The following is a 144,179-nucleotide window of genomic DNA, read 5'->3' as shown; positions in this document are numbered from 1 at the left end:
TAATGGCACAGGAAAGGGGGTGATCTGGGGCGTAGTACTCTTAAATTTAAATCCTTTAAATCCATATATATATATATGTAACAATTACTCCTAATTCCTTCTCTTTTGTTGCTGCTGACACAACAGTGGCACCAATTCTAATTGCTGCCTTTGAATTTTTTATTTTTTTTAAATATTCTTTATTAATTTTACAAAAATACAAAAGTTAAAAACATATAGGCATATATATTTCATTGATTTTTTTTGTCCCAAGTGCATTATTTTACATTTATCAACAATAAATTGCAGCTGCCACACTCTTGACAATTCTTGTAATTTGCCATTTGAGTTGTTACACTAAGAAGGTCTACCCAATTGCAGGTCTTTGTATCATCTGCAGAAAGATCTACCTCACCATTAAGATCTTCTCTCAAATGACTAATAAATATATTACAAAATACAGGTCTCAGTACTGATAACAATTCTTTCCTCTGAATATACAACATTAACTACAACCTTCTGCCTCCTATCACTCAACCATTGCCGTATCCATTCAACTATTCTGGCATCCAAACCGAAAGACTCAGGGCCGGCCGAAGACTTAACGCCGCCTGGGGCGAAGTTTAAAACGCCGCCCCCCCCCCCCGCCGACGCCGGGGGGGGGCGAAGTTTAAAACGCCGCCCCCCCCCCGCCGACGCCGGGGGGGGCGGCATTTTAAACTTCGCCGACGGCATAATCTACGACCCCCCCCCGGTACTTACCTTTAAACAGTCCTGCGGCGAGTCTCCCTGCTCTGCCACGGTGCCGGCTTGTAATGCTGAGCGCCGGAAATTGACGTCACTTCCGGCGCTCTGCATTACAAGCCGGCACCGGGACCGAACAGGGAGACTCGCCGCAGAGGAGAGAGAGAGAGGGGCGCCGAGCGGGTAAGCTAAAACCACTCGGTGCCCCTCTCTCTCTCCTCCGCTTCAAAAAAAAAAAAGCGCTTGGGGCGGCAAAGTGCCGCCCCTTCTAAAGTGCCGCCTGGGGCAATTGCCCCAGTCTGCCCCATTATAGGGCCGGCCCTGGAAAGACTGCAATTTATTTATAAGTTTACTACTAAGTGTCGTACAGAAGTGAATGCCTTACTAAAATCTGGATAGGCGATATCAACAGCTGCTCCCTGGTCTATTATCTTAGTTACACAATAAAAAAAAAATTAGTTTGCCAGGATCTCTCTGCAGCTAACCTGGATCTGATCATGCAAAACATTTACCGTATTTGCTCGATTATAAGACAAGGTTTTTTCCAGAGCAAATGCTCTGAAAAATACCCCTCGTCTTATAATCGGACCTCAAATAGGTCTGACTATGACACTAAGATCCAGATCCCCTGCAGCGATGCAGGGGACCTGGATCCTCCTGTGTATGCCCCCCCCCCCAACTTACCGGTGATTCTGAGTCCCCGGTGCTTAGTCCGGGCAGCGTGTAGAGCTCTAGTGAATCGCCTGGATCATCCTGTGTTATGCCCCTCCAATTTACCGGTGTTTCTGAGTTCCCGGTGCTTAGTCCGGGCAGCATGTAGAGCGAATCGCGTAGAGCTCTACACGCTGCCCGGACTTAGCACCGGGGGACTCAGAAGCACCGGTAAGTTTGGAGGAGAGAGGGGGAGGGAGTGTTAAATGGGGGGCATAAGGCATTTCTGGAGGCAGAGTGCTCTGTGAAATGCCTTTTAACCCCCTTAATGCCACTCTGCCTCCAGAAATGCCTTTTAACCTTCTATACGCCACTCTGTCTCCTGAAATGCCTTATCCCTCCCTATATGCCACTCTGCCCCATAATATGCCTTTTAACCCCCTAAATGCCAGAGTGGCATATAGGGGTATAAGGCATTTCTGGAGGCAGAGTGGCACATAGGGGGTCAAAAGGCATATCATGGGGCACAGTGGCATATAGAGGGTTAAAAGGTGTATCATTGGGCACAGTGGCATTTAGAGGGTTAAAAGGCATATCATGGGGCACAGTGGCATATATGGGGTATAAGGCATTTCTGGGGCAGAGTGGCAAGCCTGGGGCAGATGTGCATAACTGGGGGGGGGCAGGTTGAAAAAAAGGAAATACAAACAAAATATTTTTCTCAATCGTAGCTTTTATCAACAAACAATTGTTCACATAGTTTACATGAATTAACATTTACTGGTAAAACTTTTTTCCTATAGGGTCGTCTTATATTCAGGCTTTTTCTTTTTTTCATAAATTATTATTCAGATTTTGGGGGGTCGTCTTATAATCGGTCGTCTTATAATCAAGCAAATACGGTATTTCCAGATATTTAACAATCCTATCGTTTAACATGGGTCCAATAAATTTAACAACTACTGATGTAAGGCTTACTGGTCTATGGTTGGCCTAGTCTTGCTTGCTACCTTTTTTTGTAAAGTGGTAGCACAGTTGCCAACTTCCAGTCTTCTGGAACTACTCCTGCCATTAGAGACTGTTTAAATAAGACTGCCCATGGGTACTTTGAAGCTCTCTATTAGCTTTGTGTGTATCCCATTGGGTCCCATGGATTTGTCTGTTTATACTTTTGGCTAAATATACTGATGGGCAATTCAATTTGTTTTCCGTGTTTGTTTCACCTGATAACATTGTTCTCACTGCCCATTCCTCATGCCCTGTTTTTTTCCCAATAAAATACGTTTCTATTCTGTTGACTGGGAGGTTGTACCATTCTTTGTGACCTTGCTTCTTTTAAACTTTTTCCAGAGGAGCTATAATCTACAACTGTAGGTGTCTCAGAGTTTAAGGCAAGGTGGCAATGACGTAATTCAGTAATGAGTGTGGTAGGTATTTGCACCAAGGATAGTTAGAGGTTTTTTTTATAGTTTTGAATACAAAGCACAGTTTATTTCATATACAAATAATACAAATAGTTGATTGTTATCTACAGGAGTTCTTCAACTTAAGGATGTATACAGTGGTAATAGATGACTTAACATGTTACACCTTGCAGCTTCATCAGAGATGAGTAAAATACATGTAAATTAATCCTTATTTTTAATGAACTAGGGTGAAGGATGATCTCTCAATGAATATGGCCTGGTATAAGTGACTTGATGTGTCTGGGTGTTGTCTAACTAACTGATGCTCCTGGGGTGGTCTGCAGAACGCTAATCTGTGTCGGCTACTAGAGTATGGCAATGACCGCTAGGGACTCTCCGGTCTACTTGGCTTACAGTGATGTTTGTGTTTTTCTCTCCTGATATATAAATCCAGCACTAGATATAATAAAGAATTAAATGACTTGATTTTAAGAAGTAATTATTGGGTAACATGTGAGAGTCTTTAACTCTAAGCTCTCAACCACAAGCCCTCTATGTCCTTCAATTAGAGGAACAGTGATTTGTTTATTGAAAACAGTTAAAAAAATGTGTATTTCTAATTAATTCATTAGCATTTCTAATGCTATCTGGTAGGTGCCTAGTATTGAATAAGGGGGAGATATGGAGGGGTAAAGGTGACACTTGACTGCAGGAGCCCTCACTCTATACAGCCTACCACTCTCATATTAAACATCATTGTTTCTACCTACACTGTATAAATTATCAGATTCACATAAATATTATTACATTTTATTTATAAATTGCCATCAGATTCTATAACCGTATCACGGTGAAGGGAAAATACAAATTTAACAATAACGTTAAAAATAAAATATTTGCAGTTTAAATGGCATTGAGGCGCACATTCCCTTTGCCCATTAACATGAGATATTTTACCATGCTTCATGTAATGTAGTTTGCAAAGCATCAATTTAACAATGTGTCATGGTGTCAGCTGAAAGGAAGTTGGTGAAAGGAAGTGTGAAAGTGCATCGAAAAGCAGGAAATTATTTTCATGCAATCTTCCTCTTCCAGTTTACTGATTTCCTTTCAACTGACAATACCATAGCATGTTCCCCACCAAATATACCACACAGGCCAGACTATGTAATGCCCTTATTCTCTTTTCCTCTTATACCCGACTCATAAAATCACAAGCATGATATCCATGGCTCAAATCCATCTGTATATCACATTCTGATACAATAAGAGTAATTTACCAAAAGGTATTTGTTAGATATATGTTTATTTTAAATCTTACCGTTTCCGTGTCCAAAGAGCACTGGAAACCACAGCTCTGTCTTCTTAACTAAGTTACTTTATTATCAAAACATGACATGACTTGATGAAGTGCTTGAGTACTGTAGGTTCTTCTTCTTGGGAAGGAGAGTGTGAGTAGACATAGAGGGTAAAGGTCCAGCATCCTATGTCCTCTAACAAGTTATTATACCCTTTTTTCTAAAATAGTCTGTATGAAGGGTTTACCTTTTATGGCAAGGTCATAGCTTATAGACTTTACCATTGCCTCATACCAGTCATCTATAGAGGTTAAAACACACGTGGCTGTCACTCATACCTAAAGTGAATGTATATATATATATATATATATACTATATATAAATGCAAGGCAGTCTTACAGTATTCTGTAAAAATGTACAAAAGAGAGGCACCTCTTGAGTTTTGAGTTCCATGGTGGATATTTTCAGTCAAAATAACATTCTTTACCCCAAACAGAAAGATTTGTGACACACACACACAGATTCCAGCATATTGTATTAGGATATTTGCTTGTTTAAATATAAAACCAAATCATAGAAAAAGATTTAAAGGGCTGTATAAGAAATATTTCCCAAACATAAAGATTGCCAAGAAAGAATGACCTTGGACACAGGTTGGTTACTTGAGTTGAACTTAATTGTTATTTTCAGGTTAAGTCCAGTGTTGACTGTTTAAACAGGACATGTCTGATTTAGTCCATGTACAGTACATATATTTGTATCTCCATTAGGTGGCAGCAAATAGTCCTTCCGTGATATGCTGTATCTATTTATTTTTTTCTAATCTCAAGAGACATCTTGGGGTCATCTACAATATCTTTGTTTCCTGGTCAAACCGTGAAGCTTGGAAACACTCCAGATGAATAATTCAAGATTGATTTAAATATTAGTTGGCTTATCTTCAAACTTGTTACCACAACAAAACAAGTCAAAATATGTTTTAAAGGGAAATATACTTTATATACTAAAATATTACTGTATGTACACACATATTAAACTGTGATGAAAATGCGCTTACCAACCAATCATGTAGAGTCAAAAGACTCAGTTGTCTGATTAGTTTTTCAGCCTATTACTTTATTAATGTTATCTCTTTTTTCTTAGCAGAATATTCATTGACAATCCAGAGGATACACAACACGCTTACTGCAGAGTGCCAAATGGCTTATACTAAGTATAGTATATAAGTTTAGCATGGTTTTCACTGATTCAGGTTTTAGGGTAAATCAGTTTTTCTTTATTTTTCAATTGTATTTTTCAAAGAAGGATACAGAAGGAAAAATAAGGGGGGGGGTCATGGTAACAACACAAGGTGCCAACGAAAAAAGGGGGCACCGGACATCAGGGGCGTAACTAGAAGCCTCAGGGCCCGGGTGCGAGAATCTGTTACGGACCCCCCCACCCACAAAAAAACATGATTTTTACACAACAATTTTTTTTCCAACAAATTACATATTGAATCATATTTGTCAAATTTTTCAACTTTTTACAATAACAGAATACCACATTACAATCCCAGGAACCAAAAGTGTTAAAAGGCCAAAATAAGTAGCAGGGAATGGACAGAATATTAACTCCTCACCATCCATGTATGCTAGATAAAGATGACATCAGAGCTCGGCAGATGTATGAGATAGAATCTTTTGTGATGGGATTGGGAGTACATCAATACACTAAAAAAGTCATGTTACATCTGAAGTCACAATTTAATGCCACTAATCATTTTTAATAAAATATGCAGATTGAAATAGAGTAAATAACATACAACCTTTACCTTTCTTCTCACTGATTTCAGGGCCTAGAATATTTTGTCCACTGAAGTGACTACAAATTCAGAAAGGGTGTTTTTTTTACAGAAAGTAAAAAAAAATTGCCTAACATTAGGGTGCAGTCTTCCCTCCTTCTGACCCTGACCATGGTACTCTCCCCCGTAATCATCCCCAGAGTCCCCTTGTCCCTCATTCACTAAACCATACCTCTCTTACTTACTCCCTGTAGTTCATGTTTATATCAAATAAACGACACATGTAAACAGTACGTTCATGTATAGATCAACTGAATAAGACATAAAAACCCTGTATTTACAGGTATACATAAATAAGGCTTAAAAACAAATATAGATCACCCTATCACATGATAGTGGCGACCCCGGTAGTTCCGCCACTGCCGGACATGATTGCGGTAACAAAGTGAGAAATCTTAAGACAGTAGTGCAAATGTGTATTAACAGCCACATACGAGCTACATAGTGAGACACAGCACCCTCGAATAAATTCGCAGCAAGCCCAGGCGGAGAGAGGAGGGAGATCAACACGCCCAGAGTAGTGGGGGGAGCCATGATAGCTGCCCGTGGAGCCAACAGGGAGAGACACCAGGCAGCAGCGTGACAAGAAAATGAGCGTCATCATGACAATGGTATTGGTGAGTATGGGAAGTCATGTGCGGGCTGCATAGCAAGACATGTCATAATACACGCAGTGCGGGCCCAATATGAGGGAGGAGGGGAGGCAGACTGGAGGGGAAAAGACAGGAGGGAGACAGACAACGGAGAAACAAGAGGGGAGTGAGAGAAGGAAGGGGGAGAAAAAAACAAAAGGGGGGGTGAGTGGGGAAGGGGGAGAGATGGTTAAGGACAGCATTGAGCAAAAGAGAGAAAGAAGGGAAGAAAACCCAGCGGCCATCCGCCCAAACCAGGGGGGGGGCGGAGAACCGCCCAGGTGGCTAGTCCAATAGAGGACGACCATCAGGCCCCGACACAAATTCCAGCCAGTGGAACCAAGTGGACCTGTATCGCTCGAGGGACTCATCAGTCAGGAGATGCAATTCGTCAAAAACGCAAATCTGTTCCACCCGGAGAACCCATTCTTTAATGGTGGGAGGGGCAGGGCTGCCCCAGCGCAGGGGAATCAGCGCCTTGGCCGCCGACAAGAGGTGACGAATCACCGACCTCTTGAACCAGCGCACAGGATAAGGCATATGATGGAGGAGGAAGAACTCCGGCGTAAAAGGAATGGCCCGATCCATGAAGCGCTGCATGTGCTGACGGATTGAGGCCCAGAAAGGAGCGAGCCGAGGGCAGTGCCACCAAAGGTGAAGAAGGGAGCCAGGGGTGGCGTCGCATCGCCAGCATCTGTTGGGCACATCTGGGCGGTAAGCAGAAGTCAAGGCCGGGGGCCGGTACCAACTGGACAACAATTTATACGCCATTTCCCGATCCCTATTACTCCTAGAGCAACAGTGAGTAACAACACAAATCTTCTCCCATTGCGCCACGGAGAAGGTGACCTGCAGCTCAGATTCCCAACCCCCCATGAACGGTGGCGATACCTGATGAAAGGCCTCGAGTAAAAGGCCATACAATCCAGAAATGCCATGGGGTGGGAGCGTGGAGGACATACAGAGCTCCTCAAATCGCGTGCGATCCCGCAACATAGCGTGTTTCCGAGGCAAGGACCGGAAGAAACTACACAGTTGCGCGTGACGGAAGGAATCTAAGAAGGAGGGAGGGGAGCATGAGGACAGTACAGCCAAGGGCTTAAGACCCTCAGAGGACAGAAAAGAACCGATCCTCGATCCTGCACCAGCAGGGGAAGCCGGGAAGAGGTCGCGGCCCACCCCAGGAGGAAAATCAGGATTGTCCCTGACCGGGGTCAATGGGGAGGGGATAGAAGAAAGTTGCATCTTCTGAAGGACCTGAAGCCAAGTCATATAAGTGGCTCGAATAAAAGGGTGAGGCAGAGTGAGCGTGCGAGCTGTCGGAATCGACAGCCAGGGTAAGACCTTCATGGGGAGGTCCAGCAAGACCGCCTCAATGCCCACCCATTGCTTATGGGGCGGACTATGCGCCCACTCCAAAACACGCAGCAAATGACACGCCCTATAGTAAGAGCGGGGGCAGGGTAAAGCAAGACCACCCTTTGACTTGGGGAGTATCAGCGTAGTGAATCGGATGCGGGGAGCACGGGTACCCCACACAAATCGCAAGAAAGTTGACCGAACGAGTCAAAAAAGGAGGGAGGGACGGAGATGGGGAGAGTCTGGAACAAATAAAGAACACGAGGCATAATATTCATCTTGATCGTATTGATGCGACCGACCCAGGAGAGCGTCAGCTTCCTCCATGAAACCAGATCAGCCTGGAGAGCGGCCAGCAGGGGCGCAAAATTATAATGATAAAGTTGGGCGAAGTCAGGAGACAGCCAAATCCCCAGGTATCAGATTTTGGGGCTACGCCAAGCAAAGGGAAAAGAGGCCTGTAGCGGGAGGGCAGCTGCTTGGGACAGATTCACGTTCAGAATCTCCGACTTAGAGGAATTGATTTTAAAATTGGTGAGGGCACCGAACCGGGAAAGCTCCTTGAGGATATTCGGAAGAGAAATCTCTGGGTGAGTAACAGCGAACAAGAGGTCGTCTGCATAGTCCAGGATTTTATGGTGCGTAGAACCCACTTGAAGTCCGCAGATGTCAGGGTTCATCCTGACGGCCTGAAGGAGAGGCTCCAAGGTGAACACGAAGAGCAGCGGGGACAAGGGACAACCCTGACGAGTCCCATTCCGTATAGGGAAAGGGTCGGAATATGAGCCGTTGATCCGGACACGGACTGTGGGCGTAGAGTATAAAGATCCGATCCAGGTGAGTAAACCCGGGCCAAATCCCATGCGAGTCAGAGTGAAAAGCATAAAAGCCCAGTCCACCCTGTCGAAAGCCTTTTCGGCGTCAGTAGAGAGGAACACTGTCGGCACGGACTTGTGTTTCGCGAAATGCATGAGTGAAAGGGCTCTAATAGTGCTGTCCCTGGCTTCCCGGCCCGGAACGAAGCCCGTCTGGTCAGGGTGCACAAGGAAGGGCAGAAAGGGTTTGATTCTATTAGCAAGTATCTTGGCGAACAACTTCAGATCGGTGTTCAGCAAGGATATGGGGCGGTAGCTACCGTAGTGCTCAGGGTCCTTGCCCTCCTTAGGAATCAAAGTATGGGAAGATCCCGGAACACAGAATAATAACGTAAAGGCAATCCATCAGGGCCGGGGCACTTTCCAGAAGGGGAGGACTTTAGAGCCATCAGAAATTCCGACAAAGTGACTGGAGAATCAAGGAGAGCCGCCTCATCTGCCGTGAGCGACCGGCGAGTCGTCTGAGACAGATACGCCTCGATATTGGCAGCCTTACTAGGGGGGGAGGGGCCGAGCGAGCCCGGGTGGAGGTTGTACAGCGCTTCATAATAGTCCTGAAAGCAACGGGAAACATCAGGGGGGTGTGAATAGATTTGACCCCCAGAGGAGCGCACCCTGGGGATGTACGTGGGTTTCCGCGTCGCACGAAGAGCCCTGGCCAAATACCTGCCGGGCTTGTCTCCGTGCTCATAAAACAGCGCCTTTGTCTTCAAAAAGGAGCGCTGCATCTTGGCATTAAGAATGGAGGCTAATTCACCTCGAAGAGTCAGGAGGAGCTGCAGGTCACCTCCCGATAAAGAAGTCTTGTGGGCCTGTTCTGCCGAAGCTATCTGGGTATAAAGCCGGTCCACCTGCTCAGCCTCGAGCCGCTTACACTTGGAGCAAACACTAATAAAGTGGCCCCTAACCACACATTTTTGAGCCTCCCAAACCATTAACACCGGAGTCTCAGAGTCAAGATTTTCATCAAAATAACATTGGAGGACCTGGGACGCCTCCGCACAGGACAGCTCATCAGACAACAAAGACTCATTAAGTCGCCAGGATCCCCCCGAGGGGTGAGGTAATGGGGAGGCAAGGGAGACAGAGACGGGAGCGTGGTCAGACCAGGTGGTCGACCCAATGGTAGAACCATTCAGGAGCGTGGCAAAGCGGCAAGGAAGGAAGAAATAATCTATGCCGGAATAAGAACTGTGCGCCGTGGAATAAAAGGTATAATCCCGATCAGTGGGGTGCAGGGCCCTACAACAATCAACTAGCCTGTGGGACGCAAGAAGGGAGGTGATCTTGCGTAGAACGTGGCGGGGGGTCCGCGCATTACCAGATGAGGTGTCAAACTCAGGGTACAGGGCTACATTAAAGTCGCCACCCAGCACCAGCACACCCTCCTGGAAGCTAGTAAGCTCGCGTAGAATGGCACGGAGGGTAACGTGCTGGCCCTGGTTGGGTAAATAAACATTTGCGAATGTATAGACCTGGTCCAAGAGCTTCCCCTTAACCAACAAAAACCTCCCCTCTGGGTCTACCCGTGTATCCATAACCTGGAAAGGCATCCTAGCGGAAAAAAGGATGGCCACCCCCTTGGTTTTAGCCATCGGGTTGTTACTAAAGAAGCCAGTGGGGTACGATCGGCAGGACAGTTTAGGAGCCCTGTACCCACAGAAATGGATCTCCTGTATGAAGGCAACATCAACACGGCCCCTCCGCAATTCTCGAAAAAGGGTGGAGCGCTTCTCCGGGATTGTCAGGAATAAATTTTTCACTGCCTGAACCATGGCTTTTTTATACCTGTGGTGTTTACATCTGCAACCACTAGTGGCCACCCTTCACCCTCTGGAGCACTCAGAACTCAGGTGTGTCTTGTTACCTGGGTTGAGCCCTAGTCTACATCCAGCTGGGCCTTGTTACCTGGATTACCCTGCCTTTATGAACCTGCCCTGCCCTTCAGTCAGGGCCTTTGTATTGAAGTCTATGGACCTTCCTGCTGTGGCTCTGCACCTGTACTGTTCCTGGTTCCCTGCTTTGTGTCCTGATCAAGTGGACTCCCTGCCTTTGTGTCCTTCTAAGTGGACTCCCTGCTTTGTGTCCTTCCAAGTGGACTCCCTGCTTTGTGTCCTTCCAAGTGGACTCCCTGCTTTGTGTCCTTCCAAGTGGACTCCCTGCTTTGTGTCCTTCCAAGTGGACTCCCTGCTTTGTGTCCTTCCAAGTGGACTCCCTGCTTTGTGTCCTTCCAAGTGGGCTCCCTGCTTTGTGTCCTTCCAAGTGGACTCCCTGCTTTGTGTCCTTCCAAGTGGACTCCCTGCTTTGTGTCCTTCCAAGTGGACTCCCTGCTTTGTGTCCTTCCAAGTGGACTCCCTGCTTTGTGGACTCCCTGCTTTGTACCCTTCCAAACGGGCTGTGTGCCTTTTGTACCCTTCCAAACGGGCTGTGTGCCTTTTGTACCCTTCCAAGCGGGCTGTGTGCCTTTCGTACCCTTCCAAGCGGGCTGTGTGCCTTTCGTGCCCTTCCAAGCAGGCTCTCTGTCTGTCGTGCCCTTCCAAGCGGGCTCTCTGTCTGTCGTGCCCTTCCAAGCGCGCTCTCTGTCTGTCGCGCCCTTCCAAGCGGGCTCCCTGCCAAAGGACTTATTATACGTCTGGTTACTTGCTTAGACTAGATTACCCTTATTTGCTGGTCCTGTTATATACATGAAAAACACTGCATTACCTGGGTTTCTGTTTGTGGTGTCTTTGTTTGCATAATCATGCACCGTGGGTTACATACTGAACCCCAAGTATCCCCTGCGCATGGGCTCCTACCTGACCTGATCACCCGAGTCCTGACAGAATACAAAGGCGATTACAAGGAGTCTGCGGGGTTACTTTCAGTCTTCAAAGTCATAGGAGAATGCTTGCTTGAACTGTGCAAATCATTAATGCAAATCTGGGACTCCAACTCCAATCAATCTCATGAAGACCATTCACCTACACCTGCTACATCACCTGAGAAATCCAACAAGCCTGTTACCAGTATTAAAAAGGAATCTCCTAGGAAATCTAGGAAACGAGAACCCCTTACCACAACCGAATTGCAAAAAAGGCGTGATGAGGAATCTTGCTTTTACTGTGGCAAAAAGGGACACTGGATCACCCAATGTCCTCTGAAACCTCCTAAACCCTCTGTACCAATTGAGCAGTCTACGTCACAAGCACAGAGCTCTGCTAAAAGGGGAAGTAGCTTTATTCCCCAGGATAGTGAACCCATGGAGTATATACCAACCCTGGTGATTCCTGGTGCTTCTCAACCTCCGGTGGATGTCCAGCTGAAGCCTGATGATTGTTCTGTGATGGAATGCAGCGTCTGTGATCCTACAGTCTGTGGCAGTGTGGGTTGCTCCCATATGGATGAACTTCCTATTGCTTTCTGTTCAGCCGTGATTGCAACTCCTATCACTGCTACCTCAGCAAAGTGTGATACACCAGAGACTACCATAGCCCCTAGTATCACCTCTGGACTGGTAACAAAGATGCATGACCCTATTCCATCTCTGGGTAAGAAGGGGCCTTCCATCAATGCTTCCCATAATGAACTGCCCTCAGTGGTGCCCTGGGTACAGGGCAGCTATGTGACCCTTGGTACATGGAAAGAGAAAGCACTGACTCATAGCTTCTCCTCAACTTCTTCAGCATCCAGTCCTAATTTGACCTACAATTGCACCGCAGATAACCTTTCCTTCGATTGTGTTATTACCTCTAACGGCAATATAATCAGAAGGGAAGACCTGGAGATCTGTGAACAAGCTTTACCGAAAAAGAAGAAGAAGAAGAAATCACGTTAAGTACACCCTTCTGCTCAGTTTATTAAAGGTGTACAGATTTTGTTCAGTCTGTTTGCGTTCAGTGACTGCTCCTTGGGGAGGGGGTACTGTCAGGAATCAATTTTTCACTGCCTGAACCATGGCACAAAAAGGAATAGACACTAACTACGCCAAACGGGTTCGATCAACCCGACAACACCAAGGCGTCACAGTGTAGGGGGTGAGTCTGCCACAACAGCAAGGGCAGCACACACAAGGAAACAGAGTCAATAAACCTGAGAACCAGAAGCGGGCCGCCGCCCGCAACATTGAATAACATGAATCAAAACGCCATATGGAAAGAATAGAGTACGAGGGAGACCGGAAATAAGCATGTATTTTAAATCCAGACACGGAGAGGACATCTGATGGCATAGGCATACCTCAAGGGAAGGAGCAGAGGTGACATGGGCAGGAAAGACAACAATCTAAGGAGGGGGGAAAACCCCAACACCATAAGTATGAGAAACACTGCAATAATAATGTGACAGCATAAGTATAAGAAACATCCAAGTAGGAGTGTGACACCATAAATATGAGAAACAACTTAATGGAAGTGTGACATGGATGTGAGTGCAGTGTGTGCAACAAGCGCCCTGAGACAATGTGTGCCAAATATACCTGCAACAGTGGGTACCGTAGCCCGGAAAACAAAGCCCACGTAAGCAGGATAATAATAATTACAAAATAAAATAGAAAAAAAAAAAATTATAAAAAAGGAGCAGAGGTGACATGGGCAGTAAAGACAACAGTGGGAGGAGGGGGTGGAACCCCCGCACCATAAGTATGAAAAACACCCCATTAGCAATGTGGCATCATAAGTATGAGAAACAACTTAGTGGAAGTGTGACATGGATGTGAGTGCAGTGTGTGCAACAAGTGCCCTGAGAGCGTGTTATGAACTGTGTACAATGTGTGCCAAATATACCTGCAACAGTGGGTACCGTAGCCTGGAAAACAAAGCCCACGTAAGCAGGATAATAATAATTACAAAAGAAAATAGGGAAAAAAAAAATTATAAAAAAGGGGCAGAGGTGACATGGGCAGTAAAGACAACAGTGGGAGGAGGGGGTGGAACCCCCGCACCATAAGTATGAAAAACACCCCATTAGCAATGTGGCATCATAAGTATGAGAAACAACTTAGTGGAAGTGTGACATGGATGTGAGTGCAGTGTGTGCAACAAGTGCCCTGAGAGCGTGTTATGAACTGTGTACAATGTGTGCCAAATATACCTGCAACAGTGGGTACCGTAGCCTGGAAAACAAAGCCCACGTAAGCAGGATAATAATAATTACAAAAGAAAATAGGGAAAAAAAAAATTATAAAAAAGGGGCAGAGGTGACATGGGCAGTAAAGACAACAGTGGGAGGAGGGGGTGGAACCCCCGCACCATAAGTATGAAAAACACCCCATTAGCAATGTGGCATCATAAGTATGAGAAACAACTTAGTGGAAGTGTGACATGGATGTGAGTGCAGTGTGTGCAACAAGTGCCCTGAGAGCGTGTTATGAACTGTGTACAATGTGTGCCAAATATACCTGCAACAGTGGGTACCGTAGCCTGGAAAACAAAGCCCACGTAAGCAGGATAATAATAATTACAAAAGAAAATAGGGAAAAAAAAAAATTATAAAAAAGGGGCAGTAAAGTAAAGACAACAGTGGGAGTAGGGGGTGGAACCCCCGCACCATAAGTATGAAAAACACCCCGTTAGGAATGTGGCATCGTAAGTATGAGGAACAACCAAGTAGAAGTGTGACACCATAGGTATGAGAAACAACTTAGCAGAAGTGTGACATGGATGTGAGTGCAGTGAGTGCAGTGCGTGCAACAAGCGCCCCGAGAGCGCGTTAGTAACGTTGTACAATTCGTGCCAAACATACATGCAACAATGGGTACCATAGCCCGGGAAACAAAGCCCACTTAACCCCTTCATTCCCCTATAAACGTACCGGGACGTCCAAAAAACGCCCACTAAGAAACCCCTATGGACGTCCCGGTACGTCCAGCCCTTCGTGCAGCGTCAGGGACACATCCCTGCCGCTGCACGGGAGACCAGGCTGTCGTTTGACAGCCTGGACTCCCCCCTGGCAGCAGAAGCCGGCATCGCCGGCTTTCTGCTGCTTGATCTCCCATAACAGCTTCCGGCATGAAAGCCGGTAAGCTGTTACAGTGGAAAGTGCCCGATCGCAAACGCTGACGTAACCCGGAAGGTCATCGGCCCTCCGATGAGGCACAGAGACACTGCGATATCTATGCAGGTCTGTGAGGACCTGCATAGAGATCACAGTGTGATCGGTGCACGGGGATCGCGGGGAGGGAGTGAGAAACCATCTCTCTCACTCCCCCTCCCGTCCTGAAAGAGAAAAGAAGAAAAAAAAAAAATAATTTTAAATAAATCATTAAAATAATAATATAAATAATACAAAAAAAATTATAATGTGAGCTGTAATGTCATTGTGACATCACTGGCATGTTCAGGAGGTCCCTAGGAGGACCTCTAACCATTTCTGTGTAAAAATAATATATAAAAAATGTCAAAAAAATTAAAATAAAAAAAAAATATATAAAAAGAGATAATAAAAAAATTATTAAAAAACCTTACTTCCCATTGCCCTAGCATAACATCTAGCCAGTATAACCCTCCTGCCCCCGTTCACAACCCCCAAACCCGTTAAGCCATAGGCATACAAATTATACAAAATTGTACACCTAATAGTATGCTCCCTGGTGCTGGGAAAGTCTGGAAAATCTATATAAATTAGGTATTTCTGAAATCAGGACACCTGAATTAATAAACTTGGAGGGGATTTTCCATCACCTAATTTTGTGAGGATTCAGAGTTAAAATGTAAAAAAAAATTTGTTTATTTTTCTAATCTTCGCTAGTTTTTACTAAATTTCTCATTGTAAATTTTCAGCTAATCATCAAACTTTGGTATCAAACGAAAGCTCTATCTCTCCTTGAAAAAACAATATATAGTTTACATGGGTACACTATTCACAGGAAAAGAGAATCATCGCTAAACCGACATACCCCAAAAATGGCAAAATTGCTCTGGGCTTTGAGGTACCAAAAACCCCTGGGATTGAAGGGGTTAAGCAGGATAATAAAAAAAACAAACAAAAAAAAAAAAAAACAACATAAAGGAACAGAGGTGCCATGGGCAGTAAAGACAACAGTGTAAGGAGGGGGGATACCCCCGCACCATATGTATGAGAAACCCCTCGGAAGTAATGTGACATCAGAAGTAGGAGAAACAACCAAGTAGAAGTGTGACACCATAAGTATGAGAAACAACTTAGTGGAAGTGCGACATGAATGGATGAGGGTGCATGGATGTGGGTACAGTGTGTGCAACAAGCGCCCTGAGGGCGTGCTAGGAAACCGGAGAGACACACAACAGTGGGTACCTTACCCCCGGGAAACCTAGCCCATATACGCGGGATAATAATAAAAAAAAAAAAGTAGGAGAAACACCCTAGTATATGTGTGACACTATAAGTATGAGAAACATCCTAAGAGAAGTGTGACATTGTGAAATACAAGTGAAATACCGATCTGACGAGAGGAGCAAGAGTCCAGGAGACACAGCCTCAATGGAGGTGGTACGAGGAGCCGTGAGCTCGAGGGTGATGATCCCTGCTACTGTAGTGTGACCCAACTCCAAGCCGGCCGAAGTCCCCGCGTCATAGAGGCAGAAAGGAAGCTGAGCACAACCGCGTGGAGGTTCAGGGCCAGCGATGGGCTATGGAGACCGAGCCGAAGAGAGAAGCAAGGAGTCCAGGAGACATAGCCGCGTGATGAAGTCCGCAGGGGTGGAGGGATCCAAAAAAAAACAAAAAAGCAAAAAAAAAAATATATATATTATAAACAGAAGTGGAGGAGAGGAACACACAGGACTCCTCATTCCTCGATGTCTCCCAGGCGGCGAGAAACCAGGACCCCTGGCAGGTGTTCAGTGGGGGTGCGGCGTCTGGAGGACGCAGGCCGGTCGCGCCTGCGGGGCAGAGGAGCCGGGGCAACCTCCATATCCACCTAATCCAAAACCTGGATGTCTGGGAGGCCAAGAAGGTGTAGGACATCGTGGACATCATGGTGGTGCTTGATGGTGAGAGACCGGTTGTCGTGTCTGATCACCAGGGCGAAGGGATGACCCCAGCGGTATGGGATGCGCAACCGCTGCAACTCCGACATCAGGGGGCGAAGAGCCCGTCTCGCTTGTAGGGTCAGGTCGGACAGGTCGTGAAAGAGCAACACCTGGCAGTCCTGCAGCGGCCAAGTGCCCACCTCCCGCGCGCGAGCCATGATGGCTTCTTTCAGATGGAAGTCTGATAGGTGGCAGATAATGTCTCTCGGGGGGGTCCCCGGGCCACCACGAGGGCGGAGGGCCCGGTGTGCAGATTCTATGGGCATGGAGGCATCAGGGGCACGGCCCAGGAGGCCATTAAACAGACCTGTCAGGAGCGCTGAGACATCTTCAGGGGCGTCAGATTCAGGCACCCCTCTCACTCGGATATTCTGTCTCCGGCCCCGATTGTCTTCCTCAATCCGGCGGCGTAGGTCCCTCAAGTAACTTGCATGACGGTCATTCGTATGTTGCAAAGCAGTGGTGGTAGTGTGCTGCTGGGTCTTTACCTCCTCCAAGGCCTGCACCCTCTGTTCCAGGCTGGACAAATCACTGCGGAGCGCCGACACCTCGTCCCGGACCACCTGCTTGAGTTCGGTAATAAGCAGCGAGAAGTCCGTCTTCCAGGGAGCCGAGGAGAAAAGTTGCAAGACCTCAGGTGGATGGCGCACCGAGGGAAAGTGTGTTAAAGCCGCCGGATCCTCCGCAGAGGATGTGCTGGGAGGAGAGGCGGCCTCGTGGTCGTCTGAGGCCTGTGAGGCCAGATCTGCTGGCGTACGAAAATACTCCCGGAGGGAGGAAGAGGACGACCTGGAACGATCCCCTGGTGTGGAGGGGTCGGTAACCGTCTTCTTGGAGCGTCTCATGGCGAAAAAGCTGTAAGTTAGCTATAAAATTTGTGCGAGCTGCGGCGGAGCAACTAGCTCATGCGGCCATCTTACTCGGCGGCCAGACACGCCCCCTGATTCAGGTTTTAATGGGTTAGATGGATTCAAGACACTGCTTGTCTCAGTGTACAGAATGGAATGAAGGAAGAAAGAAAAGCAAGGAAGACAGAAAGAAAGAAAGAAAGAAAGAAATAAAGGGCATTTTAATTACAGCAAAAAAGAAATCATGTTACTTAATAAACTTCCATTGTTCAGAAACTCTAGAGACAGCATATTAAAAACCAAATATAGCTGGGATTATTTATCTTCAGATTTATGAAATCATTGATCGGAACAAGAGAATTTTGAGTTAACTGATTGTGTTTGAAATGTTATGGGTATAGAGCATATAATTTAACTTCCTCTGTAGTGTGCTAATGAACAATCTCTGTACTACATTTGCAAACAGGAGCTGTCTAATTATAGCGAGAACTCACAAAGAAGCTTAACTGAGTCACCTTAATCTGTGGATCATCTTCTTATAGGTATTATCGAGCAGTTGGGATGTGTGAATATACAGCTCATTTAAAACTGTAGGCTTCTCCTTTTTTTTTTAAATACAGTATAGTATATGCATTCAACTGTGCATTAAACACAGGTAGGCAATGGCAAGGAAGGGCTTATAAGCTGTGTCCCAAAATGCATGTGGCAGACAACGTGAACAGTACCCAGTCCTATCTGTATACAGATTCAACAAAAGGAACTGTACAGACAATAAAGTACAGGATTTAAATGGTGTCTAAAACCCTCAAGTTTTCTTTTTTTTATAGTTGATTAACATGTTAAATAATTGGTGGTAGATTGGCCCAATGTTCTGCTTTTTTGGTAATTTCAAAGACTTCTAAGTTTCTGCATTAAATATACAGTATATCAACATGGCTTATATTGCTTGTCTTTGTGAGAACTTTTTTGGTCTTGAATGCATCCAAACATCCTCACTAGAGGCTGACCTTTTGCGCATACACATAAATTGTATTTTTTTATATCTGAACGAAACAATGGGACACTAAATGCTTTCTTTTTACATTTAGATTTAATTAAATGTAGGTTCCCATGACCTCCACAAGGGAGAACAATACATGTTACTATGGCTCTACTGCTTTTCACAATGGGCAATTATTTACTGCTGTTAATGTTGTTACTTCACCTAACAGTCCTGTGTATTAGTTTGCAGTAGGGAGGCTGCAGTAGGGAGGCTGTAAAGGAGTTGGGTGGCAGTTTTCCAGGCTGGACCATTTTATTTGTATTTAATTTGATTGAAACTACACACAGGATTATGTACAGTAGTGTAGGCAGTATTTCCACCATGAATATTCTATTTTGGTAGACATCAGCCTCATTTGTAGAGTGCACCACAGGACTGGGCAGTGCATACTGGACCTTTTGGTATAGACTTTGGTCCCAAGGTGTTTTGGTGGTTATATTTCTGGATCATATTGCTGGGCTTGCCTTTTGGCAGAACGTTCTTATTCCATAGTGGACATTTGCAATCGCTTACCTTGCATTAGACATGTGCACGGCGAGCAAAATTGCTTCCAACTAAATTTTGGTTTCATTTTTGCTGTGTTTGTTTTCGGACAAGAAATTTTGTTCCCGGCAGTTCAGCTCGGACGAAATTCGGGGGACTTTTTAAATTCGGGGTAGATGATAGACGCACGCAGCCAGGTGGAACAGGACTGAATGTCACCAATATTATACACTCACTGGCCACTTTATTAGGTACACCTGTTCAATTGGTTGTTAATACAAATAGCTAATTAGCCAATCACATGGCAGCAACTCAATGCATTTAGGCAAGTAGACATGGTCAAGACAACTTGCTGAAGTTCAAACCGAGCAACAGAATGGAGAAGAAAGGGGATTTAAGTGACTTTGAACATGGTACGGTTGTTGGTACCAGACGGGCTAGTCTAAGCATTTCAGAAATAGCTGATCTACTGGGATTTTCACACACAACCATCTCTAGGGTTTACAGAGGATGGCCCGAAAAAGTGAAAATATCCAGTGAGCAGCATTTGTGTAGAAGAAAATGCCTTGTTGATGTCAGAGGTCTGAGGAGAATGAGCAGACTGGTTCAAGATGACAGAACAGTAACTCAAATAACCACTCGTTACAACTAAGGCATGCAGAATACCATCTCTGAACGCACAACACGTTGAACCTTGAAGCAGATGGGCTACAGCAGCAGAATACCATACCGGGTGCCACTCCTGTCAGCTAAGTACAGGAATCTGAGGCTATGATGCGCACAGGCTCACCAAAATGGAAGGCTGGAAGAACGTTGCCTGGTCTGATGAGTCTCGATTCCAGCTGCGACATTCAGATGGAAGGGTCAGACTTTGGCGTAAACAACATGAAAGCATGGATCCATCCTGCCTTGTATCAACGGTTCAGACTGGTGGCGATAGTGTAATGGTGGGGGACATTTTCTTGTCACACTTTGGGCCCCTTATTTGATAAGGAGGAAGGGTTTAAGAAGTACAGCTCTTTAATATGTAGCCCCCTTTTTTCAAGAGACCAAAAGTAATTGGACAATTAACTCAAAAGCTGTTTCATGTGGGTTATTCTTTTGTTATTTCTTCATCAATTAAGCAGGTAAAAAAGACAAAAAAAGAGGAAAAAGAATGCAGCAGTGAGCTTTGCAACACAAAAAGGCCTGGTCGTTCATGGAAGACAACAGTGGTGAAAGATCATAGAGACTTTTCCATGATAAAGAAAAACCCCTTAGCAACATCCAGCCAAGTGAAGAGCACTCTCCAGGAGGTAGGCATATAATTATCCAAGTCTACATACAAAGAGAAGACTTCACGATAAATACAGAGTTCACCACAAGATACAAGAAAACATACCGCAAAAGCAACCCAGGAGTTCTTAAAGGCAAAGTGGAACATTCTGCAATGGCCAATCACCTGATCTCAACCCAATCGAGCATGCATTTCCCATGCTGAAGACAAAACTTAAGGCAGAAAGACCCACAAACAAACAACTGAAGACAGCTGCAGTAAAAGCCTGGCAAAGCATCACAAAGGAGGAAGCCCAGTGTTTGGTGATTTCCATGAGTTCCAGACTTCAAGCAGTCATTGCCTGCAAAGGATTTTATTTATGATTGTGTTGATTTGTCCAATTACAAAATAACGGGACTGTGTATGAAAATGATTGACATTCCTAAATGTTTCATACAATATTTTTGTTTAACCCCTTGAGTTAAAGCTGAAAGTATGCACTTCAATTGCATCTCAGTTGTTACATTTCAAATTCATTGGGGTGGCGTACAGAGTCCAAATATTTCTAGACTTTACATGTCTTCATAAATCAGTGTTCCCAATGGCAGTCATGTATCTGTTTCCCAACAAAGATTATAGTTAGTTTTATATATAAGCATAAGTCGGATGCAGGCAGGAGGTCCCAGTTTTTGAGGGGGAAGTGGGCAGGTAGTGGGACGTGCCATAACGCCACTCCCGCTACTCCCCGCAGTAATGCGGAGAAGCAGTGCTTCTCCAGGAGTCTCTAGGTAAAACCTGAAGAGTTCCCAGGTATGTATATAAGGCTGAGGGTTTGTAAGAAGATAATTCAGAGGATCCTATCCGCTGGCCCCACTGCCCACAAAAGCAAGACGGTGGGGCAGCTACAAAAAATCAAAAAAAATATGGAAGGTTTGGAAATGTGCTGTTAGGACAAAAGGTTTCCACTGGGATCAATGTCAGACACAGCTGCATGGGGAATATTCTCCAATTTGCCTGCAGATCATCTATGGGTTTTCAGAGAGCTCCTGACAGACAAGGAGTCAGAAAGTAGCTATTTGACGAGGAACCAAGCAGTTTTTATTGCTAAAACAACCTGCTTCACTTATTCATGAAAAATAAATGCCTTCAAGACCATCACTGTTACAAATTGCAGGGGCAAAAAAAAGCATTATATTGCTTTCGTGCTGGATGATTAGGACAGTTTTGCAAATTTGTATGTCAGTATTAGGCTAGGTTTCCACTTGGTTTTTTTTTAGCTAAAAACGCCCATAAAAACGCCAATAGCGCCACCTGGCGTTTTTTTAGTGAAAAAACGCAGCAGCCAGATGTTAGCTGTTCTTCAATAGGAAATCGCAGAATGCCATATCCACTTGGCGTTTTTTTGTTTGGCGTTTTTTCAGTCCTCTCTGGCGTTTTTCTGCTTTTTTGGGCTCTGTGGCAGTTTTTCAAAATCGCAGCATGTTGACACTCTGGCGTTTTTTGCAAGGAAATCATGGCGTTTTTCTCCAATAGAAGTCTATGGGAGAGAAAAAACGCCATGAAAAAGCCATGTGGGTTTATTGCCTTGGCGTTTTTTATGGCGTTTTTTCCACAGTTACAATGCAGAGGATGGACCCAGTATCTGTGTGTCCTACGAGAAATAGGCTGGAAACAAACAGTTTCACACAAAACAAAGTTCATATTGAATTCTACACCATTTGGAACAAACATGCCATTACAAACAAACATACGCGACGCATCAACTGGATCCTGCGTGCCAAAAGCAACAGCAAACAATTTGCACCATCATTTGGGGCCAATCTTCCTAGAGGAGCAGACATTCGGAATAAAGCATGCCTTACAAACCACAGAAAAGTGACAAAAGGGTCCGCCGGGGCGTTTAAGTAGAACTCTACCAAGTAAATGACATCAGGGGGCAGATACTTGCCATTTATCCTAATCCCTTTTAGCTGGGTGAAACTTCTAACTTGTAAAGGCTGGAAAAACTGCCTAAGGTCAAAAAAAGCAATTTCCACAGAAAGGCTAAAACGCCAGAAAAAACTCCAGAAAAAAACGCCAAAACGCAGGAAAATGCAGTGGCAGTTTTCTTGGCGTTTTTCATCAAGAAAAAAAACGCAGGACAAAAACCCAAGTGGAAACCTAGCCTCAGGCCAGTGTCAATAAAATTTTGTTTATGCGCATAAATATAAATGATGATTTATTTAACAGGTTTCAGAACTGGGTGTAGTCACAAGTAAGATTTACTATAGAGAGATTAGTTAATTTCATCCCTTGGATTGTTTACTTAAAAACGTATAAATTATACACCCAGTAATTGAGCTTAATGACAAAACAGAAAAAAAACCTATATATAGTTATAATTATTATGATTGCTTTAACAGTTATTTCCTGGAGGTTTGCAGAGCACTGGGTAAAAATACGTAGTATAATAACCAATAAAAATTATTTATGTGATGGATATGCAGAAAGTATATTGAGAGTCCAATGTCATATTTACCTTCGGTATTGCCCTAGGTCTAACCCTTATTCCCAGTCATCCCAGGATATCACACACTATGCCAGGCAGAAATGAACTATGGAGGCTGTTCTGGAATGGTAGTGTCCTCCATAGTGGAAATGGGCCAGTAAGGGGGATCAGCGATCTTCCATTTAACCATCCCATCAAGCAGTTGTGCTAAAAGAAGCCAAAAGGGTGATTGGCTCCCTGTTATGTGACAACGGGAGTGCTGCCTTCTGGACCTGCTGGCTTAGGCCAAAATACACCATGGACTTTACTATTTTAACTGTAACAGCGTATAATTTTCAGTACATTTGGTATGTGTGTGTGATATGTGTATCTGAGAGTGATTTCTGTGGCTGAGTGTGGAGTTACATTACATATAAACTAGCAAAATATAAAAACACAGTAGACATACAGTACACATATACAAACACAGAGCACACCTACACATTGTACAGATACACACATAGTACATACACACACACACACTATTTACATACACACGGTACATGCACAAACAGTACATATACATGCTCAGCATGCATACACACACAGTACACATATACACATTACACAAATATTCGTATATGGTATACCCGTGCACAGTACAGGTAAACATCCACATATACACATATTTCCAAACACTGTACATATAAATACATACATATAAATACACCCACACCATTTATATTAATTTGCCCAAATTATATATGAAAGATCATAGAACATTTGAAAAATAAATGTTTTGTAATGTTGTTTTTGTCTATTGTTACTTATTAGATTAGTTGATAAACAATACCCCACAAAATATAAATGTATGTGTCTTGATTAGGGCTGAACAGGCCATCTGGCACACCAGGCAAATGCCCAGTGGGCCAATGGCCGATAATCTTTTATGTGGAACCTTTTACATGGAAACTTTAATAATGGAGGGATTTCTGTAAATTGATTCATGTTCAGCACGAACAACTTAACTTAACTTAACAAGTTAACGTTCAGAAATTACCTCTTTGCTGTTCCGTGCATCATCAGCCTTGGGTATTACAGTCATTGATCCTTATAAGCAAACACACATATTCTTCCTTGTGCATTGCGCTGCAATCACAATATAAAACTGAGTACATTAAAACATGTGCCTGTCTAATATTTGAATATTTAAATTTTGTGAATATGAGCTTTAAATTGGGTATAAAAAAAATAATACATTTGAGCATTTTACACAGAATGCTTTCCTAATTGCCTGCAACATAAATGTGGACATTGTGACAATGGTCCCAGAGAAGACAGTCCAAACATGTTTGTAATGCCATTTAATCTGCCAAGATGTAAAACTGACATCTGGGGTCTTTTGAGGTTTTGAGAGTGTGTCTTACTGTATAAGTGCTGGTCCACCAAATGGTGCGCAGTTGTAAAATCAGCTTTTAATGGTCAAGATTGATTTAGAGTGGTGACCTTTAATTCCAGATATTGCTTTATCTGCAGAGCTAGCCACCTGGAGTACGTCTTGAAAAGGGTTATGTAAGTATATCAAGAAAAAAAAAACAATCCACCTTCAACAAACACATTAAATGACAGGGAATGGAAATATAAAAATCAAAAATATCACGGATTGAATAACTTTTCTCTTCCAACACCGGAAAGAAACATCAATATTTAATTGATAGAAAGTTTCTAACTTTAATAGTTTAAATGAAATATGTCTCTGGATAATAATCAATGTTATATTAATGTTATTTAACTATATAAACCTACAAGATTAGTTTATTTGATCTCTGTTCTCCCACAATCTTTACCTTCCTACAACATCTACAATTTTCCTACCTCTCTGAAGGGAAGTCTTAACTGTTGGTTAGTGATAAGGATTGGAGACCAGTGGCTTCACTAATACTGTAGATTATGTAGGTTCCTCTGATAGAGAACACAGTGAGATATGATGGCATATCCCAGAGGGTTTTCCTCTGTCTGGCCTCCTCTGTGTCAATGTAACTAAAGATATGGTGTACTTCACCTCACCTACTAAAGAAAGATGAGACCTCCCTCCAGGAAAATGTAAGAATACCCTACTGGGTTGGGCCTTGTATTTTGGGGGGAATTTATACACCCAGCCTATACACCACCTACACCCAATTGCAGTAACCATGCTGCGCTTCTTAACTGATGTCAGGAAGCAGCCTCCGGGTAATTAACTAAGTAGTGTTTCCAAGTGAAACACAATCCAGTGCGTAGGCTTACAGGGATGAGTGAAGAAGACCATGAAAAAAATGGGGCATGACATTTCCTTCAAGTCTTCTACTTTCTTTTTCCAAATTATACGCACGCATAACAAAGCCTTTCCATCAGAGGAGTAAAACATATTTAAAAAAAACAAATAGGGTGCCCATATTAATCAATAATTTTACTCGAGTGCTTGGAAAAAATTACTCAAACATTCCTTAATTTATAAGGGATTTCTGGACTTACAGCATTGCAAAAAGCACAAGAAAAATATATAATATCAGTGCTTCCTAATAAGTAAGCTAATAAGTATCTCTCCAGTTTATGTCTATCACATTGCTTTTAATTTCTAACTGCAGCAGTTAGTAAGTAGTTGTCTGGTCATCTTATTACGGTTTTTGTGTTTTTTGTGTTTCTGTTTTGGCAAATCAAATCATTTATGCTTGATAAACAATAGATATTTATTACAACCTTCATTATAGGTTTCTTAGGGCAAAAACCAGCATATTTTCCTATGTTAAGCATTTGTATTGGTTCAAGCAGTCTTTCTAATGGTGGTAGGAGGAGAAATTGAGATAATTAACATTATTCCGTTGTGGACACCTGAAAGACCAGAGATTTTTGCCATTTTTACAATATTTTCCCCTCTTGACAATAAATATACACAAACGTTTCATATTGTTTGTACCAAGCACGTAAGGGCTTTCTTTTGAAGTATAGGAACTCATAGTTGTGCTGAGGGTCCAGACAAGCACACACAAAGGCCAAGTTGGGACAGAAGGCCGGTAAACTGTAAGCTTCAAGTAGGGGTCCCCTGTCTCCCGACCAGCAAGCCTCCAGGTGGCTACATGAGTAGGTAAAGAGTCTACCAACACCAGGGGCGGGCTGGGCCGGGGGGGCAGGGGGCAATTGCCCCCAGGCCGCCCTGAATCCGGGCCGGCGGGCTGACCGGGTGGCCGGCAGACGAACATTCATGGCAGCCGCAAAGTTAAAAACTAAGCGGTTGCCACCGGGACTGAGGGGTGCCGGCACGCCTCCAAAAACGATGCGCGCGGCAACTGTGGCTGTGCGTCGGGACTTGATGTCTAATCCCGGCGCACAACACTTAAGCCACGCCCACTGTCTTCCGCCCTCTCTGCACTGGAAGGACGGGACACAGAAGAGGAAGAAGAAGTATTTTAAAAGGTTGGGTTTTTTTTGCTTTTGGCCAAATGAAAGCTGAATTTTCAGTTTCAGTCCAGAATTTTCATTTTGGTGCATCCCTACTATGTACTAAGCCAGTCACTGAAGTGTTAGGCCTACACCACATCAATGTTTGGCTTAGTATATAGTGATAGGGGTTGTACTGCAGTATTGTCAGTGTCTGGCTCAAAGTATAGGCACACATTGATGGTGGTACAGCATAATCCCTAAGTATATAATGATAACAGTTATACTGTACCACCGTCAATGTGTCCCTGAGTATATAATGATAACAATTTTACTGTACCCCTGTCAACGTTTGCCTAACCATAGAAACTATGCAGTTTTAAAGTGTGTGTGTGTGTGTGGGGGGGTGCCACATACAGGATCTGCCACAGGTGCCAAATACTCTAGGTACGCCCTTGCGTCGTGCAGCAGTCAGACCCAATGGCCATTCCTCAGCTCTTCGTCCCACGTCTTAAAAGGGGTGGGATGAAGAGCTGAGGCACGGCTATTGGGCGGCACGGTGTGTGGACGCTGGCCGCTTTAATTTCATTAGGCGCCGGTGGAGTGACTGCTGCACGACGGCCGCTTTCAATGTCGCTCGCAGCCGCTCTGGTGGCGCAATGGGCCACTTGACTAGACTTGCCCCCCAGGCCTTAGGCTGTCAGCCCTCCCCTGACCAACACTATGGTCCTGAGCATAGCTCCCAGCAGAGCATGATTTGCAGATGGCTTAATAAAGATTACTGGGTGCCATGCCTTTTCTCTTCTTATTTGCTGGATTATGTGATCATGTAGGAGTACCGATGATAGTAGGTAGACAATTAATAAAAACCTTTACTTTGGTGAGTAATGTTTTGGCATATTTCTCTTAAACTAGAACACCACCTTTTGCTAACATGTTAAAAAAAAAATATCACCAGGTATGGCTGTAAAAGTGTTCCATGCTATTTTCTGCCTCTCTCAGATCAAAATGAAGGGACAGAGAACCAAAGCAACATAACAAATCCAATGCTTACTAACTGTGGTGATTGGTGATCACAACGATCACCTCTCTTAGGCTAGGTTTCCACTTGGGTTTTTTTCCTGCGTTATTTTCTTGATGAAAAACGCCAGGAAAACTGCCATTTTTCTGGCGTTTTAGCCTTTCTGTGGAAATTGCTTTTTTGACCTTAGGCAGTTTTTCCAGCCTTTACACGTTAGAATTTTCACCCAGCTAAAAGGGATTGGGATAAATGGCAAGTATCTGCCCCCTCCTGATGTCATTACCTTGGTAGAGTTCTACTTAAACACGCCCCGGCGGACCCTTTTTTCTCTTTTCTGTGGTTTGTAAGGCATGCTTTATTCCGAATGTCTGCTCCTCTAGGAAGCTGCTTTTGGCACGCAGGATCCAGTTGATGCGTCGGGTATGTTTGTTCCAAATGGTGTAAAATTCAATATGAACTTTGTTTTGTGTGAAACTGTTTGTTTCCAGCCTATTTCTCGTAGGACACACAGATACTGGGTCGCCAGGGGGGGCCAGAGGGGGCCATGGCTAATATTAATATATATCGGAAGCCGGGACTAATAATATATACCGGCAGCAGGGTCTAATATTAATATATATCAGCAGCAGGAGCTAATATTAACATATATTGGCAGCAGGGGCTAATATTAATATTTATTGGCAGCAGGGGCTAATATTAATATTTATTGGCAGCAGGGTCTAGTATTTATATTCATATTGGCAGCAGGGTCTAATATCGGCAGCAGTGGCTAATAATATATATCGGCAGTATGGGCTAATATTAATATATGTTGGCAGCAGGGTATAATTTTTATGTATATCGGCAGCAGGGTATAATATAAGTATGTATCCGCAGCAGGGGCTAATATTAATATATATCCGCAGCAGGGGTTAATTAATAATATATATCGGAAGCAGGGTGTAATATTTCTATATATCTGCAGCAGGGTCTAATATTTATATATATTGTCAGCAGGGGCTAATATTAAAGAATGAAAAATAACTGCCAGTTTAGCTGTTATTTTGAAATCATATTTCAATCACGGTCTTTACTTCAAAGAGATAAGTGCATATTATGTAGTTAAAAATGTTTGATATATATATATAGTGTATATGTACCGTTTTATAATTGGCCCCCCTACTTTGGTCCCTGGCCCCCCATGTGCCCCCCCTAAATATGAAAGCTGGAGACGCCACTGACTGGGTCCATCCTCTGCATTGTAACTGTGGAAAAAAACGCCATAAAAAACACCAAGGCAAAACCCACATGGCATTTTCATGGCGTTTTTTCTCTCCCATAGACCTCTATTGGAGAAAAACGCCAAGATTTCCTTGCAAAAAACGCGAGTGTCAACATGCTGCGATTATGAAAAACTGCCACAGAGCCCAAAAAAGCAGAAAAACGCCAAAGAGAACTGAAAAAACGCCAATCAGAAAAACGCCAAGTGGATATGGCATTGTGCGATTTACTATTGAAGAACAGCTAACATCTGGACGCAGCGTTTTTTCACAAAAAAAACACCATGTGGCTGAATTGGCGTTTTTATGGGCGTTTTTAGCAAAAAAAAAAAACAAGTGGAAACCTAGCCTTATGGATGCTTATTATCCCATAGGACTGCCACAGTTTAAAAATAGTCCTCTTTTACCTGTGGGTTGTGGTGCCCACAAAAGCATGCTGCGTTCTTTGCTATAAGACATACTGCTGCTTCCAGTTTTTAAGTAATGGCACTAAAAGCTTTGCAGGTGACAGTTACTTTTTAAAGAATTTGTTACGCACATGTTACCAGGCATGGCATCGATAAAAAAACGAATGCATGCTACGGTCAGGTCAAGGGGAATGCTTTCTCTGTGCGCTATTATTTTATTCATTTATTTTATACTGAATCAATTTCGTTTAAATTCAAAACAGATTAGATAATTGTTTAGTAAATAATGATCACGGGAACTTATGTTTTGAAAACAACCATCTGGGTGACATACGTGAAAAATGCATACAAAATTCCCAGATTTCTGGGCATGTCTACATTTTTGTGAACATAGATGATTTGTGTCTATCTGACCGTTTGCCATCTGAGTCTTGTGATCAGCTTAAACACGGGACATTACTGACAGAGCATGTAACCTCATGACATCAATGTCACCATTATTGATACATTAAACTGTCATTAGTTTATACAGTTCAATTATTAATATTCTTCTTAAAACTTTGCTTTCTTTAGTTTGTAGTCTCAATTATTTATGAAACATAACTTATTTATCTCAGGAAACTTCATTAATCAGGATTTTGTCTTGTTATAGTCATATTTTTGCAATACAGTATGCAACAGTTCTGAGGTTCAGAGTAACTAAATCCATAACCGAAGATCAAAAGAATGTCATGTCCTTTCTCAGAAGAAAGGGGCTTATTAACCAAAAGAAATTTCGCTCGAGTTAAGGGTTATTGTGACTTAAGCACTTGCAAAATCCAATTTGTGTGGCCACCCTCAAATTCACAAAGAAAAAAGTGGATTCAAATGCTTTCAATGCTATGACTTAAAAAAGCAAGAAAGACTTGTATGTGATTTGGAGCACGAACTTGCTAGTCATCGTGGGAGTGCTTGTGCATAGCTCTCAACTACTGTCAAGAGCTTTCACGTCAACATGTGAGTGCTACCAAGTCACCATGCAAGTGCCTGCAAGTTGATTTTTATGAAAACCAGATGCCAATGTAAAACCAATTAGGGCTCAAAACAGGTGTTCAGCAAGGGCTTGTCTATGATCCATTTACCTAAAAACACTAAGAAATTGTATCAGTGGTAGATACTTAAAACAAGTTGCGATAGAGGCTCTGTCATGAACAGAGCAGAGAGGAGAACAAGCCGTAGGAAAGTGGCAAAAGGTTGGCAATGGAAAGCATAAGGCCAAGACACCTAGAATAGAACCTACAGGTTTACAGGACATCTGTAGCCTTTGCCTAGGAAGAATGCATAGTGCTGGCCTACAAGATGTGCCAGCACTGGATCATCTCGTTATGCTCCACTTGAAGGAGTATATCCCAAAACAGGAAAGAAGGGAAGTATTTGGATGGCAGAGGCTGTGAAGACAGCTAGCAGGTACATCCCCTCAGAGATGGCAGCTAAGAAGCAGTAAGTATATTTAATATAATGATGTGTATATATGTAATTTTAAACACCTGATTTAAAACAAAACATGTGTTGCCTATGTTCATGTGCTTTTATGTGTTGCACAAGTGATCATTGATCTGGATTTATATTGCACAAGTATACGTTACTTGTATGGATTGCAGAAGTATGCATGTGTGTGTCCAGTTTAAAAAGCCACCAAGGTGGCAGATGTATTTCAGTTTATTCCAAAACAGAGCATGCATATTATATACAAGACATGCTGCAATACAGTGTACAGCAACGCAACAGCAGTCAATAACAGAAACTGTACATCTAAAAACATCAAACACAATCATAAATCTGCAAGTTCTATACTTTGCTGTAGTATAGGGCCAACACATACATTGACACAAAACATGCAATGTATGATAAAACCAACACAAACCATAAAAATTTTGCGTTTGGCCAAAATGACAGCTAGAAATCAGGGGGTAGGAGGAAAGTGGGAAGGAAAAAAGGGTTACCCAAAAAGTCAAAGCAATAGATGAAGGGTCTTTGTATATTGTACAAGATTGTGTGCTTTACTCAGTCCACCTTTAAGTTCAAGATGCAGTACTCAGTAAACTGTGATGTCTCGACATATTGTCTCCAATTTTAGCCATGTGCTGTAGCGCAAGAATAATCTATTTTCACAGAACTAGAGTCTTTCCTTTGATGGTAAGGTCTCATAGTCCAATCTTCTGTTAGACTTTATTCAGTCTACCTTCCTAACTTTTTTGAGATGTGGCATATCTGCCAAATCAGACATCAAGGATGAGCTAGAAGCAAAGTCTCAATTCCTGCAGAAAATGGTCTCTGATTGTCCACAGTTGACCTTTGTCTATTGTCCTGTTATCAATGCTGACTAGTTTATTCCTCCTGAACACATCTGACAATATCCTGACAAAGGCCCTGTTTGGCCGAAACGCTGCTTTTTTTGCTTTCTCTAAATAGTATCCTAAAGATTGGAAGCTGTTTGGAGGGTTGGGATTCCTTTTCTTTGTTCATGTGCTTCAAGAGGGTTTATGCTGTCCCTTTTTTCCTGCTAGCACCCAGCTTTCTGGGAGTTGAGTGCAGAACCATTTTTTCTTTTTTGTAGTTTATTCTACATATGACATGTTAATAATTTATTGTTATAATTTAACAAAATGCAAAGTGCAAAGTGAGTGAACAGAACGAAAATCTAAATTAAACATTAAATATTTGGTGTGACCACCCTTTGCCTTCAATTCTTCTAGGTACAGTTTTATAAGGAGCCTAGCAGGGAGGTTGTTCTAAACATCTTGGAGAACTATCCATAATTCTTCTGTGCATTAAGACAGCCTTAGTTACTTCTCTCTCTTCATGTAACAGACTAGATTGTTTTGAGATCAGAGATCTGCGGGGATCTTCCGAGACTCCTTGTTCTTATTTTCGCTGAATATAGTACTTAATGACTTTGGATGTATGTTTGGGGTCATTGTCATGCGGCAGAATAAATATAAGAACAATCAGATGGTATCGCATGATGGATACGTATCTGCCTGTATGTCACAGCGTCGAGGAGACCATTAATTCTAGCCAAATTCCCAGCTACATTTGAAGAAATGCAGCCCCCAACTTGCAAGGAACCTCCACCATGCTTCACTGTTGCCTACAAACACTCATTCTTTCACTGCTCTCCAGCCCTTCAGCACTGTCTTCTGCTAATTTTCAAACTTTGACTCATCAATCCAGAGCACCTGCTGCCCCAGTTCCTCGGTTTTTGTGAATCGCTTAGCCTTGTTGATGGCACTGCTGGACATCTTCCAATTTGCAAAGGGAAGTAAGCATTTTGTGTCTTTCACCTGCTGCACCTTCTGACAACCACTATTATTCTTGACAATGTCCTTAACATTGCCCATTTCTTTGTGCTTCTTCAAAAGAGCTTGTACAGAACATCTGGTAACCCCTGTCTGTCTTGCAGGGGAGACCTTGCTGATGCAGCATAACTACCTTGTGTCTTGTTGCTGTGCTCAGTCTTGCCACGCTGTATGAATTTTGATAAGATGCCCTTCATTGGTTGATGCCAGGGGAGCTCCCTGCCATCAACCAATAGAGTCGCTCTTATGGACATTCAACCACCGATGACGAAACTTGGCCTGGGGAGATGATTGGCTTTGACGCCAGGAGTTAAAGGTCTGTAAGAGTGACTCTTTTGGTTGCTGGCAGGGGCCTCCTCTACCATCAATCATTGAAGGGCAGCCACTCTTCATTGGTTGATGCCAGAGGAGGCTGATGGCGGCGACCAATAGAGTCACTCTTACGGACCTTTAACTCCTGGTGCGATCCTACATAGACAAGCTAGGCTAGAGGCAGTGACTTGTATGGAGGGAAGGGATTCTTCATGGTGTGCTTCTTCGTCTTAGTGTACTTTAACTTGTCACCATATTAGGTTATTCGATATTTGGTTTGAACAATGAAAATGCAACATTCCTGTTTGTTTTCATGTTCTCCCGAAAATTAATGCACAAGTCTAGTGAATAGTACTCCAGGCCTTTATAGTAATTCAAATGAAAAATCTGTTCCACTTTTTGACAATACAAAAACATCATATTTTAAAAGATTGTATATTTTTCTCAAGGCTCAGGATGTGAATAGAGCATACAAACCATGTTTATTAAATACTGCATCCTATACATTTTTGCTATTAATTAAATAATAAAATTAAACAATGGAAATTTATATATGTGATCATAAGAAAATTCATTCTTAAATAATCTTAAAGATACAATCTTAGAAGAAAAGGCATCAGCTTCTGAATACCTTGATACTTCTGTGGTAGCAGCTAAAAAGCCTCTGTAGTGTTCACCTTGTAACGTCTTCTGTCGTTACAATAATTGATAGGAACAGATGAGTCACATAATCCTCTCTCTTGCAAGAAGCATTACCATAATGAGGAGTGATAACTGTAGACCACTGCTGGAGACTGGCCAGTGACCTGTAGTACAGAATTACCTGGATTCAGCACCACTAGTGTAACCTGGGCTCGAAATGCGTTAGTAGTTTACCACACAGAAAGAACAGAGATTACAAAATCTATCTTTGGGCTCTCGGTTATACTATGCCAATTACTATGCCATTTACATGATTATTGCACTGCCTGCATTATATTATGTCTTGTGACCTTTTTATTGGATTACCCTCTGTAATGTTTACCTAGACACATTTGTAATCTGTACTTGTACATTTATGTTTTGCGTGGGTATTTGTTAAAGAGAGATAGACTATCAGAAAGAAAATGATATAAATGCAGGTTTTGGGATTCTGCTGAGATTAAGAATACATATGAAACCAAAAAATACATTATTTAAAAATCACATGGATGAAAAGAGAGGATGCTATGCCAGTTTTTGGAGTGTATCCCATAACAATTTGTTAGAAACATAGGTGATGAGCCCTGCTCAATGAGCTTGCAATCTAGAAGACCCATCTCCAGATGGATATATATTCCGGAGAGAGTTCAGAGAAGGGCTACTAAAGGATCTCAACATGTCTGGTTTGGAAGAGAGAAGAGAGAGATGGAATGCAATAGAAACATTTCAACAGCATACAGGGATTCATTAAGTACAAGAGGGAAGTATGTTTCGAAGAAGGAGTAATGGACTATGACAAAAGTTCATAGTAAAAAAAAATAGGTGTGATCCCGCAGTAAAAGTGAGGCTGTTCGCACAAAGCGCGAGCACCAAAAGAAAAACTGTGACTGCAGTAAGGGATGATGATGGGAGTGACTATTTATGAATGAATGTACAGTCGTGTGAAAAAGAAAGTACACCCTCTTTGAATTCTATGGTTTTACATATCAGAGCATAATAACAATCATCTGTTCCTAAGAAGGTCTAAAAATTAAGGCAAATACAACCTCAGATGAACAACACATGATGTATTACACAGAGTCATAATCTAATCAACAAAAATAAAGCCATGTGTGAAAAACCCTTACTGCTTCCATAGGAATGCTAAAGTGCAGACAGGTGCTGCTAATCAAATGTCCTTGATTAATTGAGAAAGATGCAGTATGTATGTTAGTTAGAATGAGAGCATGCCCCCCAACTGTCCCGATTTTGGGTCGCTGAGTGTGTTGAGTAGGGGTACATGTATGTTAGTGTGAGTTTTTGTTAGTGTGAGTGTGTACGTTAGTGTAAGTGTGTATACATTTGTATTCCAGTGCGTATGTGGGAGGGCAAGGGGTTGATAGGGGTTTACTTGCTCACCAGACCAAAAGGTGCCAGCCCTCCCCCGGGTGCCCTGGCCATATGGCAAGACTAAGGACCAAATAAGATTTTTAGAAAACACGTAAAAATCAGTTTTAATAAAAAGGCTAATACCAAAGTAGATTTTTTACTGAAGTGAATATTTAACCATAGCTATTGAACAGTTCTTTTTTTTTTACAAATACCTTTTTTTTTACAATGAAAAAATATATTTAAAAATATATATATTGTGTTAGTGTATTCCTAAACAGCACAGTGTGCAACGATGTTTGAACTAAAGCTTAGAAGGTTATCCGATGGAAGTTATTTCTAATTTGGCTGGGCCAGTTTGTGCCAGCAAATGACACAGCATCAGGTGAAGGAAAGCCAACATGAAATCACTGTTCCCATCCGACAGTGAGACTTCATTCTCCTTTTCAGACATATGCAAGGAACTGTGTGTGCAAAGGGTGGGTCATCTTGGTTTGTGTGCTGTAAGAAATCATTTTTATACTTTTATTTTGTTCTGCACATTTTAGGCCTGAATGCAACCTGAGTGCTAGGAACATATGGTATCAATTATGTGACGTAGCTTAGAGGGTCTTCTGTGGAATGCCGGTGTATCATATGACTTCCAATAGGATTCCTTTACGTATACCCTAACCAAATGTAAAGGGGTATAAATTGGCATGATAACAAGGACAAGATCTCTTTCTACGCTCTTTCTACACTCTTCTACACCTTCATCTCACCAAGAATATTTAACCTACAGTACCTTTTATCACCATTTGTTCCAGCATCGGTACTGTATGAATTGATAATTTGTTATTGAATAAACCTGATTAATAGACATAGAAGATGTGGTCTTGATTGCTGTTTAATCACTGGAGAAGCTTAGATATTCAAGACAAAGAATATTCTAACATGTGCAGTCTCTGAGAACCAGACAAGGATCCAGCTCAGCTTCAGCTCAGTTTATGCTGTGCTAAAACAGACTTCTATGTAACCACCTCTTAACCTTTAAACATACTTGTGTGAAGTGAATTAGGTAAAATCTGTGAACACCTTGCTCGTATATGGATGATTTCCTATTTAGTTTGTTAATTAGAGAACAAATATGAGCCAAGAATTCATCTAAAATATGATTAATTATTTCAAGGATCTTAATGTCCATTCAATCCCTTAGGGACTAGCCAGGTGCCTTTCAAAAATTAGCTTTCTAAAAAAAAATAGTTATCTAAATGGCCCACGCAGAGCCAGAAATGGAAGCTTCAAAAGTAAGCATGCATAGAGAGTGTTAGAGTGAGGCTATTGCGCCAAATAATTATGTTTGTGAAATGTCTTATCTTATAGATACAATGTTTTCTTCCTTCATTCTTTCTTAATCTGCCATCTGCATTGGATCTAGGATCATTGGCAATGGTTTGCAGCCTTTAACGTAATTGGGTAGTGGATTAAATGCATGTCATGTGACCATTTAAAATGATCAGGGTAATCCTCGTTTCACCTTCACTATTAGAGGAATAATGCTTGCCTTGCTAAGAATCATCTTACACGTATACTTCCAAATCAGGCTTACAGCTCAGGGAAGGAAGATGGCATGAGACCGATTTCTCCTTCTGTCCCCTGAAGGAGAAAACCCAGGGGATTCCTGGATTTCCCTGGGTATTCGTACTTTTTCCTCCCCACCATTTTCCTGTTTCAGTTGATTTCAGAGGCATCCCTGGTTAAGGTGCAGTCTGATTTCCTCTCAGTTAAAGGAGCTGTTCTCATCATGAGTGGGCTGACAGAAAAGGAAGTGGAGACATTTCTAGACTCCAACCCTACCTTTGCCAAAGAGTACTATGACATTAATTTCAGATCTGGGATCATAAGCGACCTGCTTAGCTCCAATAAGACCAATGTGGATTTCTCCAGTTATCACACTTTGAGCAGTGTGGAAGAGAGTGAGATAGTCTTTGACCTCGTTAGAGGATTTCAGGAGAACCTCAACGTTGAAAGATGTGTCTTCAATGTTCTCAAGAGGATGTCTTTTATTATCCAGGCAGATCGTATGAGTCTGTTCATGTATCGTATGAGGAATGGCACTGCTGAGCTTGCTACCAGGTTGTTTAATGTTCACAAGGATGCCACCATGGAGGAATGTTTGGTGGTACCAGACTCTGAAATTGTTTTTCCTTTAGACACCGGTGTACTGGGATATGTGGCACAGACTAAGAAAATAGTGAATGTTGGGGATGTCATGCAGGTGAGTTATAGCGGTGCTACACAATCTGCTGCATAGTTTTGGTGTAATATTTTTGTGTGTGTGGGTATGTTGGTAGTTTTTATTTCTCTTTCTCAATTGACGTACCAGATGCAGTAATAATGCGATGCACGAGTTCAAACAGGCAATGTACAATACAAATCAATATCTAATCTGGGATTATACTAGGCCTTTCAAAAGCTGGTGTACTTCTAGAAGATAATCTGCCACACATAGAGCTCCGTGTCACCTAAAATGAAGGAATGTGCATTATTCCTGTTCTTGTGCAACAAAGCTCAATCTAGTCTTCTGAAAAGAAAATTATATCTTTAGAAATGAATCATTAATTTTGAGGAAGCAAAAGAATATTCAAACAAAAGGCAACATTATCTGGTGGATGTTAATGTTCTCAAATAATTCTGTCACTGCGCATTATGGGTGCTTTTGCACTTATTCTTTTAACCCTTTAAGTATCTGAGGTCAGGTAGTTAAAAACTCAGATGCTATAATATGAATTTTTTTAACCTTGATTGATTTTAAGGGTGTTTCCATTGTTTGGCTTAAATTCTACTTTTTTCCCTTCTAGTCCTTAAAATGTTTTCTATTTTCCTTAAAGAGGCTAGGAGGGGTACTAGAATTGCTATATCAACCATAAAGGGCCACATTGTAGAATACCTACCAGAATCAATTAATTAACATAATCAAATAATGTATCCCTTTCTGTTTGTTTGTAAAAGTAGCAATGTTAAAATGATATATGCACTGCAAGAAAACGGTTGTGGGGGGTTTCTGGGGGCAACAGTTGTCTTCGTGCCCTGGGCTGTCCTGGACTGTTCGGACACTGCCTGACACTGACACCATAACCAAATATGGACAACATTGTGAATTTGCATTTTTATTACATTACTGTACATAAATCTTATATCTTTGGTTTGGTAAGCAAAATGCATGGAACCAGGAAAATATGAGAATACCATGGGTATTTTTTCAGGATTTTGTAATTCTGGTGCTTTGTTCTTTCTTGTCTACATCATGTACTAGGATTAAAAGGTAACATCTGCTCTGGTTGGGTAGAAACATTATCATATTTTGTCTCATGCAGAGTGGTGGGGGTTCTTTACTACACAAACTGTGGAACAGCATTACAATAATACCCAAATAAAGTAGTAGAGATATTGGGGCTATTCAGAATATTTCGATATAAAAGCATATACAGCTGTAGCAACCTAAATATTGCATTACAAAACAGAGATACTGTTCCATCTTTCTTCCTTTTTAAATGTATCCTCTAAGAATCCTCAGAATTCTTGATTCATTCATATGTAAGCATCATATGTAATATAAATAATACCTATTAATATTATTATTATTAAGGAAATAATACTAACAATAATAATAATCATCATGTGTCCTTATCACCTTATCTATTCCAGTCACCCTAGCAGTTTTACATTTCCTGGAGGATATGAAGCTACATTTCATGGGGTCCAGTGTGATTGAGCAGTGACATCTCTCTGCATGAAGGCATCAAACGTGACATCATATGTGATGTCAAACACTACTGTTGTTTTGCCTAGAAGGAACAAGCTTTACAAATAGATAGATAGATGGTATGGAGCTGTCTCTCCTTGGTAATTGGAACATTACATGGTTTGCAACCCATACATCCCCTCTAAATTAAATCACTGGCTGATACTGTTTCGTTATATGAGTTAATCCATAAAGGTTTTACTATTTATTGATCATGGGTTTACTTATTCATTTTATTTTATATATCATAATTTATAACATGAGCCTATGATCATATGTAATCCAACACTCACTCCAAAACCATATACTTACACATAACTTCACACATTCTCTCACTCTCCCATCATCAGGGTAGCTTGCACAGCTCCTCCCAGCCTTACCATGCACTGTGCCCCATCTTTCCTATGTCTCCCTCTGTGCGAGCTGCTGTGCTGCTGTTCCCCTACCACCACATGGTCACATAATATATATTTACGTGACCTGCTGGGTGCCATGGTTACTGGGAGGCTGGGTGTCATGCCTTAGTGCACCCCTGACTATATACTAAAGCACAGAGGGCATATAATCCATTAACACATATATTAATTTTTAAACAAAGCTGTAGCACATCCTTATGATGAACATTCTTTCAGCCAGAGGCACAGAGTAGTAGCATTACGTTATTAATAGTATAGTGCATATTTAACTAGGACAAGGATAATGAACTTTTCCATGGGAAAAATAATGTCAAAAGTGTGTGTCTGCATACAGTATACGTCCTTGCGTTTAAGAGGCAATGGTAACAGAACAGAGCTCCAGGATGTGACATCATATCCTGCTGTATAGTTTTATTGGGTCATATGGTCAATCGGGTCCATGTTGCAACTGATCTGTAGATTTCAGTGTGCAGAGAGGGAATATATTCTCATGGCCCTATGTTGACTATGATCACCACTGTCCACAAAAAAACGAGACAGCGAAGCAAGATCGGCTGGACAGCAGAACAGTGCTCGAAAATCAGGACAGTCCTGCAGGGCACTTGGGTGGTATGGATAAATGCCGGTGTAAAGGATATGAAAACATAACAAATTATTGTTATTGTTGTAATGTAATTTTTATTTCTTTTGTCTTTTATTTCATATACGTTTAACTCAGCTTGCAAATATAATAAAAATAATTTAAAAACAGTTCTACTTAGGGGCATACACTATTTACTTCTCAATCAAAATAATTCCGGGTGTACACAAGCCACCTGGCTTTTTGACCATGTGCAAAGAGAGAATATAGAACAAGTTTAAGATAGAAAAAAGGACACAATTTGTATTAAGTGGTTAGTGTCAAATTTTTTTTTAAATTTTTTATGTTTATATTATTGGGGCTGAATTTACATTATTAACTGCTGTGCATATCTTGTGTTTACAAAATGTGACCCACCTTACTTCCTCTTCCTTATAAGTTCTGCAGTCTGTACTTTTTTAATGCTTTGTAAATTTTATAACATGAGAATCATACAGACATAATGGACAGTTTTGAACGTACGTCTGGGGTTTTTGGTTCCCTCACGCAGAGGAAATCGGCCTCACATTTCGGTTCTGGACTGCCCTTATGGCAGGATCACACTGAAATATCGATAGAGATTTTTCCTCTGTAGTAGCATAAGAGAACTAAAGTTTGAGATACTCCTGTCCGTCCTCAGTGTGTTAATCTCAAACCTTTTTCTGTATGGTATAGGCTTTATTTTCTGTATGGTATAACTTTATTTTCTCCTAGGTTTGAAATTAATATAATCTGGATGGTTTAAAAGACCTAACACAAAATAACAACCTTGTCATAGGATTGTGTAGTTATAACTCCCTCTTCAACCATGTTAAATACAAGAGATTCAATATAATAATTCAGATGATGAGCATACTTGGGATCTCTCCAGGTTTGCCCGGAGATTTCTGGGTGAAGCACCCGAATACTCCGGGTCGCGGGAGCGGGGTATTGACACGCCCCGCTCCCCATCCATTTTCCCTTTAAATAGGAGTGTTTTCCCACTGCCGTCAGCGAGAACTCCCCCGATGTCAGCGGGACCTCCCACTGACATCAGTGGGGACTCGCACCGACGTCACAGGACCGCCCGCCGAGGTCAGTGGGCGGGCCTGGCCACGTCCCGCAAGGGAAGGCTCCTGGGAGCCGGAGCCCAGAAGTTCCCAGGTATGATAACAAGTACAATTGCTTTTAAGAATAAAGACTTAGCTAAAGTTATTGGTTTCTACACTGTGGAATGAACAGAATTGTAGAAAACGAGTACTAGCTCCCTTAACTAATTTAATATTGTTTTTAAACATTAATATAACTTTGTGTTTAATACTCCTATTTTAGGACACTTAGTTAGATGCATTATATACAAAGGTACAAAATAACATGACTTTCTGCAAAGTTTTCCTGCAACTTCAGTATAAATTAATTACATGCATTATACATGGGTGCATAATTTACCTTTATGCAGCACAGTGAAAAGAGCATTAGGACATGTCATAGGTGACAATGTGAAGGAATCTACCAGCACATTGCATTAGTTGTCATATTGGCTGCCTATATAACGCTCAATGTCGATATGGCACAAATGTTACATTAACACCATTACACAGACTAAGACAGATGTCTATTTAGTTGTTGTACGCAGCCTTACTAGCACAAAAAAAAAAATTAGTTTAAATCCAGAGCATCTTGACACGTCTCATGGTAATTCTTGTTCCCTTCCTAATATGATTAAGATCTAATTAATTATCGAAAGATTCAACAAGCTTGCTATTCCTCACCAAAGTACTTGCTAATTGCTTTGTATCATCCTTAGACACGCAGTGGCATCAGCACATCAGTGGTCAGCAATCATATGTGGGGAGGCACATAGGGGGACAGGGACAAAAGTAGAGGACAATTATAAAACACTATATATATATATATATATATATTCACAAATCCAAACCTCCAAAAAAATCTGATTTCCCCCCTTTTTTAAAAAAAACATAATGCCCACCATCCAGTTTAATAACTCTCCATGGCATTCAGTCACATTAGCATCAACCAACCCCCCCCCATCCAGTCCACACTCACCCAAACAACTGATGCTGATGGGGGTATAATGCTGAAGTGACTGAATGACTTGGAGAGTTAAAACAATTAATGATGGGCATTATTTTCCAAAATTAAATAGGGTAGATTTATTTTATTTATTCTACAGTTTATTAGATTTATTCTACAATGCCACTCTGCTGAGGCTAACTGCCTATACTCGACTACCAGTACCGTGCAGAAGTCTCTTGCATGCACTTCATAAAAACAGACACATGTTGGCGGACACATGGTGTGCAGGATATTATGTAGGGCATAGCTTCCCTCCTAGCAACACCACATGGGCATGTGCAGACTTTTAAGAAGTAATACAATCTATTTCTTATGTGACACTCATGTTTAAATACATCAGACATAATTACTAATGAAAAGCTTGGCTTTGCTGTTTCTGCTTCTTGTGCCATATGTCAAATCTGTTGACCCACTGAGTGCAAGAAGTGAGTATTTCTGCTGCCAGTGAACCCTAATTCTCAGAATGCTTTGCCGTATTCTTAAATAATAGTGAAGTGGTTGCTCAAATCTGATAATTAAAGGGTTAAGATCCAAGCTTAAATAATAAGTAAACAAAAAAGGCATTTATCATAACCCAAGTTTGTTGGGTTCCAAATGTTAAGAATGTGTCATCCATTTGTTAGTTTCATTATGAGGAATTGATTCATATTTTATCTTATGATACTGCACACCTGGTACTGCTTTATGCACAAAAACATACATATGCACAAAAACATAAATATAGGCAACACAAATTACTATTAGTGATGTATTTCTCTAAGTATTGAAGATATTTTGAAGGGGTGTTTTCCCCCTTTTCAGGGTCCATTAAACAAAACATTACCGCTCTGACATCTGTCATAGTTATTCCAGTAATGATGGTAGCATAAATTGTAAACTATTTGCACAAAACATAAAATCTGTGTATTACCAATCAGGTTAAAACGTACTTTTATTTTCAAAACACAGAGGAAGGATTATCAGTCTACGAATTTTGCAAACATTTCTTGTTTTCATACTAACTTTGTATGAACGTCATTTGTAGATGGACTGATTCTTCTGCTGTACATGAAAAAGTACACCAGAAAGGTTGTACATATGCTGTTTTTAATTGACCAAATATTTTCCATATTATAGAATATCCTCCTTACTTACTATCAGCAGCAAGGTTCACTGTTTGGATATATGTTTTTACCAGTAAATGAACCAAACAATGATATTTTTAGGTCCCACCATTTCCTTCTTTTTCCATGTTTCTGTACCTGTAAAACTTCATTGTGGATGTGTAGAGGCTCTCAATGTTCTATCAAGTGCAGCCACTGAGCCTCAGCTATATGCTAACATACTCATTTTTAGTTATTTCATTTTGTCTTGTTTTGTTTTTTTCTAATAAATCTTTGAATCCCTTCATCTATTAGTGTATATTCACTAAAGCGGTATTATATAGTAGAATGTTCAAGAACTCAACATCACTATACATTATGAAGCTCCAACCCCAGTGAGCTTCTCCTGCAGCTTGGCTGACCATGCATTGTCAAATCAGTGAAGTTTTTTGTAAGGTACCTCACTGATTGCAATATGCAGGACCAGCTTAGTACATGTTTCATGATAAACTTGACATGGTTGGTCTTTTATAATGAATAGTGAATTCATAAATGAACCACTCTTTTCAACAATGGAGTTGACTTTGCTTTCGAAGGTCAACTCCATTGTTGGCCCAATAACAATCCATAGAAGTTGCACAATTGTATGCAAAACTGATTTTCAGATTTTCTTTTTCTAAATGGCATTTGACAAATTGTCATGTAATACACATAATGTGTATTAAACATCAGCAGTGAATTAAACAATTAGTTATTAAAAATATGAAATTAAGTGAAATTGGAATGGGAATGAAAAGGTAGGTTGTCAGAAACTCAAACAACGTGCGATTCAGTGATGGAAATGCTAACCTTAACATAAACTGCCCAAATCCTTTCAGTTAATTACAGTGCAAATCAACAAGTTACTTATCCTTTACAAACATCTTTTGTGTGTGTGTGTCTCTATCTATATATATATATATATGTTTTGTTTCATAGGAAATGCGTATTGATTTTAGAAATACATAAGTCATGACCTGTTAGTGGGATAAATATTTGTAAAGCTTCTTGTACAACATAAAGTTAAGTCAAGGATAAAGACAACAGTGTTTGCTGGAATTAATGTTCAGATCACAGAAGTTTAAATATATTGACAGGTCATTTAATCCTACATATTATTTTTAATTATAATTAGGACATGTTACTCCCCACATCATATTTACAACTACAGAGCCGTGTGAGCAAAATACTGTATAAAGTTTCAGTTGAGGTGGATTAAGTAGCAGCAAATGTATTCCAAACAAGTAAAAATATGATTTTTTGCCTAAATGCGCATATATTCCTTCATTTTACCCTTTTTACTGGTAATACGATTAAACAAAATCACATTACATTGTATCTTAACCATTCCCTTTCTAAATTCCTTATTATGTGGACAACAGCGCTACCAACTGGTCATAGGTGTTAAAGACAAGATAACATTTCCCACATTTATACTGTCTGTTCCTGTAGTGCAAATTATCGCAGTTTAAACAATGGGCATATCACAGTCGCTCTAAACTATAATAAATAATCTAATTTAATTGAAAATATTTTTTGTTTAGAGATGTAAATGTGAGATTTAAACCATTTAGAAATGTTATTTCTGTTGCCTTAATTTATTGTTAATCAATATTTATTTTCTGTTGTTTGTTATTAAGCAATACAATGAAATCTGCATATATCTGTGGTGCAGTTATGTAAAGAACTAACAAATGAGACTGTGTTAATCTTTTAATCTTCATTTAATTAGAACAGTCTTAGATTAACCTCAAACTTCATCTTGACCTGACAGTACTGTTTTATGTCTTTACAGATAAGTATAAGAAAACCATGAATAACTATTTTTCATTTTGTCACTAAGTAGTTTTTAGGATTTTTTTACATCTTGAATTAGTAACTTGCATTTTTTTCTTTGTTGAATGTGCTCCATAATGGCTCACATAAATCAAGTGTAAATCCACTGATATACTATAATTAATTGCATGTCCTTAAGAGCATAGTAAAAATACCAACTGAACACTTTTCTATCTATCTATCTATCTATCTATCTATCTATCTATATATATATATATATATATATATATATATATATATATATATATATATACTGCTCTTGGTAAATAATGTGTTACAAAGAAAAGATGAAGCAATGGTATATTTTTAAGGCTATATTACATCTATGATACTAAAATTAACACTGTAGATCACAGCATTAGAACTATCATTTTTAGTAGTGTTTGGAGCCCAAACCATTCCCTGAAATAACCCTGGCTGAAATATTGGAGAATGTACTGCATCCATATGTTGTAACAGATTATTATTAAACCATAATATACATAATTAACAGTATGATAACTAGAAAATGAGATATATGTGCTGGTGGTCCTTTTTTGGATGGCCCAGAATAATGAATGGGTATTGTGTACCTTGACTTTGGAAAGGAATAGCAATAAGTAAAGGAAACGTTAAGTTCAGTCTGTTTGGGACTGTTGTTAATATAAGAGTATGGGGTGCACTTTTATTTCAGTTACATGCATTTGCAATGTACAGCGACAAGTTAGTAATCTAAGGATGAAATACCACAAAAATCAATGTAAGGTTATGCATTTGTAACATAACATTAAGAACACTTCCTATGAAAAGAGAGTAGTGAATAATTGTCTAATCATGTTTTAGGAAAGGTTGTGGACAATACGTTTTAAACTGTTATTTAATAGACTAGTTCATTCGGATTCGCCAAAATTTGTCAAATTCAGTAATTCGTATGAAGCCACGAAAATGAGACCAGCCCCCCCACAAAGCGGACCAGACCCCCCACGAAAATGAAGCGAAAAGTTCAGAATTTTTGTCCGAAATTCACAGGCCCTTTTTCGCAAACTCTCACTCACTTTCTCACACTCTTGTTTACTCTCTCACGCTCTCTAAATGTTTCCCCACCTTCTCTGTTGACCGCTTTTACTTCCTTTTTCGCATCTTCTTGTTCTTCATCTTCAGTCTTCTATCTTCTCTCTTATCTTCTATCTTTTATACTCTATCTTTTATCTTCTATCTTTAGTCACATCTCCATGGACATAATCACCATAATGGTGGTGCTTCTCGTGTTGTCCTCTCCCCTGACCCTACAATCAAGGGAGAGGATGTCACAGAAAGCAAAGCAATTTTGGAGAAAGTTCACCTTACAGCAAAATGGTGAAACTTCCGGTGCATAGAAATAAATCCTTTATACCCTTCAGAGGGTATAAAGAAAACCCTCAAAACACCAATAGGCATATTAATTAAAAATATGCTCTTTCTTAAAAGCATTTACCTTATTTGTACTCACCATTTCCCAAGGTAATGCAGAGCTTTATTTCCTTCAGTGCAAAAAGTATCTTCCACTGGGTAAGACACAGCCATTGCTCATCAAATTATAGATGATGGCCTTTTGTAATTTGTTCAGGCATGGGATGAACAGCACTGCTCATAATGCTTAGTATTGATCTTTAAATATAGTTATGAGATGGTCTCTGAGGCTCTTTTTTACTGGATAAGTAAACTTATTTTGGCCAGGCACTCATCACAATTCAGTCATTTCATTCCCTAAATTTAGTAGCCCTTTTTGTATTCTCCAATTTAAAAATTTCTTTCGCATGGGTTGGTTACCAAAACTACTACATACATATATAAGGTTTGTTTTCTCATAATATACTCAAAATAACATTTATGGCCTTGCATCAATTATGCATGACAATATTTTGTTTGCTTTTGTAACTGCTACTTGGCATTGCATGCAATCATGGAGTCATCTGACAATTTATTCTTTTATAAACCCATGCTATACTTAACGTATAAATGAAGATTAAGAGGTCTAGAATTTACCTAAAAACCCATCTTTATTTCTTGGGACATTTCTATGAAAAAAGACAAGGTACGGGAGGTTATGTGTTCTCTATTATTATAACGATTACCATTATCACTATTATTAGCAAAATGAGGACACCCTTATAATTCAGAAAAGGAGTGCATCATATGTATACTTTGGGTTTGAGTTCCTTCATGGTGGATTACATTGGATCCGGCACTATTCCATTCTTGATTCGAACTGACCACAAACTATGTTTCCGAGATCAAAATAATTAAGATGTTTGTACACATTAGTGTCATTAAACATCTATTTCTTCGCCTTACTCATAATTGTTCATTCTGTTTTATATTTAGGACACACATTTCTGCGGTTTTGTAGATAACCTTACAGAATACGCAACAAAAAGCCTACTGGCAGCACCTGTAATGAACGGGAAGGACATAGTGGCTGTGATAATGGCTGTTAATAAGGTCAATGGCACTACCTTCAGCAAATATGATGAAGAGGTAAGACATGCTATGGTAATCTGTAATTGGCAGAAAAGAAGGTAAGAAAAAAGGTTAATTAATTTAAAAATTTTATTTAAAAGAGAAAAAAATAGAGGAGTAGAGTAAAGCCACTTAGAACCTGTCAGGAAGAGCTATAGATTACATAAAAATTGTAATAAAAAGAGTGCTCAGTTCATATGGATTCTCCATTTAATGGGATACCTTAGATTCTAATGAAGCCAATTAAGTAGATAATGGAGATCCCTACATGGAAAATAATTGCTGTGTCCTTTTCTTACCTTGTATTCTTGGTCGGGCATCTTTTTTTCTCTTTATGTGCATATGATATAAAAAGGTAACAACCTGGGGATTGATTGAAAATTAATTACCCCAGATTTTAGTAATCATGGTGTATATTTGTATGAACCATTCCCTTAAAACAAAGACATCATTTCAGCAAATATTTTTATTTTAATATAGAAGAATTATATGATAAAAAGTCTAATTAGATGGGCCAAACAACCAAGACCAATGGTGGTCTGACCAAATGCCAGATTCAACTGTATTAAGATAGCTCCTCTTCCAACGTGTTTTGATAGCTAGGATGTGCCATGGAATACCAGTTCAGAAAGCTGACAGAATTAGTAGATTGGTACACTAGTCTCTAACATGCTAATTATATCAGATCTTTATTTTGATAGCTTGTTCAAAGTGCATTTTTGGTCACTTTGATAGAAATTTGGATTTATGACATCAGTGCGTGTGACTGTATGTATGTAGACTTGCTTTTTGTTGGACTTAAATGTGTTAAGGTTACATTTAAGAATTAAATAATATCAGTTGTTAACTTAAAATAATATTAGCAGGTATATTATTTTTTGTTTTTCAGATGTTCCTTAAGTACCTCAATTTTGCCAATCTGATACTCAAGGTATTTCATCTGTCCTATCTTCACAACTGTGAAACCAGAAGGGGTCAGGTAATGATCAGGAAGATTTTTCTTAGTCAAGAATGCACTGTGTGGTTAAATGTACTGTAATGTGCTCAAGTAGAATTTTGAGAATGTGTTATCAAAACTGTTATGAAATGTTGTTAATGTTTTATTTAATATATTGATTAGAGTCCCTCATAGTAGACAGAGCTGAGATAACCACCTAAAATTCTATCTTGAAGAACTGGCATACAGTCAGAACCAGTGGCGGAACTACCGGAGTCGCAGGGGTCACGACTGCAACCGGGCCCTGGAGTTCTGCCAGTCAGGGGGGCCCAAGGGGTGCCGAGCAGTCGTTTTCAGCAACCTCTCGGTGCCCTTCTGTTTCCTCTGCTCCCTGCCGCCACCGCATGCCTCAGCGCTGCCCCGACTGCAGTGGTGGGAGCGTGAGGGGGGGGGCCCTTAACAGATTCTCGCACCAGGGCCCTGAGGCTTCTAGTTACGCCCCTGGTCAGAACAATAGGACAAAATACCAATGATAGGGAACTGTTCATTGAAATGGGGCTACAAGGATATAAACATACAAAATCAAGGTTACATTCCCCATGAAGCATAATGATTATGTACCTAGAGTGGGAGATTCAAAGGGAGAATTGCCTGTTACGTCGAGATCTGACAGGATATACAAATATGCAAAAATGTATTTTTCACAAAATCTAATTGAGGTTCAGCAGTAGGAAGAGTGACAACAGTCAGTCAGAAAGTCAAATATTAACCACTGTAAGGGTCACCTTAAAGACAAGATTTTGTTCAGCTTTGTATTTTTAGAATTGTCTGACTGCGACATCACAGTTGTGTTTAACTATTTTTTTTGTCTTGTTTAGATACTTCTATGGTCAGCCAACAAGGTCTTTGAAGAACTTACAGACATCGAGAGACAGTTTCACAAAGCTCTTTACACAGTCCGCGCCTTTCTTAACTGTGACAGATACTCTGTGGGACTTCTAGACATGACAAAGACAAAGGTTGTTTCCTAAAATATGTAATGTCCCTTAGAGTGTCTTTAATACATGCATGTGTAGTGTTCTAGCTCTGCAATCATGGCCACATTGCCTGGTTAATTTCCCTATCCATATATCCCTAAAAAATCTGTAGGTTTTTTAATTACTAATTACAACTTAACATTAATGAGTAGAACCAGGAAAACGATGGCATTTTCTTTAACATTATCTTTAAATTGGTTTATCACTTTTTCACAGTATGCCTTTCACCTCCTCATTATGATTAGTTTGTCATTGTGTTTAAATTACTCAGATTTATCAGTCAATCGGAATATGTGGATGAATCATTTGCTGGGGATAAATCATTGTTAAAATAAATGTGATGCCTTTATGTTACAAGTGCTAGTATGTTTTCTGTAAGTTGTAGTCGCTAAACTGGAAGTAACCTCAATGATTTACAAAGAACCAACCCCAATGCGCTTAGACTGTATGTAGAGGTGAGCTGGCCATGTACACTTCATAATTATTCAACACATTTCACTTTGGCTATGTACTATACAGTTCCACCCTTGGCTAGATTGGCCCTTAATACTGCAGTGAGTTGGAATGGTCAAAATGTCTTCAGACACCCAGTTTTTAATGACTAAACCTGTCTATGATGAATTCAAGGATTATTCTTAATATAATTACTTTTAAATATATAAAGGATATATTGATGACAATACATTTTAAAATGTATTTTATCAATATATGTTCTATGATCTCTCTGTTGCAGGAATTTTTTGATCAATGGCCAGTTCTTATGGGTGAAGTTCCACCATATTCAGGACCGAAGACACCGGATGGCAGAGTACGTAACTGAGGATAAGGCACTTACTTGTGTGTTATGCTTAACTATGAAAAATAATATTTTACAGAGGGGGTGGGGATGCAGAATACATATTTGATCAGTTCTTGCATCAGTGGCTTAAATCCACTAAGCCATAGTAACAGATATTAAAATACAGCCTCACTAGATAGATACTCTATGCACTAGATATTCTTAAAAGAACATTTTTCTTTCTTGCCGTTATGTGCATATGATAGAATAACAACAAATTATTAGTTATCAGTTATGGTATTAATGGTATATAGGGGCTACTTGAATTAACTGCATTAGAAGAAATGATGTTCATGCATAAAAAGGCCAATTGTGTCTGGGGATCGCTATATGTTAATGAACCCCTTTATTGCCATAATGCATTGCAGTGCTAATATAATTTAACCTTTCCTAGGAAATATCCTTTTATAAAGTGATCGACTATATATTACACGGAAAAGAAGAAATTAAAGTTATACCGTAAGTTGAATTAAAAATATATTTTTATAACGCATTTTCTTTAAAATAATCATTACAGTTATCTATATTCCTATTTGAAATTCTGAACAGTTTACAGTGGAATTATATAATTTATTATTTGTATGCATATGTTGTACAAGGCATGTATAAATTAGGTGATATCTGAATTACTGGGAGAGTTCACAAAACAAAGGCAACTCAAATAACTCAAGCCGAAACTCACTCAACACAACTTGATAAAGCCAACTCAAACCGCAAGTTATCTATTCACAAAAAGCAATATTACTGTTAAAAATGAGTTCCAAGTTGGACACTGAATCCCCTGTCAAGTTAATCTTGACTGAAATTGAGACGGTCAAGTTCAAGTTTGAGTTGAGCTAGGCATATTTTTGTCACTTTGCCTCCTCTTAAGGAGTCAAGTTTGTTGTGCTTAGTAAAACACGGTTATGACCTCCAATTCAGCTACCAACCCGACCCTTTGTCAACATTGTGTAACTAGACTTGTTGTTACGCTTTCCATACCAGCTTGCTGCCAGTTGAAAGCAAAGTTAACAGAATTGAAGTTTATTTTATTTCCACTGTGGTGGAATTGAGAGTCACGTTTACTATAGTAAATAGATGAGTAACTCATCATTCAGCTCAGTTACGTTGTCTTGACAACTGGCTTAGGGCAGGGGTAGGCAATCTTCGGCTCTCCTGATGTTGTTGACTACATCTCCCATAATGCTCTTACAGTCATAATGCTGGCAAAGCATCAAGGGAAATGTAGTTCACAACATCTGGAGAGCCGAAGATTGCCTACCCCTGGCTTAGGGTATTTGACTGTCAATTCTAACAACTCAACACAACTTTGTGAATAGACCCCAGAATGTTTACATATATTACTATGTGTGTATAACAGAATAACTGAGCCAACAATGTATATCCTTGCAGTGATGTGTGTAACAATAGGATACAAAAAACATGATTTCCTGAGAAATAATTTAAAAAAATGGTGTCAAAAGATGCTGATGCATTTAAATATATCTTCTGTAAATCTTTCTTTTCTTCCAGGAACCCACCAGCTGATCATTGGGCTCTTATAAGCAAACTGCCCACATATGTTGCTGAAAATGGTCTTGTAAGTATTATAAAGGTTAACGCAAACCTTGAAGCTATTTTTTTGAAATTCTGATCCAAAGAATATGAGTTTTTAGCTATAAGCATTAATGTATTTAGGATTGTCACTGGCCTTACCGACAACAGAAACCAGCATACCCACATGGTCTTCCTCTGCTGCTTCTGTCCTCCCTGTATCTGGATGTGACTTAATACTAAATACTGGCTAGGCACAGACATAATGTAAATGGCCTGGTTACAAGGAAGATATTTCCTGGTTCTGCAACTCTATTCCTATTCCCTGCTAGGTCTCACTTATATATTACTCTTGCAGATCGTATCTTTTAATGATCAGGCATCTATCCTCTTTTTTCCATTGTTTTCCAGCCTGTCTATACATTTTGTATATATGACATTTTTGGAGGTGGTACTTTATCAACAAATCCTGCTCTCTTTTTTTCAGATTTGTAATATCATGAACACACCAGCTGATGAATATTTTGAGTTCCAGGTAGAGCATTAATCATCACCATGCAATTTAGTGATATTTGGGTAAAATTCAAAAGACATTGTCATTCTGTGTTTAGGAGTACAACCTTGTAGCAATACATATGAACACATTTTGCATTATACAGTTTAGTTAAGTAGTACAAAGCGTACAAATTTGACAACTTAGACACAGTTTTACATTTTTTTGTTCCACCTATAATGTTCACAGACAATGTCGAGGTGCCCAGAATAGTAATCTTTGCCCACACCACAGGCACATCTCTACCTTAGATTGAGTTTTTGTTTATAATAGATATACAGCACTATTGGTAAAATATAGACCTTTTTCACAATGAAATCCTGTCATCTCATTGTATTCGTATCTCATGTTACATGGGTAAAGCTAATAAACTGTATGTCACAAGCAACTTTCTAAAAGTATGATCTTATTTCCATCCAGAAAGGTCCTGTTGATGAATCTGGTTGGATGATTAAAAATGTTCTTTCCATGCCCATTGTTAACAAGAAAGAAGAAATTGTTGGTGTCGCTACGTTTTACAACAGAAAGGATGGAAAGCCCTTTGATGAAATGGATGAAGTACTAATGGAAGTAAGTACATATGTGCACACCTACTGGAAAAAAAGCAGAACTCCCTTTATGTAAGATGTGACCATAGGGGCATTCACAAGCCAAGAGGAGCCAATGATAGACAATATTTTGAAATACAAATTGTCAAGTTAGTATTTCACCAAAATTGCCTGCTAAGCTTAGTGGTGTCCCTAGCTGGAAGCCTAATCCCTTCTGTGGTAAAAATGTATATAATTAACCCTTTATGAACTCAGCTACTTGTATGTGTGCTCTGTAAAAATTGCGAGTGGCTTAACATTGAAGAAAAAAGACTGGAGCTCAGGAAAAGTACTGACTATAAAACAATTACCTCTATAACCATACAGTTACCCATGTGAATACGTTATTTAACCCCTTAAGGACAATGGGCGGTCCCTAAACCCATTGAAAACAATGCATTGTCATTAAGGGGTTAAGATACAAATAAAAAACAAAAAAACAGGTAATACGTCTCTAGATTTGACTGTTTATATATTAGTTGTACAACTAAAATATGATGTTTTTTCACTTCCATCAGAGCTGAAAGAGAGACCATTTTTCACATTAATGTCCTGTGTGTTTGTTCTCCAGTCTTTAACACAGTTCCTTGGCTGGTCCGTCCTAAATACTGACACCTATGACAAAATGAATAAACTGGAAAACAGGAAGGATATTTACCAAGACATGGTCAACTATCACGTGAAATGTTCAAATGATGAACTGCAGATAATTCTGGTACGCAGGCTATTTTTTGTAGTAGTAATAGTCGGAAAATATATAGGATATACTTTATATCCGTTTAACATATTATGTGATGAAAAACTAAACAAAAATAAACATCTGACCTTACTGGAATATGGAAAAACAAGAAGTCTATAGATGCTAAAATATGTGCATCTACAGCAATTTCCAGCTCAGGTCTGAGCTAATCTTCTATATTTTTAGCAACTAAGAGATTTCCTCAGATCTTCAAATTCCCTGGCTTATCTGAATCAGCATAAACAAATACACATGGAAAATTATTGCAACAGAGTTGGTAGTAAATTTCCACTAAGTTCAGTCACACATGGTTTTTTTCTGCCAACTATTGATATATGAATATATCATATACCTAGTTAGGAAACAACATATGTTAGCTATGACTCCATAGTCGTCTGATGCGGTGGATAAAACGAAAACCAGCACCCCTCAACAGACAGATCGGTTTTGAATTGTATACTACTTGATGCTGATACAAAACCATTTTTAATTCCAGAAAACAAAGGAATTATTAAATAAAACGCCAGAAGAATGTGAAGAGGATGAATTATATGAAATATTGGTAGGTAATTTATGCCTATTAAGCACAATTAAAATTCTTATTGTTTGGGGGAAATAGCCAGTCTTAAGTATAAGACACTTGGGAAGGTTTTGTGGGTTTATACAGAACCAGATTTGCCATTGTCCACAGTATAGTTGCAAGGATGTGCACTGGAGTAGGCAATTAGGAGAACTGTGAGCTAATTAGACTTTACACACCCTGTACAGAATTTGCAAAAAGGTATTACCCTCCCAAAACCAACAGTCAGGGCCAGGCCCGGACTGGGACAAAAAATAGGCCCGGGCATTTAAGCCTGAGCAGCCCATATTTATTTATTTATTTATTGTTAAAGCCCACCCTTCATGTACCATCTTTGCATTTAATCATTCACACAAATCATTAACACATTCATTAATGCAGTCTCACAAATCATTCAAGCAATTCATCCACACATGAATTCATTAATTGTCATACGCATGCACACAATTCATCCACACATTTATTCATTCATTCTCATACGCATTCACACTACCCCCTCTCATCATCTTATCTGCCCCTTCTCACTATGTTCCCCCTTTTCACTATGTAACCCCCTTCCCCACTTCTCAATATGTACCGCCTCTATCTATCCCCTCTCCCCCTTTCTCACTACCTAACCCCCCTCTGCCCCTTCTCACTGCAGCCCCTTCCCTCACCCTATTTACCTTGTTGCCAGAGCAAGCAGCAACTGCGACCGCGCCTGTGGCAGGGCAGGACTGACTTAGGGGCTGATGGAGCTGCAGCTCCAGGCTCCTACCTTAAAATAGGCCCAGTCAGGACCGGACTGACTGGGCCTATATGGCCGCATTAAGGCAGAGCCCCTTAAGCCCGCCGCAACTGCAACCGGGTCCGCCACTCTAAGGCAGAGCCGGCCTTAGGTGTTCTGGCGCCCTGTGCGGACTACTCCTCTGGTGCCCCCCCATCCCAAAAAAAGAAAGGAATAAAAACTTGTAACAAAACTCCCCTTTCTCACTATCTATCCCCCTGTATCACTATCTACCACCTCTGCCTCTTCTCACTGTTATCATTATATACTGAGGCAGACATTGATGGTGGTACAGCATAATACTTATCACTATATACTGAGGCAGAAATTGACGGTGGTACAGCATAACACCTACCACTATATACTGAGGCAGACAATGACGGTGGTACAGCATAACACCTATCACTATATACTGAGGCACACATTGACAGTGGTACAGCGTAATCCCTATCACTATACATTGAGCCAGACATTGACAATAGTGCAGCATAACCCCAATCACTATATACTACGCCAAACATTGTTGTGGTGTAGGCCTACCCCCTTTCCCCCGTCTCACGCCCTTCTCCCTATCTACCCCCTCCTAACTATCTACCCTCTCCCTCTTTGAAGTTCACTTACCTTTCAGGAGTCCTGCGGTGAGGGTGCAAGGCCTCTGCCTCCCAGCTCTGCCACTGTATGGAACAGTATAGAGTGATGGGAGTTATGATGTACTTTTAGAGCATAATTAGATCATGAAAAAGACATTGGAAATGGTACAGCATAACACCCATCACTCTCACACACTTACCAATCCACACATATATACCAATCCACACCTATATACCAATCCACACCTATACCAATCCACACGTATATACCAATCCACACGTATATACCAATCCACACGTATATACCAATCCACACGTATATACCAATCCACACATATATACCAATCCACACATATATACCAATCCACACATATATACCAATCCACACAAATATACCAATCCACACGTATACACCAATCCACACATATATACCAATCCACACGTATACACCAATCCACACATATATACCAATCCACACATATATACTAATCCACTCTCACTGAATATTTTCCTACCTTTCCTCTTTTCTCCTTACAGCTCCTTTCCCTCATCTTCGCTCCTCTTCTTCAGTTCTTCTGTCTTCTCTGTCCTCTTCCGGTTCAGAGGCCACGGACAGCGTTGAACCCGGCTTAAAATCACTCAAGGGAACCGGAGGTCTGTTAAAGACCTCCGATACCGCTCCCTTGCGAGCCTGCTCCTCCAGCGGCGGACATTACTGTCCGTCTCTGGAGGGGTGCCGGGTGCCGCAAGTTGGCACCCCCTGCGGTCGCACACCCCAAATGCCGGTCCTGCTCTAAGGGGCCGGGAAGCCCCCACCAGGGCCGGCCTTAGGGGTTTGCGGCCGCACAGGGTTTAAATTAAAAGATCGGGGGGTTTTTTCAACTTTATTTAACATCCTCCATGTTAAATAAAGTTAAAAAAAACTTTATTTAACATGGAGGATGTTAAATAAAGTAAAAAAACCCCCGATGTTTTAATTTAAACCCTGTGCGGCCGCAGACCCGTAAGGCCGGCCTTGGTGGGGACTTCCCGGCCCCTTAGAGTGGCGGACCCGGTCGCAGTTGCGGCGGGCTTAAGGGGCAGGTGCCCCTTATGCCCTGCGTTAATGCGGCCGTAGGTAGGATAGGGGCCTGGAGCTGCAGCTCCATCAGCCCCTAAGTCAATGCCGGGCCTGGTCAGGGCAGACACTCATACATACCAACACACTTGTGTATATGGCACACTTAAAAACATGTGCCTATCAGGCTGCCACTACATGTGTGAGTCTAGAATCACTGACTCGTAGGGGCAGGATTTTGGAGGGGGCACCTCAATTGATTGACAGACAAGAACTTCAGTCCATATTTATACCCAGTCACAAGGAGACTAACACAGGAGGAGACCCCAGACAGGTTGACTCCAAAGTTAGTCAGTCCATCCAGTCCCAATTGGTTCCCTAGGCCGACTGCGCCATCTCCCAAGACCTCAATCTGCCGTCGTGGAGTGATGCAGCCTGCATCCCGTCCCTGATGTTCCTGCTGCCGCTGGGGAGATGGGCTGGCTGCGTCAATCCCGGCCAATGGAGAGCTCAGGGTCTGAGGATGTTATTTTCCAAAAAGCAACTTGGTCCGACCTTGGAACCACGAGGGACAGCGTAGAAAACAATAGTCCATGCGGTAGCTGGGCCAGAGTTACATAGTTGCGGCTGGGTAAACCCCTTCCTAAAGATGGGTAATAAAACTAGAGTTCCTAAATTTGTCTAGCCATGTAGAGCCCCCATAGCCTGCTAGTTCACGGGAGTCTGTTTAGGGCAGACCAGATGGGGTTTTCCTGTAGCCCTGTGCCCCCAATGAGCACAGGGTGACATAAGAGGGGGCTGGGCAGGCAGGCAAGGAGACTCCCCAGGAATCCATCAGTGCCCCCCTCCCAAACTCAAATCTACCCCCATGTGTCCTCAGCCTCAGGGTCTTACCTTTACAATATTATTATCCCCCGTCCCATAGTCTTAACCCTATTCTATCCCCAGTCTCTCCCTAATTGTCTCCCTGGACCATTTCATCTTGCAACCCCTTAGCTTTTCTATCCTAAAATCTCTCTCCTGTAGTCTTTTTGATCCTTCCCTTTGTCCTAAATATCCCCTTGTAGAACACTTATTTTCAGAGTAGGCAAATCACATTTGACGAAATTATGGAAGAAACAATTGTATTTTAAATGCACAAATTAGTTTCACAAGTCTTACATCTGGTGGAGCAGGAGCAAAAGCACTTAAATAATGCTAAATTAAAGCAGTATAAGATTGAGTGGAATCTATGTCAGAATTATTCAGGCCTCACTCCTTCATTGGCAATGAAGCCCTAAGCAACTGCTTAATCTGCTTATTTCAAACACTGATTGTATCTGACCTGTTCAGTTGGTGAAGGTAAAATACCATGCTACCTTCACAATGGAAGTGCATTGACACTGACAAACTAAGGTCTACTGACACATTAGGTAATAAGGGCCCTGCTCGCAAGCTTACAATATTTCTAAAATGCATTTTCAATGCGTATCCTTAATGGCCAATGGAAACCAATATAATTAATGCATGTAATAAATAGAACAGTCAAGAGAACTAATCTGTTACATACAACAATGGAAATAATTTGTTACTGTCTTCTCAAATGTCCTACTTCTACTCTTATTGTTCCCTTTAATATTTACAGCAAGAAGAGCTCCCAGATCCAGAGGCAGCCGAAATTTATGAATTTCACTTCAGCGATTTGCCTCAGACAGAACTGTTTTTGGTGAAATGTGCTATCCAGATGTACTATGAGCTGGAAGTGGTGGACAAGTTCCATATACCACAAGAGGTACAGATATGTTAAGTGTTTTGGCCGGGATTGTGGGTGAAACAAGCCTAGAAGCCTAAGACACCTTGTCTATCCATTAAAAAAAATACTGTACCAAAAATCCTTGTTCTTCTTGCAAATTTCCATCAAGATTAATAGAACCCTATTTCACAGGCTGCATAATATAAATTATTGTTTAATCTACCATGGTTTATTTAACATAATTTCCTTGTTTGCGCATGTATAAAGGTATTAGTCCGCTTCATTTTCTCTCTGAGCAAAGGATACCGAAAAATTACTTACCACAACTGGCGGCATGGCTTTAATGTAGGACAGACAATGTTCACACTACTCATGGTAAGAGTGCAATGCACATATGTATTTAGATTCATTATTGCTGTTAAATGCATTGTGGGGCATAAACATGGAATGTTACATTTACACACTATTGTCAGCTAAATGACTTTATTGTCACTGAAACCTAAGCTTTAGCAACTGGGTGAAACTCAGTGAGTTCCTTCCTTGTTCCACTGGCTATTTAATGGACTCAGTATACAATGTTACATGTCTATAACACTTTAAGAACTCAACCACAGTAATCACAGTACAAAAAAAGATTAATATTTTTTATAACTATATAAAACTATAATAGAATCATTCCAGCGTGATGGCCAATTTAGCCTGCTCAATATCAAACTCTTGAGCTTTAGAAGGAAGCATGCATTCTGAGTGAATTATTAGGCTATATGTCATTGTTAGGAGCTCCAACTGTGTGTTAGTTGTCTCATTTGCCAAGGTAATATATGAGGATATTTGTGAGTCTTCTTGGTCTTAGTACTTTAAAAGCCTTGACTGAGTTATATTTTCTTTGTTTTTTTAGACTGGTAAACTGAAAAGGTATTATACAGATCTGGAAGCCATGGCTATGGTGACTGCAGCATTTTGCCATGATATTGACCACAGAGGAACCAATAACTTATACCAAATGAAGTAAGTGTATCTTCTTATATAGCAGTATAGAGGGTGCAGTGAGTAAACTATATTATGTCCCCTCACCTGAACAATGTTTCTGGAGGATCTGTTTATCCTTTTTTTATGAAACAGTCCAACCAGGTGCGCTCGTGTTAACCGATAAAATAAAATAATATGAAAAAAAAAAAAATGATAGTGTAGACGTATAGACAGTAAACTTGACGAATAGATATACTGTATGCACTCACAAGTGTACGTGATGTTTCAAAGTGAAAAAGAAGTCCTCTATAGACCCGTCTGTCCGCTTGAATATGTGGACAAAACACAAAACCGAACAAACATGGGATGGTATCTTTCAGGGAGAGAACACCATAAGGTGATGGATGCACTTACTCTTATGTAGAGAATGTTCAGCGTTGGATTTTCCAGAAGGTCTCTCCTGATCAATTCCTCTTTTATGTTTGTCTGCAGTTTCGTGTTGGTCTTAGTAGATCTTCCTCAAAAATATAATCAATATCAGGAACTACCATAAATTAGTGGCCAAACAGGTAGTTAATGAAAGAAAAATTTATTTGAGGGCAAAGCCCTATATAAATGTTCCAATACCGTTTGACGTCACGACGCACGGAGGAGGGGTCGCCACCGGAGGAGGAGGAGGAACAAAAAAGATGGCGCCAACCATGAATAAAAAGACGACGAAAGAAAGAGAAACATCACTCCTGAGGAAGCCCCAGAGAGAGGACTTTTTTATTCCAGTACTTTTATCAACACTGAATACTGGTTTTTAATAGATTTATTTATTTTTAATTTTGGACCAAACGGACTGACTTCTAAATATTTATCTATTTATTGTAGCGATATTTATTTATTTATTTCGAAAATCATGTACCTGTAGTCCATTGGAACATTTATATAGGGCTTTGCCCTCAAATAACACGAGCGCACCTGTTTGGACTGTTTTACGAATTTTCTACACCTGGAGAGTGTGTTACAAGGTCGCAGCTGTGTAATCGGTCCAGAAATAAGGGTAGTATCCCCCTTTATTTATTTATTTAGTTCTTCTTATACACTTAATATACGGTCTGAGACTGGTTTTTCACAACCTTTCACTTCTTCACACTATCCTTTTTTTATATACAGGTCAGGACACCCATTAGCAAAACTCCATGGATCTTCGATCTTGGAAAGGCATCATTTGGAATTTAGCAAGACGCTCCTCAAAGATGAGGTATTGTACCCTTATTATTTACCTTTAGCATGGCTTATAGCGAGCTGTATATGGCTGTATAATGAAGGGAATTTGCCACTTTTTTTTAAAGGCCAGAAAATCACTGTGTGGGTTGACATGCTAGCTTTCTAACAATTATACAAATATTGTACACGGGGAAGCTACTGTTTAATATTTGTTGGAAAATATTAACGGTCCCATTAATAGAAAATTAGGTATAGCTAATGTGATTGGAAGAATGAAATACTTTAGTTACAGCTGTCCTCTCCCATGATACAATTCCGTAAACATATTAACTAAGCAACGTACACACCATTGCATTGTACCGAAGGTTCTTCAGGGTTGATTACTGCTACACACCTACAATGATTTGCATCCATTGACGTGACTAGGCTTTCATAAATGCAGCACGGTACATTGTTACCCATCAGATATTCAGTTCACGGAAAATCCACTTTTTTGAATGCTTAACCTTTTTTTCTATTGGTCTTTTTTTCACAGTCAATAAACATCTATCAGAATCTCAACAGAAGGCAATATGATCATGCAATCCATATGATGGATATTGCAATCATTGCAACAGACTTAGCTTTGTACTTCAAGTAAGTCATTGGCCTCCAGCAATTTTGTAACAATCAGCCTAACTATAATTGTGCACCGGACGTTTTTGTGTATTCAGTGATGTTTCTTTTCCTTTATTTAGTGCAATATATTTTATTTTTAATTTCTAACGTTACTTTAGCGCTTTAGAATAACTATAAATTGCTAAAGTGAGAAATATGTTTAAAAGCTGTATGGCTTTTAATTGAAAAGCCACTTAATCTTTAGTTGTTACACTGAGCTATTGTATCGATTTTTTTTTCAGACATTTTAATAAATCACTCCTATGGAATAACATATGCTTGGAGGGATTTTGTAACGTGAAATTCAACAAATTATGTGTGAAATTGTTACTAAAATGGTTCACGTTTAAAAACCTTGGGAATGTAATCTCTAGTCACACCAATTCATTAAGCATGTCAATTGCTTTTTTCTAAATGCCATCACCACAACTCCTAGAATTAGAATTCAAGAAAAGACAGATGGTTGTGGGGCTATCGTCTTCAGGACAGAGTCATACCTGAGTGTTCAAATAACTTAGATCAGGGGTGTCCAAGTTTTTTCTGCAGTGGGCCACTTCATCAGAATTGTATACGTGCGCGGGCCGCACTCATTTTTCACTGTGACAAAAAATATGGCCTTTAATAAAATATGCAGATTAAAATAAAGTAAAATGACACAAAACCTTTACTCTTCCTCTCACTGATTTCTGGGCCTTGAAAGTTTTGCGACTACAAATTCAGGATTCCCTAGATTTATTCTAGGGATGAACTAAAATGAAAATTCTGGACCAAAACATTCAGGGTTCACTTAGCCAAAACCGAAAATGACCCCCAACTTTAAAAATAATAATAAAAACTCACATGTTTAATAAAAGTAGGTAACACACAATTGGCAATATGACTTGGCATGATAGGAGTGTGATTGCTAACAGCAATCACACTCCTATCATACCCAGGCAACCAGTAAATGCTGGTACCTAGGCATGATGGGACTGTGCTCGCTGTGATTGCTGTTAGCAATCACACTCCTATCATGCCAAGTCAGCCAGTACATGCTGGTACAGGGTGGCTGTAAGTGATGTGCAGACCCCATACTGCTGGCAGCATCACTACACAAGGGGGGCAGCTAGCTAGGTTTCAGCATGTACTGGCTGACTTGGCATGATAGGAGTGTGATTGCTAACAGTAGTCACAGTCCCATCATGCCTAGGTTCCAGCACTTACACATCCATCCAGTAAATGCTGGAACCTAGGCATTATGGGACTGTGATTGCTGTTAGCAATCACACTCCTATCATGCCAAGTCAGCCAGTACATGCTGGTACAGGGTGGCTGTAAGTGCAGACCCCATACTGCTGGCAGCATCACTACACAAGGGGGGCAGCTGGCCAGGTTTCAGCATGTACTGGCTGACTTAGTAACATAGTTCATAAGGTTGAAAAAAGACCAAAGTCCATCAAGTTCAACCTATATACATATTGTGTCCCTACTGTGTTGATCCAGAGGAAGGCAAAAAAACCCTTATGAAGCAGATGCCAATTGCCCCATACCAGGGGGAAAATTCCTTCCCGACTCCAAATATGGCAATCAGAATAAATCCCTGGATCAGCGTTCTGTCCCTATTAATCTAATATCCATAACTTGTAATATTATTGCTTTCAAGAAACATTTCCAGGCTCCTTTTGAACTCTTTTATTGAGTTTGCCATAACCACTTCCTCTGGCAGAGAGTTCCATAATCTCACCGCTCTTACTGTAAAGAACCCCCGTCTGTGCTGGTGTAGAAACCTTCTTTCCTCCAACCGTAGAGGATGTCCCCTTGTTATAGATACAGTCCTGGGTATAAATAGGTCCTGGGAGTGATCTCTGTCCTGTCCCCTTATATATTTATACATAGTTATTAAATCCCCCCTAAGCCGTCTTTTTTCCAAACTAAATAACCCTAATTCTGATAATCTTTCTGGGTACTGTAGTCCTCCCATTCCCCTTATTACTCTGGTTGCCCGTCTTTGAACCCTCTCCAGCTCCACTATATCTTTCTTGTACACTGGTGCCCAGTACTGTACACAGTATTCCATGTGTGGTCTGACTAGTGACTTGTACAGTGGTAGAATTATTTCCTTGTCGTGGGCATCTATGCCCCTTTTGATGCACCCCATGATTTTATTTGCCTTAGCAGCAGCTGCCTGACACTGGTTGCTACAGGTAAATTTACTGTTAACTAAAACTCCTAAGTCCTTTTCCATGTCAGTCGTCCCCAGTGTTTTCCCATTTAATACATATTCCCAGCCTGGATTTTTCTTCCCCATGTGCATAACCTTACATTTATCTGTGTTGAACCTCATCTGCCACATCCCAGCCCAAGCCTCCAACCTATGCAGATCCATTTGTAATCGTGCACTGTCCTCTATTGTGTTAACCACGTTACAGAGCTTAGTATCGTCTGCAAAGATTGATACTTTACTATACAATCCCTCTACAAGGTCATTAATAAATATATTAAAACGAATAGGACCCAAAACTGACCCCTGTGGTACCCCACTAGCAACAGTAACCCACTCAGAGTATGTACCATTAATAACCACCCTCTGTTTCCTATCACTAAGCCAGTTACTTACCCACATACACACATTCTCCCCCAGCCCAAGCATTCTCATTTTATGTACCAGCCTTTTATGTGGCACCGTATCAAATGCTTTGGAAAAATCAAGATATACGACATCCAGCGATTCACCCCGATCCAGTCTTGAGCTCACCTCCTCATAAAAGCTGATCAGGTTAGTTTGACAGGACCGATCCCTTGTAAACCCATGCTGATATGGAGTCATACACTTATTTTCATTGAGATACTCCAAAATAGCATCTCTTAGGAAACCCTCAAACAGTTTACACACAACAGAAGTTAAACTAACAGGCCTATAATTCCCCGGGTCACTTTTTGTCCCCTTTTTGAATATTGGCTAACAGCAATCACAGTCCCATCATGCCTAGGTTCCAGCACTTACACATCCATGCTATCACACACACACACACACACACTCATTTATTCATATAATCATTCATTCACAGATTCATTCCCTCAATCACACACACTCATTCAAACACCCTCCCCACCCCCTTACCTGCACTGCAGCTCCTCGATGCCGCTCACAGACTTCAGCAGGGGGCGCGGCCTCCCTCTGCCTTCTCTGCTAAAGCACAGAGGAAGTAGGATGTCACGTGAACTCCGCTTCCTCTGTGCAGTCCAGAAGACCCTCCCACAAGTAAGTAGCAGGGCTTGAGGTGCGGCTCGCGTAAGATCGGTTGCCCTGGCTGCCGATCTTACGCGGGCAGCACCTCGCGGGCCGCATTTGGCCCGCGGGCTGCGTGTTGGACGCCCCTGACTTAGATGAATAATCGAGAAGATAAGAAATCTGCAGTACAAATGCAATCACCAAATCTTTACATTTTTCAAAATGAACCCTGCAGTTCTTACCATATTGAGTTGCACAAATCAGAGGGAACCACTTAGCGGTTATCATAATAAAATATTACATATTTTGATTAGAGTGATACTGCAATTGTAGACTACCAGTAGTGTTAACCCCTTAAGGACAATGGGCGGTCCCTAAACCCACTGAAAACAATGCATTTTGATTTTTTATTATTTTTAATTTGTCATTAAGGGGTTAATAACAAAAGAATTGGCGTATGTTGTTTGAAATTATTTGGTATTGCATCCATTGGAGTATTTTTTATCATTTCTGACAATCACATGTATTTATAATAGTATGTATTTACTAATGTTTGTTTAGGCTAAAACCCTAAAAGGTAAAGCCTTATCTATTTTATATGATGCTTTCACTGTGTCAAATATTTGCTTTGGTTTATTAGGATGGGATTTTTATAAAAGCAATTATAGAATAATTTTATTTCTAGACAAGCACCATTGAAGCAAATGAAATGTTCTTCTACCACTGCCTAATGTTTAACACTTTCCATCAAAAGCAAATATGTCTGCAGTGTCTCCGTTCATACATACCTGACTGGTGTCCTCAAGCAGAACCTTGATTGGAACTTTGTAATTGCTGTTACTTGATTCTAGTTTCTTCTCTATTGCCCAGGAAGAGAGCCATGTTTCAGAAGATAGTAGACCAGTCGAAAACATACGAGAATGAGAAAGTGTGGACAGAATACATGATGCTGGAACAGACACGCAAAGAAATAGTCATGTAAGTTCTGTAAGGTTCTTCTTAGCACCAGGAATCCCAGACAGTTGCCTGGTGCACCTGAATCATGGAGATACCAGTGGTATATACTTTCTACAGGTCTTAAGTGGCGGTAGGTGCTGGACTACTTTACTAGGAGTGGATGGCTCTATTGGGATGTTATCTAAAATGGAAAAAATGAAGGGGCACCTTAATTCTTGCCTGGGAGCAATTTGGCCCTATGCTCATCCGTCACTGGTACACAGTCTTAAGACATCCTAATCAATAGTGCTATCATTTTTAACAATATAAAATGCATTCATAAAACCTCCACTATGGAAGTAACATGTATGTTAGCCATATCTTCTGCTTCACATATGGGGCATATGAATGTTACAAAAGTTAATTGCATCTTTCTTAATTGAAAACCATAACTACAAATATATAACTGAAAAACATAGAATTTGATGGCAGATAAAAACCATTTGACCTATCTAGTTTTTCCTGCTTTAGAGACTCAAACCTCACTGATCAAATTAATGTGGTTGGATTGGTGTCATTTGTTGAAAGATGCTTGTCATTTCATGAATTATGTCTGATTTCCTAATATATAATTGGTAGGAATCTCCATTGCATCCAGTGAATGGAACGACTAGCTTTCCTTTACACATCATTAAAACACAAAACCTATAAACTGGAGAGCATTGAATTTGCCAATTTCCAGCACAACCACTGGCTTGAGCACCTATAAACCATGCTGGTTTTTTTATTATTGTTCCATGCAATCTATATGATGGATTACATCTAATCAGACTATCAATTATTCTTTGCAGGGCGATGATGATGACAGCATGTGATCTGTCAGCTATTGCCAAACCCTGGGAAATACAAAGCAAGGTATGCATACAATTCAATAATGGAAGCAGGAAGTTATTATATGATGAAATAAACCCAGTAAACAGTTACATATAATCTTTTTTTTAAATATGGTTTGCTAAGCATTGATAACTCAACTGTAAAATAATATTTCATTAGAACGCCTATAATAGAGCAGGGCTACTTTCTTCACTATTGAAGATAAAAAGCAATGTATCTGTATTTTCAACATTAATTTCTAGTTCTAAGGAAATGCATGATTATTCCATTAAGTTATTTCTACCCTTTTTAAGCAACTTCTCTCCTATGGTGGCACCCTTTATAGATGCAAAAGGACTCCAGGACTAGAATCTGGTTGTAAATCTACCAAAAATATTCCATCTTGCATATTTTAAATTCCCTCCAAAGTTTTTTTATTAGCATAAAATTGTTATTTGTATAGTAGAGCTATTTCAGTTTTATATCAGTTTTACTGCATTAACATTAGGGGAAATAATATAACAAATTATGATTGCAGGTCGCTCTATTGGTTGCTGCAGAATTTTGGGAGCAAGGTGACCTGGAAAGGACTGTATTGCAGCAAAATCCAATTGTAAGTAAATAATGACATAAAATTGAATACGAAATATTTTCAGTTCACTCAGTATGTTTTAGTCCCTTAAAAGCTTTGATCATCAGAGAGCTCAATTAGTTCATCAAAACCTGGTGTTTGACCAGGCAGCATCTTAATGTATTGATTCCAATTAGAAAAGGTAAATGGGGTTCTTCTGCCAGAGCGACTGTGAATGATAGGATTAAATGCCCATACACATTGTAAACAAAGACAAACCTAGTTTTGTACATTTTCCATGAAGTGCATAGTTTTTATGAAGTAAATCAACCGTTCTTATTTTTTGCTGACCATGTCTCATTTTATTTTATGGTTGTAGCCGATGATGGACAGGAACAAGGCAGAAGAACTCCCAAAGCTTCAATGTGGTTTTATTGATTTTGTCTGCACATTTGTATATAAGGTATGCAAATCCTTTAAATAATTATTGTTTCCTTGCCAACTTTGCCATTAACATGATGGTTCACTTTGACCATGTCATCTAACGTCCCTGCCTCATCAAGATAGAAGGTCCTCTACAAGACTGACTTTTATAATAATGGGGATTTGTCCAAGCCCTAGTGCTACCTGCTGCAGTGCAATGAAGGTCACTGCAGCCACTGGCACAGATCTCTTCAACTAAAAAACTTTGCATCACCTGATACCAGTCATCATATCTCAGTTCTGCAACATTAGGTGGTGTGCAGACAGTTGGATGTACCAACAGCTGTATGAACCTCAATTGCTGCCTCTAAAGTAAGCCTGTGCTAAGACCCCTTATGTCCTGCTTTAAGACCTGGTCCTCTAGTAGAAAGTATCTTACAAGTGCAACTACCTGATCCCAGGTCATCAAGGGTATTTTTGTCATGCAGAGGGTAAACATGAATGTGACCCTAATACACCTGTTTCTTGCTGAAAACCCATATTACGGTATTTCATAATATGTTCATCATCTTTCTTTGTGCAGGAGTTTTCGAGATTTCATCCAGAGATACAGCCAATGTATGACAGGATTCAAAACAATAAGAAAGAATGGAAAGCGTTGGCTGATGAACATGAGGCAAAAATTAAAGCTCTGGAAGAGGAAAAACTAAAGAGAGAGGGCATTCAGGCACCTAAACCAGGTTGGTAACACAATAAATCAAAAAAGACATTTAAACAGTTAGGTTTTAACATAGGTTTAAGAAGAGAGGTCTCACATTCCCATCTATGCAATCTTCTGTGAGGTGGATATTGGAGCACCTTCCTTCTTTTCTCTGACCATCAGGCAGCTTTTGTTGCAACTGCAACCAGCTCTTTGACTGCTGGGCTTAGTGTTCCATAATTGACTGCTTAGTCGCATGTGCGCGGCAGCAGTCTCAAGGCAATCAAGGTGAATCCTCTCTCATCTGATTTGCTGCTCTGTCCCTTCAGCACTAGTGTGTCCCTGTTGATATGGTGGCACATAAATCCAAACTAGATATCCCCTGCATGGTAAGCAGCAAAGTCCTGGCAGCAGTTGAGTACACAGAGGTTCAACCAAAGGGAAAGGAAGTTGTTGTAGGTGAGCACTCCACTGTTAGCACTAGGGACTAGTGGAAAGGCAACAAACAACCATGTACTTTTAAATAATATGAAACTTAAATTAATTGAAAGCAGCAAGAAATTGTTGTAAATGTTGTTTCAAGATGTCACTGTGCTATAGATGCCCTATTTTATTGACCTTATAGAAAACAAAACATGTATTCTTATTTTTCAGCTCCAGCAGCAACGGGAAAGGAAAATGGTGGGAATGTCCCCATAGGCGAACAACCACCCCAATCAAAAAGTTGTTCTATCTTATAAGACTGTAAATATTTTTTTTTCTTTTTTAACGTTTTTCTTGGTAGAGTACCTCTGGCAATTGATAATACTGTTCTGATCTAGCGGAGTATTGTGATTTGCTATAATTAAATCAATTTTGCAATCTGTGTAAAAAACAACCCAGAGAAACATGATTGCCCCCAAAGAAAATTTTAATTCATAGTTGCCATAGGGGAAATGTATATAATTTAATTTTGTATTCTGAAGAAACTCAAAGCAACTATTAACAACTGGACTCTTTGGTGAAAGAGTATCTTGGTTTCTCCCCTAGTTAAATCTCCCCTGCTTGAGACACCACACTGAAACCTAATGATGGTTCGAATGCCTAAATCAATTAGGCCATCTGTACCTCTAGTTTTATTCAGAGACGGAAATAAGACTTTAGGGGAACAGTGGTAAAAATGAAGACATATGTCACTGGTGATAGAGCACAATCCTCACCTATTGTAGCCAGATATACAGTATAGAAGATAAATGTGTTTAATACATATGATTATGCATTACTGAAGCTGAAAATAAAGCCCTAAAGTTAAAATGTCTTTTGCTACCAAAAAGTTTAAAGTAAACAATGATGGGCTGTACTTATAAATGCATCAATGAAGTTGGAAAAATGCAAAACATATGTTTCTACATCATCATGCATGGAACAAAATAATATGTATGGTACACAATTTACACACACACTTATATATATATACACATACAGAGTAAATGACCAATCATGAGGACAATGTCATGTGGCTGCAACAGATTTGGTATGAGAGCACACAAGCTACACAGGATCTATGTAACTGGCTCACTTTGCTAAATGCATGTATGCATGTATGTATGTATGTATCCTTATCTGTTTGCCTGTATATCACTCTGTATAGGGAATATATATATTACACAGGTATAGTTTTCAAGAATACTATGATAGCTGCGTGGAACTGAGTATTTATTAAATGCAGCACTGTGCTACTACATCCCCAACTTCAACCTAATGCAACCACACGATAATTCAAGTTATTAATATTAGAGATAGTAGTTTTTTCATGAAGTCTACTGAATGTATTTTTCTTGGTTCATCGTGTTATGCAAGTTTTGGGCTTTCAGGATTATTGGTCTATTGCTAACATATGGTTTTGCTGTTGGAAGTATAAGCTCAGCACAATTATCTGTATCATAATAATATTTTTGTAACAAATTAAAAACACATTTATAAACTGAAATTACATGAGAGAGAATATCCATCTTGTTATTGGTTTTTTGCTACTGGAATTATAGTATTAGTAACGTATATATGCTAGATGTTCGCAATCAATTCTAATGGAGCTCAGTTATGGCACATTTTTCATTTGAAGATAAACACAGTTATGAAAAATAAATATAAATAATAGAATAGATGATTATTCATTATATACCTATAGTTGCAATTATGCCTTCTGATGTCAGTGATCTTTTGGTTGAACCTTTAGATGCAGGTGTTTCAGGAGTAAGCTGGAGGTCCATCACAAGGAATGTGGAACATAAATAAAGAATTGTTCAACCCATCACTATTTCTCTGATTGAGCCATTACACTTTGGTCAGGAGTTACCCTGAATATCTGATATGGGTTCTAGTGGAGCTGTGACTGGTCCTACACGGGACAGTTTAATGTATCAGCACTTATGTCTTTTGATTTTGTACAGATTCTGTTGTCTTTTTCTAAATGCTAGTTTTTTTTGCATTACACTTTCTGTAGTTCTCCACATCCTTTTGGTTTGTTCTTTTTGCTAAACTCCTATTGCTGTTATCTGCTTATTTTTAGTATCTTTACATTCTGCCCATTTATCCTTTTAGTTCTTTCTTGTTGTAGTGTATCAATCATCTTTGTTGTGCCCACTTACTCCATGCCACCTATAAATGAAACCCCCAGTTTGTTGCAACATGGGGGTTTCATTGGGCTTTGAGATAGAACAGCATACAATACTGATGTTATAGATTCGATAATCATATGTGAAGCATATTTTAAATGAATTCATCCATTTTTTTTCGAACAAAGCAATAAAAAAATTCTGACATTTTCTTCCTTTCATATGTTTATCCTTGGAATTTACTCACGTAAATATAACTAAATGTAGTATATTAGTTGCAATGTATATAAATATGTACTTTTGCTTTTTCCAAAGAATCACAATAAAATAACTATGACACATTAAGCTATTGGTCACCTTTGTTAGAAAATATTGAGTTAAGTTTTAAACATCTCCCCTAAAGAAAGAGGATCTATTGGTTAGTAAAGGACCTTTCAATGTAATTTGCAACTAAGTACATTTTGTGAGTCTCTATGATCTACCGTAAATCATGGTCTCTAGAGTTTTCCTTTTTACATGTGGGATATCTGTCCTGAATTTATTATAGTGTGTGTGTGTGGGGGGGGGGGGGGTGACAGCACTCGAATAACTTATCCAGTCTGCCCATCATTAAACTAGAAACGCTTGATTTAATTTACTTTCCTTACCAATTTCTAACAGGAACAACATGAAATCTTTATTTGGAGTCCATGCAAATTGGTGCAAGTATCCTTTGGTTACCTGTGTGTGAGTGTGCATTCGTGTGAATGAGTTTGTATGTGTAGATGTGTAAGTGTGAATTAGTGTGTGTATGTGTGTGTATTAGTTTGGGTGTGTGTATGTAGGTGTGTTAATGTGCTAGTGCAAGTGTGACAGACAGTTTTTGGGCGAAGGAACTATAATCTGTGACAAACTTGGTCTCGGTCTGGGATGTTTGATACCACACAGACTTTTGTGGAAATGAAGTTGGTTGCTTCCATTGCACCTACTGAGGTTTTCAAAAAGACCCAAGGCATGTTTATTGTGGCTTAGAGCAAGCTATAGTACGGTCAAACCAAGTGCTCTTCTGGGCACTTACTGTACATTGATCACTGGCTACAGTTGGGATGCTCATCTTCCACATTGTCCAAAAGAATTGCAAACAAATCTCAGTTTGCCAGCCTATCCCCAAGCTACTAAAGTCCATAACAGGCCCAGAGCCCATGACTACTTCAACTATATAGCTCCATGTAAAAAGGCATCAGGTCAGAGCTCAGCATAATAGAAAAAAGCTTGGACTCTTTATTGAGCTTTCTCAATGGATACTCCACCACAGGGACTAAAATAACACAACACTATAATTGAGTATGAAATCCCTTAAGCTTCACTCTCTGGGCCGTGTTTTCTCACTTTGCAGGGTAAAATCCCTATACTATTCTGGGTACTAAATACACTCCATTCAGGACTGTACTCATTGAGTATTAACCCTTTTGATTGAGGGTCTGGTTTGGATGCCTGTGTTCATCTTTTTGTTGGAAATGTAAAGTGTTATCTATTGATACATATATAACTAAAGTACTGGTACTGTGTTTGAAATGTAAAAGCAAACTGTCAGAAGTTTGTGAGGAGGATAACCGCGCTGTCCTAAAGCAAAACAGCAATGCTAAATGTATTCAACTTTTGCTTCCATGACCATTTTCTTTACACAAAAATCTGTGTCTATGTTTAAGTGTGCAATTGTGTTTGTGTATTTGTGTCAGTATATGTATATCCAACACCCCAGCTTGTTGGTTTGACAGAATCCGACCCTTCACCAGCTGGACAGCACCGTTCAAGCAAAAAATGTGGTTCTGTAGAGATAGCGGGATCCCTTTTCATAATTTGATCAACAGTGACCTCATGTGGCAACTGCTATGAAGTGTCACACTAACTTCAAACATACAAAATACGGAAAACTCATTAATGGCTGCAAGATGCTACAATACCAAGCAAAAAAACTGAGGCTAGTTCGTAACAATGAACTACAAAAAATAAAGTAAAATACAAAAATTCACTGATGAGAATATATCCTTGTGAATTGTGTTTATTTGTATAATAGGTGAATTGTTCCAAAGGACCTCATTTTTAACAAAAGAATGTGTTATCTGTTCACTGGCCCCATGAGAATGCTTCCACATAAATGAAAAGCCCTCGCAGTATATGGAAGCTGTAACGTATTAGTAAGCTAAGCATTACTGGTCAATGGTTATAAAGAGTTCTCGTGTTGATATTTTCAAGTGTAGTTTCAATTAAAAATAAAAAAAAAACAGAAAATAAATCAATGAAAGCAAAATGAAATACATATAGTTATGTAAATAAACAAATGTGGAATTGTTCAGAATTTTGTACTTAAACATTCCTCAGACAAAAATGAAGAAATTGAGCTTGACTCATCCTAGTATTGGAAGCTTATAAAAAGAAAAGTCACTGTATTTTTTTTTTACATTTTTTTTTAACTTGATACAGTGAGAAACTAAATTTATTTTAACTATATGAATTCACCGGGATGGCTGGACTCTTGTGGCAAGAGGGCATATAGTATCATCCCAAGACTCACTTAGGAAGAGCTCATTGAAGTCAAGTGATTTGGGTGTTAGTTGTGGTAAGGGGGTCACTCCGTTTTCCATGCCCACTGAATCAGAATGTGTCATTCCATCCATTGGAATTCACCCTACTTTGGTTTGATTTCATTATTCTATTTTCAGTGCCATCTAGTAAAAGAATCTGAACCATCACATACACTATATGGACAGAAGTATTAGGACACCAGCAGGGATGTCTATGCATTCTATGGATTCTAAATACATACACATTAATATGTAGTTGCAGCTATAACCACAACGTTTTGGAGTGTTTCTGTGGGAATTATTACCCATTCATCCAGTAGAGCGTTTGTGAGGTCAAGTACGGATGGTGGACGGGAAGGCCTGGATTAGAGGACTGCATTGGGAGGCAGGTCCCGAGGGTCCAGCCAAGAAAGTTGCGGGTGCGGGCGGTCTTGCTGGGGTTGCGGGCGGGAGCGGGCGGTCAGACACTGTACCTGTGGGTCCCGGTAATCCCGCGCAGTCCCGTAAGGCTGCCTTCTCGCTGATCCCTTACAGTGTCTCCTCTCTTGCTCCGCCCAGGAACAAAACGGAGTCACATGATGTGACATCCCTTCCCGTGACCCCGCCTTGTTCCTGGGCGGAGCAAGAGAAGAGACGCTGTGAGGGAGCAACTCGACGGCAGCCTTGCGGGACTGCACGGGAAATCTGCAGTTCAGGTAAGGAGGTGGGCTTGATTGGCCACAAATGTGGAGGGAGCGGGCGGGATTGGCCATAAATGTGGCGGGAGTGGGCGGGAGTGGAACACCCACATTGCGGGAGAAGGTGGGATTGGTCAGAAAATCAGCGGGAGCGGGATTAAAAAAGCAGTCCCGCGCAGGGCTCTAGTCTGGTTTGCAATCTCCATTCCAGTTAATGCGCATTGATGCGCTTGAGGTCAGGGCTTTGTGCCAGCCAGTCAAGTTCTTCCACACCAAACTCATCTAGCCATGTCTTTGTGGACCTTGCTTTGTGCACTGGATCAGTCATGCTGGGATAGAAAAGGGCCTTCCCCAAACTGTTCCCACAAATTGGAAGCATAGATTTGTCCAATATGTCTTGGTATGTCCCCTTCAGTATTTTGACAAGGGCAGCAATCGGCTGCCCCAAGGCATGTTCTTTTGGGTGCCAGTATGCATTAGCGCTGCCATTAGCTGAATAAGAGTGCAAGCTTTATTGGTGAAATGAATCAATTAGAATAAAAGCTTTTTTACTTAACTGAATTATCTTTTAGTACAAGATTAATTGGCAAAATTAATTTCATTAAGAGTGCATGCTTTTACTGGTGAACTCAATTACATCAGAGGGTGTTTTTTTTTTGGGGGGGGCAGCATTTGGACCTGTACAGTACAATGTCTGGGCCAGTCCTGATTACAGGTAGTTATTATAGAACTCTAAATGAACAATCGCAGAAAGCTATGTATCACTTGATATATAGTAAATATCATTTGAATTTTTTTTAAACTTTACTGAGGGCCGAGTCTTTTTACATCATGAAAAATGGGAAGGTCACTTGTGATGTAACAGATGTAAAAAGAAAACATGCTGTATGTGAGCAGGGTCCATGCTACCTTGTAGGCCCATCAACCGCTGTCCCCAGACGGTTGTTTAACCTATCAGATACCAGTGTACCATGATGTCATTAGAAGAATAATTTCAAGAAATGTTAGCTAAAGCTGGGGAAAATAGATTACAAGTAACAAAGTAATTCCTCTCAGCAGGTAGGAGCGAGGTGTATCGGGAAATATACTCCAGCCTGCCCTCTAAGATCCAACAATGACCTGTTCCTTGCATCTTCACTTATCACCTCCTCCCACGCCTGCCTATAGGACTTCTCTCGCGCAGCACCAACCCTCTGGTACTCTCTTCCCCATGCTGTCCGACTCACCAACTCTACCCTCCTTCAAACGCTCCCTAAAAACTTTTCTCTTCAGGGAAGCCTACCACTGACATAAACATCAAAACTTCTCTCACCCACTTACAACCCTTATCTCGCCCTACATTAACATCATTCACTACCAAGCAGTCCTCACCTCCTGTTTCTCACCCCTTCATTCTGTCAATTGCTGTATTGTACTTGTCATTGTCAGTAACATTTTCATATTTGTACAGCACTGCTGTATAATAATAATTACATTTTATTTAAAGAACACTCACAGATTACATGGTGTATTATAATAGGGGAGAATACATATTTTCAATATGAACAATATCACACACACGTACCAAGACAAACTGCTACAGATGGGCCATGGTCTGGCAAGCTCCTAACCTCTGTTAGGAGGCTGAAGGGGATAAAGAAAAGTGACTGCTTGGACAAGAATGATTTGATCGTAAGCAAAGGTCACACGGAGCAGTCAGTGGGATCAAAATGCAGGTTGTGGCTATTGAGAAGATAGGTTGTAATTACCTTCGAACAGGTGATTTTACAGATTGTTTACTGCTGAAATAAAGAAGGGAGGGTATGTGGTAGGGAATTCCAGAGAACAGATACGGTACCTGCTTACTACCCTCTCAAACCAAACTCTTGCAAGATAGAAAAGCCTTCCTGCGTCATAACAAACAGCCTGCTTACTACCCTCTCAAGCCAAGCTCTTGTAAGATAGAAAAGGTATTCAAACCCATTTGGACCACTATGTCAGATCTGCAAGCAAGTTTCTTAATTCATATTTTGTATAATTATGCATGTTTTCCTGAATATGTACCAAATATGTATTTTGGCGACAGCTTCCTTTTTGGCCAAAGTTTGGTATTTACCTATTTGCATATTCCTTTGTCCCGACACCCCCAGTGGCTTCCTAGTCATAACGTCTCCCCCTTTTAACTTTTTCTTAATTATCGCTCTTTCCCCTCGTGTAGCTTTCTAGGCACCATAACAAACAGCCTGCTTACTACTACCTCAAGCCAAAATCTATTTATAGAATATTTAAATTACCATAAAACTGTGCATTTTCACTGCAGATCCCTTTTGTCTGGTAATCACACATGTTTTGGTATCCAGGACCATATGAACTCTTAATCCAGGTCTAGGTTAGAGCTGTATGAAATTTCTGGGTAATTATGTGAAATATTATTGTGTATATATATATTTTTTCCAGCACTAAAGAAAACACATTTCTGTCATTTCATTTAGACCATACACAGTTAAGTTTTATTTGTAGGTTGAACACATTTGCTATTTACAGTACATGAATGTAGAGATTCTACAAGTTGTTTTTTTGTGATGTAAACAAGAAACTCCTTATCCAGAGGAATAGAATTTGAATAAAAGAAGCCAGTCCAGAAAGTATTTACAACAATTTAAAATAGACTTTATACTCACTGGATAATATACTGAGTAATTTTGGTTAAATTATCTACGAAACTATAGGATTTGACAATGTAAAAATACAATAAAACATTCTTTTTTTTTTCTTTATAAGGTAGACAGTTAAATCACACTAAAAAATAAAAAGAAAAGGGCATAATATTTCATGCCGCTGGAGGTTAACAATATGGTACATAAATAAAGGCATAATAGAACAAAATTTAAAAAGTGACATATAAAAAAAGGCTCTACTGTTAAAAAAATAATATAATCATATTAACCATCAAGTGATTTATTAGCATAATTATTTTAAAAAATTAACTGATTAACCCGGTAATTATAAATATGAAACTGATGTGCCCCAGTGTGGTGAAATTTTTACACATTCCTTGTGAAAAGAAAGAAATCACATACAAACATGTCACGTTTATAAATCCTATTTACCATTAGGTTGATTATAGTGCTCCAAACACTGCCATCTAGCGTGCATCATTCTAGATCCTGTGCTCTAGAACGGGGATGTCTAAATTGCCCAATGTGTGGGCTTTATTGTTCTCCAGAGTTTATTATACCCGAAGACCACACAGTGGCAAAAACGTATTATTCCTGTGTTTCATGTTATGATTCTAGATTATGTGATCTAGAACAAGCTAAAGCAAAGAAACAATGGACTGATTTGTTCTTTCATTCTATTGCTTATCGTTGCTTAGGATGGATAGTAAAAAAAACAAATAAACAAAAAAGTATACATACTTGACATAAGAAAAAAAATGAGAGAAAGCAACATAGGGACCATATGTACAAGAACTGGATTCATCCAAGCAAGACAAAAACTATCTATAAGGACTTTGTACATTTCAAGTCTGTACTTGTGTTAAATCTAAACGGATAAATGGAAGAAAATATGAATGGAAAAATAATTAAAACCAAACAGTTCAAAAAATTAAACCAATCAAGACCATTTGGAAAAGATAGCCTGTTTTGAATGGCCAAAAATTTGGATTTAGAGTGGGACTGTCAATTTAATGTCTGGTCTAACACCAGTTCAAAATGGAAGGCCCAATTAAATAAAAAAAAATATTATTATTATTAAATGTGCATTTAAAATGTAACCTTTTTTTACCATCTAGGTATACATGCAGCATATAATCAGTAGTTTCACCATCACTCCTTGGAACTGTAACATAATGTTCTTCATTTTCTAGTCCAAAATATTTTTGTTTATACGATTTGGAGAAGCATAAAAAGCAGGGTGACTATATAATAGTATTCAATATCCAACCAAATAATTTCTATAATAAGATTCAATACCCAATACGTGTTAGCGGTACTCCTCTGCTTCAGTAAGTTTTTTATGGGTAAGAAGAAAAATACAATATTTCACTTTAATTTTACATATTCTAAATAATCATTGATATTCTAATAAAAAAGCCTAGCCTGAACGTGCAAGTATCTTAATTAATGGGTTTATCGAGTTAACCTATTTACTTGTAAAGATAGATTTTACTTTTATGTCCGTACATAAAATACAATAAAATAGTTGATGAGAATATTGCAATACCACCACAATACAGACACAAGCACCTTTCAATAATGAGAAATCAGATCACGCCAGACACAAATTAAATCCTGTCACCATTAACAGAAAAATAATACTGGGGAGGGGGGATTTTTTTAATTTTATGAAACATATCATCCCATCTTCTGTGTATTTAATTAGATAACGATGTGGATATTGCTACTGAAATTGTCAGGCTATTTCTAAAAAAACCCCAAAAACAGGGGGGTTATTCATCAAAAAGGCTTATAATCTGTTTAATGATCAGCTCCTTGAGCAAAGTTTGAAAAAGTGATCATATCACTATAGCGGCCAATAGAATTCTATAATCGTCAGGAACGTTCAAGTGATTGCTATGGAGATAGGACCATTTTTAAAACTTTGCACCATGAGCTGATCATTAAACTGATCAGAAGTCATTTTAATCAGTCTTTATTTTCAGCTCTAGGCTCCCTGCACTTAATATTTTTGCAAATATAAGCTTCCATCATAAACTGTTACCTTTTTTTTGTTATACATCAATACTCAAGGCAGACATTTTCGTTTCTACTAATGGGATGGAACTGGGGACAACATTATCATTTTGTTGGTTTCCAACTTTACCAAAACATTGGGAAAATGAAATGTTCCTTGTGCGTGAAACACATCAGGGAGTTTAGTCAATGGATGTCAAACAGCTATTTCTATATATTTAAACTATACGTCACTTGTATTTTTATATTACAAGCTACCATTGAGATTAGGAAAGACAGACAGAAAAATGACCGAGTTGTGTGATTTTGTGTTAAGTTGAAATTATTTGCTGTTACTTACATGTTATCATAAGACACCATATTGAGTTTACATTCATAGATGTTAAAATACATACTTTTCCGAAAAATATAAAAAAATAAAAGCATGGCTCTAATAATGAGGGTATACTGCAGATCAACCTCCCCACGAAACGACCTGTGCGTATTAGTCTGTGCAAGTATGCAAGCTTTGCATAAGTGCTGGACAAAAAGAAGTTTTCTATACAACGGTCTGAAGGCCTCAGGGAAAACAAAATGATCTACTCCTATACCATCAATAACGTGTCCATCAATGAAGCACCTACCCTGTCTAATGTAGGATGAATTCCAGATGATTCTGGACACCATAAAGAAGCTTGGTTGACCTTTAGAAGGAACCGCCACTGCCCAATATAGAGTCATGAACCTGCTATAACAAATGCTGGGCCTTCAAGGGTTTTAATAATAGTCAATTTTGATCCTGTTTAACTTAACCCTTTCATCATCGGGGGGGGGGACACTTTTCAAAGCAGCCAATGAGCTTTGATTAAGCTGGAGAGACAGGATCAGGAAATACATCAGGTATTGTTCTAAAAACTATTAGCACGGAACAGAACAGTACTATTCACCGTAAAGGTGTCATAATATATGCATATATTTATATATATATATATATATAATCTACAGTAAACTCTATAGCAATCACATGTAAACATCATTGTTGTGTGGGAATACTATGACAGAGAAAGGCAGATCTACTAGAAGGTGTTTGCCAAAGAGGTACATTGAATCTGAGAAAAGGGTTAATGGGAACTGCTGGAAACTTTGGCAAAACAAAGGTAAACCCGAGCGAGAACTATTTAGAGAAGTAAGGCTATTTATCCTAAACTACACAAAATGGCTTATTCCTACATTCTATGATACCCTGGTAAATATTCAAAGACATACATGTAGTATTAAGTGGATAGGCAGTCCCAGTACCCAAAGCGTAAATGAAGAGGTCCACTTCCATGTTCATGGCAGTGGGCAGAATGGCTTTTAAAATAAGTTGAAATGTAGGAGACGTTCGGGCCCCTACCGCCAAATGGCGTTTAGTACTTCAGCTGGAGAAAGTATATTGCTAAGTGTTAACGTGATTATTTTATCAATTCACTGTTTACGATAAAGTGACAAGGAGACACATCTCCTCTGTAGTCTTTGGAGTAAAACACGAATTATCCATGACAGCATTCAGTCAATTAAACACAAAAAGGTAAATGACATTAACCTCCTGTTAATAGATAGAATGAATTAGAAATCAGGGGTGAACAAGCATAGATCTAGTTCTTACTGAACCACAAATCAGATTATGCACACCAAGGGTCTCCGAGCCATAAAGCCATCACCCTCAGCCAGCAACAACTCTATTGAGAAGGTCTACTGGCTAAGGGTAATGTTCCCATTGATTGGCTGAACCGAGGTCTAGATCAGCAACAGCAAGTGCTGCAAGCTTCTCAACCCTGCTATAAATACTGGATTGATGCAACGGATACAAATAACCAGCTCGTATTTGTTTACAGTAAGTGAGTGTATCATAGTTGATGTTGGATAAAACAAGTTGACTATCAAAGTTGATGAAATGCAATTAAGATACTGGCTGAATAACAAATCACCCAAAGTGCTTCTAAAATAATGCTCTTATGCTTAATGAAGGTAAATGCACTCAATGTCTAATTGAACAAAGTTAACAGTAAAAGAGGTGCAATGACAGAGGAATGTAATCATTACAAAGCTACAGGCTTATTGGTTGATCATGGTGGATATGTAAGTGGGTTTCTGTGTTAAAAAAGGGGAAGATTTATACCAAGGTGTTTTAAATCATAGAGACGGCACAGCAAAAAGTTCTCCGATTCTCTGCTGAATCTCACATAATAACCTTAAACATTTCTGGTTGCCATCTCCAATCATCTGCCCACTCCTTATCTACAATCTACCGACCCATTAATCTAATCCAACCCAACACCAGTTTCTATACAGCTCATAACTGGTGTTGGTAAGTACATTAAGTACCTGTAAACTGTTAAATTTGAGAACTTATTTTTACTATCTTTTTTGTTATCCTGATGGGGACCATCAGGATAACAAAAAAGATAGTAAAAATAAGTTCTCAAATTTAACAGTTTACAGGTACTTAATGTACTTAATGTGGTTAGACCAATCCGTGAAGTTGCCAAAAACAGTAAATAGCAGTGGTTTCACGTGTAAATATATAGTGCACAGGAAACATATTGATTTTGTTTTCATGAGCCAAAACAAATCGACATATGTTCTAAACCGATTCATCGACCGATGGTTCATGGTCAGTTTATGAGGATTAACTCTGATCTTTTGCAAACACCTCACTACAGTGCATAGTTTAAATGAAGCGTACAACAATCCGAAATACAGTACATGTGAACCATAAATACATTTTTTTTTTAGAGAATATACATCTTTTTGTCCTGTTAAAATCAATTTGTAATTTAGACTCTATTCACAAATGACTTTTTTGTTCTCTACTTTTTTTTTGTTTTTTAACACACTACAGACAAAACATTATGGAGAACACAGCTGCAAGTACAATAGGAAAGGGGAAGACCATACGCCTACAGACGCACCCAAAAAGCAAGGATACTAAAATATGGCAGTGAGACAGCAACACCATGGAAAAATCACATACAGAAGCAGCTTTGTTCAATGTAAACATCAATTTGAAAGAATAAAGTCTTTTGTTTCTGTATTCCTTTTTTTTTTTTTAACGTAAACATGTTGCAAGTGCCTTGACTGAGGTATAGAGGTGATCCTCCTTGGTTAAGGCTGTCATCGATGCAAGCTTCTCTGTGCCTCTTTCAGCAAGCTGTCGAAATCCATAGACTCATATTTACTCTTGGTTAAAGCTGGCGAGGACTCTGCATGTGAATCTAGATAAGATGAAATAGGGACATTGTTTAAAACGCACGCAACCTGTGCTCGCCATATTCATTTTGTTGGAAAAATCGCATTCTGAGAATGGTATACACTGAAAATACAAATTTCAATTATACAGAGAGAAAAATAATTTGATGGCGGATTCCATTCGGCCCATCTAGTCTGCCCATTTCCCCACTGTAAAGACTCAAACACTAATTAGTCCTTGGTCATGTCTTTTGAATAAATATAGTGCTAGAAATACACCAGCCATACAGTGTTCACATTGTCCTTTCATCAAAGGGAAATGTTCATTACCTCTCTACAATGTGTTGGCCTAAATAGAGAAATACCAGACTGGGATCACCATTTGTGGCAGCTACAAAGCACGTAAACGCACGTTAAGTGAGAGCGTAAAGGTTTTCAGGAGAAAATAGGTGGTTTCCGTATTTAAACAGACCCATCTGCACCAAAGAAAACTCTATGACAAGCTTTGCTACACAAAAATATAACAATTACTTATAATAGCCACCATGATTAAATTAAGCTTTTTCCCTTTAATGAAAATGTAACCTGTATTGTGACCCTAAAAGGACTCCCAAACATCACTTACATGGTCAACTGTTTTACCTAGATCAGTGTATTTGGTCCAAAAGAAGTGCCTGAGTCCTCCATAGCTCAAGTGAAATGAGGGTTCACTCTTTTTCCTTAGAGAGGCGCCCTTCTTCAATGACAAAGCCGCATGCTCCGAAAATCGATACGTTATAAATCCATATTTTTCTCCCCTAAAAAAAAGAATAAGTCAATTAAAGCTTTAGCAAGTCAGAGGTGCGTGATCATTATTCTATGTATTATATTCACTTATTGATTTATTAAGGCCCATCAAATTCCACAGAGTTGCACAATGGGTAATTTATAACCTTATAAATGTATTACTTGCTAACTACCTCCAGTAATACTTTATTCTAGGGCTGCAACTAACGATTATTTTCATAATCGATTAGTTGGCCGATTATTTTTTCGATTAATCGATTAATCGGGTAAAAAAAAAAATATGCAAATTTTTCGTTTATTTTAAATAAAAACGTATAATTTACAATGGCATTTCACGATTCGCCTTCTTATTTTACTGACATAATAATGAAAGCTATATTTTAACAAGAACTCAAAAAATACCAAAAAAAGCTTTACTAGTAAATATTCATGTAAACTATTTTTGCCCAGTTATGCACATCTCACCCCCAGCTTGCCTCTCTGTCCCAGAAATGCATATCAGGAGGGGTATAAGGCATATCAGGGGACAGAGTGGCATATAGGAGGTATAAGGGGATACCTCCTATATGCCACTCTGTCCCCTGATATGCCCCCTATATGCCACTGATATGCCACTTTGTCCCCTAATATGCCACTGTGCCCCCTGATATGCCTTATAGCCCCATATATGCCACAGTGCCCCGATATGCCACTGTGCCCTCCTGATATGCCTTATAGCCCCCTATATACCTTTACCCTTGATATGCCACCATGCCCCGATATGCCTTTTACCCCTATATGCCACTGAGATGCCACTGTGCCCCCTGATATGCCTTATAGTGCCTTCATGCCACTGTCCCCCCGATACACCTTATAGCGCCTTCATGCCACTGTCCCCCCTGATACACCTTATAGCCCCTTTATGCCACTGTCCCCCCCTGATACACCTTATAGCGCCTTTATGCCACTGTCCCCCCTGATACACCTTATAGCCCCTTTATGCCACTGTCCCCCCTGATACACCTTATAGCGCCTTCATGCCACTGTCCCCCCTGATATGCCTTATAGCCCCTTTATGCCACTGTCCCCCCTGATACACCTTATAGCGCCTTCATGCCACTGTCCCCCCTGATACACCTTATAGCCCCTTTATGCCACTGTCCCCCCTGATATGCCTTATAGCCCCTTTATGCCACTGTGCCCCCCGATATAAGAAAAACTGACATCACTAAAATTATTTTTTATATTTATATTTATTAAATATAGACAAAAAAAATACACAATACAATATAAATATATATAAATATATGGACAATAAATCAAATATTATAGACATAAAAAAAACCCACAAATGCACATAATTAATAGATCCCGCAAAAATTCTACCTGCCCCACCAGGGGTTAATATATCAACAGAAGAAACACAGGGCAAATGAGCATAAAAATAAAGATAATACTTACCCAGTGCTGCTTACTTGTCCTGTTTTTCTTCTGTTGATATATTAACCCCTGGTGGGGCAGGTGGAAGTGGCAGCGAGATGAAGTAGCGAGGTTGCGCACATCGCCCACTTAAATCCAAATCCCCTGCAGGCGCTGCACGGGACCTGGATCCTCTCCAGCAGCCGGTAGGGGTCTGTGTGATGCGCGCAGACAGCCGCTTCTCCCCTCCGCTTCCGTTGGGGCTTCCATGATGGAAGCCGCACCGGAAGGTCACGTGACGCCGGGTTCAGTAATAGAAGCCCCGGCGGAAATGGAGGGGAGAAGCGGAAGGGGAGAAGCGGAGGATGTCTGTGTGTTTTGCACAGACCCTCACCGGGTGGCAGAGAGGATCCAGGTCTCCTGCAGCTTTGCGGGGGGTCTGGATTCTACAGTTATAATCCGATCTCTGTTTGAGATCGGATTATAGAAGGACGGGAGTTTTTCAGAGCGTTTGCTCTGAAAAACATAATTTTATAAATCGATAAAAATCGATTCAACTAATCGATTATGAAAATCGTTGACAACGATTTTCATAATCGATTATTATCGATTTTATCGATTCGTTGTTGCAGCCCTACTTTATTCCCAATTTTTATACCCTGAAAAATTCACAAAACTAACATATCATACTGTAATTAGTACCACATTTCCAATATATACAATTGTGCAATAATAACTAATAACATAACATTTAGTGACAAAATCATCAAGCGTTAACATGGAAGGGGTGATTTCTGCTGGAACACTGCTGGAACACTGGCAAGCGAAATAATCGGTTTCAGAGATATGACAGATGAGTCCTCCATAAGAGTTTATCACGCCGTTAAAGGGTAATCAATATATGAAGAAGGTTGGACACAATTCCCCTTTAAAAGCTGAGACGTGTCTTACCTGTTTCTGCTCAAGACACGGCATTCAGTGATTTCTCCAAATACCTCGAATCTTTTTTTCAGTTCATTTGCGCTCATGTTGCTGGAGAGGTTTCTAATGTAGATCACGCGTCCTTCATTCTATATGAAGAAGAAAAAAACACTGACTGAAAATACTGGACCGAGGTCTATAGTGCTTTTACATCAAATGCAGGCTAGTACATAATCAAATGAGTGATCTACTACTGAACCTCTTCTTTTTTTCTGCATAAAGTCCTTTACACTGTTTGTAGGCACCTTACGTCAACCATGATGATCCCACAATTATGTCGAACCACTGTAATAAAATTCTACTGGCACATATATAATATGCAGCATAATGTTCCTATATAATGCTGGCCACAACAAGGCTAAGTAATAAGCACAACATATCATCTGACCCTCTGTTTTAGGCTCAGGGGAAAAGGAAGAAAAAGAAACTAGCATCTGCTGAATAATGAAACATGCATTATGAATCAGACCAGTTATAAGCCTCTTTAATGAAATTCTAAGATATTTGGCTAGTAGCGGTGTAATTTTAAAGGACATTATGGTCCACGTAAGATTGTTAGAGTGTAGAACCCCTGTGGTAACAGGAAGAATTCAACTTTTTTCCTACACAGATGACTGAACTTTTCTAAGTGCTTATTCACTAAACTGTGCAGGCAAGTTACAGTTTCAACTCTATATAACTATTTATTTTAAAGGTAAGCTCCTTATGGCTGGCCCTGTCTAGTGCCTAGTGAAATCAGTGAGATGTTTTGACAAATATGTCTTAGCCAATCAAACATGCATGAACAATAAATTGATTTATTAGGGTTAGCAATAGAGCTCATTTACATACACATATACAGAAACAAACCTGTGTTAGATACACTTATTTTGATCCGTTTCAGTCACATGACTTTTTCTTTTTTGTTTGGAATATTGAACATGTAGACCAAGGTTGTAAAACCCCAGTCAGTTTTCTTGCATCTAGACACGACCATTGTGACGTAACACGTGCGTATGTAGATTGCACACTCAGCTCACATGCCACTAGTGACCCATTCTGCACTTGGACCTGGAGCAGGTTCAATGCCCTCAAGCGCGTGTCATTTCTTACCTAGAATTTTTTTTCACCTAACCTTCATTACAGCCCGACTCTGAACATATGTTTGGCTAGTCAGTTAATACCAAAAGTCTTATGCCAACCAGCCACCTCAACATATTATCTACCAAACAAGCTTGTCACACCTTTGGCATTTGCAGTAGAGCATGAGTTGGCAACCCGAGGTTCCTCAGCAACTGATCTGCAACATCCCAACATCCATTATAGGCAACCAAGAAAGAGTTGAATAATTATGTCTTGGAATTCGTGGAATGATGTAATTATGTCATGGAATTCAAAACATACGTAGTTGCTATGTTATTTGTAATATCATCAGGTGACTGCATGACACTACTTACAATTGCCTTTTCTCTTCTTTTTTTAATCTGCCTTTGGCTTACGTTTTCAGTCTGTTGCTGCTTTTCATTACTATCACATCTGCACAGGAAAAGATACATGGCATATGTGAGTAAAAATAAGCAAAAATGGTATGTATATATTCATTGATTCACCCAATGCAAGTACCCACAGAGAAGCTTCTGTGTCTATTATACAAAGAATAAATGTACCAGCAAATGAATAATTTACAACCATAACTGCATTCATCGCACATACCCCAGGCCAATATAATGTTCTGTGACAGGCTACTGAGTATTTGGTCTGGCTACAAACAGTAACCTCAACTCCATCAGCTAAGATGGAGCGCAAAAAGATGGTTGATTTTGATTTTTTACATTAACTTAAAGAAAAACTGGTCAGAAACTGCACTACTGCATTAACTGCTAGTCAGTCAAAAGGACACCCTTTTCATCTCACTAATTTCTGACCACCTTTTTTGAAAGTCCACGAGATACACTAATGTTCCAAAGTATGGAATATGTTTTATATGAAAGAAACGTGAGATCGTTTTAATCATTACATACATCCCTCCAGATATACCTGGAAATACTCTCTGGTGAGCTGTGCCGTGATGATCGAAGGCTGGATCGTGTGCGGGGACAGCACTGCAGCTTGTTTTTGGGGGGAGGGCTTCCTTGAGCATATATTTTGGTTCTGTGAGGGGTCAGACAAGATAAGTCCTCTGTGGGAGAGCTGCATTCACTGTCACTGTACTCAAAAACGGAGTCATATTTAGGGCTGTTACATCCACCATGGCTTTCCTCTTTAAGGTTATTATCAGGAAAACCAAAGTGCTTGGTGAGACTGGCTCGGATTTCATGGTCCTTTAAAAGTTTGTTGCCCCCTTTAATAGACCTGTTGCTCTTGATTTCAACATGTGTCTGCTGTGCTGGAATCACGTGCTGCTTAAGCTTCCTTTCCATGTAGCTAGGCAGATCTAGAGACGTAAGGATCTTCCTTTGAAAGCCAATATCTGATTTTTTCACCTGGCAGTAATCATGGTCTCCAAAAGATCTGGAAAATGGTCTTTTTTGTCCCTGTGATTCGCAGTTTCCTGGAGGATCACTAGTCCGACTCAAGTGGGCATACAACTCAGTCCTTTCTGGGTGTTTTCTAGAATGTTTCCTGTTCATTGAAAGAGGTTCTCCAACTGCCTCCATATTGGAAGGCGAAGAACTTAGTGGTTCACTATTATGATTAATTTCAGGCTTGTAATGATCCTCTTCTGTGTGCTTGTATGGTGGGGTGGTCGGTGGTGTCAGTCCTTAAAGTCAAACAGAAGATATTTCTGACATGTAACTCATGTTATGGCGGGCTGGAAAAATCCTAACAGTGACGTAGCTCCTCATATTTTACAGAAGGCTCCTAAAATTATTTGCTTTGCTTTGATAATATCTATGGATATATTCCTTCCACACCATTGAAAATCTCAAGCTAACTTCTAGATTTTATATAGTTTTTTACTAGCTTTGCTTTTAGTATTTTATTTTAGAATCCCTGGTAAAATGCAGAATGCTACAGCACAAAAAAGTATTCATTACCTATGATTTATTCTACTTATTAGTGAATACTGTACAAACACTTGGTTTTCACTATATATATAATAGCCATGAACAATACAATTACCTGCAGTTCCACAGAGCTCCACACTAAGGCCTTGCTCGTAATTTCTCTTCTCAAACGTAGAATCACTGCAAAGTAATTTGAAAAGGAGACATGTAAATCACAAAACAGGAGGAAAAATACTGAAAGGCATTTTTATACTAAAAATACAAACACCCCCAAAACAATCCACTAGAGGTCGGTAAAAGATATATTCTGGCGTGTGTGCGCTCTAGTATAGTCAGTGCTAGATCATTTCTTTAAAAGCCTAAACTAAGTACACAGTTACATAAAAAAACATTCAACTTTATGTTGTATCACAGTATGGGGTTTATTTACTAAAGCAGATACACAAGATAGTGGTTTCAAGTCAATGAATTCTCTGTGTATTACGAATGGCTAACCCTTGCAGGTTTCTTCTGCTAGAGTAAGCCGATAACATTATCGGCTTGTTCAACAAACAATATTTTACTTTTTGGTCTTCCAGGTTGAGTTGTTAGTATAGTTACAGAGGTAACACAACTAACTTAACAGAAACTACCTGACAGCACTCAACTAAGCCAACTCAATCAGAAACGTGTCAATTTATGAAAAGTCAACAAAGTATTGTTGAGATGAATCCTGCAAAACTTCCTGTCCTGTTGGGTGGAGTTGACACCAAGTTAAATATTAAAAGCTGTGTTGGTCATTGAGTCTGTTGGCTTTATTGAGTTTAAAAAACATCTAGGTCAACTCGCCTCCTCCTGGTGAATAGATATGAGGGTTAAAAAAAACCCATATCAGATCAAGGCAGTAAGTAATCCCTTCAGACCAAAAACAGATCAAATTTGATAACACAGTTGGTTACAATTGCTCTCAGTAGATTAGAATCATTCTAAGAATCACTCTCTACTCTGTCACAGAAGAAGAAGCCATTTATAATTTATTGTTTGTTTAAAAAAAGGTTTACATATTATCCAATTCAGTAGATTAAACTAAAACCTTCCCAAATAAAAGCATACAACTCGTACCTCTGTAGTATTGAAAGCGGCTGGCATCTGGGGGTTTCTACAAATGTAAAACGAGAAAAGCTTTAATTTTGATAATGAAATAACAAAGCTGAAGCACTAGACTACAAGCAAGAATGGGTAGATTACGGTGAAGTTCATATAATAAACATTTTATATTACCATTATATGATTGTTGTAACTGCGGAAATTTTCCTAATTGTAACGGAGCTGTACTTCGGTTTTATAACAGTAGGATATTGCATTAGCAAAGTGCAAGAGTTTATTTCAAAGAAGGAGAAATGTTATAAAGAAAGAGGTCATAATCTAAAACTATATGTAAAGTAAGTTTTATTTTACAGAGAGGATGTAAATTCCTGCAGGAACAGGGCCCTCCATTCCTCTTGTATCTGTATGTCAATTGCTTGTCATTTTGTACTTGTCGTTATCTGTACATTTTTTACCTTGTACGGCGCTGCGGAATCTGTCGGCGCTTTATAAATAAAGTATAATAATAATAATGTGCCATCCAGCAGCTGTAAATGCTAAATCAGACAAATGGGCAGACTACATGGACCCAACAGTTCTTATCTGACGTCAAATTCTATGTTTCTACAAAGAGTGTTAATGGTGGGATTACAGGGTTACTGGAAAACTCCAAAATCCTGCTGGGTTTATTTAAACAATTACAATCATTTTAGTAAATAATTTCATTACTTTGGTATGTATTTTATAACCAGTTAAATGTTACGTTAAGAACATGATGAGGAGGTGTTAACAGCTAACATGGCTATTTATTTGGGCCCAGTTCGACTGTGCTGAATTATTTACTTCACAAATGCTGCCAAAATGTATTGAACAAATCATGGGGAATGTATTCTTTCTAGTAACTGAGATTTGAAACAGTATAGGCGACCACCACAAAACATCTTAATTGTGCAGTTATACGGGAACAAGAGATGAGAGATGCCATAGCGTATTTTTTTATTCAAAGTACGTTGATATCTGCTGATGGCATCCTGTTGGTGGTCAAAAAGTATAAAATTTATGTGGTACAATCTAACAAAACTATTGAACTCTTGAATGTGTTAGCGAAAATTAAGTTGTCGATTGTTAATTCAGGGGCTTTGGTCCTCCTTGTTCAAGGCCTTAGGACCTTGAACAGTTCTGTATCTCATCATGTCAGCATGGACTGTACAATCAGTCTCCTGGCTGTCCTCACAGATTTACCTACGCTAATTAAAGGCACACATATCTTATATATTAGCCCTTGAGAAGCACAGTTGTCCTGTCCAAGGAGAACCTTGATTTCAGTGAAGCGTATCTAATATCCTTTATTAAGATGTCATGTGTTTTTAACAGTAACTAACACACCGTGTTACAAAGAAAGTCAATACGAGATTCAACTAGGAAATGCTATCCAAAAAACAGTACAAAAAGAAAACTGTATGGGAAATGCAAATCCACAATAAGGTGCCACGGTATTCAGCTTAAATGCGGAGGAATCTCTCTTTTTATTTTATTAAGCATTTACTTTTCAGAAGTCACATATCAGATTTCAGTTTTGTAAAGCTCTAAAACACGGGTTATATTGATTTACAAATTAAGCAACATGCTTAACCAATCTGTCATTACCTCTAGTCAGATCAAAGCAATGCCCAAAGTATGCATCAAATGACACATTAAGGATCTGGTTACAACACTTGGGCATCCAATTTTGTAAACCAGGACAAAAAAAGGATATGTGTGCTACATTATACTGTGATCAAGACAGGACTTTCAACACTGTCACGGTATTCTCCACACATTTCCTTGCCTAAAATTTCCTCAACTTACCTTGCGGACAGAACTGTTTGGTGATAGTGTTTGCATGTAGTTCATGGGAATCATTTCCCAAAACTTCTGCTCTGGCAATATCCACTTCATCCGTTGGATCCAATAATCCTTCAACTTCAACCTCAGCTATCTGTTCATCTTCATCAAAAGCTTTAACTGCTGGGACAAGTTCTACATCAGCAGCTATATGTTCCACACAGGTCTGTGGAGGCATGTCCTCATTGAACCAAAGTAATTCACTAAATTCTGGATTAAGTCTGCTTGATCGCCTAACTGCATAAACTGAGCTTTCCTGTTTTGGAGCTGTTTTAACAGTGAAATGCTCCTGAGAAGCATTTGGTGGTTTCCGAGCAACTTCGACATGTCTGGTGTCCTTTTTAAGAGCTGGACATGACTTATGGACTTTCTCCAATTCAGTTTTAATACTTGCACCCAACCCTAGTTTCAACCCTTCTTTACCGTGAGACAGAGAGCTGACGCAGGAATCCGAGAGAGATGCATATACTGGTCGAGCTAATCTGTATGGCTTGCTTACATCCCCCGAAATGTCCTTTGCTAGTAGTTCTTTCAGGATAGAAAAACCTGAACCCGTCCACTTACATTTACTAAACGAAGGGCAGTTTCTCTTGTCATTTTTGGGACCCATCTTACTGGCTTCATTAGAACAAGGTGATGTTTGCCGAGTAGATTCCAATTTGGGTCTTTTTAAAATGGTATTACAATGCTGGTGCTTCTCATTAGAGGGCTGCTTCTTTATAGGAAGGCAGTAGGTGTGCATATATCGAATGAGGTCCACCACTGCACGTTTCTCTCGCTCACAGGTAAATTGTGGTTTGTGATTTTCTAAATTGGGGGACGATGAGGAGTTCACAGAGCCATCCTCATTATTTTCATCATCATTTGAGTCACTGTCTTCTTCCTTGGAGCTGTCCTGATTTTCCTCTTTTGAAGATGAGACAGCAGTCTGAGGAACGGTGGATACTAAATGCCTGTGTAGCTCTGTACAGCTTCGACTCTGTGTTTGGAAAAGTCCAGTCTGTCTATCTGTCGGGCTTTCCACCTGTAACAAATTGTTAATTTTTAGTTAATACAGCCATGAAATTGTCTGCATGAAAACAGTCCCCCTTGGGGACTGAAACTGTCCAGACCAATCTTATATATGGCCAATTCACTTCCACCTGGACAATGGGTACATTAATTTTGCTAAACAGACAATTTTCAGTTTTTCCCCCAGAATTTAATTAGTTACTAAGTAAAGATAAACTCAATAACATTGGTTAAAACAAAACACCCCATTTGTTTTTGTACAGAATGTTGAGCAAATACTTAATGGACAGATTATTAACTGCAGATTATGCGGGGCCAACCTGGCCTTACATGAAGGGAAATTTGCTGGGCTTAGCCCTTTATAACACATAGTCAGTGAGCTAAACATATTCACAGCCTATCAACCTCATCTACCTATACTAAGTGGATATGGTGAAAGTAAAAGTTGCCCATCAAAAACTATTTTCAATCAAATTGATCAATGACTCTTGACAGAGTAGGATTTAAGGAGAACTGGACCTATTTTACTATATTTAGCGTTGAAAAAGATTACCTTTGAACATACTCGAAGAGGACGGAATTTAGTTGTTCCCTGACGCCGTATATTGCCATCATTGGGAGTATCACTGTTCACTGGCGTCTGAGCTGGAGAAAGCAGCAACTTCTTCAGCTGTAAAAACACACGGTGAAGACACATCAGAGTCCATATAAGATAGACAGTAAACAAAGCACTTCTATTTACATACAAAGGCGTAAATCCACTATTATGCTATTTATTAAGTAAGGTCTAACATCTCATGTATCTTCATAGTTGAGTTTGGTGCTGGAAATTATTTAACAGCTAATTGCCCAATAATTTTATATATACAATCAGTGTCTTTTACCAGGTTTCCATCTACTTTATTGCTATGGCTTACAACGATGTGGACTCAATGAAATATAAAAGGTTACAAGTACTAAATATCTTATGACTGACATTATGAATGGCATACATTCAAGCCATGAAATGCGTCTTCCCAACCATCCTCATAACTTCCAGAAATGTATTTGTAACATTTCATCATTAAAGCAACGATCATGTTATATTTTAAGCAACCTTGGAGGAAGAGAGGGAGTTTTCCGCTTTATATTTTTTTATTGAACCATTTTAAACAGAGTGCATTATTAAAACCAGTAGTTATTGAAGGTACAACTCTGTGAAGTGCTATAATAAGTTACCGCTTAGCTCATCTTGTCATATAAATTATTTAAGGGTCATAGAATTACTCAGTCATGCAAAGGATCCCATCAGCAAAGTGTTTTTCAGGAGAGTTGCAGAAACAGGCAAAATATATCACTTGCGTATAATTATATTTAGCAAACATAATGTGGCCAAATGACTTGATTATTTAGCACACAATTAATGATGTTTGCCGAATGATCTATTACACTTCCAAATTAAGAATACGAAGTAATAGAAATACAAAAAATATGATTCTCCTATTCTTTTCTGTCTTCAAATAATCTGAATAAAGATCAATATGTCCCATGTTCTCCCATACACCTGCACGGTTTGGTGACCTTTAGCCAACGCAATTTGCCTAAATTATAGAAGTTGTAGTCTATTCACAGCAATTGGTCTACTGTTTACCCAATGTTAACTAGATTTATCACGTGAATAGTAACAGAAAGTTAACATCTTTAATAAGTGAAATGCATGAAATAAGCGTTTCAATCTTTTATGTTTTGACAAAAAAAAGATCTTGTATTTAGTTGTCCATGTGAATGTATACAGTACATTCACATGAATGATATGATAAGGTAACCCGTGACATAATGAATCATGTAAATTATGGTGATAAAGCAATTCTGTATGTAATACAAAAGTTTCCAAAAAATATACGACAATGATCATATTACCATAGAGACTGTCAAGATATGTAGTACAGTAAGAAATTGCAAACATAAAAATCGAATAAATGTGTTTCAGACCCTGATTTCTAGGAAAGATTTCTATAATAAAGTGTGCCTCTATTTTGGGATCCATAACTGTAAAGGCTTCTATTGATCTCACACCTGCATGCAATCCCACAACAGAGTGCTTTTTTCCATAAAGTGACAGCAAAGTGCTAGGAAATGGAGGCGTGTTAAAAACAAAATGGCGGACACACTGGTCAACACCAGTGCAACACCACTGGTAGCCTGAAGGTAGCCAGAGACATGACAGGTACATCCTCCATATATTAGCAAAGTGCTTAAGGGTTCATTATTTCTGTAAGAGTTGGAACCCCGACCACCAGCCACGTAAAGCGTGAAGCCTCTTGGGCACACGCAGCAGCTGAGAAAAAAGCCTCATTAAATAAATGCTGTGTGTGGGATAAATATACATACACATTTACACAAATAACATGGATGAGTTTCGTATTATTTGTTTAAAGCCTTAAATGAAAAAATTCAGACCTTTGTTGCCTATCATACCCATGCAGGCGTCTATTCAGGGTCTCATCCATTTCCACTTTAAACAGTAGGAAGTGGTTCTTACTATAGACAGCTCATCTTCAGTTTCTGGGTTCTTAGGGGAATCACATGGGAAGCTGGGTTTGGCCGAGAGGGCAGGTAAGGGGCAGAAGTCCCCATCTCCCGAGGATATGAAGGCAGACAGGCTGATGTCATCCTCCTGTATATCATCCAGTGTCTGTGTGAGGGCTGCCAGTAACGCCTCATTTTCACTGTCTATAATCTGAAGAGAAACAACATGTTGTTACCATTGTGAAGCAATGAATGCATCCCTCAAGAAGTTATCCATCAACACTTAAAAAGATGACCTGTGTACTTCACTTACCGCAGCCTCGCTTACCTCCGCAGCAGACGAAGCTGATAAACCTTACCGAAATCAAATCAACGTATTCATTTATTCTAAAGTTTATTAACAGGAAAACATGATGAACTTTTAAGGAGCCTTTTTCAGTTTCCAAGGCAAAAATATTTTACATTACATGGCAATTCCCTGATAAATTATTACCGATAAAATCATTTCTGGGAAGGGATCGGGCATTCGGCAGTACTAGGGAATATGTTTCCAATCCAGTATTTAGCTGTTAAGGCGTTACATGTAGCTGAATAGGTGGAACTTTAAACTGCCTCTTAATGCTAATGTGGTTTAATAAGGCAATAAAAAAAAATGTGTGTGAGAAACCCAAAAATAATAGGCACATACATTCCGGTTAACCCTTTCCATGTTCAAGATAGTCCGATCACGCAATCAAAGCAAACGCAGCTCTGTGCAAATAACTTCATACAGGGTGGTATAAAATTATTCATAGGGAGAACTTGGGTAAGGTCAATGACAGGTTTATTAGCTGCTGACAGAAGACATTTTGTACAACACTGTATCCGATCATGAAATATTATCACTTAAAACTGCAAGACACATAAACTGTGAGACAATCTTTTACATTTACTTCCCAAATCCTTCATGTTTATGTTTCCCCAATCCTCAACTGGACTAAGCGGTGAAAGTTGACTCTGGGGCTAGGAGGCCATCAAAGTGTAATTGATTGATTATTACATGAAAAGGAAAGGCCTTCAGTCGGCCTCTGGTGCAATTTCATTCAAGAGCTGAGTTACTGCCAATCTCTGGTGTAACCTAGGGGTAACCGGGCTCCAAACTCCCTGTAGACTTATCACAGACATTTACTAGAGTCTTTCAGATATCTGAGGTGTTAAATAAAAGACTCTCAAAATGCTGTCATCTACTTTCTGTAGATCCCCAGAGCATGTAGTATAATACCATCACACCGAAAATATTCAGCTGCACAAAGAAAGCTACAGAGAAAGGACAATTCTTTGCAATATGAAAATCAAATACAGAATAGCGCCTTGTGGTTAATGTGGACCTGTGATAGAAAATTACAAAGGTGTGGTAGAGGCTAATTTAGTGAGATAATTTAAACATGCATGGGATAAGCATGAAGCGAGTCTTTATATCGGAGAAAAAACGGCAGACTAGATAGTCTTAATTATCTGCTGTCAAAATCTATGGTTCTAACTAACTTCATGTTTATAAAATAAAAAATATACAATGAGCCTTTAGAGTAGACAAGTATTATGCGGGTGTCAAAAGAAATGCTTTAGTGATATCTTAGAACACTGAGTTCATAAAATAGTAAATGTTAAAATGTTGCGTAGTATAGTATTGTTCTTATTATAGAAAATAAAAAGCAACTGCTACAGTTTTATTGCCAGATATCAATATGGGTGCCCGCTCCTTTGGCTCCATTATGAGTAGCTTTATGGCTCTGGGTCATCTGAGGTAATCGAAAGTGGTATCAGTGGGGGAAAAAATGTTTGTAGCTGAAACGGGCAATGTAAGCACTAAAGAACTATGTCAACATATAAATATTTCTCCTACAAATGTTGGGTTTTCTCTTCCAGATTTGTCCAGTGATGTCATGGTACACATTTCCTAACTAAGATACAGTAGATGGTTGGGAGGTATTTTACAGCCTAAAAGTCAGATTTGTGTATTACAGAAAGGTTGGCAAGGGGATATAACTCTTGTCATTGACATTTGGGTTAAAAGATGTTGAGAAACACTGCTCTAATGATTGAATACATTGAGGATGAAAGCTAGGAATATCACTGAAGCACTTGCGTCATCAGTGGAATTAAAGAATAAAGTGGTAAATCTTCCTTATTTGTTGAACTTAATTCAGAAAAATTACTAATCAGTCTCTGGCTGGTTTAGGGCTGTCTGAGCATGAGACGCAAAATGAGCCAGTCAGAAAAAACTTTGAAAGTGGTAAAAAAGCGGTAAAGAAGCTTGGTGATACCTGAAGCAGCTCGGAGTCATCAGTGCTGTACTGGCTGGAATCGTTCTCTGAGTGATTATTACACCATTGCAACTCATTAAAACAGCTGTTAGAGTCAAAATCACTTGCGTCCAACTGGGACAAATCGATCTCGGGGAAATCCAGTGAAAGAGGCTCCTCTCCAGGCTCCTGGAAAACAGAAAAATACAAAAGCAAATAAATAAAGTGTCCCACGAAGAATGTTTAATGGGGAAAATATGACTTGCTCTGTATCTCTGTGTTGCAGTTTCAATCCTCAATAAAGTTAACATCATCTATGAGATTTTGGACCAAGTATTTAACTCTATCATCTATTTAAGTGTATTACATATGTTTCAGGAAAGAATGAAGTCCTGCGTTGTGCTTAGAAACCAACAGAGATCTTATGATCAGAGTTATGTAAATATAAATAAACTAAACCACTTGAAAATGAAACGAGAGGAATAGACAATATATAGGCACGATGTCAACCATTGGAAGGAAACTACACTGCTTCTCATGATCAAAACCCAAAGACCCCAACAACTGAAGTCATCCCGGAAGAGCCTTTTTTGAAGTTCTATGTTTGCTTGCAATGCCAAGCAAGGGAGCAGGTGGTGGTCTACTTAGTTTTAGAAAATAATTTTGATTGCTGGACCTATAAGCTTTGGTGAGACATTTTATCATCTCACTTACCCTACCAGAAAATACATAATCTCAAGTACATTATCTGAAATAAGATTGACATCAGTCACTAAAATAACCAGTGCAGACGTGCCACACATTTAACCAAACACCTGCCGTTTTGGTTGGCATATGAACACATATGTGTTTGTACTGTATATTGAACCTATATCTAGTAACTAAAACATTACAGATAAATGCAGGACGTTATAGCAGGTTAAACGGAGATATGCATGTTTCTGAACAGGTTTTTTTCTTTACAGTAGGTAAATCTCAAGTAATTAAGATATATATATTATGACAAAACCCAAGGTTTTAAATATACATGAGCCGGTTAACAGATAAAAGCTTTAATTAGAGTAAGGTGATGATATGATCAAGGACACTTTTGTAATGTACCCGACCATACAGTTTGTATACATTAATGTACTACATGTAAGAGCCTGCCATACCTTCCTCTGAGTCAGCTGGCGGTAACCATGACTGTTTTCCCTGGAGTCAACTAAACTACACCCTAACAGGGAAAACTGTCCACTGCTCATACATGGCAAGTGTGCCTAATTATAAGGGGCAGTTCTTTTTTTGGGCCCTCAATCCCTCTGTCCCTCTTTCACCCCTTTTTGTTGTCGTCCCTCAGAATATTTGCTAGGTATGAGTATAGATTTTTCTATATCCTTAGCTGTAAATAGGTCACAAAGTCATATAACATGTCTCTATTTGTTATATGAGGTTACACTTCTAACCATAACCCATAAGACAAATGTGTGGTGTGCCCTTTTGGGCCATTTGAAATGTTGGATGGTATGACCGACCAAGGGCTTTTAGTTTGACGTGGGCTAAACTTTAGATTGGTGAACCAATTCTTCCAGCGAACCAACAGTTACAGTATAACAATCAACCAAACTGCACCTTCTTAATCCTCTTTAAGGCTCGGGGATACTTAACCCTGGAAGGGAACTGAATGGAACCCACTATGTTCTCATGGAAAAGGTTAATAGTATTAGGGCTGCAACTAACGATTATTTTAATAATCGATTAGTTGGCCGATTATTTTTTCGATTAATCGGATAAAAAAAAACAATATGCAAATTTTTTGTTTATTTAAAATAATTTAATGAACTGGATGTTAAAAAACAACTTAAAATTTACATTAACATTCTTATTTTGTTATGATGTAATAAAAAAACAATATTTTCAAAGTACAAAAACCCAAACACAATATTTATGAAACAAAATAACCCCAAACATTCTGAAAAGAGGTGGACTATTACTGTTCAAGAAACTTTGCCCCAGCCTGGCACTTTGCACCCAGCACTTTGCACCCATCACTCAGCACTTTGCACCCAGCACTTTGCACCCAGCCCTGGCACTTTGCACCCAGCACTTTGCCCCACCCCTGGCACTTTGCACCCAGCACTTTGCACCCAGCCCTGGCACTTTGCACCCAGCACTTTGCCCCAGCCCTGGCACTTTGCACCCAGCACTTTGCACCCAGCCCTGGCACTTTGCACCCAGAACTTTGCACCCAGCCCTGGCACTTTGCACCCAGCCCTGGCCCTTTGCACTCAACCCTTTGCCCCAGCCCTGGCACTTTGCACCCAGCACTTTGCACCCAGCCCTGGCACTTTGCACCCAGCACTTTGCACTGTGCCCCTGCACCCAGTCTCCAACTCTGCCCTGCCCCCACATTCTGCCCTGCCCCCACACTCACACCCTGCACCCACTCTGCCCTGCACCCACACTCACACCCTGCCCTGCATCCCCACCCCCACTCTGCCCTGCACCCAGTCTCCCACTCTGCCCTGCACCCCCACCCCCACTCTGCCCTGCACCCAGTCTCCTGCCCTGCCCCCACACTCACACCCTGCACTCAGTCTCCTACCCTGGCCTGCCCCCCCACCCCCACTCTGCCATGCATGCCCTGGAACCCCACCCCCGCGAATCGCTCTGTGCGAATGGAGCCACTCGCACAGAGCGATTCGCACAGACATGAAGAATACTTACCTCCGGAACGCGTCACATCCGTCACGCAACTAAAAGAAGGCGGAGAGTGCAGAGCGTGTAGCAGAAGCGGGGAACGCTCGCGGAGGTAAGTAAAAGGAGCCGTGTGCTCCAACAACGAATCGATCACTCGATTAATCGATAACGGAAATCGTCGACAACGATTTCCGTTATCGATTATTATCGATTTTATCGATTCGTTGTTTCAGCCCTAAATAGTATACCTACCCGTGAGAATACACAAAGAAGTCCAATTAAGTCCTCTGATCTGAACCCAAAGACTTAATGAACAGGTCATGCTCCACACACATTTAAAGCGACAAAAGCCTATATTCAAAACCATACACATGAGGGAGAATTACGATTACTACTTTAAGCCAAATCGTAATGAATCAAATGAAATGGAATAATTCTTTTTTTATCTAAAATTAAATCACAATCTGCTTATTAAATCAACGAGAGGTAGCTAAGTACCTAAGTAGTATTAATAATTTTGTTACCTATGTAAAACACATTAAGAGAACAAAAGTGGCTCCCTCTAAGATTTAACTGGTCAACTGTCTGGTTTTGATACAAAATGACATGATAATTATATGTAGATTTTGCCACTTTACATCCATTTGATTAGTTTAGTTATATTAACAGAGGGGAAGTGTCTTACGAAAGTGTGCTAAAATGTATAAAGTGTTACGGCAAATGTAGCCTTTTTTTACATGAGGAAACTAATAAAAAGGCTAAAATGTTTTTAATTGTAAGTTGCAATACAATTATGAGATACAAAGCTAGACCTCTAGGTACCCAGGGTTGATGGAGCCCAAGAAAAGATCTTGGTAGTAAGTAGTGTTGTGCGTAATGAACTAGAAGATAACGGGTTACACAGAGTTCTACCATTCACAGGACTAGGATGATGTTTGTGCTGTGTTTTGTGTACCACATCCCTCCTCCCTCCCTGTTTGAGATTTGCTGAGGAGATGGATGGAGTGCGTAGGACTCAGCTCTCTGCTCTGGGAACACGGCTAAATATATCTCTCTAATTACCGAAAGCAGCTGGTACCTACAGTGGCTGCTTCCTCTTCACTGTCACTAACTGTTTGCATTACGTAAAGGAGATACATGTGTAAAACTGGAATGGTTGATGCTTCACATTTTCGGGAGTACATGACCTAGGGCAGTGAGGTGATGTCTACCAATAGACAAAAAAAAGAAATGTGAGAAACAAAACAAAAAATTTATAAAAGCAATGTGACCTTCTAAGGACACTCAAATTTTGGTTGTCACCCTGGCACTGTCTAGAACTAGGTTCCGTGCGGGCTCATTGAGGTCCTATGTACACTAAGGTCTCATGTGTGTTGAGGAGAACTCATGAACCTCTGGCTTTGTCAGTGACAGTGACGTACTTCAAACACAACCCTTGCTGTGCTGTCCATTACAGGACCAGACCAGTCGATCTCGCATGACCCTACTGAAAAGTAACCCTCTTTATAATGCCATTTTTTATTTGGTCATAGAATTTGAGTTAACTATAACCGGGTTAACATCACAAGAAAAATTAACATATTCTTTGAGGCATGTGTTGCTTGAGAGACATGAGTGAAAATTCAACACCGTGCTGCATCCTTGGTATTATGATTACAGAATATGTGTGTATATCAAGTTGTATTTGTGACTCACACAAAGGAATGTTTCGGTTCAACAGATGGTAATTATCTACTCATGCATCTCTATAGTAATGAAACCTGTGAGGAGTTTAATCTCAGAATAATTTTTTTTTTAGATTGAGCTAAAATGTAACAAGGCCATTGATTGGCTGACCAGCCATGAAGAAGCTACCGACAAGTGTAACAAACATTGCTACTGGTGCACTTTTTTCTCATATACAAGGATGGACAGTGCAGGATAATACAACACATTTCTAAATTGTTATAATTGTAACATTATTATAACGTAACATAATTATTGTTCCAAAAATGGAACAAAAGCAAAATTGTACATGCTTATAATATTTGAGCAGGGATTATTCTCTCGTAGTCTCTGGAGTATTATCATGAAAGTAAGGGTAAATGACTTTGTGGTTTATTCATTATTCCACTGACATTTTTATGTTGTGTAACCCTTTGATGTAAGAGGAGTGAAGAACACAACAAAGTGATTGATAGATGCATCCTGGAACTCCAGTATTGGATTATGTGTTTGTGTGCGATCAGGTGTGTATCAGTATCAATGCTCAGTGTCCATGTGTATGAGTCTATTAGTCCTTTCCTCCTCACTTTGATTTTCATTTGTTCGCTGATGTGATTGTTTTACTATACATCGCGGACTCCAAAGACAAATCTTTATTGACAAACAATTCAAGTAATTGCTTCTTATTCTTCCACCAACGTGAGTGGAGTTTAAAAATTTGATAGCTTCAGTTAAAAAAAAAAAAAAAAAAAAAAAAAAAGCTAAAGGCTTTCTGGTAGCTGACATGATATGTGCCGTTTTGGGAATCATTTTTACTCTTACAGAATTTGACATTTACAGTTAAAGCAAAAATAGGCAACTAACCATGTCACATGCAGAAAGCACAGGTGCTGTAACCTGACCACCAGACATTAACTATTCAATGGTGAACTTTACTCGTTCACTCAATGTCAAGTATGTTCCTAGTTACATTCACATGCAAGCATTTATTTTGCAAATACACTGCATACGGAAATATCCATCTTGTACCAGAGAAATAGCATACGTTTTCTCTTTTTAAAACATTCTTCACCCACTCAGATCAATTATGCCCCAAAAATAGTTTTAAAAATATAGCATTGTTTCCGGTCCTCTGAAAAATGTGACTTAAAAGCCTTCACTTACAATTTAAAGGGAACCAGCACTTAGGCCCTATTATTGCGTAATTTATGCTATTAACGTTAATGCTAAGGCTTAAAAAACATATGTATAAATTCACGGAACACCATTGAGGTCTTCTTCTAGCCGGTATTAAACTGGTAGGCTTAATTGTTACTCTACAGAACCAACAACACAGCTGGTATTTTTTTCCAAAGTAGCTGGCAATCCTAGGGTAGACTAAAGAAGCCGGCCAGACCGTAAACCTGTCTCATTTAAAAGCACCTCTAGGAGTGGTAGTGGGAATATGATATATACTGTAGAACACCAACTAGAGTTACTTCTGGATGAAGAAGTCTACTTTGTTCATGAATCTGTTGATATATGGTTACCTACTTTTTCCGACAATGATCGGAGTTTGCCAACACCACTTTTTGTGTCTTGCTTATAGAAGCCATAATAGAATCACCAAACATGCGTATTCTGTTTATTAAGCTTATGTATGAATCTGAGAAAGACATGGCTATTCACCAACTGCAAATACATGGGTGCAGACAGTCATTCATTCTGCATGTACATAAATAATGGGTTGCTGAGTGCGTTGTCACCACAAAAGAGTTAATTCTTAGCCGAAACCCGACGGTTGAACATTTAGCCGTCTCCTTGGACTTTGAATACCAAGAGAACACGAAAGAGCGTTGCTTTGCACATTTTGAACTTGTAAGTGGTGTACTTGATTTGACTGAATTAAATTACGCATTTAATTTAACATACCAGCAGACACTGTGAGGCCCTAATAAATTGATTAGCTAAATCTACCACTGTTTCACTTAGCCATGTACGTGAAGGTCTGCTTTGTAGCTTAGTTTTACTCTACAGGTATAAATTCAGGAAGCCCAGTGGGATATTACGAGTCAAGATAAGCCATTAAAGCAAGCCTAGTACATCAAAGGAATTTGCAAGTACATTCTCACTAGTGTATACTAAAGTTAAACAAATGCCAGCCACACTATCTTTTATACTAAACTCATAACTAAAAGCCCAGATACAGTAAAGACAGTCTCGATGGCCAGCTGTCCTGATTTTAAATAAAGCCACTGTGTACATAACTTTATCCTTGTTAGAGAACATCCTGAAAATAATAACACAGGAGCTGGAGAAGATTCTTCTCATCGAAGCAATCCAACCACAGTACATTTCCACCGATACCTTCAGGACATAAATTCAACAAATCCTGTATTCTTTAAGGCAGACATTTTCATTCTCCTTTGCAACCCTTTGGAAAGTCGGTCTCTTACAGTGCAGCTGAACTTTGTCCCAGTTTCTTCAGACACCATTTAAATAAGGGTATGAAGCAATACTGATTAGGAACAGGCTAAGCCAACGGTGCGAGAGTTCCCATTACCCTCCCCAGATGGTGTCCACTACAACTCCAATTACACTTAGCCAAGTGTCTACTTTTAGATGTAGATCTGCCAATTATTATATATCCGACAACCCTTCCTAACATTCTTTTTGGTTATTTCTGTGGCATACTCATCTTCCTTAAAGGGGGTAACACCAGACAGATTTATAGATTTACAAGAACAAACTGGTACAAAAAGGAGACCTAAAGCTATTTGGCTACCCTACTCAAAAAGGTGGGTGAACAGCTCAGGTCATTGAGGGCCAGAAATACAAAGGGATTTCAACATAGCACGTGGAAAATTGATCTGTTGACTAGTTTTTGTTTTGAAAGCTCAAAAAAGTCTTGAGATAACGCATACGTTTAATGTAATATATAATAGAGGTTATGTACAAAGTGTAGTTCTGGTGCAAAGTTGTTGAAGTGAAGTAATCACTATAGAAACCAACCGAATGTTCCAGCTGATTGCTTTACATTCACCAGTTTGCACCATAATTGCTCTTTTTCGATATTACCACTAAGTCCAATTTAAATCATGCGTAACAAAACATAAATATAAAAATGCAGAGTTAACAAAACACATAATAACTTACTTAAGCATCTACCATGACCCCACTTCATGAGCAAATACGTGTCTATTTTTTTTTAACGCACAAGTCATCACTTTTTACGTCTTCTCATTTCAATAAATATTTAATGCCCGAGTCCATTATAAGTCTGCTATGAAGAAACGGATAACAACTGTAACCAGCAAAAACACGAGTGACGCTCACGTCCTCCAATATCTCATAATCCTCTGATCTAACAATGTTTGCCAATAAGGCATCGATTGCAATATCGCATCAATTCCTGTAAAACAAAGCTGGATGAAGGTTAAGCTGAAACAGTCTATTAAGATGAACGAAAACAACGACCTTATGATAAAATAACAGTGTTGGGGTGGAAATGGCTTTTTCAGACCTAGGAAGTCTCCTAAGCCCAAGATCTGATCCATATATATGTTATAATACATAGTGAAATGCTTGTACAACTAGTTAAATAACATCTACCTGCTCAAGTTAATGTACTGAAAAAATGGGTTCTCTTTGCAAAGTTAAGGTAGAATTCTTAATAACTTCTTAGAATTTGCTATGGAACCACGCCACCAGCTCCTGAAGATGGAAAGATGGAAGATCCCTTAGAAGTAAAGTGTACGTAGTCTTTAGACAATGCTACATCAGTGATCCACGTCCAAGGTGGATGTACTGATTTAAGGATAAGAGTCGTCATAGGTATATATACAAACCTCAGGGTGTAAGGGATGACAAACCAACATTAACATAGTTAAGGAGTCTCCATTGGGACTTTAAATAAATAAAAATATATGAGTGTAAAGCAGATGGCTGTATCCTTCTTCTACTCAATTATTTAAACTCCTCCTTACTTCTAAGCACCTCTTCTATAAGGCACAACGAGATAATGTGACCCGTTCTAGGTCAAAAGTAGTTGATCCAAATCAGCTTATCAAGTGTCAGTGTAATTGGTGCTTGACTACTACAGTGGACGTATTCATGGCAAGGGCGTTATTCTTAAGTAGCCTTTTGTTGTATGCATAGTTTGGAGACGACGCTTGTTAAAGAGAAAAATAAAAAAAGGTCAGCTCATCAGTATAAGTATGATCTATAGCTGTGCAGATATGTCTCAGGGAAGGCTTTCAGAAATGCTTTGTTAATGCTGCCTACAAACCATCTGCTTGGTTTTAAAGCTTATAAAATGCCCATATTACCCAGCCAGGGCTCTCATTAAAAGAATGAGGGATGCGAACAGTATTATAGTGATTCCTAATGCAACCATTTGGTCTGCCACATTATTAGCAGTTTCTTGCTGGCTAGCAGTCTATATACAAGCTTTTGCTATAGCAGCTCAACTATTAGTAAGGCTGTAATGCATTTAACCCCTTAAGATCCAGTGAACAAGGGAAATGCATTCGCCTCCTTTGGCATGTCGAGAAATAACCCTTTCCAGCATTGAATGGGTTCAATGCAAACGTCTCAATCCCCAAAATAATTTCCATAAAGCATGGGGCTTTTAAAGAAATCGCAATGCTGCAGTCTCCAAATGATTATAAACAAGCTCCATTTCAGAAGGAAGAAATCATCCATACAACATCTGACATTGTAAAGACCACTCTCCAAACATGTCGTAAATTATGATAGTCCTCAAAATCAGGACAAGGAGGTGCAGTTCTTTCAGGGTTTAGAACAGATAAACACATAGGAAATGGAAGAAAACATATATTTGGTTGCGCAGTGAAGACAGCTAACTACCCCTTTAACCAGCGACACATCAAATTTTGGTTGTATTGGATGGTCTATCTTCTTTAGAGAGAGTGTTGGCACCCTACCCCCAAGATGGAACCCCCTGCAGTCTGAGACTGATGTTCTCACACTGCAGACCATGGTCTATGATCAGATAATTTTTCTATGGAATGATCAAAGCATTATTATTAAAGACAAATATTAGATATTATTAGTCTTATGAAATGGCATAACCAGATTTAATCTTAAAAGATGGTCTTAAGGACAGTTATGGCTGCGATGCAGCCCTTCAGTATGTGAACAGGCTCAAGAACAGTAGAGAGAAAAAAATTTCTGCTTTAGATGGTTGTAGTCACTCTGCTGATTATACTTTTAAGGCGACCCTGTTTGCCTCTGGTAAATGCAAATGAGAAGCAGACGAGTTTACCAGCATCAAATAAAATTTAAGGCCAGATTTACATTGCAGGTGCCCCTAGTACACAAAAAGTGAATTAAGGCTTTCTCTGGCGAAGAATACATTAAAAAGATGTATAGAGCATGAGCGAAAAATGGCAGATGTCTGGTCAAAGCATGGCTGAGGTGGAAGTGGCTCCCCTTCACCCCTGTGGCAGCCATATAAAAATTACCTTCATAGGCATCTCTTTCATCTAATTCTACCCAAAAAAACATAGGCTTAAAACATTTCATGTTTGCGTGCACAAAGTGGTATGACGGTTAGCACCTCTACACTTTAGCCTCATACATAGTAAGAAAACAATCATTGAATCATTGTAGACAAAGCGCATTCTGACATTGGGATTGGCAAACGTATAATCCAATTGGTATGACACATCATTCTGCACTTGGCCTCTGCCGTTTCTTAAGAAATTCATCTTAAATTTGTTGGACTCTGAACTTAGGAGAGGCCAAAACACAACAATAACTATATATGAAAATACCTACACCGGTCATCCAGAATAGACTGCTGTGTGGTTTGTAGGCTTAAGGTCTATATTGTAAATAATAAAAATAAAGAAATTTAAAAAAACTGTTATTCTGTTATCAACCAGGCTGATCTAATCACAGATCGGGTCCGGCAATCATTGGCAAACACTAAAGGCAAAATAATAACGGGTTGCGCAAATGAATGAAATAAACTTCAAAAAATTGAATATATATAATAGTTATAATAATCACATTTAGCAGACATGACATTAAAGATTAGCAAACTCACACTGAACAACAGGGTATGAATGGAAACTCCATAAAAGGTACACAGAAAGAATCCAGTCAGGGTGTAAATGCTGGCCAGGCTATGCCTATATCATTTGCACTTGGGTGACAGTTCCTATCTGCCCCTTCTTTATAGTGTACAGGCAGCCATTTTTTTCAGCCGGGTTTACCTGTCTAGTTAACACTTATTGCAAATAATTGTTAATCGAGCTCCAGGAAAAAAAATACATTCAGAGCGGAAGAATGGCATTTGTCAGCTTTTAATGTCAAATGCAAACACCGGCAGAATGCAAAGGGACCTCCTACTATGGTATTGGATAAAATGTCACAGTGAATAGGAATATTTTGGGTCCTTTGTCTGAATGCCATGAACCTTTGAATTATAATTATGAACAGAGAGGGAGGCTTTCTCTAGGGGAGACAGAGGAGGGAGTGCTCCAATATCTAAATATTTAATGTTTAGTAGGAAACAGTAAGCCCTTCTCCCACAGAGCACGGGGAAACAGGAGCGGCTTTCTAACGAAATCAGTTAACACAAAGTTGGAAAACGCTTATCTATATTACAACCATATCTCTCATTATGTTTGGTTGTAAAAAAAAGAGATTCAGACCAAGAGAGTGTGGGTGAGGCTGGTGTGTGTGCATGAAACACTATCCCAGTAAATATTATACATCACTGTACCAAGCTATTTCATATAAACAGAGCTTTTGGCATTGTATTAAATTCCATTCTCCTCCTAATGTCTTATAAACCACTAAATAGGAAAGGTCAATTCTTGAAGATAATGGCGATTCTGAATCAATTACTTTATTCTCCAATGTGATTCTCAAATCTGGGTCAAATAACGTATTGGTGTATAAAAAAAACAACGCTGAGTATTATTATTATTATTATAATTTATTTATCGTTTTAATTAAATGCCGCAAATCCTAAAAACCTGTGACTTGCTGATCAATTTTTGATTATCATATATACTCCTGGTTTATAGCCGTCAATGACATGGTAAGGAGGAGAAACCTATTTTATTGTCTGCAGCTCTAGGCCCACCTCTTAATGCAGTGAAAGAGTCCTTGAACGGAACACTGTGTCATTGACAGTATTGCTATATGTTCAGTCCCTAAAGGTTAGCTTTGTGGACATGCTAATATGTGCAAAACACAACTTTTCCGATTTATTTTTTCTTTTAAATATATATTTCGCATACATTAGCCCAGAGTCAGAACTGATTTTTTTTTTTCTCCAACGGCTTTAGAATTATATTCTTACAGACATATCGCCATTTTTCTAGGGGATCTGCCCAATAATTTATCTTCCTAGTCCATACAAGGACCAATAATATATTTGGATATACTGCTCTAAGACCATGGTTAGTCAAATGTGGTCAGCAGAAGAAGGCTAAATTTGTCTACTTCTGTAAATAACATGGCATGCAGAGATTCCATCCATGTGTCTAAGGCTGCTAAGAGGAGAAAGTAGCACTTGCTAGTGATAAAATTCCCATCCATATAGAAACTTGGAATGGTTGTGTATGGAATATTTTTTTTTAGTTTAAAACCTTCAAATCAAACAGGACATTTGCATTAAATCATAACAAGGACCCAATAAGGATGCATTGATTAGGATAATATGTGAAAAAAGGAATCTAGACGTAGGGAATGCTTAGAAATGTAACAGATAGCGAATTAGTCTACCTTCTCCAAAATAGTTCACAAACACGATTTCAGGAAGTATCCCAAAATGTCCCTGAAGTTGTGGGTGTGCTTTATATTAAGCGCCACCTTTTTCTCAGGGATTGCAGAAATACTAAATTGCTGGTTTACGCAGCTGAGATCCCCTCCCATTCCCAGGAGGCAAATACGTGCAGGAAGAATTATAAAACCGCGACAACGTCTTTAGTAAACCAGAATTCCATTTTCCCTATGGATGCAGGGGAAAGGTTATAAGCAGAAATCTGTTCGGTTGGACACAACGCTTCTGATCACAGCAATGGTAAGGCAGGAAAGTCTTGATTGCTTCAACAACGTGAATAACACAACAACGTGGAACTTAAAGGGTTAGATCACCTAGAGAGAGAGAGAGGTACATTGCAACATGAAAACCCACAGAAACAAATCATGAAACTGCCAAAGCCAATTAAAACCATCTACTGCTGTGTTGTTGTTGCTACATGTTGTCTAGCAGAACAAAATACAGAAATCAGCCTTTTCATCTAGTTTTAGGGTCCAACCCATGTGTACTTTGCTGTAAAGGTGAGCATTGTCATTATGCATCTCTCCTACACCTTAAATGTGTCTTGGTTGTATTCCACTTAGATACATTTAGAAAAGGATGGAGTAATATTAGAGAAATATCACTCCAGGATTACTCTATGATTAAGTAATATTCCCTTTAGCCCCTTAATGACAAAGCCCGTACATGGGCTCAAAATGCGTTGTTTTCCATGGGTTTTGGGACCGCCCATTGTCCTTAAGGGGTTAAAACCTTTGATTGTTGCTGGTTTTGAGATATGCCGCACCATAGCAATGCTACACTTTATACTAATCATATTATGTATGGTCAACCAGTTCATTCTAGATCCTCCCTGTTAAACCAGTCTTCTGGTTTATGAACCAACAGCAACTGGGAAGATCTAGCTGACTTGAGTATTTTACTGACACGCCGTACATTTCGTTTTTGCATTTTATTATTTTTTGTAAACCAAGTTTGAAATTCACTGAACCTGCTCCTTCTCTTTTGATGTTGGGGCCAGCATGAGAAGAAACGCAGTACTGGCCTGTCACACAAATGCGGGTGAGCGAGTGTGTTTGTACAGCGCAGTGATAATTGCTTGTTGGCGTCCCATGCATTCACAGCAGGGTTGAAACATGAAAATATGCCAGTTTCCCCTCTAAGTGACAGCACAATTTTTTTTTCTTCTGATCAATGGGTGCCTTAAGGTTGCTGGACAACTACTATTCATGTTGAGTCCAGAAGACATGTTTATTGACAGTAACTAAAAAGAAATGCTTTTACCTTAATGGATAACTAGGATTTACATGAATAGATTTCTTCTTTTATTGGGCAAACATTGTTTGAAAACCCACAAAAAAAAGTAATTTGTGTGTTTTGGGAAACACTGAAAAGACACATTATTGCTTAGCTACTGTTTTCCCAAAAGAAGATGACATCTCAGAACTTTAGATTGCAATGCACATTCACCGTCAAGGAAAATCAATACAATGACCTTAGCTGTGCTGGTCGAATAACTCAATATCACACAACACACATGGGACGTGAGATTTAGTATGTCATAGTAGACGCTATGGCCTCATCCCACAGCACAACACTAGTTTTGTAAGCTATGCTTATGTGAACGTTACTTGCATGTAAAGGTTACGACCGTTTCAAAATCAGAATAGTTTTAGTTATGTTGAAATTTCATCGGTGTCTAGTTCTTATTAAAAATTGGTAAAAAAAAATAAATATAAGAGTAATATAATAGTGGTAAATTGTTCCCTCAGGGGATCAATATGTATTTTTATTTTATTGATGTGTAAAGACAGGATTGTGGAACAGTTTGTATTTTTAGTTTATGGTGTTAGTTTATTAGTTTGGTTTATTAATACAACGGTTCACTTCATAAAAAAGAGCTGTGTGCATGTGACGTGATAATGTAATCTGGCCCGACTCAAAAAAAGCATACATAGAACTATTGAACATATAAAAAAATATCATTATTTCGTTATTTAGTTTTGTAATTACTTTAAAATAAACAACAGAATATACATTAAAAGAGCAGCCTGAAAGGGATGACATTTTTTTTTGCTCTCCATCTTTTCCGGTAAAAATATCACCTTGTTATGGTGGTTGCAGATAACAATTAGTAACCCTTAATGGGTGCCATTACTGCAATTTATAACATGGAAGTTCAGAATATGTCAGGGTGATATAAAAAAAAAGATTATAGGCCTAATATAGAATTATAACAGGTAAAATGATTTAGTAGCTTGATTATCTGGTGTCCAATATACTAAACTTGAAAATTGTTTTACGCTGTAATACAAAGTGCTTGAGATTAAAATAACGTATTTATATGCTGATGAAAATGATCTTTTAAATTCTCTTTTTTCTTATTCTCAAAGTGTTCATGCTACCTCCATCTATGTATTAGTACTCACATAAATTAACTGCTCTACCAGCTACAGAAATTAGATTTCTGCGTTACCCTCAGTGGTAAAAGTTATTAGATAATAATTGCATTAGGCTAGGAAAGGCTGCCTCCTTTCCTTTTCTCCAGAGATTCCCATAAACCCAATGAATTGGAGGCTGCAAAACATTTCACAATCACTTACATCAAAACCAAACGAGGGGATAGGAAGCACGCAGAATGGAGGATTTCTTTATATAGTCGATGCCTGCTGGACACGATAGTAAGTCACAGTAAATTCACATCATCATTCTCCCCTGAGTCTTCCTTAGAAACAATTTGTTTTGATGGGACCCTAAAGGGAGGCTGATTCTTGGTCCTTGAAGCAAATCCAGGATTGTGTTGGCCTTAGGTTCTATGGAGGTCACAGGGCAACTAACTGAATGCCCTTTCTTGATAGACAATAACATATATAAACACAATGAATCGAGAGAATGTCTGCTTTATCAAAGAAAAAAGGGTTAAAAATATATTTCTCTGTGGTACAGGAAATGTTATCCTTTGAAATCACTTGACCTCATAAGGATTTTTGTATTCTCAAATTTACATTTCCACGGAATGCTGATCATTAAGCACCGTTTCCTGGGTCATTCAATATAGCCGTCTTTAGATCAATGAGCACTTTAAGGATCATTTTTGAGAGAAACAGATAATACTTAAAAAAAAAATTCCAGAATGTGCACATTGTGAACTTTGGTTGATCAAGAGAAAGGATTACTGAATATCCATGTGGCAATTTAAAGAGTTCTGACGAAAGATTCCATGCGCTGCCATCATTTCAGATGAACGCAATATGTACTTTGTTTGAAGTGTCTAACTTGTAGATATCTGGAGAGAACTGGCAGCTCCCAAACTCACTGATCCAACTTTATCCAAAACTGCGGTCCCCGTCCAATGGCAGCCCAAGGATATACAGATAAATGAACGTAACATTGTAATACTAGACTATTCTACACCACACTGTATTAAAAGCCAAAATGCCCCCCCCCACATAGGATTTCCCCTTTAAGAACGTGTCTATAGAAAAATACGTGCTGCCTATTTATCAAAAAAATTTGAATTGTGGAAAGAGAGGTCTCCTCTACGTACACCGGTAATCCCTAAGGGAAAAAGACGTGTCAGGAAAATCAGCGCATCTTGCAAAATCTTCCAGCTTGGGTCTCTGGCGGTGCTTATGTCTGTATATTGATAGAAAGCTTACTATAGCAATAAAATAATTGCCGCCAATGAGAGCACTTTGGTTGGTTAGTATATCTTCGCAGGACTCCGTGCTTGCGGGATATCAGGCTACATAAGGCTAGGTTTCCACTTGGGTTTTTGTCCTGCGTTTTTTTCTTGATGAAAAACGCCAGGAAAAATGCCAATAAAACTGCCACTGCATTTTCCCGCGTTTTGGTGTTTTTTCTGGAGTTTTTTCTGGCGTTTTAGACTTCCTGTGGAAATTGTTTTTTTTACCTTAGGCAGTTTTTCCAGCCTTTACAAGTTAGAAGTTTCACCCAGCTAAAAGGGATTAGGATAAATGGCAAGTATCTCCCCTCTCCTGATGTCATTTTCTTGGTAGAGTTCTACTTAAACACGCCCCTTTTGTCTCTTTTCTGTGGTTTGTAAGCATGCTTTATTCCAAATGTCTGCTCCTCTAGGAAGATTGGCCCCAAATGATGGTGCAAATGGTTTGCTGTTGCTTTTGGCACGCAGGATCCAGTTGGGTATGTTTGTTTGTAATGGCATGTTTGTTTCAAATGGTGTAAAATTCAATATGAACTTTGTTTTGTGTGAAACTGTTTGTTTCCAGCCTATTTCTCGTAGGACACACAGATACTGGGTCCATCCTCTGCATTGTAACTGTGGAAAAAAACGCCATACAAAACGCTGAGGCAAAACCCACATGGCTTTTTCATGGCGTTTTTTCTCTCCCATATACTTCTATTGGAAAAAAACGCCAAGATTTCCTTGCAAAAAACGCCCAAAAAAGCAGAAAAACGCCAAAGAGGATTGAAAAAACGCCAAACATAAAAACGCCAAGTGGATATGGCATTGTGCGATTTCCTATTGAAGAACAGCTAACATCTGGCTGCAGCGTTTTTTCACTAAAAAAAACACCGTGTGGCTGAATTGGCGTTTTTATGGGTGTTTTTAGCCTAAAAAGGATTTGTAAAGGAAAAATGCCAACCTAGTGAGTACATATGTCTGTTCCTATAACTGTATCTCATATGTCTAAGGTGCGTAAACCTTCAAGCAATATGGATTACTGCAAGTCCAGCCCCACAGCGGTATCTAACATAAAAACACATTAAAAACTATACAAGGAGGCACTAAGTTACCGCAGTACTACGGTGCATTTTCCGACCCTATAAGTCCTTTCTTCCCAGATCTTAATGCATCTCGTGTTTTACCTGAAACATCTGACCACCATTTCTGTGTTCCGGTATGAAGGGTGGCCTTCTGCAGGACAATCCCTGCAATGGAAACCTTACCTTACTTTGAAAGTAACAGACTTCCATTATAACCAATGGAGGATATGATATACACTGGAGCACAGGAGAACATAAACATGCTCCTAGTAGACCTGGGCCTATGCCCTGTGTGTGGCATAGGGGCGAGCAGAGAGGCACCTGATGGCCATGGTTTTATTTATTTAAACATTTTAAAAACCACCCAACACAGGGATAGTTATAAGGTTTCCAATTTTGATTTTATGGTTTTGCATTTATTTTGCAAGTATTAGCATGAGCCTTCTGGTCTATTTAACCCTTAACTTGCATCACCATTCAACTTAGTGAGAACATTTAATAAAGCATAAACCAGCTGTGAATGGACAAAGAGAAAGGACCTAAAAACATATCCTCCATCTGCAATCCGTTCATGTTGAGCATTGTAGCCCAACTAGCTCTATTCTTCTGTGTATATATATATATATATATATATATATATATATATATATATATATGTATACCGAGTGCTTCCATCGAAACCTACATTCAAGTGAATCTAGATGGGACATCTCATTGAACAAATGGGTCACTGTAACAGATCTTAGGTTTCAGATTACTGCTGATATTTCGATACCTGATGCGGCTTCCAATAAATGGTAACCTTAGTCCAGTTGATGGAACACATGATGGTCACATTCAAAGGCTTGGGAAGAAAAATATAACCACCGAGACAATAAGGAGTCATTCTGTGAAACAATGTGTTAATCACAGCATACCAGATGTAACATTTAAATGTTTGCGAGATAAAACTGTCCTGTGGGTAGCCCACTAAATACTGCCTAGCACAACAATGTACATGTGAACCCCCAATCCAATGACCGTGCAGCTGCAGTATCTTTAAACATAAAACACCTCTCCATGACAGCATGATTAATGGAGGAAGGCATTTCTGATTAACCCCGACGTAGCAATAAAGGGGGATGGTTTTTGAAATGCAGCATAAGCATTTCAACTACTACGGAATTTTTCAATGCATCTAGAATATTATACTAATTATAATATATACTTATATGTATGTGTATATATATATATATATATATATATATATATATAAGATCAGTCTATTACTGTCCCCACCTAAAGCCTTTCGGTGCTCGATGGGTTATAGCTTTGCTCTGTTATGCTCCAATAGGGCCGAGCTTGCTGAGGAGAGGTAAATGTACAGAGTTTCTCATTCATTTACTTTCTTGCAGACCATTGTCTCTGGCATTACTTCCTACGGACAGAGTACTAAATGCCTTCCAGAAGAGCGAGGGCCAGGACAGTGCACAGAGGTGACTCTATGTATTCTGTAGTAAAATGTGCTGACAGCCACGTGACAATACTACAGAGTGAGTGTCTAAATATAGGCTCCTCATTTATTATCCCTGCCACGGAGAATGCTTCTGCCACCTCCTCCAAGAAAACCTGCATTGCTGTAGACTGCTTTTCTTCAAGGCCTATGAGGAAAGCAGTGTTACCAAAGCTCTGAAATTCAAGCGTAAGATCGGCCCCCCACTCAAATCAATGGGTATCAAACATATTATATGAGACCTAATCCGTGACATAGAGAAACAACAGGTGAGGAGGCACCTGCCCAAAAAATCTTACAATCTAGAGGGATTGATCAGCCACACCAGTATGAGTATTGCAGAAGAGGGACTAGGAAAGGTGATTATTACTATCGTTTATTGTTTTATATAGCACCATCATATTCTGCAGTGCTGTACAATGTCTGTGGGGAGATTTTATATAATTACAATAAAAAGCAGTTGTATTTTACATGAAAACAAAAATGCAAACCCTTAAAGCAGGCTATATATGTACTCACCACCGAGGGTTAACTCATTATTTAGCCACTTCCAACTGCCTCTACCACATATACATCTTGCTTTATAACCTTTACTGAACCTTATTGTACGTTTATTGAACTTGGTCTGTCTGATTGCTGTTTGTGTATTTATTTTTACGTAATGAATGGCTTGCCTGTAGACAGTATCTACAACAAACGGACACCCTACCTGCACATACAGGTATTTGTGTATATTATATACAAAGTAACACATGCCGAACACACAAGGTCTGTTTACTATACACACATAGTACTGTTTACGTACTACACAAAGCTGGTAATATTCAGTTTCAGCCGGTCGATCAGGGTACGTTTTAATAACAGAAATTATTCCAGTGTTTTAAGAGCAAAACTTCAGCATTCTGACCCTGATTATCATATTCTTAGATCAGTGTTTCTCAAGTGTGGCCAGAGAGGCTCCATTGGGCCACCAGCCAAGACAGTCTCATTCTAGTAGAGATATGAACGAAAACTTGAGCATTTGATGTATAAGACTAGAATGTGTACTTATGTACGTATGTGAGGAATAGAATGTGTACTTATGTACGTATGTGAGGAATAGAATGTGTACTTATGTACGTATGTGAGGAATAGAATGTGTACTTATGTATGGAGAAAATATGTGCCTACACTTGGGAGAAAGGGAATGTGGACGCAAGGAAATGTGGACGCAAAAATGGGCATCAGAACATAGCTTGTGTCCACACCAGAATCCAGAATACTGTTCTGGATCTAGAGTTTGAAGCTTTTTGGTTTTGGTTGGTTAGTTGTAGGCTTTTTGTAATTATCCTGAATTATGTATGTACATTGTCCTTATTACCTGTCCTATGTACTGTCATAATTCAGTTAAAATTAACTGTTAGCTGTACATTTTTAACTGTGTTGTCATGGCACTCGGCTGAATGCTGCACAAAAGTAGACAGACATAAGCTCGTTATACTTTACTTATTATACGAGAAGCAAGAGGGGTAGATTTACTGGTGCGGCTAAGAGTATCGCTTATCCAAAATCATCCAAAATCCAATTTGGTATTTCACAAATAATGTAAGTTTAGATAAGGGATACTCACAACTGAGATGGGACTGGAAAGAGGTGTATGACTCCTGTAATCAGTAGATCATTTCCCTTGGCTCCTTTATGGCTTCTCCCTGCTTTCCTCTCCATTGTTCAGGCTTCTCCTGGCGGTCCCAGCACTTCTCCTTTTTTACGAACCAGAAGTGCTCTGGGGAAGCCTGGACTACAAACTGAAAGCTCTCTGGGATCGCAGGGAGAAGCCTGAACAACGGTGCGGGCACAAATAAGAAGACAGATCTGTTATCTGATATTACCCCTTATCCCAAATACTTCTGGTCCCAAGCATTTCAGATACGGCATTCTCAACCTGTGGTAGCTAAGCCAGCAAATTTACTATTTGTACCTTTAACACATTTTGAAATTGTTTTATCCTGATTTACATTGATATTGTTTATTACAAATCCTTTACCTATTTGTCTTAAGAATTGTCTTTTGTATTTAAGACTGTGTGCCTACTAACTACTCCTCTTCCCTATTCCAATTAAAAAATAATATATAATAATGAAATAGCAGAAGGAATGAAGTCATACAGCCAATAAAATGACTTTTGTAAGCATTAAAATGGAAAATTAATACGAGGAGTCTTCCCAAAATTAAATTTGGTAGAGAAGCGGACATTTAGATACAACCACTACTTAATAATTTCATAAGGTTCACAAAGCTGCAGACATATAGTGTTAGATTGTGGCGATTTAAAGGCACATGAATCTACTGACACACAATGACACATTACTTTCAACAAGTCAGCTGCTGTGTCTGTCTCAGCCTGATTTACTTGTAAGCCCTAAGGGGTAAGATTTGTATGAACAACCTGGAGAGAGACATTTAACCTAGAACTGTTTCATGGTGTTGCAAGTACTTCATGTACTGTCTCTGGTATTTAGGTAACAGGTCACATTTTCTCACTAACTACATTTAGTGTATTGCTGATAATCCCCAACTGATAACAGAACAGGGCTACATTAAAGAAGGCACTAGAGTAAAGTAGCCTCTGGTCCTGGGAACCCCATAAGAGATCACATATATGGAAAGACAACGTGACTTCATAGTTAGCTGAGATGAGATATCGATTATCAGATTGTGTGTTTATATAATGAATAAATAAGTTATGGTTAATCAACCAGTCTTCTTTGACTATAATCAAAAATAAGATTTCAGTTTAATTCAGAAGACCACTGGTAAGCATAAATGGTATATGCTACATGCGCCCCACGGTGTGGCATTAGATAAGTAGACTGATTATCCTGCACAATTCAAAATAATTCTGGAGCTGTGGAATTTTGAAGTGCCATTTCTAGATGAAATGGCAGCCCAAAATACCAAAATGGAAATCATGCCACATTGGGTCACTTGACCTGTTTTTCTTATCCTACCTCCTATACCATAACCACAAGTTATGTTCTTCGGACATGTCTTATCATTAGATTCTGGCCAAACGGGGTACCTGTTTAATGGCCTATTCTTCAAATAAGCAAGTTGTTCTGACCTTCACGTTATAAAGAACTGTAATGAAACACAATAGGAGCAGACCATCACAGTTACACGTGTGTGTGGGGAGTGTAGATTTATTTTTCTTTTTTGGAATTGAGAAGCTAAGCTCTTATCATCCGTACAATACAAGAGAAAGTAAACAACGTATATTGCCAGTTCCCTCACATATACAAGTGTGAATTTTCACACCAAAAAATTGCATTTAATCCCTTGGTAGGCTCTAGCAAGATGAAGCAAATCAAGAACGTGTAAGCGGTTTGAATGAAGGAAGAGAACCAAACAAGGGAAAGAGAAGGAATGCAAAGATCTCTCTGCTCCCCTAGCCAACAGCAACCAATCCATACTGTAAAAGGAAACGAGGAATAACGTTGCCTATTATCAGTAGTAAAATGACTGTGAGGGCAGATGGAGCAAAAGCAGATTAACCCAGCGATGAGCCAACTAGTAGCTCCCAGCATCCTTCGGGCTTGGGAATAGCAGAAAGTCTTCGAATGATCTTCAGAGAATCCAGAGTAAATAAAAATGACACTTTTTATGTTGCAATGCAAATGATATTATGTGAAATGCCAGTCAGTTTTGCCTTTGAATAAGCAAAGAATTCATTAAAAGCTAAAATGTGTCAACAAATCTTTTTTTTTTTTAGTATTTTTTCCACCTAATCATCTTTTTTTATTATTCTATAATTCATTTCTGAGAATGAGCCTTAGTAGATCATAGTATACTCTAACACTACACAAATTATTCATAGTTTTTTTTCTACTCAATCCAGTAAACACACAAAGAAAAAGGGAGGCGATGAGAGCTAAATATAGCAACAATGTTCAAAGCAAACAAGCAGCCGATTAAAAGGCAGGCATTGGGCAAAAAAAAAGAAAATGTGTCTGTTCTCCTGAAATCGAGTAGATATGGATGGGCAACATAGAAATTTGTATGATGCCTATAGCACATTTGTGGGTATTTGAGTTACATAAGAGGAAAGGACCCCTGAGGTTTTGAAAGTCTTGCAAATTTTGCTCTATTAAAAGGTATCACTAATATCTTAGGACTAATACTTTTGGACGTTTCTAGGACCCGTACAGAAAAAATAGATTTTTGTGTTACATAAAAGTTTGCTAAAGTTTTATGAGTTTCAAGTATAATCGGCATTAATTACTCTACATAAAGTGTCCAGGAGAAGTAGATCAATCCTTTGGAATTACCTGGTTTTCTGCATTACTTGATAATAAATTGTGATCAGATCTACATCTAAGTCACACGTATAGACAAGCACAATGTGCTTAAGCTAATAACACACAAACAATGATAACCTTTCATGTCTCTAATGAACACACCCATTAAACATTCACAGTGCTGGTGTGAAAAGTAAGTGAACCCTTGGAATTCATTACTGGTCGAACCTCCTTTAGTAGCAATCGCTTCTGGTAGCTGCGGATCAGACCCTGTACAACCTGCAGGAGGAATTCTAGACCATTCTTCATTACAGAACTGCTGAAATTCAGCCATATTCCTAGGCTCTTATGAGGTCATTCCACAGCATTTCTAATAGGTTACGGTCTATGATAAAGCAGCCTCAAATAATGATTCTCAAGGTGCAGCCCGCGTAAGACCGGCAGCCAGGGCAACCGATCTTACACGGGCCGCACCTCGAGCCCTGCTACAACAAGAGCCCTGCTACTTACCTGTGGGAGGGTCTTTTGTACTGCATAGAGGAAGCGGAACCCAGCAGAGTTCACGTGACATCACATGACTCTGCTCCAGTCCTGCTTCCTCTGTGAGAACGCAGAGGGAGGCTGCGCCCCCTGCTGAAGTCTGTGAGCGGCATCGAGGAGCTGCACTGCAGGTAAGGGGGTGGGGAGGGTGTTTGAGTATGCGTGATTGAGGGAATGAATCTGGGAATGAATGAGTATATGAATGAATGAGTGTGTGTGTGATAGCATGGATGTGTAAGTGCTGGAACCTAGGCATGATCGGACTGTGATTGCTGTTAGCAATCACACTCCTATCATGCCAAGTCAGCCAGTACATGCTGAAACCTGGCTAGCTGCCCCCCTTGTGTATTGATGCTGCCAGCAGTATGGGGTCTGCACATCACAGCCACCCTGTACCAGCATGTACTGGCTGACTTGGCATGATAGGAGTGTGATTGCTAACAGCAATCACAGCAAGCACAGTCCCATCATGCCTAGGTACCAGCATTTACTGGTTGCCTGGGTATGATAGGAGTGTGATTGCTGTTAGCAATCACACTCCTATCATGCCAAGTCATATTGCTAATTTTTTTTGTCCAATTGTGGCGTGTTACCTACTTTTATTAAAAATTTGAGTTTTTATTATTATTTTTAAAGGTGGGGGGTCTTTTTCGGTTTTGGCTAAGTGAACCGTGAATGTTTTAGTCCAGAATTTTCATTTTGGTGCATCCCTAGAATAAATAGAACTATTTCATTTTTAATTATCCTGAATTTGTAGTCACAAAACTTTCTAGGCCCAGAAATCATTGAGAGGAAAAGTAAAGGTTTTGTTTCATTTACTTTATTTTAATCTGCATATTTTAGCAAAGGCCATATTTTCCCACAGTGAAAAATTAGTGTGGCCCTCGCACGTATACAGTTCTGATGAAGTGGCCCACTGCAGAAAAAACTTGGACACCCCTGCCATAAGTAGTACTGCGTGTTCATCCCAAAAATGTCAACCTTAGCTTTATCAGTTTGCAAAACATTTTCCCAGTAGGGTGGAGTGTCAAGGTGCTCTTTTGACAAACTTCAGGAGAACAGAGATGTTGAATTGGATAGAAGCGGCTTCCTCTGTGGTGTCTCTCCATGGACGCCATGCCTGTTCAGTGTTTGTATGGTAGAGTCATGAACAGAGATGTTTACCAGTTCCAATGATTCCCTCAATCTATTAGGTGTTACTCTAGGGTTCTTGTTTTGGGTGACCACTTCTAGGGATAGTAGAAGTGATTAGCCTAGGGGTTCACATCATTTTTTCCAATCCCCACTGTGGATGTTAGAATGGTGTATTCAATATGGACAAGAACAATACAATAAATTGTGAGTTATTAGTTTCTGGCAGAAAAAAATGAAATGTGAGGTCTTACCACCAAAGCAACCAATGGAAATGTCTAAAGAGATCCCATTCATCTGCAACTATCTACACTCTGACCTCTGTCAGTAACTTATTATGTGGATTTTAACAAATCTATTAACATTTTGCACATTAGGCAACACAGAACACATACCAAGTCTCCAACTTAGTTACCCTTTCACCCATTCCTTCCCTATTAAATAAAAAAGGAACGTATCCCGACATTCTGATGTATACATGCATTGCCTCATCTGAGAAAGGAATTTACAGTGTTGCATAAAAACTACCATATTTCTAAGAAAATAAAAAGAAATCAAGAACTAAGTGCTTCTGTTTGCGTACTCTGTGTCCTAACATAACCATTTTCAGTGGTGACTTTTAGAACTAATCTAAGGATAACAAATACAGAAGTAAAAGACTAAGGGGAAAAAGGAACCTGAAGTGGCAATTATGGACTTGTTTACTTTCCTGTATTGTTTAAATCTATTTAGAGATCTGGCGAAAGATGTTTCTCCAGAAAGGGCAGATAGAAAGGGGCAGACCATGGCCTGTTTTCAAAGTATTCTGTGAACCTCACATGTGCTGTTCCGAAATAGCTCTCGGTACTTGCTGCATGCTTAGATTTGGCTGAGTCAGTTGTACCTTTTGACTCCCGAGGTCAAAAGTTTTTGGCTGCGACCAAGTCACATGCTGGGTAAATCAAAGGCACTGCAAAATTAGAATTATTGGCTTAGTCCTCAAAACAGACTAAACGGGGCTGAAATTCAGGTTTTCATATGTGTAATTTTTTAAGGAGTTTCTGTGAATTCCAAAAAACCAATCAGGTACAGTGTAGGGTTAAATAATGTTTAGGTGAATTATTGCTTAAATAGAGGTCAGATTCCCACTTTTAATAGGAATATTTATAAAACTGAATACAGCATATACTAAATGGTGTGTGTTAAAAAGGGGATCCCTGACCATGATGACAAAATATGTATCCTGCAAGGGTTTAAGGAATGCCAGTCTCATCAATTTAATAAGAATCATATATTATTTATATCCATGGTATCCATGAATAGGGTATATCAAAATATACTATTGTGCACACTATACACAAGTTAGATGAAAAAAAAAAAAACGTTTCTACATGCTTCAAGAACATGAAATATCATCTGCGCCAATTCAAGACATGCCTTTCTTTGTATCTCTTGGAGCCAAGATACCAACGGCAAAGAGAAAGGATCCACCCATGGAAGGTTTGATCTGCTTCTCTCGAAGAACCTGTATCACAGGTCTGCTGAGTGCGTGCTTCTAGGCAAAGGCTGCCGAAATCACGTTTGTGTTTGGCAAGACAGCCTGGGTTAGCGTTAGCGTTCCAGATTCATCCTGTTTCATCAATCTGAGAACTAGGAAACTACTACAAAAAGCCGCTAAACAGCCTTTGATTTCTAAGCAAAATCCAATAAAGTTTATGTGTGCCACCTTGGCAACTCATGTTTAAGCACACAGAATATAAAGATGATGCAACCAGTCTGTCCTCCAGTGACAGATCTGCTTTGCATAAAAAATATAAATGGGATTTTTTTCCATATACTGTAAACCTTATTTTTTGGGGGTGTATGTGTGTGTGTGTTTATTTTTTAACGAGACTTCACAGCCACTTCTCATGCCAACAGTTTAATCCATTTTTATACCTTCACTATGAACATATAGTAGAAGAATGTAGCCTGTTTGCACCACAGGGATAATTTGTCGTCCTGACTTGGACTTGGTATTGGTGGAAAGAGATTCTTCTTCAGAGATTGTGTGTAGCAAAAGCTCTTTAAATAGCTCTACATATACTGCCCTACGCTTAAGTCTTTTTTGTGATCTACCTATATTTCATCCCACTCCAGTGCCATCTTGTATCTACTTCTGTTGGTAGCAGATATAGGACAGACAGGTGGATTAATGCAAGGATAATACCAAGATATCTTAGAAGTAAAGAAGAATAGACTAACTTCTCTGCCAATATGCAGCCAGCTTCATTGCCAATGTCTCCCCTGTATTCTTGGCACACCACTTTCCTATACACGTGACACAGATTGCCGGCTGGTATTTGAGTAACCCTAATTATAGTTGTAATGAGCTGTACTATGCTACTAGCTACTTATAATATTGTGTGACCTATGATGAGAAAATGTGAAAGACATATACATACTGGAAAATTCCAACGGAAAAAATAATAGCAATCTTAATATATGGTATAAGATCCATCAGTTGGGTATAGGCTTGGGGTTAGTCAACCTATCATGCTGTAGCTGCTGATTAAATACATGCATCAGTATGCAGTGTTTCTATCTTTATTGGTTGATAACCAATATAGTACAATTTTGGCTTCAGCCTACATGATATATGACACCAATCAATTGTATAGTTACAAGGATAAATTAGCTCTATCTCACTGGTTTGTAGCAAAAAGCACACCTGAACGGCTTCATAGTAATCTATAAGTCTGATTAATGATGCTGTATTATTAGGCTCACAATGCACCAATTCAACAGCAGGGGGCGCTGTACATAAATCCCAATGGAAGCTAAATTTGCATAACAATGCGAGTGAGTAAGTAATGAAGTTTATTATCTCTAGGCTGGCAAACAAGAGGTACCATTTCATAAATCTACTTGTAGATGGTTCCTTAAGGATCGCTATCCCAACCACTGCCCTAACACTTTACTGTTTAATATGTGGCCATCGCAATTATCAATATATTAACAATTTATATAGTACAGCCTATGCTTTATAATATCCCACTGATTATAGCTGTAATACAAATGAAATGCGAGTACAAAGCCTACTAGCCTTGTTCTGTGCCACTTTTAAAAACACCCCAGAGAGGCTCTGTCACCTGCCTTGTGAAAATCATTCTTACCATGTGACAGTGAGGAACATCAGAAAAGTACCAGACTTTGCTGCATATCCAAATGATGAAAGGCTAAGATTATATCACATTAGTGACATTCAAGGACAGTTGTTCCAATGACAAATAGATCATACTGTAATCTAATCACCCATAACCACTTAAAAGGTACAGGCAATCCCAATAAAACACTGTCCTGACCCTACCAGCCTGGAGCCTTCCCACAGAGCTTTATACATGCAGTTTGGCTGGGGTTTGAAATAAACAACCACAATGAGAACAGAGATGTCTCTGATGGATAATCTGAAAACAGCAACCTCATAATCTATGTAGCCTACTAAGGCAAAAAGGTCTGCATGTTTCACATGTGAATTATCATATTGTACTACGATGTTTTGAAAGTCATGTGCACCTTGAAGCCCTGCATGGTATTATGGATCACACCAAGAAGGAAAACAGTGGTTGGGTACTAGCCAAGAGTCTATTCCATCAGTGGGTCTTACTAGTGGTACCATGAATCATTTAAACCTTCTAGCTGCTACCAATCTAAGTGTTACTTAAGGGTGGTGTTAGTCCTACAACTCCTTGTTATTATTCTATAACCATGGACTTCTAGACGTTAGGTTTCATAATAATGTACTCATTCCTTTTCTTGGACCCAGAATACTTACTGAATTATAAAGGTAGGTGTACTTCCTGGTTATTAGAAATGCGGATTGTATATAGATAACAATGCCCAAGGGCAGATTACACAATAAAACAAGATTCGCAAGAGAGACTAGAAGCCCATATCCTAAGCATTCACGCAAGGTCAGAAAAGTGTTCCTGTGTTATATATCCAGCGTTGTATTGAAAGTGAGCAACCCAGCATGGAAACTGTTAAAAGGGAACGGTTTCTAAAAAATGCATTGTGCAGTAATAATGTATATCGGCACATTCATTTCTTTTCACACTGAGTTACACACCTCACAGGGAACACGTTAAAATATACTGGCTGATTCAGAGTTTCACAAAGTCATTGAATTGGAAGTAACATTAATTCTTGGCTTCCCTACTGCTTTGTACCAAGGTCCATTATTAATAAATTGTTGCCTCGAAAATGCTGATCTCGACACTTTAGTGGTTAATGCACGGCACCATGGGTGCAAGAGACCATGGATGCGTGTCACCTTGACATTAGGAAAGTCACCTCTGACATTTCGGTTCCACACATTCGGGACAAAAAAAGGAGAATGGAGAAAATAATATCACACAAATTCAATGGAAACTTCTTCAGCGGGTTGGGTAACGGAATGTGACTTTCTTTATACCAAACCCTGGAAGGACTTGCCGTGATTGGGTTAGAATGACCAAAGATTCCAAGCAAGTCATTAGTCCGGCAGAAAATGTTCCTCTGTTCCCTTCAGAATTCGGGATATGTTAACAGCCTTGCTTAATAGCTTAGCTTTGTACTCAGTCGCCAACCGCTGATATAAAAATAAACAAACGACACCAATTTTTTCACGCAAACTGCTCCGGTTATACAACACGAAATGGTTTTGTAACCGAGCGAGCAGTTCTAGGTGTCTACCTGAAGAGGGAGAACTTCTCTGCAGTGCTGTGAAAGGACTGGTGGGAACTAAGCCGTCAAAAAGTGATACTCACAAAAGACTTCTGGCCAGCATTCGCTTATTCAACGACTGGTGCATCTGACATTAAGGTTCATGAGCTGTTTATACGGATGTTACCTACATATAGTAACACTGCATTTCCAAACTCATCCGATGTAGAGTTCCACCTTCACTAAAACACCTGCCGTTTGACACACACATCATGGGACAAGATGGAAACTGGAATAATGAAGTGCTTCACTGTATGCCATGTCTAGAGTGGTACTTTTTAAAATCCTGCCCTGTAATCATGGAAAAATATTGTTTGTGTGTTTTTATAACTTAGTATTTTATTATGCCCTTAACTATATAAGACATTATGAACCTACAGGGATTTATGTTTTTAACTAGGGTTGGTCCAAAAGCAACACGGAGTGGCTTGTGAAGATATACAATGTCCTCAAGGCAGACATCTGACATTTCTGAAGATGACTAAATGACTCGATAATCCACCCAGCTCCACTGATGACATCCTCAAACAATCAAAACTTCATAAACCTGAGAACTTGAAAACCCCTGTTTATTTTGCTTCTTTTTGTCCAATTACATCATGAATCTCTTCATTCTGCCTTCCAAAGTTTGTCACCGTCATGCTGCAGCAAGATCCTGCATAATAACATCCACGGAAGCTGAAAATAAGGCTTCCTGGAGCTGATGCACTTCCTTATGGAATTGAATTCCCAATCCTTTTTACTGACCGGTGAAGCAGAGGCTTTGATTCACCCATAGCTTTCCACATTAAAGGAAGTCAGCGTTCGCATTAGTAATAAAAATGTCAGGATTCAGTTGGTGTGAAAGTGATAATCAATAAAGTAAAAAATATATACTGCGTCCAGAATTCTTTCCAGGAAACATACTTTTCAATTTTGCATATTGAAGTGCCGGAGCTATCAAGATCCTGTGCAAATCTAAAGTAATGAATACCCATATACAGGGCTGGAGGGATGATCCCATCAGCTGGATGGAACATAAACTGACCAATGTAAGGTGAGATGAGTTGTCTATGTCTAAAAGATGTATAAAGACTAGTTCTGGTATAAACGGGTGACTCAAGTAGAGCAATAACCAACATGCCAATGGCCAACAGACTTTGTGACTTACCTACCTTTACCCCTTTTCAGCAGGATTAACTAACCCCAAGACATTCACTTCTCTGTCTGGCTATATAAAAAGCAATACCCAGGGTTATATGAATTTGTTCAAGCCCATGATCAATGCTAATAATAATCCATTCTCGCCATTATCATACAGTGGCGGAAAACAAAATGATGCTGATAATTTTAGGACCCTTGGACTTTTCCCTACCTTTCTCTCTATATATATATATATACCACTAAGGAGACAGGCCATGTTAATAATTATCTTAAAGTCACATTTGCCCTCACAGACTTTCAGAATCTGCACCCTCTTGGAACAGGACAGGGCATAGGACAATACACACCTTTTAACGTTTTAACCAGTTAACTTCCAGGTAACTATACACTTTCCTGGACATAACTATATTCAATGGGGAAAGGTGAATTATTATAGCAGCAGAAGGTGAATTATCATAATACCTAATTCATTGCTTAGAAGAATACTCCTTGAGCACAGGTGTAGTAGTAACTCAGGGCATCTGTAATTAAATTAGTTAAGTATAAATGGGCATATTCATAATCCAAAGCATTTGAAGGGAGCCCTAGAATGGAAAATATTTATAAATATAAACGTATTTAAGCTACAGAAAGTTGCTTCGTCTTTTGAGGCTATGTATACAGAACAAACCCAACAGAAAGTGGTGCCAGTGAAGAAACATTCCACTGGTTGCTATGGCGATTGCAACATTTACCACTCTGCCTCAAAAAATGTTACATAATTATTAATCGATGCAGTCCGGAAGGTTTGCTGACGTAGGTCACAATCCCACTTTCACAGGAATGTTTACGAACCATCTCATCGTACTACGCTGCGTAGGATCCAATCTCATTTGCAACATGTATCTTCACATGAGAAGCAATATATTCCACTACGATGGGCCAAGAATCAATGTTTTATTATATGAAAAGGTTTACGTTGCTTGGAGGAAACCAACGAGGTACCGTTCTACAACAAACTTGGTTATGCTTCTAGACAAGCTTTTTTTTTACTTTAATCCAAAGGCAGACTGGATTTCAACCATAGAGATGGTTAGGCATTATGATCTTCCAATACGCATGAAATCACTCGACTGCATAATGCTGCAAGCGTGACGCCGATGTGTCTATTACCATGCACCACACTGCTGCACGTTATAGGCTCTTGGTGACGTCAATGCAGTCGACTGCACCTTCCAGCCTCTGGAGTCAACTGACTGCACCTCCAAAGCACTATTTCACATCCCATCAGAAGCATGCTTTGGAGATCTGAAGAGGTTAAATCACAGTCACATTGTAAAAAGAACTAACGGAGCTGCAAGTGGTGTCCCTTATCCCCCCCCCCTTGGGAACATCAGGAGGTTTTGTTTGGAATCATGACTTTAAAAGGAAATAAAAGAGAAAAGATGAGTCTCCCAGCAGAACAGAGCTGCAGAGAGGAAAATCAAGGCACTGCCTCTCAGCCCTCTCATGCATTCCAGTCTGATACCGAGTCACAAGACTTGTCACACAGCACTTTAACCAGCGATGGAACGCAAGCTAATTCTGGAACCCAGGCTCTGCTCTCCTGGAAACCACATACAAGGAAACAATCGCTCACACCCCTCAATTTACCGAGATTCCTGCTCGGTTTTTTTTCTTTCTTTACTTGTACGGGTATTAAAAATCTTTTCCAGCGATCTGTTCTCTCTTCTGAATAAAACATGATTCATTCGGATGTGCAATCAGAAAGACCACGTGGTCACAGAGGAACAAAGCGCTAAACCTGCAAACACCTGATTTGGTGCCAAATGCAGTAAAGCCAATTGAAATTCAAGGCCTATAGTAATTCTATTTTCATTCCAGGGATTCACCAGGCGTTAAACTTTACTAATGCCTCATACACACACACAGTTAGTACAACTTGCACCGACCAGCTTTTACAAGATCCATTTTAAGCTGCAGAGATCAACAACATGTACATGGAGCCAAAACGTAACTTTGGGCCACCTACTGCCAGTGATAACAGACTGAATATCAAGTTATGCTTCAGTTAATCTTGCAAGACTTTTTGTTTCTTCTCTAAATCAGAGGATCGCTTAAAAAGATTACTTTTTATGTCATAAAGTCTTCATAAAGGAGGCGCTCGCCACGGTTGCAGGCCAACTCGCGTGATTCTCTGTTATTTTTTTTGACCGTAGTGAGAATTATTTGAGTTGCTATTTGATGTAGGGACAGTTCAACCTGGTGGCTAACCCTACAAGTCTACAAAATCACGCACAAGGGGAATGATCCTATATAGAAATGGCCTAACAGTACATACGATAAAGAAGGCGTTAGAGGCTCTCCTTGTGACACCGTCATGGGGTACAGCTCAGCCTCCGGAGGGGGCTGGATCCCCCAGGGTCCCAATAAAGCTTTCACTTCCCCACATCCCTACCTTAAATACTGTAATGCATTGTTTCATTGGGGCTGAGCGAAGCTATATTAGTTAGCATGGGAGATCTTCTTGGGAGGTGAGTTTTTCCAACTATGAGGCCCTTGTGTCTCCAGGTGATGTTGGGTGGCCTTTTTAAACACTGGGAAACTGGGGTAAGAGGGCATGGGATCTTGCATGGCACCCTTCGATGCACATTGAAGTGGTGGGGGGGCTCCTAGTCAATACCAGGCCAACAAATTTCCAATGGCGGCCCTTAAAACAGCATATAACAGGTTACAGAAAGAGATCAGGCCCACTCTGATCTTTCAAAAAGGGCCCGATTGAAAATAATACATTTAGCAGAAAATCTTAAAGAAAAAAAATCTCTGTTTTGATCATAAGCTGCCATTCTCAGACTGTGTGTAGGAAGAAAGAAATCTGAAGAGCCAAACATACTCGCACAAGAACAAGACTGAACTGAAGTGTACTGTAGAAACTCTGTGTGGTTTCATTATGAAGTATATGTTACACTTAGAAGAAAAGAAAGCCTTATACGTGCTGAAGAACTTCCTCATGAGCACTGATGAAATCCGCAGTCAATGAGGAAGTCTGCTTTGCATACTGTCTATTCCTTTATATTTTAGTAAATCCTCCCTGCAGGCGAAGCTACCTGCCTAACTCTGTGCACATAGTCAATTAATGCCTGTGTGTTCACCTATAAAGTCCTGCCTTCTCAGTGTTAATGATCTCCAGGAAATTAAAGAAGAACAGGGTCTCAGGGGGGAGGTAAGGGAACCAGGCGGGTTAATCGCATGGCCGCCCTTGTGCTTTCAATGAATAACCTACGTTTTATTTAAGCAAGGTTGTTTCCATTGCCGATAGCCATTTAGGGGGTAGGAGTTAAGGCATGAAAAGAAATAGATTATTAGCTCTGGTGGCCTGCGACCTTGTTCACATCATATAGAAGACTGATATGAGATTTATATGCCAGAGAAACAAGTTGGGCCTGGCTTTTATGAGATCTAGTTATAGATAACTGGTATGTTACAAGAGTTTCACCTTGTATCCCTTAGCGCTAAGAAGACCCCTTTCATTTCTCATGCCTGCTATTTCAATCAGTTCCCGGAACAATAACACTGGAAGGTGATAAAGCTGGTTTAATTGCGATTTAGGGATAACACGTATAACCTCTAATATTCCAGTTGATGTGCTCAGCAGCTCCCACCACTCTTAGCCAGCCATCTCACGTGCAGCCTACACCAATTGAAATAAAAATGTAACAAATGCATGCGTTGATATCTGGCAGCGGTTTACGATGCATAACACCCAGCTTTGCAGAATACAATAGCCCTCCTAACTAAACCATGAAACATAAACAAAGAAAAATTGCGTATAAATATTATTTTGCACTTCGTTCTCCATTAGTCAAATTGGATACATTATCAAACAGAACAGACACCTCAGCAGCTATAAATCTCATGTATGTGGAATTAACATTCCCGTCAGAACATATGTTTCTTTAAATATCATTTTCTATTGTTGTAACTCAGTGATTCCCATCACTCCACGTTATCTAGCTATCTCAAGCCTGCAGCACATGCTGTTCTCAAAAGTTCCATTAATACTTGCCTGTTTTTTACTATTTCCCAATGATAGTGTTGTTACGTGGCCTCGTCACCCATGGTGGAGTCAAAACACATCCTAATCAAAATGTTAAAAAATGATTTTGAAATTCAGCTACCTAGGAACCTTGCAATGCAGACTACTTAAAGGTTTTCAGATATTCTTCCCTTCTACAGTATATACCAACTGAATAAATGAGCAAACAAACCTCCTTTTCTTGCTCAGCCACCCAAAAGAAACATTCAACCCAACTCAAGAGCAGTCCTGACCTCCTTCTCTTGCCCACCCACCCAAAAGAAACATTCGCCCCAACTTAAGAGAAGTTCTGGCCTCCTCTTGCCCAGCCACCCAAAAGAAATGGTACAACCCAACTCAAGAGAAGTTCTGGCCTCCTTCTCTTGCCCAGCCACCCAAAAGAAACATTCAACCCAACTTAAGAGAAGTTCTGACCTCCTTCTCTTGCCCAGCCACCCAAAAGAAATGGTTCAACCCAACTCAAGAGAAGTTCTGACCTCCTTCTCTTGCTCAGCCACCCAAAATAAATGTTTAACCAAACCCAAGAGAAGTTCTGGAGGCACCTCAGAGTTTTTATTGCTCTATGTGGGAAGATACTTTTATAAACATGAATGATTCATTCACATGGGCGAGATCTAGCACTGAGCAAGTCTTTGATTACAAAATATATATATATATATATATATATATATATATATATATAACATATAATTTATATTAAAATAGGCCACAGCTTTTCTGCTTCAACAGAAACCCAAACTATGGCCAAGTCCCAATATGGCTGCCAGTACCATTAGGATTTCCATAAGATTTCCACCATTAGATAACAACAAATTAAAATTCAATAACTAATAATAATAATAATAATGTTTATTTGTAGAGCATGGTCAGATTCTGCAGTGCCATTACAATGACTTATGTTGGACAGCACAGGAAAGTTTTTCAAATATGAATTCCAAAAATATACGGCTGTTTTGCATGATGTTTCCATAAAGTATTAAAAAAAAGTAATTATCCGGGAAGAATCTCAGACATGTTAGTGTTTCTGCGCTATCTGCTATAGCAACATTTAGAACGGCAGCCTCCTGCTGTCTCTCCATTCCACAGTGTTTATAAAGTAACATTCTGCAGAAATGGCTTCATCCTGTGGTATATTTCCTCCGTGACATGCCAGAGACTATTGAGGGGCAAGACTAAACTATACGGATAAGCAGCAGTTCCCAAAAGAATACACAATTAATTACAAGGCAGAAACACGCACAAGGGCTGAAGTTGGAAATATACAATCATCTCAGTCATCAAATACAATATCGAAATTGTCATGAACACAAATCTCACAACTCACAACTAATAATTTCCTGGTCTCGTGCTGCATTCAGGATAGCCATATTCCGTCATTGTATTAGTCTCTACTACTTCTGTTCCGCTTATCAACTGCCCTCTCACTAAAGAAAAAAAAACATTTTGGCCCTTGGTGAAAGAATCATATTCATTATCACAGGTGGAACTTCCCCCCGGCAATGCTTTACGGGTGGAGAACGTTTTGCAACAGTACGGATCCTAAGCGTGCAGTCATCGTTGGTGTGCAAATCCTGCAATTTTCTCTTAAGAATTTATGTTAGTTTAAAGACTTGTGAGAACTAGTCCTTTTGTTCAGTCAAAATCTTAAAAGGGGTCATCATACTCAGCAATCGCATGCAACTGCCGGGAAGGTATCTTTTGGGGCAATTAGTGGAAACATTTTATATACAGTACATTTTTCTATCCTGAAAATTACATCAAAATGATCCTTAAAGGGACACTCAAGCCATCATGTCCCGCTTTAATACATACAATTGTGGAGAGGCCCCTTTAGATTTTTGAGGTGCCTCCTTGCAAATTATGAGGGCATTCTACAGAATTTCCCAATATAAATTTGACCTTCTCCCTTTCCCTGGCTATATGCTGTGCACTAGGTGTGTTCACCCAAAAATGTCTTCTGAAATGTCATAAACTTATTGCCAGTCAGCTCATGCAGTGACTTGCATGAGGGTCACACAACCCCCCCCCCCCCCGTTCGCATGTGTGGTAAGCAATCCCCCACATGCGTTTGCTGCCCTCTAATTATTTTCCATGCAGGAGAAGTGATTGGCCAAAGACATCTCCTTGCGTCATCACCGCCTGTGAGTTCAGCAATGGCTTGGCAATTGCTGTGGATAGGGGCTCTATCAAGAGCCACTTGCACATGTGCAGAAAAGACTCCAGTTTATATCAAAGCACGTTCCTGATACTGATTGGCTGCATTAAGCAGTCAATCACTTGAGCGAATCAACAAAGCAAGGAAGAGGCATTCTACTGCAGCTGCTTCACTTTTTACAGTACGTACCTACAAAGTACCGTATTTGCTCGATTATAAGACGACCCTGATTATAAGACGACCCCCCAAAATCTGAATATTAACTTAGGAAAAAAAGAAAAAGCCTGAATATAAGACGACCCTAAAGGAAAAAAGTTTTACCAGTAAATGTTAATTCATGTAAACTATTTTTTTTAATAAAAGCTATGATTGAGAAAAATATTTTTTTTGTTTTTATTTCTTGTATTTTCCAACCTGTCCCCCAGTTACGCACATCTGCCCCCAGGCTTGCCACTCCAATATGGCACTGTGGCCCATGATATGCCTTTTAACCCTCTATATGCCACTGTGCCCCATGGTATGCCTTTTGACCCCCTATGTGCCACTCTGCCTCCAGAAATGCCTTATACCCCTATATGCCACTCTGCCTCCAGAAATGCCTTATACCCCTATATCCCATTCTGGCATTTAGGGGGTTAAAATGCATATTATGGGGCAGAGTGGCATATAGGGAGGTATAAGGCATTTCAGGAGGCAGAGTGGCATTAAGGGAGTTAAAAGGCATTGTATAGAGCACTCTGCCTCCAGAAATGCCTTATACCCCTATATGCCACTCTGGCATTTAGGGGGTTAAAATGCATATTATGGGGCAGAGTGGCATATAGGTGTATAAGGCATTTCAGGAGGCAGAGTGCTCTATTAAATGCCCCCTTAACGCCACTCCAGAAATGCCCTATGCCCCCATTTAACACACACACACACACACACACACACACACACACACACACACTATACCCCCATTTAACTAACACACACACACACTCTCCTCTCCCCTCCCCTCCCCTCTCAGCCCTCTCTTACCGGTGCTTCCAGCCGGGGCAGCGGGTTGACGTCGCCTTCTGCTGCAGCCGGAAGGAGGTGGAGTTGGCAGCGGGGGTTTGTCTGCGTCCGTCGCGTATACTTTCCCCGGCTGTCAGAGATCAGAGTTCCCCGCACCGGAGCGGGGAACTCTGATCTCTGACAGTCGGGGAAGGTTTGCGCGACGGACGCAGACAACCCCCGCTGCTAGCCACACCTCCTTCCGGCTGCAGCGGACGTTGTCTACGCGAATCGCGTAGACGTCAACCCGCTGCCCCGGCAATACAGCAGGAAGCACCGGTAAGTGTGTGTATGATGGGGGGGGGGGTGAGACAGGAGGATCCAGGTCCCCTGCAGCGGTGCGGGGGATCTGGATCTTAGTCTCCTAATCAGACTCTATTTGAGGTCTGATTAGAAGACGACCCCGATTAGAAGACGAGGGGTATTTTTCAGAGCATTTGCTCTGAAAAAAACCTCGTCTTATAATCGAGCAAATACGGTAATTCATTGTTTCCCCCTTTAAGAGCAATGAGTTCTGTATTTTAAAAAAGGCCAGATGTTGCAGGAATCCCACTGTGTTACTATATAGGTGATCCGGGCACCAGCCTCAGCAAATAGGTGCTGAACTTCGGCTGAAGCATTACAACACACTGTTGGTACCCATACCACTTGTAGTGTCCCACTCCTTCGTAACATGGCTGCTTAAGCATGAGTACATTGGAAATCTGCCATCACCCATAACCCAATGAAAGAGAGAGCACACGTGGTATTTAAATATTGAAGGCCACTTTTATTTATCCATCTACTAGTAAAAACACATGTGCATACAAATACCTATTGGGTCTAAAAACCTGGGGGAAAAGTTTCCACTATCCTCAACAAAAATATCTAACAATGTCTCTTTTTTATGAAAGCATGATGCTTGATTACAAGATGAGTCTCCCCATAATGCTATAAAACGGTCCTGCATCTTAGATCAACGGACTCATTCCTACCAATATGATAAGATAAGACACATGCATGAACATAATCAAGTCAATACCATTAAATATAAAATGAAACCAAACATGTTTATGTCTGTAGTACACGTCTAATTGCTGTAGTAAAAACATTTTTTGATCTTGTATTTCCTGGTTTGGAATACAGAGCAGAGTTCATATATTATGGATCTTACAACCTTACAAAAAGTCAATTTTATTGGGGGCAAGGCTCCGATCCAGACTTTATTTGTCCTTTAAGATCTTTACTCTAGATCTTCATTCAAAAACATTTCCCAAAGGACAACCATGACTAGGGCTGGGGCCACAGTCTCCCTGCTGCCAAACGGGGGAGCAGATTTCCAGCAGCACCACGGGACGATTACAGGGAAGATCTGCTGTGCAGATGCTGATTGAGCAGTGTCCCTGGCACCCACTGCTGAAGGATGTATATTTAATATGCACAACACAAAAATAAAACGAAAGCACCTGACTCTCCGTTGTGCGATATCAAAGTGCTTCCATGCAAATCAAAGGCAGCACTTTCTACAGATAGGGGTCTGAACAGAACACTACTCCAAGCATTCTCCAAGACAGAACTGGGTGGGGTAGAAAGGGGCAACAAATACATTAGGGGGAACTCAGTAGAATCCATCAATACATTTGCAAAACAGACCAAATGAAAATATAAAGGCCCCACGCAGCTATCACATGCATTAAAGTGCATAAGGTGGCTGAAGTGTCCCTTTAAGTCTTTTCACGGCACATACATGCAGATACATACCAAAAAAGGGCTGGGAAACACGTGCAATTGTAACACCCTATAATAAAACAGCTTTTGTTCCTCTTGAATGGGTATTGTTAAATGCTAACATTTCTTCTTGTCCACCTAGAATTACAGTAAAAGTGCCTTCCATGCCTTTATTTAAGACGCTTGGGCAAATATGTTCTGCATGGCAGATATGAATAGCAGATATGCATAAGTTCAATGGCCAAAAGTAGTGGTTCATCTAGACATTTATCATGCTGAGACAACAGTGCTATCATTTAGGAAGCAATCAGTTCTTCTCCGGCCTAGGTTAAGATAATGCTGGATGCAAAAAATCAGTTGAATAAAGGCCAGAATGTACATCATCAATCACATTATTATTCATCAATAAAACACCAAACTGTTCTGTTGAACAGAGTTACAGCAAAAAAACAAAGACATCAAAGAGTTGGCCAAGGGAAGCCGGATGTTTTTGCTTAACTTAGTACCCCTCTTAATAGAGGCCCTCTCTAGTCTCTAGCTGCATGGAATAGCACACTAACTGGGAAGGTTTATCTTACGGGAAGAACTTTGCCCACATTAGCAAATGTATCCATTCCATTATTGTTTTTCTCCAAAGACATAATGGAGCCCTCCCTTATTTCCTTAATGGATACAGGTGTCAGCGCGGTAACCCACCTTCTGCAAAGACGTGGGTGTTCACTGCCTGAGAGCCTGCAGGCTAGAAGACAGCTCGATATTACTGAAGGGCGTAGCACTGTGCGATTCTTAAAAGAAGAACACGGAAGAATAACAGACGAATAAGAGTCAGAGCGCTCTTCTATACATTAACAGAACAATTCAATTTCAGATGTTAAGATGTACCTCAAACGAGAAATGACTTTTCCTAAAATGAGGATATAGACAGACATCCTGTGGGAAAGGTATAGAAGTCCGACATGGTCTTGTCACTTTTCAAAATTTGCACCAAAATAACTTTTTTTTTTAACCTATAAATCTTCCTTGTTCCCATCACTTCTGTGTTTTGTGTAAGTTTAAGAGCAGTACAGTAAACAAAAAAGTGTCAAATATGTAATATACTGAAGATTGTTATGGTCTTATACAGATTTTTTTCAAATTTGGGTTTCTTATAAAATATTTCATGTGACAAATCAATTATATCCATCTCTGGATAACTTGAGCTAACAGATTAGAGTTATAACCCTTAGCACTCCTGTTAACTTAGACAAGCAATGTTAAGGCTTGAGATAATGTCTAGCACCATGCTATCATTCTATAGATAAGTCTTTCTTTTGCTATCTGTATTGCTTTATTAGCACTAGTTAATCAGTTCTTAATGAACTCTGTTACTCAAAAGCAGTGCTATCTATTTTGTTTTACAATTTTTCTGGCTCAAAAAAACTTTTTTCTTTTTGAGGGCTCAACAAAGCCTATGTGCCAGGTCGCCATGGCAACAGGAAATTACTTCCTGGTGCCTAGCGTTTTCCAAAGGAGCAGTGGGTTAACGCTATAAAAGTACAAAGCTAAGGTGTGCCTTGTAATTCCTATCAAGTGGGGGCCCCCGGGGCAGCACTGCCAGCCCTCTCACCCCACCCCTGAGCCTGGTACACCACTGGGCTGGTGGGCCACACTCCATTAGTCCTAGCTCCCTGAGTCTGAGCGCAGGGATATGATGTAATTTCCCACCACTCAAACACAATAGGCGTGTGAGGACCACCAGTAAGCTGTCCCGAGCCAACAAACGTAGAGGTTAAAAAAGTGAGTGAGTCTTACTGTGTTACTATGTGTTAGTATGTCTGTTTGTGTTAATGTGTGTGTTAAGTATGTTGGTATGCGTGTTGGAACAAAAATGGCTCCTACATTCTTAGGCTGGCTCCTACAACCCACTCAAAATTGTCCCTGGAGTGACACATTCAGCAGCCCACTTGGTAGACAGCATACCACTTAGGAGACTCAAATTCCTAATTGCAGTCAAAAAACGGGTAGAGGGGGTACACATTGACCACCCAGGCACCAGGCTGTGTAGGTACATGACAAATATTGAAACATGCAGTAGACGGGGTTCAATAAAGAAAATGTTGATTTCCGCAAGTCGTAGCAACAGTCAAGATAATTTACTGAAAGCAAATAAATTTGAACCAGCAAGCTAAAGATCTCTAGTACAATACAAAGCCAGGCAGGAAACGTAATACCGCACGGGGCGTTTTTTGTAGGTGCATTTATAATGAAACGGACATAAGTACAACTGTATCAATTTAATCAAGATATAGCCCCACGCATAAAGTTTAAAGGCGCAGCAGTTCCCATCTATGACTGTAAATCTATTTTAGGCAACTTCCATAACCTAATAATGTTCCCTTATATGATTTTGAATATTTATGGGTAGTTTTACATACAGTAAGTTATATGTCCAGTTAGTAAAACTAATCCAACTCGACAGTGAATCTTGGTATAAGATGGGACCAGCTTCTGAATGCAAGCAACGGCCACCATGACGTTAATGGTATCAACTCAAGATATCAGTATAATAACTTTGCTGAGTCATATAATGATGAGTGAATTAGCGTTCAGATGGCTAATCTAGGGCCAACCTAACAATAGGTCAGATTGTGAAGCAGTTATTTCATTCTGTAAATCTCCTCCAATGCTGCCTGCGAGAAGAAAAGTGTGAGGTGGAGGAAGTGGGTGGGAGAGGAAGAGACTTCAGGGATTAGATTGCAGAAAGTGGCTGCTCAGAGCCGCATTATGTCCTTCAAGTCTCTGAGTGATCATATGAGCCAAGCAGACTTTGCTCCAACAGCCTGGTGTCTCCATTCAGATATCAGAGCCAGTTGTAAGCGGCAGGGGGAGTGAAGTGGGCTGGTTATGTAGTAACTGAAGACGTCAGCAGCAGTCATGAGATACACCTCCCATTTAGAATTTACAACAGCAAAGCATGTGACTGCACTTGGAAGCCTTTCACGCAGTTGCATCAGGGCTTAAAGTCCATATGGCCACATGCAATGCAGGCAAGCATGCTCTCTTACAACTGCCCTCATCTAAATGTTCTCAAACAGGGGTCCTAATCAAACGCAAATCCCAGATAACATTTTATTAGGGGACTTAAACTCTCTAATCACCTCCTAACCTCCATACACCACACGGAAGGGATTAAATCAGTGACATATAGTCTACACTCTGTTCTAAACTTGGCCGTGAGACCAACAATGAAACAAACTAAAGAAACCTTTAATAAAGGGAGATGTCAACTGTTCGCATGTTGGACAGTATTTCAAAAGTATTTAGAAAAAGTATCCTCGGGTACTGTCAATCAAAAGCAAACTGGATAATTGTAATCATTTATCACAAAAAAAATAATGGTAAATAACTACCGGGGTTCTCCAAAGGGAGGGCCCCTTCTCTTGCATTCTCACGTACTATACAAGAGGTTCTGTAAGCCTTCAACATAAGTTGAATAACTCTCCTTTCCACAATCGTGATCACAACCCTGGAGTAATCTAATCCATTTCTTCATGACATTGATGTTTATGAGTTACCAGCCTGGAATTTATCACTTCCCAGTGTGCTCTATGACCTTCATTTAATATTATCTCTAAGGACCGTATGCTGGTGTGGGTGAATAAACTGGATTTCTTCTCTTAGAAAAAAAACAAGCAACTTGCAACTACATATATAACCTTAAGTAACAATTCTTGGATAATTGCTGTGGCATGTCATTATGCCATATGGAAACTGAGGTCCTGTCCTTGACATACTCTAGGCAAGTGCATTGAGGGTGTATGTAATGCATACAGTATTCCTGACAGTATTACTTAAGTATGGTAAACGCATTTCTCATAGAATAACTAAAGGTGTTTGTCTTTTTCTTGCAAACAGGTGGAATAGCAGAGTCCCAGGGGATGTGTAAAGAGAGGATCCCCTGGTAATCAAACTGTTAATGTGACCTTTAACCTACACTACTTGTAAGGGACAGCTGTTTAGCGCACTAATCCCTATTGACAAATGCAGACTTCCAAGCATAGTGGACCTTAACAAGATGTCCATTGATGCCACGACAAAGTTACCAAAATAAGCATCTCCCTTAAACAGACCACCAAGTCACCCTAGCATTGACATAGTGGACGACTACAGCATTTTGCTTGTCTGGATTAACAAATCAACGTTAACTTTTTGGAGGCTAAAATGCCATTTATACAGCAAGATCTCAGCAAGACAATGCACCAGTTCCTCGTCAGCATCTCCACAAGCAACACAAGGCAGCCTTCCAACAATGCATTCAAGCCAAAAATAAGTTATGTTCACCCATGCCCTGGTTCCTGGGGCAACAGTTCCTCCAAACACTGTCCAGCCTAGAAGCCATGCTACTACTGATTTTGGATATCCTACACAAACCACACTAGATTGCTGTAGTTAATCTATAGCAAACAACTCGTACCTGTAACACAGCGCACACTGGTCAAGGTTTAAAGGAATGTCAAGGAGCCCAAAAACTCCAAAAGCTGTCATGCATTCAGTGTCACGAGTGGTCTATACCCTACCGGACACCTAGCAGGCTAATAGCATATAAACTACGGGGTATAAATCTGGACCATATTAAGAGGTATTAAACCTTCTCGTTCACAAATCTGTTGGCACGACATTATTAAATGATCTTTGTTAATTATTGCTGTAAGTCCCTCTGTGTGCCAAGAGACCCAGGGGAGGAAAACGTGTGTTGGCTAAATCCATGGAGACAAGCCTATAACAAACCAAATGGCTGTTCAGCAGTCACGCAGTGATAGTTCTTCAATGGCATAGCAGCTGACTTTTTTACTGTGTAACGATCTGGCTTAATATAGAACTATATTAACCACGCCGATGCCAAATGGCTCTCTTTGTATATGAATGGGGAAGGCTGTTGGAAGACCATGGAGATAGAATGTTCGCATGCAGTGATGATCAGTGATGATCCAGAAGTAGGAGATATTATTGACCGTTTCTAAACTGAGAGATTCGATTTAATAATAGGGGAAACCTTTCATCTTCCATTTGTGTTGGCTTCGCTGGATACCTATCCCATGAGATCAAGAATAACCAGCTTAAGCTACGCTTGTGTAAGAGATCTTACACAACGCTTGTTATGTATTTGGATAGCTTTCATAAAATGTACAGATCAGAACAATCCAGCACTGGATTTTATCCGGATGCTGCCCTTAAGAACTTGATGGTGGCATTTCATGCAGAAAGAACAAAAAAAAACATCAATAAACACAAGGTTTTCTCCCATGTTTTGTCCTCAACAGTCCTGCATGTTACACAAGCCCAGAATACTCCTGTTTTGTAACCACTAGTGTGCAGTTATGAAACTGACAGCTCAGAAAGGCATCCACGAGTATATGAATGGCTCGGCATGCGACATCATCACAGTCAAAGGTGTCTTACTGCAGATCCAGAGATAGCTCCTTTGGAATCACGCACGGTTCCTCTCTACTGCACACCTGTATATCTACATGTCTTCTACAAGGAGGACAATTGTGTGGACCCACGGTCTAGGTTCAAAGTTACGTATACAAGCGCCTATAAGGAATATAACACAATCTAGAGGAATGATAAATGGGGGTGCAGGGGATAGATTAACAAGATTTCCTGGAACATGATGCTTAGACCGAAGCACTGTATGTAAACAATATTTACACATATTTGTATAGCACCACGATGGTGACCGACACATGCATCTTGCATACAAATTTTTGATCATAGGGATCTGCCTTGTGTACAGGCAAGTTTCTTACCCTACTATGTCAGGTCACAAACCCTACCTAAATAATTCACATACGGAATAATAAATAACACATACAGAATTTCCATCACACACAAAAAAACACACATTTAGATCTCAAAAAGGAATCAATCCTTTGGCTACGAGAAAACATGTGATCAGGAATAAAATGGGTTAATTCAGTTGTGTAACAAATGCCGCCCCCCCCCCCCCAGCACTCACTGTAGGGGAAGGGGGAGTCTGGGGACCAGCAGCTGTTGTTGGGATAAAAGCAATAATCACCCTCATCCAGCTGGCTGGAGGTGATGGGAGTTGCACTGTGGCTGGAGGGTGTAAAGCAGCAGCATTTGCTGATCACAGTTTTTAAAGCGAAATCCGTTCCAGTAATTCCTCTCTCCCATAGGTAGAGATAGAATAGGCAGCTCCACGCCCCTTAACCGAGAACAGCGTGTAACATCCTGTGCAGAGTGCCGGGCACAGCAGGGATCGGTGGGCATCACTTGATCACCCACTGCCACCACCCCTACATTAGATCACCCCCCACACACACCGATATACACAGGGACCCCCCAACCCCAATCTTGCTCTACATAAGGATCTTCCGTAGTCCCTGGTGATCAAGTTCAAGAGCAGATCCCGGCTGCCCACCCCTCTTGATGTCTCCACGTGTCAGATAGGAAGCGCGGGGTAAGGGTGCAAAGGGTAGAAATGAATGGAACTCGCACACTGCTGCAGGGTGATCGGGGATCAGGGCATGAGAATAAGAGGGCCACGACCCACGAGGTCCACGAGTGAACGGAACTAGAGAGCGGCGTATCAAGTCCACGTGAAATGGTGCTGAAAGTGGCAGAAGACGCAACCGGGAAAGTTATGGGCGATACACCGGTGAAGAAGAGTGTCCGGGAGCAAAGTGGCGTCTCATCATCACACCTATAGTCACCTATAGACCATATAGCCACTAGCATAAAATGGGGGGGGGGGGTGCACTGCAAAGCTTGAGCATTCGGAGCCCCAAATCGGATGTAAGGCACGTGAGTGATGAGGATGTGACCCTGCAGTGGAGATCACGGGGAGTTTATTACAATGGGAGCACTGGGGTGGCGGTAAAAGCATGAGATCTGGGGTGTACCCCATATGGCTAGGTCTGCAGAGCGGGCAGCACGTGTGTAATCAGGGGTGCAGGGGGTGGCATAGGGGGATCCGGGTACCTCGTGAAGAACAGCAAGCACTTGCGAGTGCATTTACTTTCAAGTCTCAGGCATAGAAATAGGGTGCACATAAAAAAGGGGGTGTACAAGAAAATGGGGTGCACCCGGTCTGTCACTGCAGATGCACAAGCTGTCAATCCAAACCGGTGCAGCGCCCACTGCCAGGTGATGGCCAACTATCCAAAACATCCCTCCCGCCCCAATTCCTGGGAAGGCTGATCCTTACCGGGCTGTCGGTCAGGTAGTTAAAGACGAAAGACTCAAGATCTTCATCCAGCAGTGTGCTGCAGTCCGCCATCTTCCAGCTAGTGCAGCTCAGAGCCCGAGAGGCAGTGAGCACAGTGAGGAGGTGGAGAAGGAGGAGAGCCGGCAAAGGGGAGGAGGGCAGAGCAGCCGGCTAAGGAGAGGCGGGGACTCACTGACAGCACTGCAAGGAAGCCCAGTCCTGCTCCGGGTGTGGAGAGGCGCGCTCTGTGCTCCTAGGGCTACCAAATGGCTTTGACTAAAAACAACAGCTTGCCACCTGTTTCTTGGGGTTATAAGAGTGAATGCAGAACGCCCAGTTCAGGGCAGTGATCTGCAATCATGTTTCAAGTACTGGACACCTAGCAAGTAGCAACTCTACCTGCGCTTGGGTTCCCATTCAGGATGTAATACATCAGGGCTCTAAAATTAAGATATTTGGGGCATCAGCCAGTATTTCCTCAGCCCAGGTCTCTCCTTTGCTCCGTAAAGTATGTGCTGAGGAGCGCAAGTCAATTTCTGGGTTGCCCGGAAAAATACTCTGATATCCTACAAGTGCGACACTTGACATGAGAGACTCAACCCGGCACGAATGTGCTGGAAATCAGCCCTGACAGTAGCCGCATGCTTAACGGTGCTTTGACCAGGAACATGCTACCTCTAGCATTAAGGGTGTTGAGGACAGCACCTGCCAGTAGGCTTATCCGAGACCATCTGTGCATGCTGGAAGCTGCTGTTCAGGGTAGCTGGAGTGGCAAAAATAGCCAAAGCCTGACTGGGCAACAGTGGAGGACTGGCAACATTCAGCAAAGGGGCAATTCCTGAAAGGTGGCCGGGTAATACTCAAAAGGAAATATGAGAGACATGCTCAATGGGTAATGTCCAGTCAAGTTTCAGACATAGTGAAAGGGACTGCATAATAAGACATAAAGGGAACACAGAAAGGATTGAGTCAATGAGTATATTCTTAATGATCCTAGTGGCTATACGTGGAATTGCAAAATAGCAATAACGCTTCAGATGAGCGCTCTAAATTTTTCCCCTGCTGGGAAAGCTAATCATATTACCAATACAAAATGTTTCAAGGTGATGTAGAGTCAAATCCTAGGATTAGGCCGGTGTGTGTGTGAGATTGACATATTTGTTGGACAAATATTACAGGAGACCACCACCTATTCACTCTTACCCCAACACATAATACATAATGGGCGTAACAGGTAAAATTGAATTGGGCACATGCAGAAAGGAAGCTATTTATGGCTCTGTCCAGTAGAATTTAAGAGGAACAAGTGTGTCCTGTGGGCTCCCATGCAGAGCGCATGCCACATGATCTCACTCAGGAAATCTTGCTGAGAACCTCCTGAAATGCATACCTCGCCTTCCAGAGACGGGTTATAAAATCTTCACAACCCATACATTTATTATGGACGTATCTTATAGTGAGCACATTAAAAAATGTGGGCAGCTGCCAGTCTGCTGACTTAATTTTATATATTTAAGAATGTTGTCTAAACCCTATAAAATTGTTCCTTATAAGTCATTGGGACAGAGTCCAACACCCCCTATGACTTTCTGGCCTGGTTGTATTATAAACCAATGGAGTCCATGTCTGCCAAGTCCTGTAACAGAATACAGA

General features: G+C 39.9%; 2 protein-coding genes across 2 annotated transcripts; one reads left to right on the top strand and one right to left on the bottom strand.

Annotated features, from left to right (window-relative positions):
- Positions 1-36,453: 36,453 nt before the first annotated feature.
- On the top strand, positions 36,454-68,244 carry PDE6A (phosphodiesterase 6A). The gene is made up of 22 exons (XM_089486069.1): positions 36,454-36,927; positions 46,866-47,018; positions 47,890-47,979; positions 48,816-48,956; positions 49,708-49,782; positions 50,207-50,271; positions 51,325-51,391; positions 51,833-51,880; positions 52,319-52,468; positions 53,057-53,200; positions 53,721-53,786; positions 57,842-57,988; positions 58,217-58,324; positions 58,848-58,957; positions 60,080-60,167; positions 60,669-60,769; positions 64,872-64,979; positions 65,789-65,852; positions 66,349-66,423; positions 66,761-66,844; positions 67,388-67,544; positions 68,159-68,244. The coding sequence occupies exons 1-22, from the start codon at positions 36,454-36,456 to the stop codon at positions 68,242-68,244; spliced, it is 2,601 nt and encodes an 866-aa protein (XP_089342195.1).
- Positions 68,245-81,150: 12,906 nt separating this feature from the next.
- LOC149299396 (peroxisome proliferator-activated receptor gamma coactivator 1-beta-like) lies at positions 81,151-142,598 on the bottom strand. The gene is made up of 13 exons (XM_089485970.1): positions 142,527-142,598; positions 96,149-96,316; positions 93,859-94,056; positions 91,891-92,007; positions 90,291-91,350; positions 88,479-88,515; positions 87,493-87,557; positions 86,407-87,130; positions 85,827-85,905; positions 84,361-84,479; positions 82,571-82,573; positions 81,868-82,022; positions 81,151-81,251 (listed from the first exon to the last, which is right to left on the bottom strand). The coding sequence occupies exons 1-13, from the start codon at positions 142,596-142,598 to the stop codon at positions 81,151-81,153; spliced, it is 2,898 nt and encodes a 965-aa protein (XP_089342096.1).
- Between the last annotated feature and the right edge of the window lie 1,581 nt (positions 142,599-144,179).

This window comes from Sceloporus occidentalis, unplaced genomic scaffold (genome assembly GCF_023333645.1).
Source record: "Sceloporus occidentalis isolate IW3139 unplaced genomic scaffold, rSceOcc1.0.p SCAF_28, whole genome shotgun sequence".
NCBI lineage: Eukaryota > Metazoa > Chordata > Lepidosauria > Squamata > Phrynosomatidae > Sceloporus > Sceloporus occidentalis.
The sequence above is the reverse complement of the archived record's forward strand: the minus strand, read 5'-3'. Positions and strand labels throughout refer to the sequence as shown.

Excerpts from the sequence above, each read along its gene's own strand:
- PDE6A (XM_089486069.1), top strand. The coding sequence starts at position 36,454 with ATGAGTGGGCTGACAGAAAAGGAAGTGGAGACATTTCTAGACTCCAAC. Across the intron at positions 50,272-51,324 it reads GAAGAAATTAAAGTTATACC|GAACCCACCAGCTGATCATT; the intron begins GTAAGTTGAATT and ends CTTTTCTTCCAG. Across the intron at positions 67,545-68,158 it reads CATTCAGGCACCTAAACCAG|CTCCAGCAGCAACGGGAAAG; the intron begins GTTGGTAACACA and ends CTTATTTTTCAG.
- LOC149299396 (XM_089485970.1), bottom strand. The coding sequence starts at position 142,598 with ATGGCGGACTGCAGCACACTGCTGGATGAAGATCTTGAGTCTTTCGTC. Across the intron at positions 87,558-88,478 it reads CCGCTTTCAATACTACAGAG|TGATTCTACGTTTGAGAAGA; the intron begins GTACGAGTTGTA and ends ATTACTTTGCAG. Across the intron at positions 81,252-81,867 it reads GACCAAATACACTGATCTAG|ATTCACATGCAGAGTCCTCG; the intron begins GTAAAACAGTTG and ends CATCTTATCTAG.